At 39.9% G+C, this 144,179-nt stretch overlaps 8 protein-coding genes and 1 non-coding gene across 11 annotated transcripts; 4 read left to right on the forward strand and 5 right to left on the reverse strand.

Moving 5' to 3' along the window:
• Positions 1–3,150: 3,150 nt before the first annotated feature.
• LOC134663104 (histone deacetylase 6) lies at positions 3,151–24,087 on the reverse strand. Its single transcript, XM_063519437.1, has 20 exons — positions 23,930–24,087; positions 23,653–23,805; positions 21,964–22,053; positions 21,372–21,502; positions 20,282–20,465; positions 19,317–19,519; positions 18,548–18,616; positions 16,521–16,713; positions 15,591–15,650; positions 15,485–15,544; positions 14,231–14,424; positions 13,312–13,562; positions 12,884–12,965; positions 12,637–12,783; positions 11,355–11,478; positions 10,100–10,324; positions 7,825–7,950; positions 6,412–6,541; positions 4,557–5,314; positions 3,151–3,404 (listed from the first exon to the last, which is right to left on the reverse strand). The coding sequence occupies exons 1-20, from the start codon at positions 23,930–23,932 to the stop codon at positions 3,183–3,185; spliced, it is 3,405 nt and encodes a 1,134-aa protein (XP_063375507.1). The 5' UTR covers positions 23,933–24,087; the 3' UTR covers positions 3,151–3,182.
• A 497-nt stretch (positions 24,088–24,584) lies between these two features.
• On the forward strand, positions 24,585–63,874 carry LOC134663108 (mitochondrial intermediate peptidase). Its single transcript, XM_063519441.1, has 15 exons — positions 24,585–24,756; positions 26,628–26,773; positions 27,330–27,488; positions 28,422–28,522; positions 29,614–29,755; positions 31,606–31,715; positions 32,396–32,584; positions 33,125–33,441; positions 34,579–34,742; positions 49,995–50,090; positions 51,366–51,491; positions 51,631–51,744; positions 57,064–57,186; positions 57,712–57,894; positions 63,716–63,874. The coding sequence occupies exons 2-15, from the start codon at positions 26,639–26,641 to the stop codon at positions 63,836–63,838; spliced, it is 2,082 nt and encodes a 693-aa protein (XP_063375511.1). The 5' UTR covers positions 24,585–24,756; positions 26,628–26,638; the 3' UTR covers positions 63,839–63,874.
• Positions 48,268–49,509, reverse strand: LOC134647442 (uncharacterized). The gene has a single exon (XM_063501789.1). The coding sequence runs from the start codon at positions 49,507–49,509 to the stop codon at positions 48,268–48,270; it is 1,242 nt and encodes a 413-aa protein (XP_063357859.1).
• A 15,365-nt stretch (positions 63,875–79,239) lies between the features above and the next one.
• LOC134663033 (GPI mannosyltransferase 4) lies at positions 79,240–82,606 on the forward strand. Its single transcript, XM_063519323.1, has 3 exons — positions 79,240–79,405; positions 79,652–80,591; positions 81,709–82,606. The coding sequence occupies exons 1-3, from the start codon at positions 79,240–79,242 to the stop codon at positions 82,571–82,573; spliced, it is 1,971 nt and encodes a 656-aa protein (XP_063375393.1). The 3' UTR covers positions 82,574–82,606.
• Positions 82,607–88,284: 5,678 nt separating this feature from the next.
• LOC134663034 (methyltransferase-like protein 25B) lies at positions 88,285–92,372 on the forward strand. Its single transcript, XM_063519324.1, has 6 exons — positions 88,285–88,377; positions 88,472–88,929; positions 89,232–89,646; positions 89,979–90,088; positions 91,067–91,242; positions 92,230–92,372. Exons 1-6 carry the CDS (start codon positions 88,285–88,287, stop codon positions 92,307–92,309), a joined length of 1,332 nt encoding a protein of 443 aa, XP_063375394.1. The 3' UTR covers positions 92,310–92,372.
• A 1,416-nt stretch (positions 92,373–93,788) lies between these two features.
• LOC134663065 (peptidyl-alpha-hydroxyglycine alpha-amidating lyase 1-like) lies at positions 93,789–105,299 on the reverse strand. 3 transcript variants are annotated; one of them, XM_063519378.1, is made up of 10 exons: positions 105,085–105,299; positions 104,318–104,411; positions 103,685–103,922; positions 102,509–102,637; positions 102,118–102,269; positions 100,326–100,526; positions 99,771–99,954; positions 98,060–98,148; positions 96,873–97,010; positions 93,789–94,023 (listed from the first exon to the last, which is right to left on the reverse strand). In XM_063519378.1, the coding sequence occupies exons 1-10, from the start codon at positions 105,172–105,174 to the stop codon at positions 93,869–93,871; spliced, it is 1,470 nt and encodes a 489-aa protein (XP_063375448.1). In that variant the 5' UTR covers positions 105,175–105,299; the 3' UTR covers positions 93,789–93,868. The 3 variants fall into 3 exon arrangements, with proteins under 3 accessions (XP_063375448.1, XP_063375449.1, XP_063375450.1); XM_063519379.1 differs by lacking the exon at positions 96,873–97,010 and having other exon boundaries at positions 93,791–94,023; positions 105,085–105,298; XM_063519380.1 differs by lacking the exons at positions 93,789–94,023; positions 96,873–97,010 and adding an exon at positions 97,730–97,780 and having other exon boundaries at positions 105,085–105,298.
• A 989-nt stretch (positions 105,300–106,288) lies between these two features.
• LOC134647704 (U6 spliceosomal RNA) lies at positions 106,289–106,392 on the forward strand. Its single transcript, XR_010096855.1, has one exon. It is a non-coding gene; the product is annotated as a U6 spliceosomal RNA (small nuclear RNA).
• Positions 106,393–115,895: 9,503 nt separating this feature from the next.
• LOC134647488 (uncharacterized) lies at positions 115,896–126,039 on the reverse strand. The gene is made up of 6 exons (XM_063501840.1): positions 125,852–126,039; positions 124,226–125,759; positions 121,149–121,215; positions 119,560–119,683; positions 118,355–118,492; positions 115,896–117,539 (listed from the first exon to the last, which is right to left on the reverse strand). The coding sequence occupies exons 1-6, from the start codon at positions 125,858–125,860 to the stop codon at positions 115,896–115,898; spliced, it is 3,516 nt and encodes a 1,171-aa protein (XP_063357910.1). The 5' UTR covers positions 125,861–126,039.
• Positions 126,040–127,930: 1,891 nt separating this feature from the next.
• Positions 127,931–132,264, reverse strand: LOC134663089 (uncharacterized). Its single transcript, XM_063519417.1, has 5 exons — positions 132,110–132,264; positions 131,368–131,583; positions 129,848–129,984; positions 129,197–129,307; positions 127,931–128,047 (listed from the first exon to the last, which is right to left on the reverse strand). Exons 1-5 carry the CDS (start codon positions 132,257–132,259, stop codon positions 127,990–127,992), a joined length of 672 nt encoding a protein of 223 aa, XP_063375487.1. The 5' UTR covers positions 132,260–132,264; the 3' UTR covers positions 127,931–127,989.
• Between the last annotated feature and the right edge of the window lie 11,915 nt (positions 132,265–144,179).

Consider the following 144,179-nt stretch of genomic DNA (forward strand, 5'->3'; position numbering starts at 1 on the left):
TGAACCAACAAAACTTAGATTGTCAGTTGACCAGGGGCCTAGTCAAGATGACAAACACAATCGTAGCATCTAGTATCCCGATACATTTTTACTTTTCATTCGGCGTTTATCGATATAACATAAATACACAGAATTTCACAGTTTATGGATCATAGTAAACTTTTTATAAGTATGTATATTCATCTACTATTGTCTTCCGTTACCGCGATATTCATAAAACAAGACAGACCCATAATATAATATAATAAACTACGTATTATTACAGGTAGGTATAATGAAATTAATAAATTTAGCTGCGATGGACTTTTAATTTACTATGTGCAATATAATCCGTTTGAAATTTATTGATCTGTCATTTGGTCATAATCATATTAACAGTCATATATTTTGTTGGTTTACATTCTTTTACTTATTATGACACCGTGAAACTGTCCAATTTTGTCTTTATTAGACAGTTTTTTCCTGAAGAGAAGCGCTGATGGCCTAGCGGTAAGAGCGTGCGACTTGCAATCCGGAGGTCGCGGGTTCGAACCCCGGCTTGTACCAATGAGTTTTTAGGAATTTATGTACGAAATATCATTTGATATTTACCAGTCGCTTTTCGGTGAAGGAAAACCTCGTGAGGAAACCGGACTAATCCCAATACGGGCCTAGTTTACCCTCTGGGTTGGAAGGTCAGATGGCAGTCGCTTTCGTAAAAACTAGTGCCCACGCCAATTACTGGGATTAGTTGCCAAGCGGACCCCAGGCTCCCATGAGCCGTGGCAAAATGCCGGAACAACGCGAGGAAGATGAGACAGTTTTTTCCTCCTGAGGAAAAGCGACACAATTCGTATAAGGCCCGAGATACACTTGTAAGTTTTACTTACGTAAGTAGGGACAAAGCTATTTGTTAGAATGAGATAACGATATTCATCTCTCATTCTGTAGTATAGCTGTGTCCCTACTTACGTAAATAAAACTTACAAGTGTATTTTGGGCCTAAGAAAACGGTCGCACAAGCAGTTTTATAAATCATTCTATAGCAATATATCATATATTGTTATAGAATGATTTATAAAACGCGCGCGAGTCGCGTCGTTTTTTGAAGTTAGTCTGCCTTCATCACCTTTAGCAATAATATATTGACAGACGAATGACACTATTAAACGCAAAATTAGACAAGTTATGCGGTAAGTTATATCTAAGCATTCATCTCTCTCGCACTGCACTGTGTCGAGAGAGACAAGTTATGTCGACGTTGAACCGTGCTTGAGGTTCTGAATCGAATCAATACGTGACCTTATTGGAGGCTAGAAGTTGGTTCGTGATTCTTGTCGGGGGAAATAAGTTTTCCTCGGTCGTGATGTAAAATTAATAATAATTATACGGAATACGATTTGCTTTTATTGTTTTATTCCATTATAATTCCATGAAGCGAAGATACTGATGATATTGTTTTTACACTTGAAACTTTCTACATAATGGGTGAACTGTGTTCGTGCTTGTATGTTCGCTTTTGCCCGTATTAACTTTATTAACCCTTTATCTGCTAAAGACGCCAACTGACGCGCGCGGCTACAGACCAATATCAACCTTCGTGCATTCCGACAAGGTACACTATGACGCACCGCGCACGATAGTCGTGTCATATGTACATATGTTTGACAAAATTGTACACTCTTGTAAAAAAAAAAACTACATATAACATGATATGATTTTATTACTGTGTTATACATAATACCAATGATTTATGAGCAATCCGACGATTTGGCACATAAACTGCCATACAAATAAAACACTGCTAGGGGTAAATTCACTAAAAGTTAAATATAAATTAAAACATTAATAAATAATAACTTAAGTTTCACAATTAAATAAGTGTTAATAAGTAGGTGAGGTGGCGAACTTATAATCTAATTCATCTTTATCCTTACTGTATGTGTCCATGGGATTAAACTATGCTATTATTTTTTGCATTAGAATTAAATCGTGCAGTTATATGATAATACTTCCGTAATGATAGTCCACATATTTTTATTCCGCCGTAGATCCAGGCTGTGATTAATATAACTAGAAATTAGTACATATTTGTTATTTAGTACCTAATCTGTAAGTAAATAAAATTATTCAGAGTTAAAATGATCGCTACTACAATATTGCAACAATAACATTTGCATAATATGTAAAACTACATATAAAAATATAATTCTAAATATAATAAAGCTATTTGTATTTACCATTTTAGCTGTTGCTGGAAATATTTTTGCGTAATATTAATATTATTAATGATTCTCATATATGAACGTTACTATAGAATTAATCGTTTCTATAGCGAAGTTAATTATACGATTGCATCTCCTTGTTAATTAACAATAATACATTTATTGTCAGATGACCAAATATTATTTATAACAGACTTTAAAAAGGAGGTTGTCAATTTACTGCAGGAATCATTTATTGATGATAAATGGAAAATGGTACTGGGATACCGACCCAACCGCTACAACTGCCAAAACGAAAATACGCAAACCGCCTAAAATTTAGATTATATCGTCAACACAAAAGATGAAGCAGAGACTGGTCTCCTAAAAATCGAAAAGTTCGAATTCGGCCCAATTTTGTACTAAAAATCAGGCAAATTTATTAATCATTCCTTCTATGTGCATATTATTATTATTCTAAATTTGTCTTTTTTGCAACCCCTGCACTACAGTGGGGGGTGGTTATATTTGTTACACACAAAAAATATTGTGAAACGAGAACGACCTACATATGGCTTCTACCAGGCGTGGCTCACTCCGCGATTTCGTCGCTTTGCTACAGGTAGCTAAAAGTACATCCGTTCCGCCCCAATTTTGGGGAAAGCCATAAGCCGCGAGTGGCGCTGTCGCCACCTAGCGGCCATATCTGTGCTGATCGTAACAGACGCGTTTTGTTAGAGAGTGAGTCTTCTGTACTTAGTACTATTATTTATTTTGTGCTTCTACTCCCGTTACTCTAACTAAACCGTATTTTCATATCCCAAATACTAAAATTCTAAAGACAATTCAATTGGCCAATCTTCCCAATCCAACTGTCCTTTTTGATAAAAAAAAAGACAGATTAGTAGTAGGTTTGGGAAATCGAACGGTCTATCTAATAAGTCTAGTATCTACGATTTAAAACATAGCTTATAATATGTAGTCTCTCAGATATATCGTTCACTCCATATGTAACGTATCACTTCTATAACAATAAGGCATATGTTCATTGAATTTGTGGAAGTGCGCGTTGTCCTTGGCGGGAAAGAGACGGGGATTGTCGACGTACGCGTCGCACTCGTAGCACCACACGGAGAGGTCGGAGAGGGACAGCACTAGCGGGTGCGAGGAGGACGCGTAATGCGACTCCATGTGCGCGTTGACGCTGCGGCCGCACGCTCTCTGAGGACAAATTAGTTCATTAGTCAACTTTTGTAAAAACAAAAGTGTACTTAGAGCAACATTCTTATCTGAGCATATGTGGACCTTACGTATTTGTAATAAGGTTTATGAATTGTCAGTTACCTCTGAGATAGTACTGATAAACCATCTAAGGCCATTTAAGTCTATACACATACAGGATTACTTCTAAGGCGACTGATTAGCAATGACAACACGTAATGAAGCTTAAAACTTTAATAAAATTGTTCATGATTTATTAATTTACAGAGATAACTTTATTTCATACAATTTAGTAATCTGATGTAACTACTAAACAAAACAGATCCTTTAAAAGTTAAACAATGGAAAATAATTGATTAAAAGTAGAAAACAACCCCAAAATGTATATATATAAAATAAAACCATAAAAACCTACCCACGGAAAAAAGGCCGTAATAGTTAGATATCTAAAATGAACAAAGTAAGGCAATAGGCGTGCATGCATTGTTAATTAGGAATTTAGAAAAAGTTACCAAGCACTTAATTTACCATGAGCAGAACTCAATATATGTATTACAAATGTGTTTCACGTGTTTTAAATCTTAAGTTGTTTGACATGACTCGGCGGCTCTGCGTAGGTCAGCCAACGCAGGCTCGCGACAAAGCTTCTCGTTATAAAGCCAAACATATCGATCAATTTTCGACCATTAAATTGTGACTGACCTTCGTCTAACTGTGTATATTTACTTTACCGTATTCGCTAATACGGATCCGAATTACTTTTGTTTTTCTATAGTAATGTAATGAGAGAATTTAATACGAATACGTGAGCAAATACGGCAGAGTGAATAGTGACGAATGATTTTGCAAGCTGAATGCTCAAAGCCAATCGCAATCCCCACTGAGGTAAGCATGCATTATGATCATAAGTATACTGACTATGAAAATGAAAAAATGAAAATGAAAAAATCGTTTATTGGTCACAGTCATTATTGTGTAACAAATTTAGAAAGGGTTGGGACCTCCTAGTAAGTATATCAATACTTGTGACAGGAGACCCCGCTCTTCCAGCAGCAAGTTAAGGGTATACGAATGATTTTGAAAGCTGAATTCTCAAAGCCAATCGCAATCCCCACTAAGGTATTCATGCATTATGATCATAAGTATACTCACTATGTAACAATGCAGGCACACCCACACCTCGCTCGTCTCATCACACTCACTGCACTTCAGTCCATGTTCGAACTTCACATCTGCCGGCAACTCACTCAGACCGTCTATATGTGGGCACCACGGGAGAGGTATCACTGCAAACATCTCACCGTCCGCTATAGCTTGCATGTTCTCCGCTAAATAGTCCACTAACGTTTGCTTGGGCGGTTCACTTTTAGATGAGCCCGCTTGAGGTTCCGGAATACTAGTCTTAGATGAAGTATTCTTTGAATGCTCCGGGTCCTCGTCGTCGGTGCCACAATGGATGCCATCGGAACACTTCACCGAGACATCTGGAGATTTTATCGAAGTATCCGACTTTATAGTTAAAGAAGCGAGCGCCTCAATAGTGTCATCTTTGCTAGAATCAAAGCTCGTCTCAGATTTGTCTTCCTCGGTTATAGTTAAGCCGCGGCTAGGCAGAGGGTCCTCTAGGACGTTTTCAGCCGGTAAAGCTAGCTGGAACTTCAAACTCTTCCAGTACTTCTTGTGTGTGGTGATGACGTCATTGATAGTGTCGATGGCTGACGGGTTGGTGGGTGTGTTATCGTAGTGGTGGCAGAGAGGGTCTCCGAGCAGCGCCTTGGTGCACTGCGTCATGGCGTGCGAGATGCTGGTGATGTTGTACCCGCCCTCGAGGCAGAGCACGACGCGGCCGCCCGCTAGCCCGCGCAGCAGTTGCGTCATGCGCCCGTAGCATTCGGGGGACACTTTGCAACCTGGAAACATTATCAATTATACTTGCACACATTGCAAAGTATCACACATTCAGCTAAATGTGTGATACTTTGCAATTTGTAATATTTAAGACCTTTTGTTAACCACATTTAACGCAAATAAAGCTTTACTTTACTTTACTTTGATCAGATTTTGCATACAAAGCAGTATCGAGCTTGAATATCGCCGCTATATTTACTCAACCTCGTATCTGCAACACTCATTTGATGACAAAAACACCCGTATTCCGAATGAAAGAAAAGCGACATTTCCATCAAATGATTGTTGCAGATATGAGGTTGAGTAAGTATAGCGACGATATGGCCACATCAAGGGTTAGACATATACCCTTGAAGTGGCAGAAACCGGCTGCCGGACAATTTAAGTTTGAAATTTGATTAATTAAAATAAAATCGAAATTCGAACAACTCAAAAACGACGTATGCCACTTAAAAGGCTAATTAACGGCTAGAGTTAGAGGATTTCAACATTATGTTATATCTCGATACTAATCGTACATCAGACTATTTGTAACCAAGGCCCCCTGTCTTGTAGAACTGAATGAAGCTCTGTCATTTTGATTACACCTTGTATGTCATTGGACTGATTTGGACCACTAAAAAAATTATATAAAAATAGCGCAATGTGTGACCAGACGTCAAATCCGGGCATCTCTATAGACTAGTTGCTTTTAAAACTCAATGATGGCTATAAATGACTACTATTTGTCTTACGTTCAGCGGCGTATTTACCCTAGGGCCAAAGGGGCCATGGCCCGGGGCGGCAGGTTGCAAGGGGCGATAAAACAGGGTTTTTTTCCTGAGATACATTATCATCACTCAATGGGCCGCCCCATGGATCTCTAACTGGCTGAATCTAACTGGCCAAACCTTTAACCTCGTAAGCCACATACAAAGTTTCCCTATTTTTAATTTGAACCTTGTGCATAGTACATTAGGGTGACTTTCGTTTGCTTTAGAAAACAATTAAACAAAATAAATGCTACCTTATTTAGTTTTCGAAAGGTTCAAATTAGATTGAAACAGACTGTACATTGTAATGCACATTGGGCCTTACGGGGTTAAAATAGGTTGCTTACCTCCGAGCGGGTCGCCGACGCAGGCGTCGAAGCCGGCGGACACGAGCACGAGCGAGGGGTTGTACTCGTACGCTATCGGAAGGACGATTTGCGTGAACGCCGCCATGTACTCTGTGTCGCCCATGCCGCGCTAGATTACAGAATAGAATAGTTATTTTCGATACAAGTGCGAAAAAGAGGAAATTCGAAACGAGTGGCGATAAATTAAAACACGACCGAAGGGAGTGTTTTAAATCGACACGAGTTGCGAATTACCTATTCGCACGTGTATCGAACAACGTTTTACAGTACATATGGCACTTTAAAGTTTCGACATACGCACGAAAAGTGCTATTTTACGCACTAGTGCGGAAAAGTAGCCCCATATGTACTGTAAAGTAAGTTTTATTACTACATGTCATAAATCACTACATAGTATAAAAAAAAGCGGCCAAGTGCGAGTCGGACTCGCCCATGAAGGGTTCCGTATTTAGGCGATTTATGACGTATAAAAAAAACTACTTACTAGATCTCGTTCAAACCAATTTTCGGTGGAAGTTTACATGGTAATGTACATCATATATTTTTTTTAGTTTTATCATTCTGTTATTTTAGAAGTTACGGGGGGGGGGGACACACATTTTACCACTTTGGAAGTGTCTCTCGCGCAAACTATTCAGTTTAGAAAAAAATTATATTAGAAACCTCAATATCATTTTTGAAGACCTATCCATAGATACCCCACACCTATGGGTTTGATGAAAAAAAAAATTTGAGTTTCAGTTCGAAGTATGGGGAACCCCAAAAATTTATTGTTTTTTTTCTATTTTTGTGTGAAAATCTTAATGCGGTTCACAGAATACATCTACTTACCAAGTTTCAACAGTATAGTTCTTATAGTTTCGGAGAAAAGTGGCTGTGACATACGGACGGACAGACAGACGGACAGACAGACAGACAGACAGACAGACAGACAGACATGACGAATCTATAAGGGTTCCGTTTTTTGCCATTTGGCTACGGAACCCTAATAAAACTAAGTCTCTTCCCGCTGTCTGTCTGTCCCTATGTATGCTTAGATCTTTAAAACTACGCAAGGGATTTTTTTTTAATAAGTGATTCAAGAGGAAGGTTTATGTATAATTTGTTAACCCGTGCGAAGCCGGGGCGGGTCGCTAGTACATATATAATAAACGAGGAACAAATCGAAAACGAGGAATAATATAATTGTTTTACATATTGAAAAAGTACACATTGTGGTGATAATAGAGATTTTTTATTGTTGTGTGTGGCGTCTCAATACGAGAATTTATAAATATGTAGTTGAAAAACTTGCCGGATAGATTAGGAAGAAAATTTTGCATAAAAATTTCTGAAAAGTGCACATATGGAAACATTTAACGTTTTTAAAAGTTGGTCAGTACACCAGTTTACCTTGTTCCAGGGGACATTGACGTTGAAGCCCTCCCCTCGTCCCTCGCCCACCGCGGTGTGGTCCGCGTCCTTCGAGTGCGGGAAGAACGAGCCGTGGTCGTACCGGTGGATGGACATGTATAGGATCTGTAGACAAAGTAGTTTATTATTCATCATTGGCCTTCGAATCTATTAGACTATACAAGCAGTGTCAATTAGGGCGACATTTTTCGTGGCTGTGTAAGCCAACACGGGAGCGGCAAACACGACCACAGGCCTGGCAGGTGGAATTATGTACCCGAAGCGCTTGGCTCGCTTAAGTGTCTTAAACCAAACATCGCAGTGAATTTTACGCCCGCCAAATACTTTTAAAAAGTTTATTATTACAAGCTCTTTATTTAGCGAAATTATACCCTTTTACATTATTCGATTGACTTATATCGACCGGGATATGAACCGTGATTGCCTTTTGTATTGTTTTCGAGCTCCCTATATAAGTCTAGTGAAACTAACCATGAATCATTCATCCGCGCCAGGCCACAAAAATGTCGTCATATAAAGCTGTAGTACCACGATCCCGACTAACGGGTCGTCCGGCCTGGGAACGAAATCATAAAATACCCGATAGTCGGGTTTTCGGCACTCGAATGTGTTAATAGCAATTTTCTCGATAAGTATTAGTTGACCGAGACATGGTCATTTGGAGCCCCTTTCGGGTTAGGGGAAAATATACCTCAATTCCAAGACGGAAGTACTCTCCTCTGCGTCCCATTGTCATGTTGCATATTTCTATTGTATACTCTTTTGTTTCATTTGTTTGTAAGAGTGTTTTTTTTGCTATTTTTGCCTTGTTATCTCCGTACGTGATCCTCTGCGTCCCGTTGCCATGATGCACATCCCAGTCTAGAATCATGACTCGTTTGAGTCCATGGTTGTCCACGGCGTGCCTGGCGGCCGCGGCGACGTTGTTCAAGAGACAGAAGCCGCTGGGGATGTCTACCAAGCGAAACTTACCTTACTCCAGGTGGAATGCAATTCTGTGCACCTTAGATGCTCGATTATATTTTCTATCTGTGATATTGCGTACCTTGTCATCATTATATGTAATCCTCTGCGTCCCGTTGCCATGATGCACATTCCAGTCTAGAATCATCACTCGTTTCAGTCCATGGTTGTCCACGGCGTGCCTGGCAGCCGCGGCGACGTTGTTCAAGAGACAGAATCCGCTGGGGATGTCTACCAAGCGAAACTTACCTTACTCCAGGTGGAATGCAATTCTGTGCACCTTAGATGCTCGATTATATTTTCTATCTGTGATATTGCGTACCTTGTCATCATTATATGTAATCCTCTGCGTCCCGTTGCCATGATGCACATTCCAGTCTAGAATCATCACTCGTTTCAGTCCATGGTTGTCCACGGCGTGCCTGGCAGCCGCGGCGACGTTGTTCAAGAGACAGAATCCGCTGGGGATGTCTACCAAGCGAAACTTACCTTACTCCAGGTGGAATGCAATTCTGTGCACCTTAGAGATGCTCGATTATATTTTCTATCTGTGATATTGCGTACCTTGTCATCATTATATGTAATCCTCTGCGTCCCGTTGCCATGATGCACATCCCAGTCTAGAATCATCACCCGTTTGAGTCCATGGTTGTCCACGGCGTGCCTGACGGCCGCGGCGACGTTGTTCAGGAGACAGAAGCCACTGGGGATGTCTACCAAGCAACACTTACCTTACTCCAAAAGTTACCCTCACAGCGTTCGATGGAATGCAATTCTGTGCACCTTAGATGCTCGATTCTCTGAAGATTCAGATTTTCTGAAGTGTTTATTGTTACTTCTATCTGTGATATTGCGTACCTTGTCATCATTATATGATGATCACAGCGTTCCATGGAATGAAATTCTGTGCACCTTAGATGATCGATTCCATTGTACTCTTTTGTTTGAAAGTGTTTTTTTGCCATTTGTACCTGTGGTCCCACGTACCTTGTTATCTCCGTAAGTAATCCTCTGCGTGCCATTGCCATGGTGCACATCCCAGTCTAGAATCATCACCCGTTTGAGTCCATGGTTGTCCACGGCGTGCCTGGCGGCCGCGGCGACGTTGTTCAAGAGACATAACATAAGCCACTGGGGATGTCTACCAAGCGACACTTACCTTACTCCAAAAGTTACCCTCACAGCGTTCGATGGAATGCAATTCTGTGCACCTTAGATGGTCGATTCTATTGTACTCTTTTGTTTGAAAGTGTTTTTTTGCCATTTGTACCTGTAGGTTGGTCCCATGTACCTTGTTATCTCCGTAAGTAATCCTCTGCGTCCCATTGCCATGGTGCACATCCCAGTCTAGAATCATCACCCGTTTGAGCCCATGGTTGTCCACGGCGTGCCTGGCGGCCGCAGCCACGTTGTTCAGGAGACAGAAGCCGCTGGGGATGTCGTCGTCGGCGTGGTGGCCGGGCGGGCGCACCACGCACACGCCGGCCCCGCCGCCGGGGAGAACTGTGTCTACCATCTGTGGATATAAGGTACAATTTTGAATGTACTTTTACAGTACATATGGGGCTACTTTTCCACACTAGTGCGTAAAATAGCACTTTTCGTGCGTATGTCGAAACTTTAAAGTGCCATATGTACTATAAAACGTTGTTCGATACACGTGCGAATAGGTAATTCGCAACTCGTGTCGATTTAAAACACTCCCTTCGGTCGTGTTTTAATTTATCGCCACTCTTTTCGAATTTCCTCTTTTTCGCACTTGTATCGAAAATAACTATTTTTGTAAATAAAGACTGCAAATATTCATTGATTTTATCGCTTTTGTAAAAAAAAATGCATAAATTTGTGCTTGGCAGCTAATGTGGATGGTGGGGAGGTTAGCTGGAAGAGATCCCTTATAGGAATAAGGTCGCCTTTGTAGCACTATTTCTATCAATTTTGTGTGAACCTGTTTTGTGTACAATAATTACTGCTACTATGTACGGTTTCGTCACAATGTACGGGAGCTGTAACTTAATTTTGTATTAAGCAGAAATGGTTGAAAATGATACCAAAATGCTTTGCAAAAAGTAAAAGAAAAGTGAAAAAATTCACTGTTACAGGCAAGCATGGAGCTCGCGACTCCGGGATACCAGGCCGCCGCTCTCCCAACTGAGCTACCGAGCATTGACAACGAATTTTTCCACTACATCCTACACTCCTTCATAAATGGACGTATGTTATGTTTGTTCAGTTATCACACAATATACAGGGTAATTTTTGGACCGTTAGCCATATTATGCGAGGTGATTATTAGGAAGGTCATATTGAACAACTATTTCTATGGGACCAACGTCGAAATCCCAAAAAAAATTTGGTCTTCCCATAGAAAACGTCGACATCCACTCGACCAAAATGTATGAAACGGCCAAAAAAAATTTTGTGATTTCGGAGTTGGTCCCATACAAAAAGTTGTTCAGTATAGCCTACCTAATCACCTCGCACAATATGGCTAACGGTTCAAAAATGACCCTGTATGTCTGTATAAGTGAAAAGAAGTTGTGTACCTGTAAAACACAGCCAGTGGCGACAGCAGCGCTCTCTAGCGAGTCGGGGTGGAAGTACACGGAGTCGAACTGTTCTTTCTGATTGTTCAAATCCCGCAGCTTCGTTGACGCCAACTCTTTTAATCTGTTATGGAAGAATTTTAACATTTTAAACATTTGCTTAATTTTTTTTTAACCATCCAATTTTAGATACACTATAGCACTATACCTATACTTTAGGGAGATAAAGAAAAAAAATACATAGATTGCTCACTCCATACATCAGTTTTGGTACCAAAAAGACTATTAATTTCAGTGTCTACATCTAGCATCGAGTAACGGAACTATCAGTACTGCTACTTGACCATAGATGTAGCAGTACTGATAGTTTTGCTACCCTTGGCGACTTTTTGCAGCAATTCAGTAGCGATGTAGTCTTAAAAAGGACACAATACAGTCGCGACTCTATCATTCAGATGCGGCACAGTAGAATAGGGTTGACGGGCGAAGTATTTTACCTGGCGCCTTTATTTTAGATGGCGCCAGCATACCTTGCCCTGTCAATCCCTAGAGTAGTGTCAATTTCTATTTTTTTTTTAAATTTTATGGTCTGGCTGCCAGCCCTTTAAGCCAAATCTCATAGAACAGAACTAGAGAAAGGGGCAAGCTATGATGGTGCCATCTATGCAAACCTTTGACAGTTGCCAACCCCATTCATTCAGTCGCGAGTCGTACCGGATCCCTGCAAAAAGTTGCCGTAGCTTTAGATAGGCTTCAATCCTGTGACAATCTAAAATAGCACTTAAAGCGGATACTATAAAGTCGAATTTACCTGTTCAGATAGTTCACAGTACCTATGCAGTTAATATTTCTTCTTATATAGCAGTTTTAGATACCGCTAGGTGCATTCGCTGTAACAGACTTTTCCAGTTTAAAAAAGCCTTTAATATCAATGCCATAAAGTCTAAATTACCTGTTGAGATGTTTAACAGTATGCACAGCTAATATTTCTTCATCTGTAGCCGTCCTAGCAGTAAGTTGGTGCACTCGCTCTAACAGACCGAAGTCTCCATGCCTTTAATGCCTTTAATATAGCTGCAGAGTAAAAAGGAGCTTAAGTCCACGAGATAAAGTCTAAATTACCTGTTCAGATGTCTGACAGTATGCACAGCTAATATTTCTTCGTCTGTAGCCATCCTAGCGGTTAGTTGGTGCACTCGCTCTAACAGACCGAAGTCTCTATGCCTTCATACAGCTGCAGAGTAAAAAGGAGCTTAAGTCCACGGGATAAAGTCTAAATTACCTGTTAAGATGTTTGACAGTATGCACAGCTAATATTTCTTCATCTGTAGCCGTCCTAGCGGTCAGTTGGTGCACTCGCTCTAACAGACCGAAGTCTCTATGCCTTTCATGTATCCTCTGTATACGCTCCGGACATTCCACGTGGCCACTGTAAAATAACACTTAATGTTATATGGGATATGGTCGAAATTGGATTAAGTTTCTATAAATGTTCGTTGAAATATTTATATAATAGTTATAGTACTTACGGTTCGCATATATTTTTGTGTTTTAACATTGCTTGATCGAAAATGTAGTGTACTGCGTGTTGAGGTATCGTTAGATCGGTAACTGGAAACAAATAAAAAAAACATTTACATAAAGTGGATAAAATACTGCCTTGGGTGAGACGTGAACTCACGGCCTCTGAATCGATACTCCAGCGCTTTGCCAACTGAGCCACCAAGACCTCACCCATAGCCAGCGAATCTTTCCACCATATGGGTCTAGGGGACCCAATAAAGTATTAACAGCATCGTTCGTAGACGTTTCTGCTTGTTCAAAATTAATTTACATAATTTCCCAACACTCTTTTATTTACTTGTATCTATCTGAGACAAAATAAAAACGTCTCGGCCTCGCTTCGTCTCCCTCCCACCTAATGGAGACTATACTTCTGTTTCACTCTAACCCTTACCTAGTCTCAAATGATTCAGCCGCTCCATAATCTTCCTCTTCGTCTCATTATCTTGCACCGGATAGCAGTCCCTAGTTAAAAACCGCTCGGGCCTAGTTTCGTCTCCCTCCCACCTGACGGAGACGGTATGCTTCTGTTTCGCTCTGTCGCACACGTTGGGCACGCCGTCGGTGCTGTACGTGTGTTGGTAGTTGTAGCAACGCCAGTGTTGCTTGTGTGCGTATATACAGTTTAGGATCGTGTCCCGTATTCTGTAATAAGATTTTATGTTTTTCTTTAGCATTAGCAAGTTATTAATAGTATAGTTCGTTTTTTTAGCATTAAAAAAGTAAAAAGTAAAAAATATTTATTGTACACAAAGGATTTAGGAAGAAACAGATTAACTGGTCTTAAAACTAAAAGACATTTATGTACATTTAAAGCAATTACAGTCATGGTTGTACCGGTTCCTACACTAGGCGTAGTCTGTCATGTACGTAACCAATTCAGCTACGAATTATCAATGACTTGATTTTTGCGAAATGCCAAAAAAAAGACTACGTGATCTTGACGTGTCTTTTTATTGATTTTTTTTTAATCAGTAACGGTTATTTATGAAAGCAAAAGAATGTAAATAATCGTATATGATTCATAATTGTTACACATTACTTATTTTTATATATACACACGTTACTTATTTTTCAAAAGTAAAAAGACACGTCAAGATTGTTTACCTTTTTTCTAATACTAAAAAAACGAACTATAGTTTGGCTGTCAATCTTGGAGTCACGATATTTTCCTAGATCTTATATCTCTTACGTTTATAACTCTGAGGTAAAGTGTGGCGTTGCCAAAACCAACGTTAAATCACAGAAATTTCATGTTGACAACATGTTGAGACTAGACTATTATCTCTATTGCCTGAACAGCTATAACTTACTCATCACTCGGTTCTCCAGTCTTCTCCAGCGCGGGTGGGGAATGTCCCAACAGTGTCCGGAGCGTGAGCGCCGCGCCCTCTGCCAGCGAGGGCAGGCAGTACCCCCCCTCCAACACCACACACACGGACGGACAGACGGACATCAACATGTTGAGGAAGTGCGCGTAGCATGCTGGGGTCACTTCCATCTCGCCCTGGTGGAAAAAGGACGCAATAAGATGCAAAAAGTGAAGTGTATCTTTCGAATTGTAGCAACGTAAGTATACATAAGGTTTTATACACAGCACACCGACATAGTTGAACGTAAACATAACGTAAGTAAATGATTTATCCTCTATACTTTTGTCAATGAGAATAAATGATATGTGATTTAACAGTAAAAAAAGGATTTGGATGGGTGTATCAACTTCTTAATGTCACTTGTTTCTTTGGCTACGGTTAGGGAAAATCCATGGAAAAACAACTCTTATAATCCTGATTTTATTACCATACATGTATTTTTGTGATTAACAGGCATTTCTAAAATGGGCCACCTACTAAGCATGTTAGTAGAAGGTGATGACAACGGGACTGGGACAGAATAACAGACACAAAATTGATCAAGCCATTTTTTTTTCTTGAATAACGCTCACATATTCTCTAAGCTACCGGGCTAGCACATGATTGGCGCGACGGTATCTAGCGGCGAAATAGACTACCCGTCCCTCTTTCATTAACATAGTTAGAAAAAGACGCGTAGTATCTCACTGCGAGATACTGTCACGTCAATCATGTGCTAGGCCTACTGAAGCTGTGATAAACAGACGGATGGACAGGCAAATGGAAATGGTTAAAAATATTAAATACGAAATTTGTGACACCTTTCTGTTTATCTAAAGATTTTTTTATCATTTGTATTTACATGTGTTAGCAACATCAAATCTGTTATTAATGATTATTCAAAATAATGAAGGCAGTTAAAACTTATTTTAACTTTTAACAAGCAGAAACGTCTGCGAACGAAATATAAAAGTGGAAAAATTACTGTCTTGGGTGAGACTTGAACTCACGGCCTCTGGATCGATACTCCAGCGCCCTGCCATCTGAGCCACCAAGACCTCATCCATAGCCAGCAAATGTTTCCACCATATGGGTCAGTTAAAACTTGTTTCAATAGCGTAATGAAACTAATGAATGAATGACATAAGACAAGTCAATGCCCGATCATGAAAGGGATAGCAATAAAGTCCAATTCCATTTGCCCACAAATCCAACCTTTTCATCGCCCAACGCGGCGTCGTACCCGGCCGACACGACTATCAGTTGTGGCGAGAACTGAAAGAGACAGACACATGAGATATTATAGGAGTGAAAGAGATACCTCGGGGCAGCCGACCGCAGCGTCGTATCCGGCGGATATAATGATCAGCTCGGGTTGGTACTAAAGGGAAAAAAATCAGAACATTAATTTTGTACACAACTACACACAACACTATTAAATGAAAGCAGAAAATTAATTGATGGTTTAAATCGATTTATAAACAGCCCTTAAACACACAGTTAGCTGGCTTATATATTAATGCAGTATTACCCATGCCATGGCCATTTTAGTGAGGGGAATGTCGCACGTAAAGAATAGGGAATATTACGCGAAAGTCTGCGTACTCCCACAATAACTCACAATCTAAAGGTCTACCGCAAACGAATACTCCCTATTAAAATGGACGTAAACGCTCCCACATAGTCATATAGCGACATACTCAGTTTCCTCTTTGGAGAGAGCAACAATTCAAACCGCAGTCCAGACCGCTGTGTGAATCATGGTTTGTTTTTAGTTTTTTACTATCATGACAAACAAACCTCAAAGTAAGCAGACACCGCAGCCTATGGCCGCTATATAGTTGGGCGTTGGGTGTCTGTGAGAAATGAATGCCTGATGGCTCCTCTACACGATGGGCCAACGCGGCCACTCCAAGGGACGCAGCCATGCGGTAGAATGAGATAGCAATATCACTTGCTCCCTCTAACGCATAAATGCGTCTCTTGGAGTGGCCGGCGTTGGCCCATCGTGTAGAGGAGCCATGAAATTCTGTGATGTGATGAATGCGAGGCCTACATCCGTTAAGGTGTAATTGTGGATGTGAAAAGGGACTAGTGATTTGTAATTGTTTTTTATACCTGATTGTTATTTGTAATAGTTATATGTACCTGTTTGGTATATGTTAATGTTAAGTTTCATGGCACATTGGATCTGTCTGTAAGGTCATGTAAACATTTTTTTTCAAATAAAATAAAAAGTAAAGTAAAATACCTCAAGAGCCATTGGTAACAGCAACTGCGTCCATATAGCGATGTAGTCGGCATCGGCCATGCCGGTCTTGTTGAGCGGCACGTTGAACGTGTGCCCGGCCCCGCGCGCGCAGCCCGTGTACTGGTAGTCGGACTGCCGGAGGCTCGGCCAGAAGGCGCCGTGCTGGTAGCGGTGGATCGAGAAATATACCACCCTGAGAAATTAACATGTATATAAATAAATAAATAAATAAATAAATAAATATTATAGGACATTATTACACAAATTGACTAAGCCCCACGGTAAGCTCAAGAAAGCTTGTGTTGTGGGTACTCAGACAACGATATATATAATTATACAAATACTTAAATACATAGAAAACAACCATGACTCAGGAACAAATATCTGTGCTCATCACACAAATAAATGCCCTTACTGGGATTCGAACCCAGGACCGCGGCTTCACAGGCAGGGTCACTACCCACTAGGCCAGACCGGTCGGTCAAATATGAAGAAGAAGAAATACATTTGAAATATTGTTACTTCTAATTTTTATCTTATATTATTTATTTTCGCCCTCTTTTATAATTTTATTGACTTTCCTCTAGTCTATTGTACTCAGTGCTATATTTGTCTACGTTCTTCATCAATTCTCATCTACTCAAAGGTTAACTGGAAGAAATCCCTTAAAGGGATAAGTTCGCCTTTGTACTGCCTATCCTGTGCCATAAATTTGTGTTTTGTGTTTTGTACAATAAAGAGTTTATACATACATACATACATACATTTATTTAGCATCAGGTATAGTTTGTAGCTTTCTAATAGACCCCGAAGGCTAATCCTATTGTCTATTGTTAAGAAAAACCGCTCGTGCCACGTGCCACAACCACCTGCATAAAAAATCGGTACTTCGGTTACTGAGTGCCGGCGAGTCGAACGCTACAGAACCAGTCTAAAATGTGTCATCGAGATGCGTAACAAAGGCGCGTTATCGGAGAGCGCACCTACACTGGTTTTTTGAGCATTGGACTAGCCCGCGCTCAGGTGCCAAATAGAATAATTAGGACCCTTTTTTGCAGGTAAGTAGCACGTGCGGTTTTACTGAACAATAGACAATAGGATTAGCCTTCGGGGTCTATTAGAAAGCTACAAACTATACAAGTAACACACAATACAAGTAACACAAACAACTTAGATGCTAAACAGGATCCCCACTCAGCATAATGCCACGGCAAGCCATGACGCTGATTTTCAGTGGGTACCTGACTTAAAACTGATCTACATCTAAACTAAGACTAAACGAGTGGCAACACACAATTCAGACACAGATTACAAAATACATACCATAAAAGAGGGAAACTACAACCAATATATGGATACCTGAATCAAAAGACCTTTTTAGGGTTCCGTACCCAAAGGGTAAAAAACGGGACCCTATTACTAAGACTTCGCTGTCCGTCCGTCTGTCACCAGGCTGTATCTCATGAACCGCGATAGCTAGACAGTTGAAATTTTCACAAATGATGTATCTCTGTTGCCGCTATTACAACAAATACTAAAAATAAAATAACATAAATATTTAAGGGGGGCTCCCATACAACAAACGCGATTTTTTTGCTCTATTTTTTGTTGATGGTGCGGAACCCTCCGTGCGCGAGTCCGACTCGCACTTGGCCGGTTTTTTTTTGTTTTGGGCGGTATGTTGTGCAACTGCAATATACTATTGGGTGTGGGTTCTAAACAGGATGTTTAAAGATATGTAATAACATTTTACAGTACATACGGCGCTAATTTACGGCCCTAGTGCGGTAACTAGCACTATAGTGCGCATGTCGAAAATTTAATAAATACACGTGCGAAAAGGTAATTCGCAACTCGTGTCGATTATTTATCGCCACTAGTTCCGAATTTCCTACTTTTCGCACTTGTATCGTAATGTACTATTACGTCACATTATATTAATGAATTAAACACGATGGGTAAAGGTCAAAGCCAACCGTTTCAGTTGCGACTCAAACAATTAGAACAATATTAATAGTTTTATTCACCTTGGATCGTCGTAGAACATCTGCTGCGTGGCTTGCCCGTGATGCACATCCCAATCTACGATTAATATCCTAAAACAAAATGTGTATTTTTAACATAGAACCTGTGGAAGATTTTTCTCAAGTCGCGCTGAAAAAGAGTACCTAAGGGTGGTATTTCCACCTGTCCAATGTGCATTGCGTCTCACTCTCTCATTAAGCAAAATGTGAGACGCAAATACACGTTGGACCAAGATATTGGATAGTTGGAATACCATCCTAATGTACAACCAGCTTCAAAAGTGCATGGCACTGTACGATCGACCATGTCAATGGTCGAACAGTGTATAACAAGACAAACTACAAGTCGATATTAAACTTTCGTGAGACATATTTTGATTTTGTGAGGAACCCCGAAGGGCCCGAAACATGTCGCCAATAGCGACTAAAAATTCATCAATTTAAACTACAAGTCACACTTTAAAACTAACCCTTTGTACTTCTTACTAATTGTATGTTATTTTTAATATGTATGTATTTTTGTACAAAAAAGAGGTTACTACTACTAATTTACCTGTTTAGACCTCGTTTCTCGATCGCATGTTTAGCAGCCAACGCTACGTTATTATAGAAGCAGTATCCACACGGCTCAGCGCGCATGGCGTGGTGCCCGGGCGGCCGGACAAACGCGGCGCCATTTTGGATTTCACCGGTCACTATACGGTCCACCATGTCAATGATCGAACAGTATATAACATGACAAGCTAGAAGTGACATTTTAAAACTAACTTACCTGTTTAGACCTCGTTTCTCGATCGCATGTTTAGCAGCCAACGCTACGTTATTATAGAAGCAGTATCCACACGGCTCAGCGCGCATGGCGTGGTGCCCGGGCGGCCGGACGAACGCGGCGCCATTTTGGATTTCACCGGTCACTATACGGTCAACCATGTCGATGGTTGAGCCGGCAGATAAAAGGGCCAACTCGTGGGTGCTCTGAAACGAAAAATACACAAAATTTGGACACTGAAATACTTTGACAAGATTTTGAAAACTATACAATAGGGAGTATTACGGCAATGTTTTGCCACCAGAGTGCCGCACTAGCGACTTAAGTATACCATAGAGTAACTTATACACACTGTACCTTAAACTGTTTTTTAACAAGTTTTCACAGACCATCAAATATGACATTGATACATCAAGGCGGTTTGTTTACAAAGGGCCTACCGGGAGACGCGAAATCGAAACTCAGCTATCTGCCTCTTTATCGCTCGAATATGCAAGTGATAGAGAGGTTAGATAACTAAATTTCGACTCTCTCGTTTGCGGTAGACCCTTAGATTGTGATTTATTGTGGGAGTTGCGCGCCCTACGCAGAGTTTCGCGTAATATTCCCTATTGTGCCAATTAAGTATAGGTATCAGCACCAGAGTTGAGGTCACTAACATGTTATTAAATACATTTATTTCAGGAAACTAGTGGCACATTATATGGCTGCAATGCACACGGCAATTAAAAAATGCGGCATAAAACGATATTATTAAATTGTACATCGGGACTTAATCGCGTATCTAAGTTTTAAGATACGCGTTTTAACTTATTCCAGTCTTCTCCGAGACCACGGGGACAACGCCGTCCTCGAAACGTCGGAGGTAAATCTTAAAACTTAGATACGCGATTAAGTCCCGGTGTACAATTTAATAATGTGTAAAAATCGTGAAAGTTTAAATCAGTGTTATAAAACGATATTCTTACCGGGTGTATATAAACGGCGTCGTATCTCGAAGAGACCTCCTCCAAATACTGCAAGTCCTGGTTCCGGTGGGTGGTCTCAAGTAGCTCGAAGACCGACGGCGAGTGCATGGTGTTCAGTTCTTCCTTCGTCGCCGGCCGGGGCTCGAACTGCTTGCACTGCCCTATCAGGTTCAATTCTTGGCATCTGTGATTATAAATAAAAAAAAAAAATAAAATAAAAAAAAAATAAAAAAAAAAAACATACAACCGAATTGATAACCTCCTCCTTTTAGATTTGGATGTCGGTTAAAAGCCTTTTATTTCTGGTTTTCATATCACGGATAAAATTAGTAACTTAACCTATGCTTAAATCTAAATTTCACCAGAACCCTCTTTGGAGGTATAGGCCTCTTCCAGCTTTTTCCATTTTGTGCGGTCTTCTGTGATTAGGGTATTTTAATTTCCAAAGACATGTTTCCCGAAGTCGATGGAACGTTCAGTGAGAATGTTTGGTAGTCGGAAACTTTTAAAATGTTGCCCATTTTCGAAAAGTCTGTCTATTTTATTTTTTTATAGATTTTTACCAAATGATTATAGTTTGTCAAAGGCCTGTCTCATTTCAAAGATAGACAGAGAGAATCATACTATCTTTGTCTTACACTAGTACTAGCACCCAAAAGAAAAGGATGAGTATAGTTTTTTTTATTCCTATTTACTGACAAATCGGTTTGACCAACTATAATTAAGTTTTCTGTCAACGAAGTAAATATTATTGCAATGTTATTGAAGTAAATTTTCTTATGAATATATATAGACTGCTGTGTACTGTGTATAATTTATATGTGACGTTATCTATGGAAAGGGACCTTATTGTCGATGGCGCTTACGCCATTATTAACGATGCTCCGATGTAAATACAATGCCGCGCGACGCTGTGCGGCGTAAGCGCCATCGACAATAAGGTCCCTTTTCATAGATAATGCCCCATATATCTCGAATGCTGCAGAAAAAAATTTCACCAGTCACAGCTTTGTTTACATTAATTCTGTAAGAACTTGTCTCTCTCTCGTATGGAATCTGGAAAAGCGCCCCCTACCTCATAAAAACATACCTATTAATGACACTAGTCAATCTCTCTGGGCACTCCGGATAGTTGTCGTCCCAGAGGCAGCGGTGCTCCGCCATGCGGGGCTCCGTCACGAACCCAGTAGGCCCCTTCACTTTGGTCTTGGAATCCATTGCCTGTTGGTTCGATGATTATTAATTAGAAAGGGGAAAAATATACAATGGCAGTGAAGTGACAAAGGGAGGAAAACCGGACAGGTGCGAGTCGGACTCGCCCACCGAGGGTTCCGTACAGCTTTAACTTTTTTTACATATTTATACTTTTACGATTTTTCCCTGTAGGTACTTATAGTGTAAGACTATATTATTTACCAAATTTCATAGTTCTCTAGGTTAACGGGAAGTACCCTATAAATTTGAGTGTCGAAATATACGGTTTATGCGGCATAAACGGCTGTAACTTTTTTTACGTTAACTTAGAAGTTTCGATTTTTTCACAGCTCACAGAAATATCTTAAAATATATCGCATTAACCATTGTAGGAAGGGTCCACAAACTTGAGAACCTTATTATAACAGCACCAGCACCTTAAGTTCATTTTTAAATTATTTGTAAGGTAGTGAAAAGACAATACTCACAATTTGATAATGGTCCCGGAGCATGGTATCGACACAGTGCTTCTTCTTCTGCTGTGCTCTCCGCTTCACCGAGGCCACTGACGCCGAAGGCTACACCCATAAACATATTTAAAGCCCATTTATATCCTCTAGTGGCCCATACGTCAAACCTTGCCAAGCAAAATGAAATTTTATTTTGTCAACACAAAGTTCAAATTAGAATGGAACAGGAGATCTTTTTATAGGTCTCTGGGCGGCTAGAGGATATAGAGTGAGTCATCATATAATAATATCCCACGCTATAATGTACCATAATCCCATGGTTTGCAACAAATAAATGATTATGATCATTATAAGGCCATTAACTCTGCGTGAACATAATCACAAAAATTTTAAATTGAAGTATGATTTTTTTTTTCATAAATTTAACTTTTATGATTTTATTCTTGTGTACTGTTTATTTTAGAAAGGGCTATAAAATCCACTGACTCATCAATTAATAAATGAAAATATTTTATACATTTGTTTTTGTATTAATATTATATCCTAACAAAATCATTTTCTATTGTTTGTCAGATGTATGAAAAGCTAGCTTACTGTTTTGTGCCAAAATAATGGTGTCTGACATATGACGGTAGTCTTGCGACAACCTCTACAGGCTAGCCTAATTAAAAGTATATAATTAAATTACAAGTAACATTTTATGTGTCTTATCTGCCTTGTAAAGTTGTAAAACTAAACAAATATGTATTATAAAGAACTTGTGTAATAAGCCTGAAGATGACCATTTTAACTTAGCTCATAACACAAGGCCATACAGCTCATAGGAGTGATAAGAAATCTGTTGTTTAATTAATGTTTTCAGGATTATGAAGGCAATTACAAAGATATAATGCATTTTCTGATAAGACAATCTTTATTTTATTTGTATTTAACCAGAGATCACAATAAAATCTCAATTTTAAAACTTTAAGCTTGTATTTTGGTCGGCCTTACCTATTATTATACACAACAACAGGACTTTGCGTAACATTAAGTTTTGAATTTACCTCCGACGTTTCGAGGATGAATAATGAGTAAAAATCGTGAAAGTTTAAATCAGTGCCTTATCTATGCCTGCATTCTGAAGAGCAACAGACAAACAGATTAACACAGATAAAAAGGTGCTTACAAATCTATTATTGTAAATAAAAACACAACAGCACCAAGTTTGCAGTTATATTCAATATTCTACTTAGGCATTTATAAAAAAGTATGTTACTTAATTAACAAACATACTTTTGACATTTACAATGCTTAATTCAATCAAAATTTTCTCAAATTAGATTGTATTAATTAACAGGTAAGAACACTTACATGTCTGCAATGATGGACTGAAAGACACTGAATTGATAAATAAAAAAACAAAATGATAAAGACTTATCTCTAAGACGGAAATGTTGCCCGATTGTAATTGTTATTAACCGGAGAGAAATTAATGTTGTATCACATTTGGGATAATATCTACCATAATAGTAGCTGTAATATTTAAGTATTAAACCTACAATGAACACACAGAAAACACTACAATGATAGGTACATCTATGAATTTTCTGTGAAGAACTAATAGTCAACACAGTAAATAGCTTGATTTGGAAAACAAATTTAATAATTATGACTACCTATAATAACATACATAAGTCCGCGGGTAATTTATTTTAATGGACTTACTTTAGCTCCTGACGACATAGCTCGTGTCTGAATTTTCGCTTTGCGGGCACCATTTCTAGTGACTATGTTTGATGCCGGTGGGGCGGGTGGGGTATTCTTCTTACTGTCTCCAGCGGATCGCCGTGCCTGAGGCTGCTGGGGCGGCGGGGTAGACTAAAATAAAGATTAAAACAATAACAAAAGAACTACCCACGTTGCCTGCCCATGACCCATGAATAATCGAGCCGAGCGCGCCAACTATAAATACAACAAGCACATTTTATAACATGAAGCTCACCATTTTAACTAAATTACTGATATCATTAGTCTTTAATTCGCTGAAAATTTAATGCTATATTATTACGGCCACAACCTACATATCAATTATTTTCAAAGAATGTGAATCAAACGACCAATTTTCGCAATGACTTATGGCATTTGTTGACAATTATTTTTGTGAAGTTGTCACTTTGACTACTAAGCGACCGAATAAAGATGTCCTCCGCATCCAATCCACAGCAGTCCGTATTGTGGGTAGTGGATAGGTCCATAAATTTAGTTAATGGTCATTATAAGTAAAAATTAGGTTACCTATTTTTAAATATTTAAATATGACTTTTTAAATTCCTTGAAGTGGAATAATATCTCCTACAAGCAAGAATACTTTATTGAAGCCAATAGGCAAAGTGGTGTACTGTGATTCGGAACATGATGCTTGATAGGGGCTGCTCCAAATTATATTTGATGTTTTCCTGATTAATAACAGACATCTAAATTATCAAATTGAATGCTTCTGTATTTCGTTGAAAATGTTTTAGTTACTAAACAGTAAACAAAAATTTAATTACATGAAAAAATCGAATCTTTTTATATTTTTTCAGGAATACGTTAACTACGTTGATCGTTAAAACCCGTTTTCGAACGTGTTCATAATTTTGCATTGCAATTGCAATTTAGTCGGATTATAGAAAACAAATGTCAAAGAGCGAGATATTTTATAATTCATTCTTTTTTAAATAATACCTTAACGACTTGTTTATTTAAACGTTGCGGAACAGAAAACATATTACTTCATCTGTGTATCTCATATACTGAGAATATCCTTCTATGCATTTGTACCATTTGGTAAGTAACCTCTCACGTCCTACGTAAGTTCATTGAGTGGTTACTAAACCTCTCTTTTGCCTTATAAAGACCGTGTAAACAAGACGTTTATGTGCTTGACCTCGATCTTGTGCAAATTATTCCATATGGTTGCTCTCACTAAACAAACAATGTAGTTACCTAAGAAGTTAACCTATACAATGTAAACATCATCATGAAGCTTTTTTATGAATGTGTTCTTTATCGTTTTAAACTAAAGATGCCACGAATATTCGGCAACTATTTGCCGCATATTCGGTATTCTGCCGAATGTTGCCAACTATTCGGCCGAATACCGAATATCTGTTCACCTACTTAAAAAGAAAAATTGCACAATAAAAATAACCAAAAACTATGTAGGTATATTTAGAATGTGTTCTTGGAAAGTTGTTAAATACGAAGACCATTTTTTTGAACATTTGTTGGTTAAAAAGCATTTTATTTTTATCATGAGTCTGATTTGTTTGACTCTATTCATTAATTCTGTTCAACAAAAATATATCTTAGCTAACGTCATTTAACGTTGAGCTTTGTTGGCGATCAGTTTTCATAATAATTGTGACTTAAAATGTTCGCTTGTCATGCCGAATATTTGGTCGCCGAATATTCGGTTTTCGGCCGAGAGAGGGGCCGAATATTCGGTATTCGGCCAAAACCACTATTCGGGGCATCTCTATTTTAAACTGGTTACATATATGTTCTACTTTTGCGATACTCTATGTCGTTCTCAGTCAGCTCAGATCATCATAAATATTTAAGAGCTATGCTCTTGTCGATGGAGTAATCGCCACTCTTCTCTTTGTTGGGCCAGCCTTTTCAGCCAGCCAGCTCAGATACCTCTGTACCTCTTAATAAAGTTGTAACCCACCTTGAACAGTAACTTCCTTTTTGATGCTTGCAATTTGCAAACTAGGTATTAAAGTAGGTTGGCAAGTGGGGCAGTGTGGGAAAGGTGGCACTGTATAAAAGGCATGTGCCATGTTGTATTACTTACTCAAATGAAATCATTAAGTTTACAGCTAATCCAACTTTATCGTAATGGTAGAGCTCAAAGGAGGCTTGAAATACAAGGATCAGGTTTGCTCCTATGGCAGAATCTATTTAATTCTGCAATTTTAATCATAGACACAGTTAGTTTAAAGCTTTGGTTTAAAGTTTAAAGTATTGTTCATATACAGCACCCAATAATACAATTGATGTTTGCTATTATTGTGCTATAAAAATCTGTTATTGTTTACTACAATACTTTCATGCATGAATCTAGTTACCTACATATTTGTACAGTTACTGGAATACCTCTGTCCTATGTCTATTATGTAAAATATAAATAAATATTTTTTGTAGAGCACAAAAAAAACCTTAACTGTTTTACATTTATTTACTTGTACATAGATGAAACTTGGAAATAATACAATACAATACAAATCCTCTTTATTGCACAACCCCAAAAAACATTTACAGAGAGATGCACATAATACATGAAGACAGAGGTAACAACAGGCGGTCTTATTGCTAAAGGCACTCTGTTCCAGACAACTTGTAATAAATTGTACAACGGGACTTAATCGCGTATCTAACTTTTAAGATTTACCTCCGACGTTTGGACGACGAATGGACAACGCCGTCCTCGAAACGTCGGAGGTAAATCTTTAAAGTTAGTGTAAAAATCGTGAAAGTTTAAATCACTGTAACTTGTAATAACTATTAAATTTTAAAATAAGCATCAAAATCATCCATTTGTTTGAGAGCTATGATGCCACAGACAGACAGACAAATATTGGCATTATATGTATAACACCCCTTTTTTTGGGTTGAAGTTAAAAACTGTAAAATGATGTTGTTCCAATTTCCAGATGTATTTCCAATGAAGCCACTGAATCCAATATGGGCTCTGCGAGGAGGCCCACGGCGCCGCGTGTCCACGTGGTCGCCGCTGGCCACGGCCTTCAACACCCGACCCAACTCCAGGCCTATCTTCGACTCCTTGAGGGAGCGGACAGTGAGTACTCTTTTTAGTCTTTTTCTGTTGTCTAAAACATTTCATCATCGTTACCAAAGAGAAATGGAAAGAGCTAGAGGAGGCCTTTGCCAAGTGGCACACTGAGCTTAGAGACATATTCTAACTCAGAACAAAAGGGCTTAATAGATAGATACCAAAGAGAATTTGAAATAGAGGCGGATTGTCAAATTAAATTATGTAGTCACAGTAAATTTACTGCCATTTTTAGACAGGAGATTAAAACTGTTACTTTTATATCAGTGAAAGAATAAGGGTCAAAGTCAAATGGCGTTCTAAAGCCCCGTCTCCATATCGCGCGGCAAGCTATCGAACATCGAACGAACGCTGCCGCGCGAGCCAATGTTCGATAGTTTGCCGCGCGATATGGAGACGGGGCTTTACAGTTTTAATCTGCTGTCGAAAGATGGCAGTAAATTTACTGTGGCTACATAATTTACCAAGACAGTAACTCTCTATAAACTCTGTGTTCTTTGATCATTACATAATAGTCTCACGTGAGTTGTATAGTTAGAATTACTTTGCTGTTTATTTTCAGGGCCTTTTCAACAAGCCGGAGCTGACCAGTTTCGAGGGTTTCACGATCCTAAAGGAGCAGGCCATCTCGGCCACCGATCGGTTGATCGACGAAGCCACGTCGGGCCCTTCACGCCCGATGGTCGAGGTTTTTGATGAGCTCTCAGATACGCTGTGCAAGGTGATTAACATCCTGATTACTTGTTGCCATGACCGAATTTAACACATTCATTGCCATCCAGCCAGACAAGACATCCGCGCCAGGACATTAAAATTTCGTCATATAAAGCTGTGGTACCACGATCCCGACTATCGGGTCGTCCGGCCTGGGAACGAAATTATAAAATACCCAGTAGTCGGGTTTTCGGCACTGAATGTGTTAAACTGTCGTGAAAAACATTAACCTAAAACCACTCACATGTTTAAGTCGCTCGTGCAACAAGTTTCGGAGAGCCTCCATTTTCAAGCACTAATAGTACATGAGTGAGTAGCGTTCACGATGGGCGCAGTTCAGTTACGCACGTTACACGTGAGTAGGGTTTGCACGACGGATCCGAAATGTATGGGAAGAACATTTCGGATCCGGATTGCAAACCCTACACGTGAGTTTAACCGTAATACCTATTAGCTTCTTGTTGACATAACTAGGTACTTTTTTGTGGCTAACTCTTTAGATTCAGATTTATTTATTTCTCAATAGCGATACAAAGTTTTCATTAATACAAACAAAAATATGCACACGTAGTGAGATCGTCAAGGTCGGTATGGTACGCTAAGTACACATTTTAACCTTTTGGACGCCAATGACCGATATATCCGCACCATAGGTTCAACGCCAAAGACCGATTAATCGGTCACATATCACAGAGCAACATAGACCTACGTGCATATGCATAAAGTTCAATTTCAGTTTTGACACTTCGGTGACGTGGCGTCAGCGTGACAGCTTTTGTGTTTGACACGGCGTCGAAAAGGTTAAACTATGAGTTTATTTTATAAATTCACCAAAAATGCCTCATGGTAAACTGTGGTAACAAGCTGTTTATTTAATAGGTCGTCTCAAGCTCTATTGTTTTTCACTGTTTGTCCAAAAAATGTCAATATATGATTGTAGGTGGCAGACTTGGCAGAGTTCGTCCGCATCGCGCACCCGCAGTCGCATTTCGCCGCCGCGGCTGAAGACGCCTGCATTAGTGTTAGTGGCGTTGTTGAAAAGTAAGTATAGTTGGTCAAACCAATCTGTCAGTCAATAAAAACAAAAAAATCTATACTCATCCTTTTCTTTTGGGTGCTAGTACAAGTGTAAGACTAAGATTGTATGATTCTCTCTGTCTATGTTTGAAATGAGACAGTCCTTTGACAAAGTGGAAGTGAGACGACGCGATCTGACCTCTCGCTCCCACTTATTTAGCTGTGTCCGTTTCTTCCTCAGGAAGGAATATGTTCAAAAAAATACCAATTAGGCAAGCACAATGTTATACGTCATCAAAATCACGTGACAGCTTGGAGCGTTTTAGGTGCGAAATTGAAACACTCTATTAATTAAACTCGATTTCTTATTTAAAATTAATGGAAATATAATTTTAATATATTTTTTGGCATAATTACGGGTCTATCTATAAAATTAAAACAGTTCTTAAAAATTTTCAACATCCCTATTGTCTTACTAGCTGTGCCCGTTTCTCCCTCAGGGAGGAGTATGTCAAAAAAAAATTAGCTATTAACCCTAGCTTTCTGTATGCAAAATTAAATGATAACAGTTAGGAAATTAGCCTTGAAAATGTAATTGGCAGTTTCTTTTTTATATTTTTTACATATAATAAGTGATAAAAAAAAAATCTCATTTTACCTGCAATCGGCTGTTTTAGCTGATCAGATGTTGTCTTTTTTCAGGGTTTTGAGAGTTCTTCCCTTAAATACTCTCTCTTGACTTTGACAGAATTTATCTTCTAGTGCCTCTGGTTCAGTATTTGCCACCTTTTGAGCCTACTCGGTTTGTCATTGGTGTTTACCAAGTGATATATTTTTTATATTATTATATAGCTTCATTTCTCGCACATCTGTTTTAAAAATTGACTGTTCTTTTGTTATGTTTTCGCGATGTGTGATCCCTTAAGGGTAAAAGCCTCCTCCATCTTTTTCCATTTCTCTTTGTCGGTAGCATTATTCTCCCAAGTCTTTCCTGCAATTGCTATGATGTCGTCAACCCATCGTTTTCTTTGTTTTCCTGAGTTTCGTTTGCCCAGTGGGCCTTTTGTGTGATATATTGAAGCACTAAAATATTAACTAAACCGAATTATTTCCAGACTAAATACTCACAAGGGGCTGTACGAGGCGCTCCGCGACTCCGTGAGACGCGGCAGCTCCGGCGACCGACACCTCGCCGACCTGTTCCTCTTCGACTTCGAGCAGAGTGGCATTCAGCTAGAAAACAATAAGAGGAAAAAGGTTCATTAAGCTTACTCATACTCATACTCATAATCTTTATTGCATATCACATTGTATCTTAACCTATTGCATAGAATCGTGTACAACATGACACCCTGTAGGGCACAGCAAACAGTTTATTCAAGAGGAGATCGAGTTTTTTGTACATGATGTTATTTATTTATACTTAAATGTTATTTATTGTATAGGGGTACTTTTTTAATTGCAATTATTCGTCGTGAAAAAATTAATTTAATGTATAATAAGCTTTTTTAATGAGGTGATCTTTTAGTTTTTTTAAAAAATCATTGTCGGACTTAGTGTTATTTATTTCGTTACTAATTTTATTAAATATTTTTATTGCCATTGAGTTTGGACTTTTTGAATGTAGTTTTAGTTTTGAGGGTATTACCTGCACCAGCTTATTTTGAAACCTGCTGGCGTAACGTCGGGGTATAGCTGAATGTTTGGTATAAAATTGAGGGTATTTTTTTACAAACTTACAGGTTTCCAAAATGTATATTGATGTTAAGGTAAGTATTTTTAGATCGATGAAGTGTGTCTTAGTACTTTCCGGTATATTTATGTTTGCCAAAATTCGTACACATTTTTTTTGTAATATAAATAGGCTTTCCACGTCTGTGCTATTCCCCCATAGAATTACACCATAGGTAAGCCAAGCATGGGCATAGGAATAGTAAGCTGTTAAGGCGGTGTTGAGGTCGCATGCTTTTTTTAATTCGCGTAAGGCATACGTGAACTGGGACAATTTCGTTTTTATTTTTGCTACATGCGCTTTCCAATTAACATTGCAGTCGACTTCGAACCCTAGAAGAGGAGCGGTATCTACACATTCTAATTGTATATTATTGAAGGCGAAATCAATATTAAGGGGGGTTTTTTGATAAGGCCTAAACTGTAAGATTTTTGTTTTTGTGAAATTTACTTCCAAGTTGTGATCCGATAACCAGTCAACTACGTTTGTTAATAAAGTGGTTAAGTCTTGTGTTATGTTATGGTCGTCTGTACACGATGTGAGGATGGAGATATCGTCGGCAAATAAAGTACACGCCTGCTGTATAGTTTTTGGAAGGTCGTTGATGTATATTAAAAAAAGGAGACATCCTATTGAGCTTCCTTGAGGTATGGAATGTTTTATATATTTTAAATCCGAATGGGTGTAATTTATTTCGCCATTATTTTCATCGTAGTTTTGTATTTCTATGCATTGCTGACGATTTTCAAGGTACGATCTGAACCAATTATGCGGAATACCTCTAACACCTATCCCATATAATTTCTGTAATAGGATATTATACTGGACACGGTCGTACGCTTTCGTCATATCGAGCAGAATTCCGATCGCGTATTGTTTATTATTTATAAACAATACGCTTTCTTTGTTACTTACTGTAACCATTTTAATTCCTACTAAACGCTTGCTTATAATTTTATTATCAGTAAGACACATTCCCTCGCTACGCTTAAGATGCTCCGCTAGAATTTAACACGTCTTTCTTGTGTTTTTAGAGTTTCGTACCTTAAAGGAAAAAAACTGAATCCTTACAGGGCTTACAATGTAAGCCCTATATGTCATATAGGATCACTCATGCGTCTGTCCGTCCATTTATCACAGCCATTCGCTACGAAACTACCGTCAAACCTATAACCTAGTCTTTTCTGCTTTGCCTTAAGGTTGACTGGTAGAGAATGCTTCATGGCATTAAGTTCGCCTTTTGTACATTAAGATGTTCTTATGTGCAATAAAGTTTAAATAAATAAATGTTTAAAATTAATTTAGATGTGATTAGATTAATTAGATAAAAAGTTAAAACTTGCACTTCACTGGCTATTTCTACTGTTTGCTTCAGGTTGTAGGCCTAAACAACTTGATACTTCAAACCGGGCAGCGCTTCATGGCCGGCGCGGCACGGCCGCGGCGAGTTCCAAGGGAGGTGGTGCCACAAAACGTTCGCCAGTTGTAAGTATCAAGTAGCTTTTAAAAACGTCCTTCACAGTATGTGGTTTTGTAAAGGCATTATTAGACTATTAACCTTTTGACTGCCAAAAACGTCAATTGATACGCGCGGCTATCGTCTAATTTCAACCTTCATGCGTTCTGACAACATAACAAGGTGAAGCGTCACACACGAAAGGCTCTCACTTATTCACGGGTTAAAATTGGTTGGTGTTTTCAGGTGACACTCACCTTATTTCTACTTGTTACGACCAGAAAGCCATTTTCAGATACAAAAACCGGTCAAGTGCGAGTCAGACTCGCGTTCGCGCGTCGCGCGCGTAGGGTTTCGTACATTACCCAATTTTAACATGGTATTTTTTATGTGGATCGTGAATGAAATGTTTTTAAAAACCCGATCAAAAACTACGTAATTAAGTCCGACTCACGCTTGACTGCACATTTTTAATAGGTTTTCCTGACATCTACAGGTAAAGAACATTTTGTGTATTTTTTTTTTCAAAATTTTAGACCTAGTAGTTTCGGAGATAAAGGGGAGAAACAGACGTATGAGTGATCCTATAAGGGTTCTGTTTTTCTTTTTGAGGTACGGCACCCTAAAAGGCTAAAGTTAGCTAAATTAAGTTAGTTCTAGCCGTGTCTGAATCTAAAAGTCACCTTTAACAGTACACTATTTGTTCCAGTTTCAGCACAGAAGGCGACGACATAATCGTGAGCGGAGTGTACGCGGAGTGCGGCGAGGCGGCCGCCCGTGAGGCCGCGTACCGACTGTACCTGGCCCCGGACAGTCAGCAAGACGAACTGCTGACTACTACGTTAGATGCTAGGCATGAGTTGGCTGAACTATGCGGTTTTGGATGCTATGCTGACAGGTAGGAAAATTCTGTGTACACATACGCACACAAACAAATATCATCGGTCCAACAGCTGCCGGGGGGGGGGGGGGGCTGAAATTGGAAGCGCCGCACCGATTGTGAATTCAGATGTCGGAAGGCGCCTAGGAGAAAAACAGCTTTTTGCGTTATGTATCGTTTTTAGTAATAATAATTTACTAGCGACCCGCCCGGGCTTCGTACGGGTTGTTAACAAATTATACACAAACCTTCCTCAAGAATCACTCTATCGATAGGTGAAAACCGCATGAAAATCCGTTCAGTAGTTTTTGAGTTTATCGCGAACATACAAACAGACGCGACGAGCAACTTTGTTTTATAAGGTGTAGTGATTAAATTCACACATTATTACTATTATTCAGTTCAAAAGTAATTTGTATGTTTGTTATGTTGCATTAAACTAATAAATAAATACTGAAAAACACGTCTTACATTTTACCTCCATCCGACATTTGATATCGATCCGGCAGTGTGAAAACGCTCTTAGACCGCTCATTTGATAAAGAATTCTTGTTACAGAGCAATAAAAGCCAGCACAATGGAGACGGCAGCCAACGTCCGCCAGTTCCTCGACACACTCTCCGACCACCTCCACGACCGAGCCCAGCTAGACTTCGACGCCATGCTCAAAATGAAAACTAAAGAAACGCCCTATCTAGACACACTCTCGTGCTGGGACACCCCGTATTTCACACACAAGGCTAAGACACAATTGCTAAATGTGGCTAATTCGGATTTTAGCCCGTATTTTTCGCTTGGCGGTTGCATGGAGGGACTGAATATGCTGTGTCAGGAACTGTATGGAATCAGTTTGCAGTCTGAAGAGATGTTACCAGGTGAGATTATAGTATTTACTACAGCGAATAGTGATATGAAGAGATTCTGTGTGAAATAAATAATAGTAGTTTATGCAACAGTGATATAATAAGGGTTCTTAAAATTCAAGGGTCGAAGTTACAAAACGAGACGTAGTCGAGTTTTGTAAAAAAAGACCCGAGAATTTTAAGAACCAATTATGAGCTGTTGCATACATTACTTTTTCTATGACAGCTGCAGCAAAAAAAAAAAAAAAAAAAGAGTTATTATTAAAAAAAAGAGTTATTATTAAAAAAAAGAGTTATTATTTAAAAAAAATTGAGTTATTATTTAAAAAAAAAGAGTTATTATTGTAAATGAAAACATACCTCTTTCAATCAAGATGATCGGAACTTGTATCTTTAAAAAAAATAAAGCAGTTGTATTATACTCATAAGATGACTGCTAGCAGTCATCTTATGAGCCTATAGACAAATCATTCAAATGACATTGCTTTAGATATCACTGTCAGTCATTTAATTGACACATTTAAGTGCTGGAGTAGAAAAAATATTATAGGACAATCTGACACAAACCGGCTTAGTCCCACAGTAAGCTCAACAAGGCTAGTGCTATGTGTATATTCTAGGTATATGTACAAAACTATTAACTCAGGATTTTTTTTTATTCAGAAACTTATGGACCGCTTAAAAACTCTTGTTATTTTTTATTTTATTAAATCCATGACATTATTTGGTTCATAGTTTTATTTTTATCTATATTCTAAAGAACTAGACTGATATCGGAATGTCATCATAGATAGAACTCGAGATTTATAGCCTCATAATAATATATGTCTCATAAGAAGAAGAAATACAAATAATCGTACACTTCTCTTCTCTCTGTCTGATCTCATCATCTTAATCTCAGACCAGTCAACGTCACATAACTGCAAAACTTTCTAGCAATTGAAACAAACCCTTTGAACGTCACGCTTACCGTGTGCGGCGGCCGTGAACCTTGTCGGAAAATGAAAATAGTTGGTCAAACCAATTTGTCAGTAAATAAGAACAAAAAAAACTATACTCATCCTTTTCTTTTGGGTGCTAGTACTAGTGTGAAATGAGACAGTCCTTTGACAAACTATATATAAATAACTAAGTTTGAATATTCTACAGGCGAATCCTGGGCCGGGGACGTGTACAAGCTAGCCGTGGTGCACGAGAGCGAGGGTCTCCTGGGCCACATATACTGCGACCTGTACGAGCGCCGCGGCAAGCCGCACCAGGACTGCCACTTCACCATCCAGGGCGGGAAGTTACTGCCCGACGGCAGTTACCAGGTCGGTTGCATGGTTACGTTCTCCTGGGTCACTCTAAATTTGAATATTCTACAGGCGAATCTTGGGCCGGGGACGTGTACAAGCTAGCCGTGGTGCACGAGAGCGAGCGTCTCCTGGGCCACATATACTGCGACCTGTACGAGCGCCGCGGCAAGCCACACCAGGACTGCCACTTTACCATACAGGGCGGGAAGTTACTGCCCGATGGCAGTTACCAGGTCGGTTGCATGGTTACGTTCTCCTGGGTCACTCTAAATTTGAATATTCTACAGGCGAATCTTGGGCCCCGGACGTGTACAAGCTAGCCGTGGTGCACGAGAGCGAGCGTCTCCTGGGCCACATATACTGCGACCTGTACGAGCGGCGCGGCAAGCCACACCAGGACTGCCACTTCACCATCCAGGGCTGGAAGTTGCTGCCCGACGGCAGTTACCAGGTCGGTTGCATGGTTACGTTCTCCTGGGTCACTCTAAATTTGAATATTCTACAGGCGAATCTTGGGCCGGGGACGTGTACAAGCTAGCCGTGGTGCACGAGAGCGAGGGTCTCCTGGGCCACATATACTGCGACCTGTACGAGCGGCGCGGCAAGCCACACCAGGACTGCCACTTCACCATCCAGGGCGGGAAGTTACTGCCCGATGGCAGTTACCAGGTCGGTTGCATGGTTACGTTCTCCTGGGTCACTCTAAAAAGTATTAAACCTTTATAAGGCAAAGAATATATTTCCCACGTGATTTTGAACTTTGTGTTAAAGTGATAGGGTTCAGTTTTGAATAATATCGGACATGCTTTTTGTGCTTAGTTAAGTCCTTTCAAGCATGTAAGTAGAACGTGGTACAACATATCTTATAACAAGCTTTGTGATTTGTTGCAAGATTCATTCATTGTATTATACAGGAGCTTCTTAATCTGGCCAAATATACCCACAAGTATAATCAATATAAAATCTTTGTAACGCAGAAAAACACATACGAAAGTAATCGTTTTTTTTTGGACGGAACAGCTCGTCCATATTACTGTCCGAAAATTTGTCCTTACAATATATTACATATAAAAATATCACCTTTGTTTTACATCCCTGAGAATAAAATTACAGTTCGATTGGTCAATTTACTCCTCATTCATCCTGCTTTTTTATGATATAGGAAGCAAACGACCAGACGAATCGCCTGATGGTAAGCGATTACCGTCGCCCATGGGAACTTGCTATACCAAAGGGGTTATAAGTGCGTTGCCGGCCTTTGCGGTGGGAATACACTGTTTTTTTTTTGAAGGTTGTAAGGAAGGTTGGAGAAAATCGAACTGTCATCTTAGTTTCTTGGAGTTAGAGCCTTATAGCCCGGGCCTAAATAGGGATGATGACACATGTTGAATTTTATAACAAAATCTAGTAAAATAGATAGCAAACGAGCAATTTATCACAATAATGTGGATATTAAAATAAAATATTGAAAAATTACAAAAATACAGGACCTGAAAGTTTCAAAATTTAAGTGTTTTTTTAACTTCCAATAACGATAAAAGTAAGGGTACCATTCGATTCCTTACATTTCATCCAAAAAAATATTGTGTAGCAACTATATACATAAACGCAATATTTCACCGACAAAAACGCAATTTTCTTTGTCCATACTACAAGATGGGCTCCCAGAGACCTTGACGTCACGTTCCCTTGCCGTTTTGTATAGGGCGTTTCGCGAGTGAAGTGCGACTGTCGAACTTTGACTACAATTTCTGACTTTTGTGTTACTTTAATGCAATGGGTCCCATATAGACATTTGATCCTAAAAATAAACCCGATCGATTGATACCATAAATGAAAATTAGTCATGTAGCCTATTAACCAGCCTTCAAACGAAGGAGTTCTTGAGGGCGTTCGCGGAGAGGTTTGACTGCCAGTACCTGAATCACTGTCATATGATTCACGTGCTGGTGTCCAAGCCACTCTAAGGATTTGTGTTAGAATAGGTTATGTAGGTAATATAATTGTTATATTTTGATTTTAATTTATGTTAATGTAATTTAGTTTAGTTTATATTTAATTTTAATGTAATATTATAATGTAATATGATCCTATGTTGGTCGAAATAAATAAATTTTTATTATTATTCTCTTTATTTATTTATCATCTTAAGTTAGGTTAATTTATAATATGGATATAAAAATAAAATACAAAAACACTTACAAAAACAATACAAAATACTTATAAACATATTATAAAAAAACCTAACCTAGGGTGCCGCCAGCAGCGGGGCAAGGCCCAAGCTGCCGGTGGTCAGGGCTGCAGAGAGAGGAACCGACGGACTATCCGCGCCGTGTCCAAGATCACCGCCTTCTGCATCTGACCCTTGATCCAACCACCTAGCGAGAGTCTCTCAAGATGTTGGTCGAGACTCTTCGCTATTAGACCGTTCGCTGAAACAACTATCGGGACAATGATCGTCGAATCAACATCCCACATGGCGGTTATCTCGTGAGCCAAGTCTAGGTACTTACTGGACTTGTCCTTCTCGGCTTTCACGAGATTCTCATCATGGGGGATGGTGATGTCAACGAGCACGGCCCGGCGTTGCGCTCGATCTATTATCACAATGTCAGGCTTATTGGCTACAATAGTCCTGTCAGTGATAATAGATCGATCCCAATAGAGCGTGGCACGGCCATTCTCGAGAACCGGCACAGGTGAATACTTGTAGTACGGTACTTCGCGGTCCACAAGACCGTATAGAAGAGCAAGCTGCTGGTGAATAATCCTGGCTACGAGATTATGTCTGTGCAAGTACTCGCCGTTAGCAAGATGAGAACAACCGGAAATGATATGCCTGAGTGACTCTCCGGGACGGCGGCATGCCCGACAAATGTCGACCGTACCGTCCCTCAGGATATATTTCCGATAGTTGTTCGTCATCATTACTTCGTCCGCAATTGCACAGGCAAAACCCTCGGTTTCTCCGAAGAGGTCCCCGAATCGTAACCAGTTCACCGACGCGAGCAGGTCCACATCGGGTCCCGTGAGGGCCTTGTAGAACCGCCCGTGTAGCACCTTACTCTCCCATGCCGCCTTGCGATCCGCAGTACTTAGTACCACAGGTTTGCGCCAGTTCTCGTTTGCCAAGGAGAGCGGCGTGAGGTTCCTGTCTACTGCCACCACATCACGATGCATCCCACACTCGTTGTTAAGGAAATAATTCCTGAGATTGTACACCTCGCGGTTGTGGAGATCCTTGGCGTTTAGGAAGCCTCGGCCTCCACATTTCCGTGGGATGTACAATCTCATAACCGACGAGCGTGGGTGTAGCATGCGATGTGCGGTGAGCAGTGATCGGACCCTCCGATCCAGGGCGTCCAGCTCGGTCTGAGTCCACCTTAGTATGCCAAAGGAGTATGTGAGTAGGGGCATTACCCAGGCGTTGAAGGCGCGCACTTTGTTGCCTCCTGACAAAAGACTGTTAAGGACTTTTGTGAGCCGACTGAAAAAGCGCTCCTTCACCGACCGTCTAATACCCTCGTCCTCAATACCCAACGACTGTGACATACCAAGGTATTTGTAGGTTTCTGATTCAGAGATAGATCTGAAAGACATTGTCTCAGAAGGTTGTAAATTTGTTGAATTTACAACCCTCCCCCGCTGTACATGCATAACCGCACATTTATCGACACCAAACTCCATGTTGATGGCACTACTGAAGACTTCGGTGGTGTTCAGTAGCTCCTTCAAGTCTTGGTTATTTGGTGCAAATAATTTGAGGTCATCCATGTACAGAAGGTGAGAGATGACTTCACCCTCTCTCCGAAGCCGGCAACCTAGACCCAAATCCTTCAGCAGGGTGCTGAGGGGATTCAGAGCTAGGCAGAACCATAGGGGACTCAGACTATCACCCTGAAATATTCCTCGCTCAATCCTTATGAAATCCTGCGGGCCAGGGCGGTCATCCCCGCCTCCTGGTTGACGAAGGACTGTGGTCCACTGCCTCATACATGCGCTTAGAAAGGCTCTCAAAGCTGCATCAACTTTATACAACTCTAAGACCCTCCCCAGCCATGAATGAGGCACCGAATCATAGGCCTTCTTATAGTCAATCCAAGCGGCCGAGAGGGCCTCCTTGTTCCGCCGGATTTGTTGGCAAATGGTCATGTCTATGAGGAGGAGCTCTTTAGTACCACGGGACCCAACCCTACATCCATTTTGAGCGGGGGCCAAAATATTGTTAGCGACAATGTGCGCGTTGATTTTTGTCCTCAAAATGGATGTAAGGAGCTTATAGAGTGTAGGTAAGCACGTGATGGGTCTGTAATTCTTCGCTTCCGTGGTACTACCGGACTTATAGAGCAGGAAGGTGACACCAGTTGCTAAGGAAGGTGGGAGAGAACCAAGCTCAAGGGCTTGTTGAAATTGTGCTGCCAAGCACGAGTGCGAGCATCGGAACCATTTTAGCCAGAAGTTGTGCAATCCATCCGGCCCAGGACTTTTCCAGTTCTGGGCCGTGCGGATGGCACAACTTACGTCATCGGGGGTGATAGTGACTACCCCCATAGGTTCGATGGACTCGCATTCACGCTCGACAACATTCATCCAACTCCCCTCGGTGTGTCCGACAGGCACCGACCAGATGCTACGCCAAAAGTCAGTCATGACAGTAGGATCCGGCGGCTGCGTGTCGGACTCACGAAGGTTAGTTTCCTCCCACTTTCGGTACACCTTCCTTTGGTCACTCTGGAAAAGACGATTCTGCTGGAATCGATCCACACGCTCTCTGTAGCGGCGAATACGGTTTGCCCATGCATAGACTTTCTGCTTAAGAAAGTCGATGCGCTCCGTGATATTGGCAATATAGTCGCGGGGCTCAATACCCGTCCCCACGAACGCCTGATTCACAAAGCGCATTACTCGGGGGCGGTTATTGCCCCCCCTAAAGCAGATCAGCTTTGCAATCAGAGTCCTAAAAGAGCTGATACGTCGCTCGATCCGTATTTGCCATGCGGGGGCACCTCCGGCGGTCCTAGGTGCACGTTCAGAGTCCGGAAGCTTGACTCGTGCAACACGGCACGCCGCGATGGCTCCGCAATACATGATCGCGTGCGTATCATCTAAATCTTTACTAGTCCGTAGATATGGCTCTAGTAAAGCGTTTAGGGCTCCCATTAGCGCTAGATTGCGTCTATTCATAGGCAAACGTGGTAATCGTGGCCTAGTGTTGGGAGCGGAGCGATACTGCGTAATCGCCTCATCCAGAGTCCTCCTCAATTGCTCATTGGCTGTACTACTCACACACTGCGCGATCTCCTCCTCGTCGGCGCTGAGATCCACCCGCGGTGCCCCCGGTGCCTGGTCGGGTGTCGGCACCGGATCCGGCGACGTCGCGGGCGGGTCCTGCGCCAAGGTGGAGGCCGCGCAAGCAGAGAGAGCCTCCAGGCGAAGCCGATCAAGTGTCGAGTCATCCAACCGCTTTAGCCGCTGAATGACGCGCACCTGATCCGATAATCGCTGCTCCGACACGGTGATGGTGGGTTCAAGAACCTGAAACAGAGGCAGTATTCTTGAACGATAGGCGGATAGTTGTGTTCCCCCCTCTGTAGCCCCATAATAGGCGCGCATGACGTTCTCGTTCATTTGTCGAGTCCATCGCATGCGTCGCACTATACCACCGGTAGCGGGAGCCGTGGGCGGGGCAAGATGTCCCGCAGGCCCCAAGCGTGCCGGCAGCGGTGGCCGCCCTCGTCGCGCAGGTGGTCGTGGCGGCGGCGGCGGCGGCCCGTTCTCGTCACTGGACCCGTCTGTGTCAGGCGCCGTTGCGAACTCGTCGCCTGACGACGGTGTGGACGAGGAACTGGACGAGGCGGGCGGGGGTGGTGGGCGTGCGTTGTTGGTCGACTCCGCTGCACGTTTTTGACTCCTCGTAATCATCGTTTCATACTTTTTTACCGTTTTGCCGTAATATTGTGTTGACCGTTTTGTCAAACAAATGTCATGTCCGTGGCGTGTGTATAGAATTTGAGTCACACGTATTATAGTCGATATTTTATGTTTTCACATATTTATCCAGGTCAAAGGTTCATTTGATGGCAAAATACACAATAGTTTTAACAATAAAAACGTATAAAAATATAATTATAGCAAATAAGATTTACGAGACGTCTGTCATTGTCAGAGCGGTTTTTTTTTTTTTTTTTTTTTAATTATTACTTCTCTTTATTTATTTTTGGTCTTAAGTTAGGTTATTTTATAATATGGATATAAAAATAAAATACAAAAACACTTACAAAAACAATACAAAATACTTATAAACATATTATAAAAAACCTAACCTAGGGTGCCGCCAGCAGCGGGGCAAGGCCCAAGCTGCCGGTGGTCAGGGCTGCAGAGAGAGGAACCGGCGGACTATCCGCGCCGTGTCCAAGATCACCGCCTTCTGCATCTGACCCTTGATCCAACCACCTAGCGAGAGTCTCTCAAGATGTTGGTCGAGACTCTTCGCTATTAGACCGTTCACTGAAACGACTATCGGGACAATGATCGTCGAATCAACATCCCACATGGCGGTTATCTCGTGAGCCAAGTCTAGGTACTTGCTGGACTTGTCCTTCTCGGCTCTCACGAGATTCTCATCATGGGGGATGGTGATGTCAACGAGCACGGCCCGGCGTTGCGATCGATCTATTATCACAATGTCAGGCTTATTGGCTACAATAGTCCTGTCAGTGATGACAGATCGATCCCAATAGAGCGTGGCACGACCATTCTCGAGAACTGGCGCAGGTGAATACTTGTAGTACGGTACTTCGCGGTTCACAAGGCCGTATAGAAGAGCAAGCTGCTGGTGTATAATCCTGGCTACGAGATTATGTCTGTGCAAGTACTCGCCGTTCGCAAGATGAGAACAACCGGAAATGATATGCCTGAGTGACTCTCCGGGACGACGGCATGCCCGACAAATGTCGACCGTACCGTCCTTCAGGATATATTTCCGATAGTTGTTCGTCATCATTACTTCGTCCGCAATTGCACAGGCAAAACCCTCGGTTTCTCCGAAGAGGTCCCCGAATCGTAACCAGTTCACCGACGCGAGCAGGTCCACATCGGGTCCCGTGAGGGCCTTGTAGAACCGCCCGTGTAGCACCTTACTCTCCCATGCCGCCTTGCGATCCGCAGTACTTAGTACCACAGGTTTGCGCCAGTTCTCGTTTGCCAAGGAGAGCGGCGTGAGGTTCCTGTCTACTGCCACCACATCACGATGCATCCCACACTCGTTGTTAAGGAAATAATTCCTGAGATTGTACACCTCGCGGTTGTGGAGATCCTTGGCGTTTAGGAAGCCTCGGCCTCCACATTTCCGTGGGATGTACAATCTCATAACTGACGAGCGTGGGTGTAGCATGCGATGCGCGGTGAGCAGTGATCGGACCCTCCGATCCAGGGCATCCAGCTCGGTCTGAGTCCACCTTAGTATGCCAAAGGAGTATATGAGCAGGGGCATTACCCAGGCGTTGAAGGCGCGCACTTTGTTGCCTCCTGACAAAAGACTGTTAAGGACTTTTGTGAGCCGACTGAAAAAGCGCTCCTTCACCGACCGTCTAATACCCTCGTCCTCAATACCCAACGACTGTGACATACCAAGGTATTTATAGGTTTCTGACTCAGAGATAGATCTGAAAGACATTGTCTCAGAAGGTTGTAAATTTGTTGAATTTACAACCCTGCCCCGCTGTACATGCATAACCGCACATTTATCGACACCAAACTCCATGTTGATGGCACTACTGAAGACGTCGGTGGTTTTCAGTAGCTCCAACAAGTCTCGGCTATTTGGTGCAAATAATTTGAGGTCATCCATGTACAGAAGGTGAGAAATGACTTCACCCCCACTCCGGAGCCGGCAACCTAGTCCCAAATCCTTCAGCAGGGTGCTGAGGGGATTCAAAGCTAGGCAGAACCACAGGGGACTCAGACTGTCGCCCTGAAAGATTCCTCGCTCAATCCTTATAAAATCCTGCGGGCCAGGGCGGTCATCTCCGCCTCCTGGTTGACGAAGGACTGTGGTCCACTGCCTCATACACGCGCTTAGGAAGGCTCTCAAAGCTGCATCAACTTTATAAAGCTCTAAGACCCTCCCCAGCCATGAATGAGGCACCGAATCATAGGCCTTCTTATAGTCAATCCAAGCGACTGAGAGGGCACCCCTGTTCCGCCGGACTTGTTGGCAGATGGTCATGTCTATGAGGAGGAGCTCTTTAGTACCACGGGACCCAACCCTACATCCATTTTGAGCGGAAGCCAGAATATTGTTTGCGACAATGTGCGCGTTGATTTTTGCTCTCAAAATGGATGTAAGGAGCTTGTATAGTGTAGGTAAGCATGTGATGGGTCTGTAGTTCTTCGCTTCCGTGGTACTACCGGACTTATAGAGCAGGAAGGTGACACCAGTTGTTAAGGAAGGTGGGAGAGAACCAAGCTCGAGGGCTTGTTGAAATTGTGCTGCCAAGCGCGAGTGCGAGCATCGGAACCACTTTAGCCAGAAGTTGTGCAATCCATCCGGCCCAGGACTTTTCCAGTTCTGGGCCGTGCGGATGGCACAACTCACGTCATCGGGGCTGATGGTGACTGCCCCCATGGATTCGATGGACTCGCACTCACGCTCGACAACACTCATCCAACCCCCCTCGGTGTGTCCGACAGGCACCGACCAGATGCTACGCCAGAAGTCAGTCATGGCAGTAGCATCCGGTGGCTGCGTGTCGGACGCACGAAGGTTGGTTTCCTCCCACTTTCGGTATACCTTCCTTTGGTCACTTTGAAAACGGCGATTCTGCTGGAATCGATCCACACGCTCTCTGTAGCGGCGAATACGGTTTGCCCATGCATAGACTTTCTGCTTTAGAAAGTCGATGCGCTCTGTGACATTGGCCATGTAGTCGCGGGGCCTGATATCCGTCCCCACGAACGCCTGGTTCACAAAGCGCATTACTCGGGGGCGATTGTTGCCCCCCCTGAAGCAGATCAGCTTTGCGATGAGAGTCCTAAACGAGCTGATACGTCGCTCAATCCGCGCTTGCCATGCAGGGACACCTCCGACGGTCCTAGGTGCACGTTCAGCGTCCGGAAACTTGACTCGAGCAACACGGCACGCCGCGATGGCTCCGCAGTACATGATTGAGTGCGTATCATCTAAATCTTTACTAGTCCGTAAATGTGGCTCTAGTAAAGCGTTTAGGGCTCCCATTAGCGCTAGATTGCGTCTATTCATAGGCAGACGTGGTAATCGGGGCCTAGAGTTGGTTGTGGCACGATACTGCGTAATCGCCTCTTCCAAAGTCCTCCTCAGTTGCTCATTAGCAGTTGTACTCACATTCTGACTCGCAAAATCCCCCTCATCGGTGCAAAAATCAACCCGTGGCGCCCCCGGTGCCAGGTCGGGTGCGGGCACCGGATCCGGCGACATGGCGGGCAGATCTCGCACCGAGGTGGAGTCCGCGCGAGCAGAGAGAGCCTCCTGGCGAAGCCGATCAAGTGTCGCGTCATCCAGGCGCTTTAGCCTCTGAATGACGCGCACCTGATCCGATAATCGCTGCTCCTATTTAATTATTATTATTAATGCCATGGTTGCTTGTACAGAACCCCATTTTGATTTTAATTTATGTTAATGTAATTTAGTTTAGTTTATATTTAATTTTAATGTAATATTATAATGTAATATGATCCTATGTTGGTCGAAATAAATGAATTTTTATTATTATTATTAATGCCATGGTTGCTTGTACAGAACCCCATTTTGATTTTAATTTATGTTAATGTAATTTAGTTTAGTTTATATTTAATTTTAATGTAATATTATAATGTAATATGGTCCTATGTTGGTCGAAATAAATGAATTTTTATTATTATTATTAATGCCATGGTTGCTTGTACAGAACCCCATTTTGATTTTAATTTATGTTAATGTAATTTAGTTTAGTTTATATTTAATTTTAATGTAATATTATAATGTAATATGATCCTATGTTGGTCGAAATAAATGAATTTTTATTATTATTATTAATGCCATGGTTAAGATAATAAGATAAGATAAGATAATATTTATTCAATAAAACTTATGCTAGTTTGATTTTTACAATGGTAATTATGCAATATATACTTAAGTAATAGGACATTCATACATATTATTTTCTAATACACTTTAATAAAGTTAGAACTAAAATACCAACTATAATTTTATTTTCAATTGCTAAATATAATTTAATAAACATACCTAAACTAAGTAAACATTTACTTGTATCTTAGGTATGCAAATTTTGTAGGTCAATGAGTAAGTGGGGAAATGCTTAAGTTAACAAAAATATTATTTACTAGCTGTGCCCGCGGCTCCGCCCGCGTGGAATTCGGTCTGTGTCAGTAAGCTAATTCATCCCTAATTTCTCTTTCTCTCCCCTGGAGGCGGAACTTGAAGTAAAGTTGACAGATGGATACGATTAGCGGACTGAAGTCCAGATAAAATATTTTACAATTAGGTAGGTACTTACCACTAAACAAAACTACACTCCAAAACCAATAGTCCGCCCTTAGTAGTAGTAGTTCGCCCTTATTCCAATATTAGACGTGATTTAAACGACACAGAGTTATAGTAGGTGTATAACGGACCCCTGCGTGGGCGGGCGCGATGTGTAGCCAACGCGCCCAATGAGGTGAAGGGGTGATTTCCCCAAGAGTCGGGTCCGAGTCCGGACGGCCGCTGGCGAGGTTGCGGAAGAGTACTTCGGCGTTCCTTATAGCAGCGAGGCGGCAACAGAGGGGTTTTAGTGGGTAAACCTGGGGTCTCATTAGCTCACAACAGGGAGTCCCACATAACCATCCCGGCCCGTCCCCGCGCCGGGTGGTATGCTTAAAGCATTTCCCCTCTTAAAAAAAAAAAAAAAAGGTGTATAACGGACAATACAGTACTACTTTTGTATTTTTACGTTCTTGAGTGTACCTATCCAAAACATGTCCATAGCAAATATCATCCAATTCTGTCCTCCAGTCAAATCATTCTGAGCATGAAAAATTAAGATTTATACACATAGAAATCCATACTTCCTAACAAACTTTCGAATTTAGGTCTAATATTATATTAGTTAGAAGTAAGATTACAGGAAAGGAGAATATTATAAATATCAAAAACTTGAGGCCGAGTATTTACACTTTATTTACAGTTATGTTTATGTATGCACAACTAAATATCTACATATATGTATGTACCGGGGATTACTTTTAACAGTGTAAAAAAATGTTTAATTATAAATTGGCCTAAGTCGTAGTCGCTTGGTAGGGTGCCCAGAATGCCATCTTTATTAAAGTAGGGCTTAACCCTTAAAATCGTATTAAAAACGCGAGCGCAGCGAGCGCGAATTTTTTTTGATAGAAAAATAATTGAGAGATGGGAGTAATGTTGTCAGGGACACAGCCGCAATGGTTTACGTGAAACGTTGGTGTGGATATCTAATGCGAAAGCCGAAGGCCGAGCTCCATGTAGGGCCGAAGGCCCGAAGCGTCCAGGCTGTCAGTACTTAAGCACAGAACAATAGTATCAGTATCTAAATGCGAAGGCCGAAGGCCGAGCTCCGCGTAGGGCCAAAGGCCCGAAGCGTCCAGGATGTAAGTGTTTAAGTCGTAGTAGTAGTCGCTCGATAGGGTGCCCAGAATGCCACCTTTATCAAATTAGGCTTAACCTTTAAAATCGTATTAAAAACGCGAGCGTAGCGAGCGCGAATTTTTTTTGATAGAAAAAAAATTAGAGAGGCTATGTCAGGGACATAGCCGCAGTGGTTTACGTGAAATTTTGGTGTGGATATCTAATGCGAAAGCCGAAGGCCGAGCTCCGCGTAGGGCCAAAGGCCTGAAGCGTCCAGGATGTCAGTGCTTAATCACAGAACAATGGTATCAGTGTCTAAATCCGAAAGCCGAAGGCCGAGCTCCGCTTAGAGCCGAAGGCCCGAAGTGTCCGTCGTAGTAGTAGTCGCTCGGTAGGGTGCCCAGAATGCCACCTTTATCAAAGTAGGCTTAACCTTAAAAGTTAAAAACGCGAGCGTAGCGAGCGCGAATTTTTTTGATAGAAAAAATTGAGAGAGGCTATGTCAGGGACACCGCCGCAATGGTTGAATTTTGGTGTGGATATCTAATGCGAAAGCCGAAGGCCGAGCTCCGCGTAGGGCCGAAGGCCCGAAGCGTCCTGGATGTCAGTGCTTAATCACAGAACAATAGTATAACTGTCTAAGTGCGAAGGCCGAAGGCCGAGCTCCGCGTAGGGAGGAAGGCCCGAAGCGTCCAGGCTGTCAGTGCTTAAACACAGAACAATAGTATTAATGTAGGTTAATGTGTGTGCTGGGCTCTCCAGTACCCGCTGATGCACCGCAGTACTTACCGTCGAGCGCGTCTGTCGTGCGAATCCGCTGAGCGGTCAACCGTTCTTCGCACTGCGTGAACGTCTCCGATTCTTCCTCAGATTCCTGAGACCGTGCTACCTTGTAACCTCAATACGTTGCGAGAATTTCGCGAAAAATTAGTTTTTTTCGGATAGGTATGGTAACGCGTTTAAAATGCAAGTCCCAAATTGTTTGACATTTACAATTACTTAATACCTATTTAAAAACTTTCGCGTTTCGAACACATATTAACTCACATTTATAGACGGGCGGGCCTATCTCGAAATTTATTTTATTACCTTTATTTACCGACGTTTCGACACAGGTTTCACTGGTCATGGTCGCGGCTAACTGATGTCCCAACAAAATGTCAAAACAGAGATTTGTGCAACTACCCGACGAAAAGTGTATGAAAAAGTTTGGGGTAGACATCATATTTTCAAACCACCCACTTCACATAATGTTAATTATTGTCAATAAACCCGCGCTAGACCCGTCTATAAATGTGATTTAATATGTATTTGCAAAGACGTTTGACATTGACTAAGAAAAATGTTGTTTTTTTTACAAAGTACATTCACAAAAAAAAGTGTGCACCACTTTCTTAAGTTAGCGCCATAAGATTCAGGTGCAAACATAACTTAATTGAGTGTAGTGGCCACCCCCCCTTTTAGGGGTTGAATTTTTCTAGCCTAAAATAGGGCCAGGGAGTTTCTTGACAGATTAGTAAAGTTTGCATCAAAATCCGTTCAGCCGTTTTCACGTGATGCGCGGTCAAATAAACAGACAAACAGATAAACAGATAAACAGACAAACAGACAAAAATTCTAAAAACTGTTGGAACGTGTTCTGTTATCGATTCTAAGTATCCCCAACCAACTTTTTTTCGAATATCTTCCATGTACAGACTTTCGACCCTCTTCAGCTTTATTATATGTATAGATAGATAATAACAATAAATTAAGTGACTATGTTCTACTATTAAAAATGTTAAGTCATGACATAACTATACAATTTCTACAAATAAGTCTATCCTAATTTTAAATTCAATGTAGCTCATCAAGTAAGACGTTGTTTGCGTTATCTACCTTTGTTGATAAGTGCAGCAAATGGCGTTTAATCGCAGCGCTCTAGTCGCCTTCATAGTCTATGGAATTTAAATATCTGATTTGCGCAAATTTCATCGCTGGACACTGCTCGTCTCCGGTTTTATGATTGCACGGCTTCTTAAAGCGTTGACATGTAGCGCATTTGGGAGGATCGCCTTGTTTTGTGCACTCTTTTATACTGTGTCCTGATGACCCACAATGTCCACACGTAGGTGCTGTATCTCTGCAATATTTAGCCGAATGGCCGTATAAATGGCAAAAATAACACCTGGTCAAGAGAGTAAAGTCTCGTACTGGGCAAGATGTCCAATTAATAAAAATGCGCTGTTGTTGTATAAGCATTCGTCGTATTTCGGCTGTGCATTCTAGAATGTAGTTGCAGGTGGATAAGTCCTTTTTTCCTGATTTATGACTAAGTTTCACTGAGCTCATAAATATGTCCCTGGAGAGACTCGGTTGAAGGTCCACAACGTTTTGTTCGAAAATACAATCGAATACCTCTTTTTCGGTCATATTTGTCGGGACTCCTAGTATGATTATCTTCGGTCTCCTTTTGGTCGTGTCTTCCACTTTAAGTCCCGATTGCTGAAGCTGCTGAGATGCTTTAAGCTTTTCGAGGTCATCCTTTCTATCAGTGCTGATTATGATACCACCATTCTTTGTCTTCCTCATACCGCGAACGTGAAGTTTTAGGGCCTCTGGCTTGATTAAGTTTTGGATCAGGTGTTTGGTATCCTCACTAGATTTTTCTTTATCTGCAGGGTAAATTGCGATGCTGCTAGTATTGGTGGGCACCACAGCTGAACTTTTCCCGGTCCTGACCATGTCGGCGAAGGATTGTTTTGCTTCGGTTGTTGTTTTAGCTTCCAGGTGCTGCTTGATTTCATGAAGTTGGGTGCTAATGTTTTTTTGCTGGGACAGGGTATTCACTTGAGTTTGGCAAAGTAAGAAATTCTGTTTGACCGCTTGATACTGAACAGCCATTTGAGAGATTCCGCCCAAAACGCTTTTACTAAGCGTGTTTATTCTAATTTTTTGGTCTGTATTTAACTTGCCCTCATTTGAAATGGTGCAAATTTCATTCAGGCGCCTTTCAATTTCGGATATCCAATTCTGGATTTCGGTAGTTGATACAATTTCGGGTCCTTCGGCTGGTGCTACGGCTACCGGGGTTCCTTGGGCAGTTTCCATAGCCGGTCTTCTTTCTGGAGGAGGGCTTCGCAGAGTTCGTGAACTTCTATTAAATGCGTCTCTACCAGTCATCGCAACGTTGTGAAATTGTATCCATTACACAGTTTGTATAACTCCGCGTATATTCACAGTTTATAAGAAAAGTGCTGACACTGATTTGACACCGTTATAATTTTATTGTTATGAATAAATAAATAAGTGCGCAGTGGACACGACCACCAACGACGGCAGTCGGACGATACTTCTTGGTTGCTTGTACAGAACCCCATTTTGATTTTAATTTATGTTAATGTAATTTAGTTTAGTTTATATTTAATTTTAATGTAATATTATAATGTAATATGGTCCTATGTTGGTCGAAATAAATGAATTTTTATTATTATTATTAATGCCATGGTTGCTTGTACAGAACCCCATTTTGATTTTAATTTATGTTAATGTAATTTAGTTTAGTTTATATTTAATTTTAATGTAATATTATAATGTAATATGATCCTATGTTGGTCGAAATAAATGAATTTTTATTATTATTATTAATGCCATGGTTGCTTGTCCAGAACCCCATAGTGGTGGTGATGCTGTCGCTGAGCGGCGGCCACCGCTCCGGGCCCGCGCTGCTGTCGCCTGGCGCTGTCGACAACCTCTTCCATGAGGTAATGTATTACAGACATCATATTTATTAAACTAACTTTAAGCATTATCAGGCGTACAAGTACGAGGGGCGGCTGAAAAGTTCGCGGCCTTAGAATAGTAGTTTATGCAACAGTGATATAATAAGGGTTATGAGGTTAGGAGGTTAAGGGCAATTATGAGCTGTTGCATACATTACTTTTTCTATGACAGCTGCAGCAATAAAAAAAATAAAAAAAAGAGTTATTATTTAAAAAAAAAAGTTATTATTTAAAAAAAAGAGTTATTATTTAAAAAAAAGAGTTATTATTTAAAAAAAATTGAGTTATTATTTAAAAAAAAAAAGAGTTATTATTGTAAATGAAAACATACCTCTTTCAATCAAGATGATCGGAACTTGTATCTTAAAAAAAAATAAAGCAGTTGTATTATACTCATAAGATGACTGCTAGCAGTCATCTTATGAGCCTATAGACAAATCATTCAAATGACATTGCTTTAGATATCACTGTCAGTCATTTAATTGACACATTTAAGTGCTGGAGTAGAAAAAAGATATTAAAGAGATTATTAAAGTAAATGTTAATAATGGATGGCGGCAATATTTAAACTGTCAAAAAGGCGGGGAAAAAAGTAGCATAGTTTATATTTTATTTTTTCTAGCTTAGGCCGCGAATATTTTAGCCTCCCCTCGTATATGCGGCCCACAACAATCTTGGTGTCTAGCCATAGTAGTTGCCGCGCACCGCTACGGAACGGACGCCTGCTCGCACTTGCGCCACCTAGCGGTCATATCTGTCGTAATAGACGCGTTTTGTTAGGGAGTGAATCTTCTGTACCTAGTACTATTTATTCTGTGGCATTATCTCACATAACAGAACAACGGGCGAACTTAATGCCTCAAGGAATTCTTTACCAGTTTAAGTCACGTATTTTGTTAGTCATTTGCACGATATTGTTAGAGAACTTAGCACTAGCTTGGAACTGTTAGTGATTGGAAATCGAAACCGTAAAATTAGATTAATTTAGGATGATTCACGACATTAAATTCATCCATATTGATTGCTTTTATAGTACGTGTATGGGTTGGGAACATAGCACACAGAACACTTTATTAACATTATTAAGAACAATGATCGTGTGGACATCGGCATCACACATCGCCATCCTTCAAATCTTCAAAAAGCATTTGAGTCTCTCCATGAAATTTTTTAGGTTAGGTTAGGTTCAAGCCCCTCGCAAACTAAAATCCTGGACGCTAAACTGTGGGAGTAACCGTTGTTGTCACGTGCCTGCAGGTCGGGCACGCCATGCACTCGATGCTGGCACGTGCACGCCACCAGCACGTGTCGGGCACGCGCTGCCCCACCGACCTGGCCGAGCTGCCCAGCGTGCTCATGGAGTACTTCGCCAGCAGCCCACAGGTAACTGGAGAACCTATTAGACACGAGCAATCGTTTAAACTTTTAAAGAAAATTCCAAACGAGTTGAAAATAGTATAGTGATAACAATATGGAGGGGCTAATACTCGTAACACATAATATGTTTGTTATGAATCCACAGGTGGTCCGTCGGTTCGCGCGGCACTTCCAGACGCGGGAGGCCATGCCGGAGCACATGCTGCAGCGGCTCTGCGCCTCCAAGCACCTGTTCGGCGCGCAGGAGATGCAGCTGCAGGTAGGTAGTCACTTCCAGACGCGGGAGGCCATGCCGGAGCACATGCTGCAGCGGCTCTGCGCCTCCAAGCACCTGTTCGGCGCGCAGGAGATGCAGCTGCAGGTAGGTAGTCACTTCCAGACGCGGGAGGCCATGCCGGAGCACATGCTGCAGCGGCTCTGCGCCTCCAAGCACCTGTTCGGCGCGCAGGAGATGCAGCTGCAGGTAGGTAGTCACTTCCAGACGCGGGAGGCCATGCCGGAGCACATGCTGCAGCGGCTCTGCGCCTCCAAGCACCTGTTCGGCGCGCAGGAGATGCAGCTGCAGGTAGGTAGTCACTTCCAGACGCGGGAGGCCATGCCGGAGCACATGCTGCAGCGGCTCTGCGCCTCCAAGCACCTGTTCGGCGCGCAGGAGATGCAGCTGCAGGTAGGTAGTCACTTCCAGACGCGGGAGGCCATGCCGGAGCACATGCTGCAGCGGCTCTGCGCCTCCAAGCACCTGTTCGGCGCGCAGGAGATGCAGCTGCAGGTAGGTAGTCACTTCCAGACGCGGGAGGCCATGCCGGAGCACATGCTGCAGCGGCTCTGCGCCTCCAAGCACCTGTTCGGCGCGCAGGAGATGCAGCTGCAGGTAGGTAGTCACTTCCAGACGCGGGAGGCCATGCCGGAGCACATGCTGCAGCGGCTCTGCGCCTCCAAGCACCTGTTCGGCGCGCAGGAGATGCAGCTGCAGGTAGGTAGTCACTTCCAGACGCGGGAGGCCATGCCGGAGCACATGCTGCAGCGGCTCTGCGCCTCCAAGCACCTGTTCGGCGCGCAGGAGATGCAGCTGCAGGTAGGTAGTCACTTCCAGACGCGGGAGGCCATGCCGGAGCACATGCTGCAGCGGCTCTGCGCCTCCAAGCACCTGTTCGGCGCGCAGGAGATGCAGCTGCAGGTAGGTAGTCACTTCCAGACGCGGGAGGCCATGCCGGAGCACATGCTGCAGCGGCTCTGCGCCTCCAAGCACCTGTTCGGCGCGCAGGAGATGCAGCTGCAGGTAGGTAGTCACTTCCAGACGCGGGAGGCCATGCCGGAGCACATGCTGCAGCGGCTCTGCGCCTCCAAGCACCTGTTCGGCGCGCAGGAGATGCAGCTGCAGGTAGGTAGTCACTTCCAGACGCGGGAGGCCATGCCGGAGCACATGCTGCAGCGGCTCTGCGCCTCCAAGCACCTGTTCGGCGCGCAGGAGATGCAGCTGCAGGTAGGTAGTCACTTCCAGACGCGGGAGGCCATGCCGGAGCACATGCTGCAGCGGCTCTGCGCCTCCAAGCACCTGTTCGGCGCGCAGGAGATGCAGCTGCAGGTAGGTAGTCACTTCCAGACGCGGGAGGCCATGCCGGAGCACATGCTGCAGCGGCTCTGCGCCTCCAAGCACCTGTTCGGCGCGCAGGAGATGCAGCTGCAGGTAGGTAGTCACTTCCAGACGCGGGAGGCCATGCCGGAGCACATGCTGCAGCGGCTCTGCGCCTCCAAGCACCTGTTCGGCGCGCAGGAGATGCAGCTGCAGGTAGGTAGTCACTTCCAGACGCGGGAGGCCATGCCGGAGCACATGCTGCAGCGGCTCTGCGCCTCCAAGCACCTGTTCGGCGCGCAGGAGATGCAGCTGCAGGTAGGTAGTCACTTCCAGACGCGGGAGGCCATGCCGGAGCACATGCTGCAGCGGCTCTGCGCCTCCAAGCACCTGTTCGGCGCGCAGGAGATGCAGCTGCAGGTAGGTAGTCACTTCCAGACGCGGGAGGCCATGCCGGAGCACATGCTGCAGCGGCTCTGCGCCTCCAAGCACCTGTTCGGCGCGCAGGAGATGCAGCTGCAGGTAGGTAGTCACTTCCAGACGCGGGAGGCCATGCCGGAGCACATGCTGCAGCGGCTCTGCGCCTCCAAGCACCTGTTCGGCGCGCAGGAGATGCAGCTGCAGGTAGGTAGTCACTTCCAGACGCGGGAGGCCATGCCGGAGCACATGCTGCAGCGGCTCTGCGCCTCCAAGCACCTGTTCGGCGCGCAGGAGATGCAGCTGCAGGTAGGTAGTCACTTCCAGACGCGGGAGGCCATGCCGGAGCACATGCTGCAGCGGCTCTGCGCCTCCAAGCACCTGTTCGGCGCGCAGGAGATGCAGCTGCAGGTAGGTAGTCACTTCCAGACGCGGGAGGCCATGCCGGAGCACATGCTGCAGCGGCTCTGCGCCTCCAAGCACCTGTTCGGCGCGCAGGAGATGCAGCTGCAGGTAGGTAGTCACTTCCAGACGCGGGAGGCCATGCCGGAGCACATGCTGCAGCGGCTCTGCGCCTCCAAGCACCTGTTCGGCGCGCAGGAGATGCAGCTGCAGGTAGGTAGTCACTTCCAGACGCGGGAGGCCATGCCGGAGCACATGCTGCAGCGGCTCTGCGCCTCCAAGCACCTGTTCGGCGCGCAGGAGATGCAGCTGCAGGTAGGTAGTCACTTCCAGACGCGGGAGGCCATGCCGGAGCACATGCTGCAGCGGCTCTGCGCCTCCAAGCACCTGTTCGGCGCGCAGGAGATGCAGCTGCAGGTAGGTAGTCACTTCCAGACGCGGGAGGCCATGCCGGAGCACATGCTGCAGCGGCTCTGCGCCTCCAAGCACCTGTTCGGCGCGCAGGAGATGCAGCTGCAGGTAGGTAGTCACTTCCAGACGCGGGAGGCCATGCCGGAGCACATGCTGCAGCGGCTCTGCGCCTCCAAGCACCTGTTCGGCGCGCAGGAGATGCAGCTGCAGGTAGGTAGTCACTTCCAGACGCGGGAGGCCATGCCGGAGCACATGCTGCAGCGGCTCTGCGCCTCCAAGCACCTGTTCGGCGCGCAGGAGATGCAGCTGCAGGTAGGTAGTCACTTCCAGACGCGGGAGGCCATGCCGGAGCACATGCTGCAGCGGCTCTGCGCCTCCAAGCACCTGTTCGGCGCGCAGGAGATGCAGCTGCAGGTAGGTAGTCACTTCCAGACGCGGGAGGCCATGCCGGAGCACATGCTGCAGCGGCTCTGCGCCTCCAAGCACCTGTTCGGCGCGCAGGAGATGCAGCTGCAGGTAGGTAGTCACTTCCAGACGCGGGAGGCCATGCCGGAGCACATGCTGCAGCGGCTCTGCGCCTCCAAGCACCTGTTCGGCGCGCAGGAGATGCAGCTGCAGGTAGGTAGTCACTTCCAGACGCGGGAGGCCATGCCGGAGCACATGCTGCAGCGGCTCTGCGCCTCCAAGCACCTGTTCGGCGCGCAGGAGATGCAGCTGCAGGTAGGTAGTCACTTCCAGACGCGGGAGGCCATGCCGGAGCACATGCTGCAGCGGCTCTGCGCCTCCAAGCACCTGTTCGGCGCGCAGGAGATGCAGCTGCAGGTAGGTAGTCACTTCCAGACGCGGGAGGCCATGCCGGAGCACATGCTGCAGCGGCTCTGCGCCTCCAAGCACCTGCTCGGCGCGCAGGAGATGCAGCTGCAGGTAGGTAGTCACTTCCAGACGCGGGAGGCCATGCCGGAGCACATGCTGCAGCGGCTCTGCGCCTCCAAGCACCTGTTCGGCGCGCAGGAGATGCAGCTGCAGGTAGGTAGTCACTTCCAGACGCGGGAGGCCATGCCGGAGCACATGCTGCAGCGGCTCTGCGCCTCCAAGCACCTGTTCGGCGCGCAGGAGATGCAGCTGCAGGTAGGTAGTCACTTCCAGACGCGGGAGGCCATGCCGGAGCACATGCTGCAGCGGCTCTGCGCCTCCAAGCACCTGTTCGGCGCGCAGGAGATGCAGCTGCAGGTAGGTAGTCACTTCCAGACGCGGGAGGCCATGCCGGAGCACATGCTGCAGCGGCTCTGCGCCTCCAAGCACCTGTTCGGCGCGCAGGAGATGCAGCTGCAGGTAGGTAGTCACTTCCAGACGCGGGAGGCCATGCCGGAGCACATGCTGCAGCGGCTCTGCGCCTCCAAGCACCTGTTCGGCGCGCAGGAGATGCAGCTGCAGGTAGGTAGTCACTTCCAGACGCGGGAGGCCATGCCGGAGCACATGCTGCAGCGGCTCTGCGCCTCCAAGCACCTGTTCGGCGCGCAGGAGATGCAGCTGCAGGTAGGTAGTCACTTCCAGACGCGGGAGGCCATGCCGGAGCACATGCTGCAGCGGCTCTGCGCCTCCAAGCACCTGTTCGGCGCGCAGGAGATGCAGCTGCAGGTAGGTAGTCACTTCCAGACGCGGGAGGCCATGCCGGAGCACATGCTGCAGCGGCTCTGCGCCTCCAAGCACCTGTTCGGCGCGCAGGAGATGCAGCTGCAGGTCATCTAACTTGCCCAATTAAATAACAAGCTTAAAAATCAAACATTTTAACCAAGCCCATTCGGATTCTGTAGGCCTAGCACATGATTGACGCGACAGTATCTCGCGGCGAGATAAGACTACCCGTATTTTTCTAACTATCTTATACCTTTAAACGAGCAATTCTTGTTTAATTATTTATATATTTCGGTGATCTCAGAAACGGCTCTAACGATTTCGATGAAATTTGGTATATGGGGGTTTTTGGGGGCGAAAAATCGATCTAGCTAGGTCTTATCTCTGGCAAAATGCTAATTTTTGAGTTTTTATATGTTTTCCGAGCAAAGCTCGGTCTCCCAGATATTGTTAATTAAAGAAGGACAGGTATTATATCTCGCGGCGAGATACTGTCGAGCCAATCATGTGCTAGCCCGTCAGGAATCTGAACGCGATTCAGATCGACAGTCACGACACGATAAAGCAAGCTACAAGGGATTTAAATGAATAAGATTGCATGCTTTTCTTATACTGTGGAAGATAACGACATATCATCGTCAACGTCATTGGTTAACTGGCGACTGATGTGACGTCGTATATTTCAATTTGAGTAACATAAGAAGGCAATATTACAGATGTCATTTTATTGAAACGAAGTTCCTGATCGGACGGTTGTCGGATGGGGGTTAGGCGAAAAAAAGTGTAAGATATTGCCATCACAGACCTACTACTGCGAAATATGTGTCATAATTATATTGCCGTCACAGACCATACTACTGCGAAATATGTGTCATATTTTGCTGTCACAGACCATACTATTGCGAAATATGTAAGTGTCAGATTATGCTGTCACAGACCATACTATTGAGAAATACATAATAAGACTAATGAGAATGAAAATGAGGATGACGGACACATACACGAAGAACATAACATAACAATGAGCATGAACACGTCACCAGCCATTCTTAACTTCGTTCCGACCGAGTGTTCGACGACACTCAATTTTTTTACGTTTTAACGACATAATAATATTAATAATGTATTGTAATTCAACAGGTGTTCTACTCGGCACTGGACCAGCGCTACCACGGCGCGGGCGCGTCGCACGGCGGCCGCACGACCGCCGTCCTACAGGAAGTACAGAAACAGTACTACGGGCTGCCCTACGTACAGGACACGGTACGTCGTCGACTGTCTCTAGCTTTGACAATGCTAACTGAATCATGTTAAAATACCGGTTACGTTGGTCGAAAGGGCCCGCATGCGGGGTGCGTGGGATTCTCATAACGTTACACCGTTTGAGGGGAATGCGGAAAGTCATTGCACGTTGTATATCAACCGAGTTATCGACTTACGAAACGCTAGTCGTTGAATGGCCTGCGCGGAGTCACCTATACATTAATTGTATGTCGACTGAGGAATCACCGTCGCCTTTGCGTCACTTATATTAATGGATCGGTTCGGCCCGATTTGCAAGTATGGTGACTAATTGTCGCAGCTTAAGTGTTAATAATTATACAATGTTATTTTCTAAAATTTCAAAGAATTCAGAAATTGTCACAAAAAGCAGATTTACACTTGTAAATGCTTCGCATCCAAGTCTAATTTAATATAATAGACTCGGATGCGAAGCATTTACAAGTGTAAATCTGTTTTTTAACAAACGTTTTATGTTTGTTTTTAATGTTTGATAATTATTTCCAGGCATGGCAGCACCGCTTCAGCCACCTGATCGGCTACGGCGCTAAATACTACTCGTACCTAATATCCCGCGCGTTAGCGTGGAGCGTGTGGCAGCACAAGTTCTCGGCGCAGCCGCTGTCGCGCGCGGCCGGCGACGCGCTGCGCCACGGGGTGCTGCGTCATGGCGGCGCCAGGCCTCCACAGGTAAACTTACCTACCTTTCAGTCACGACCATGGACGTCCACTGCTGGACATAGGCCTCCCTCATAGACCGCCACAGGGAGCGATATCTCTAGCAGTTCTAGCACACTACAGACTCCCAGCGACCCGTACGAAATTGTGGTCCGACGCTGCGCTTTCCTCCTCCGTTGCCGCCACTCTAGGACTCTTCTGGTATGTGGACAGAGGCGTCAAATACTACTCGTACCAGGCGTGTCTCACTCCGCGATTTCGTCGCTTTGCTACAGGTAGCTAAAAGTACATTCCTTCGGCCCCACTTTTGGGGAAAGCCATAAGCCGCGCGTGGCGCTGTCGCCACCTAGCGGCCATATCTGTGCTGATCGTAACAGACGCGTTTTGTTAGAGAGTGAGTCTTCTGTACTTAGTACTATTATTTATTCTGTGCTCGTACCTAATATCCGGCGCGTTCTCGTCGGAGCCGCTGTCACGGTCAGCCGGCGACGCGCTGCGGGACGGGGTGCTGCGTCACGGCGGCGCCAGGCCTCCGCAGGTAGACTTACCAACCTATCAGTCTCGGATCCTGGACGGACGTCATGGACATGCACTGTAGGACATAGGCCCTCTCATAGATGTCCTATACAGGGTGGATTTTCTTTTTGGGTCAGTGAGGGCAGCTACCAGATCCCGTGCTGCTACGAGAAAATGGTCTTAGAAGACCTTCCCTCGATTTCAAATCAATGAAGATTGGCTTTTACAGATTTTGGAAAAAACATACAGGGTGCGAGAAAAAGGTCATTTTTGACAAACTTTTTTTTTATGCCAATCGATCCCATTCCTATTGAGGATCAAAAGCTTGTATGGAAGCAAAAAAAAAAATTTCCGGCTAGAAAAGCCACAAATCGAGAAAAACTTTTCCCATACAATTTGTATGAAAATGAAAACTTTTATTTTTCACATGCTATTTTTGTATGCCAATCAATCCCATTCCTATCCAGTATCAATAGTTTCCTAGGGATCAACTTACGGTAATGTACTAAAAAGCCACAAATTAATAAAAACTTTCTCCATACATTTACTATGGAGAAAATGTGAAATTTTATTCACAATTTTCTACCTCGCCCATCAGTCCTACAGCAATGTCTTCATACAGTATTATGGTTCTTAAATATAACAGGACTGATTGGCCAGATCACACAACACAATCATAAAAAAACAACTACAAGAACCGCCCCCAAGCCGACTGGTCACCGTGGGGGTTACCGACCACAACCTTCCGAAATCGCAGGAAAAAACAAACTATATAAAAAACATATATATCAACACTTACAACACTAGATCACTTTCTAAAGAAGAACAGCTGATAGAATTAGAATCTGCCTTAAAACACATTAAATGGGACGTAATAGGCCTAGCGGAAATAAGAAGAATGGGATACAACATAGTTGAAAGAAAAGACTATACACTATACAGCTATGGAGAAAATAAAGGAATAAGAGGAGTAGGCTTCATGGTTAAAAAGCACATAAACCGCTATGTAGAAAACTTCAGATACATCTCAGAAAGAGTATGCTCACTTGACCTGAACATTAACAAATTCAATTTTTCTATAATTCAAGTGTATGCTCCGATGGAAAAATCAAGTGATAGTGAAATAAATACCTTTTATGAAAATATAGAAGAAGCTATGACCAACAGCCACAAAAACATAATTTTACTAGGGGATTTCAACGCCCAGATAGGGCAGACAGAACCAGAGGAAAGTGCAGCTTTAGGAAAATTTGGGTATGGTACTCGAAGCCCAAGAGGAGACAAACTTGTTCACTTTGCAATGGAAAATCAACTGAAAGTCCTTAACACACTATACAAAAAGAAAAATGGTAGACGCTGGACGTGGATATCGCCAGGAGGACGACACAAGAAACGAGATTGACTACATCACGACAAATTTCCAACAAAACTTCAAAAACTGTGAAGTCATATCCAACCTACAACATAACAGCGATCACAGAATGCTAAGAGCCACTTTATGTATAGATACACTTCGTAAATCTAGGAAAAACTTTAACAGAACTCTAATAACAACACCACCAGAAAATCTGGCAGAACTCAGGGAAAAAATACACCAAAAACTGGAAACCATATTTACGGGACAAAGCCCCTACCCCGTGCAAGAACTCTACAACAAATTTGAGGATGTTTTAAAAGAAAATTTAGCAGGAAAGTCCAATACAGGACGACTGGATAGAAATATTTTGTCAAAAGACACACTAATACTAATAGAAAAACGTCAACTTTTAAGATATACAAAATGCAAGACGAAATCACAAAGAGAAGAACTGTCAAACCTTTACAAGATTACCAAAAATAAAATAAAAGAAGACATCAAAACCTACAAATTAAATGTCATTAGAGAAAATTTAGAAAAATCAGGAACAATAAAAAAGGCACAAAAAATTCTAAACAAAGAAAAACCAATTATGCCAAAACTGAAAAATAGAAAAGGAGAAGAAAAAACCAACAGGAAGGATATCAACGAAATTGCCACAATTTTTTATGAGGAGTTATACTCGTCAAAACAGACAAACCAGACAACTAGAAAACAAAATGAAGAGAGAAATCAACATGTAGATCCGTTCACAGTTGAAGAAATACAAAAATCAATACATAAACTTAAAAAAGATAAAAGCCCAGGACCGGATAATATCAAAAATGAAAGTATACATATGATGAAACCAGTAATAGCAGTTCCACTAACAAAAATATTTAATAAAATTTTAGAAAAAAATGAACAAATACCTACTCAATGGACAGAGGCACATATATCCCTACTATACAAGAAAGGAGACCCACATGACATATCAAACTACCGACCAATTAGTCTAATGTCTAATATCTACAAGATTTTTTCAATGACACTACTACAGCGCCTCACACCTATTTTAGATAATAAACAGCCACCGGAACAAGCCGGATTTATGAAGGGTTTCTCCACAACAGACCACCTTCAGACCCTAAGTCAAATAATTGAGAAACACACCGAGTTCCAGATACCGCTTTATATAGGATTTGTCGACTTTAAAAAAGCTTTCGACTCGATTACCCATACATCTATATGGCAGGCACTAGAGAATCAAGACATACCAGAAGTCTACATACAGGTCATAAAAAAGATCTATGAAAAAAGTACAGCCAGAGTAAAAACAGATAAAATAGGAAAACAGATCCAGATCAACAGAGGGGTAAGACAGGGAGACCCAATGTCACCAAAACTGTTCATAGCGGTCTTAGAAGAAATATTCAAAAATCTAAACTGGGAAGAAAGACAAAAAGGCATCAAGATAAACAACAAATATTTATCAAATCTCCGATTCGCAGATGACCTGGTAATATTAGCATACAGTGCAACTGAGCTCAGTATATTACTACAAGAATTAAATACACAAAGTCAACAAGTAGGTTTAGAAATGAATGAAGAAAAAACTAAAGTTATGACCAACTCAAAAAAAGTGACTATACAGATAGAGAATACATCACTGGAATATGTTGACGAGTATATATACCTTGGAAAACAGGTATCTTTCACAGACTGCACAAACAAAGAAATAACAAGAAGAATTGGACAGACATGGAAGAAGTACTGGTCCATGAAGGATATATTTAAGAAGAAACTACCAATGAAACTTAAAAAACTAGCCTTCGACTCATGCATTCTACCCTGTCTTACATATGGCAGTCAAACATGGTCACTCACAGGAGATATCATCAAACGAATTCAAGTATGTCAACGGTCAATAGAGAGAAGTGTCCTTAACATAAAATTATCAAACAGAGTTAGAAACACAGAGATAAGAAGAAGAACAAGATTTATAGATGCGGCAATACATATACTGAAACAAAAATACAATTGGGCAGGGCACATCGCCAGGATGAAAAACAACAGATGGACAAAAGTAGCAACAAATTGGAATCCAAAAATTGGTAAAAGAAAAAAGGGCAAACCAAAAACAAGATGGGAAAAAGACCTAATAGAAACAATAGGAAAAGACTGGAAAGAAAGGGCAATAGATAGACAAGAATGGAAGAGAATGTTGGACAAATACTTAAATATATTAGAAAAAGGCGATTCGGAAGAGGCCTAGGTCAAAAAGACCTTACGAACATGCATGTAGAAATATATATACACATATGATGGTTAAATGAAATGTTAACTGTTCGTATAAGAAAGGCTTTAATAATAATAATAATAATAATCACTGTAGCCAATAAGCCTGACATTGTGATAATAGATCGAGCGCAACGCCGGGCCGTGCTCGTTGACATCACCATCCCCCATGATGAGAATCTCGTGAAAGCCGAGAAGGACAAGTCTAGTAAGTACCTAGACTTGGCTCACGAGATAACCGCCATGTGGGATGTTGATTCGACGATCATTGTCCCGATAGTTGTTTCAGCGAACGGTCTAATAGCGAAGAGTCTCGACCAACATCTTGAGAGACTCTCGCTAGGTGGTTGGATCAAGGGTCAGATGCAGAAGGCGGTGATCTTGGACACGGCGCGGATAGTCCGCCGGTTCCTCTCTCTGCGGCCCTGACCACCGGCAGCTTGGGTCTTGCCCCGCTGCTGGCGGCACCCTAGGTTAGGTTTTTTATAATATGTTTATAAGTATTTTGTATTGTTTTTGTAAGTGTTTTTGTATTTTATTTTTATATCCATATTATAAAATAACCTAACTTAAGACCAAAAATAAATAAAGAGAATAATAATAATAATAAACATACATTTCATCGTCAACTTATTCATTATCAACATTATTCATTATAAACACATAATAAGTGCAAGTATAATTATTATAATGTCATATAATTATATCTATCGTATACAAAAATAGGTACGTACATGACTAATATCTTGTATCGTCCTCCAATAAATATTCCTCTACTGAATAGAAGCATTTCTTTAGTAGAAAAGCTTTTAATTTGTTTTTAAACAAGTTGGCATTTGTGAGCGACTTCAATTCAATTGGCAATTTGTTAAATAAGATAATAGCCTGGTAACCTGCTGAGTGCTTAAATACTTTGAGGTTTGATCTGACAGTCAGTGGCAAGTCCTTCCTTCTTGAAGCTAGGCGAGCTTCCCGTTAATAGTCCATCATAGACCGCCACACCAATTTTTATTGTGCAATTTTGTAAAGGTAGCTAGAATGATTTTGTTCACTGGATTTTAACTATAAGATTATGTGGGATTTACCTAATACCTATAGTATACAATATCTGGGAGAAAGCTCGGAAAACATATAAAAACTCAAAAATGCGCGTTTTCCCAGAGATAAAACCTAGCTAGTTCGATTTTTAGACCCAGAAAACCCCCATATAGCAAATTTCATCGAAATCGTTAGAGCCGTTTCCGAGATCCCCGAAATATATATATAAATAAATATACATATAAATAAATAAATAAACAAGAATTGCTCGTTTAAAGTTATAAGATACCTTTAACCGCTAAGGACGTCTGAACTGGCGCGCGGCTACATCCTAATATCAACCCTTGGTGCATTCCGACAAGGTTCACGATGACGCGCCGCGTACGATAGGCGTGGCGTTCAAAGGGTTAACGAAAGGGTTGTCTGATTATCCATTAATTTTAATAACTGATTTCTTAATGATATGAGTTGTAATGTTTAAATTGTTTTTATTGTGTCCTTTATTATTATTTTATTATTTCATTGATTTGGTTATGTGTTTTTAAGTTAGTGTTAGTTGTTTATTTTGTATTGTTAATTTTATTGTGATTTTTGACATTAAAGATTTTGAAATTGAAATTGAAAAATTGAATTACCTTGGTGCAGGAAATCCTCGGAGAGTACCTCGGCACGGAAATGACGCCGAACACGTTGGCTATGGCACTCATCGAAGAACTGGATTACCACAAGGACCACCTGGACACTGTCTTCAAAATAGCTGAGAAGTGATTGAATTGAATTATCTCTATCTGGTGACAATTAACTTTGTGGCTATGGACAAGTGTTAAAAGTGTCCACTTGATAGAGTTTCCTTAGGGTTTTTGATGAGCTTACCCAAAATTATTGGTTACCCTTTCGTTCGGGTAAGTTAACAATTAAGGACTCATTTCTGATATGATCCCACAAATTACCTACGTAATGGTACGCCAAACTTCTAATTAGAACAGGAATTGTGTCCTGTTCTGATGCAGTAAAATGTCATCTAGCACTCGTAACTCTTAGGATACGTTTTAGCGATTACGGTTGAACTACTGAATGACAATATAAAGTCGACGGTTTTAGAAAAAAAAAAACGCTTAGGACAAAGCATAGAGAAATATAGTAAGACAAGAGTGCTCACTCCATACATCAGTTCAGACTATTAATTTCAGTGCCTACATCTAGCATCGAGTAGCGGAACTATCAGTACTGCTACTTGACAATAGATGTAGCACCGACCGGAAAGTCTTATCTCAACAGCATAAGACTTTCCGGTCGGTGCTACATCTATTGTCAAGTAGCAGTACTGATAGTTCCGCTACTCGATGCTAGATGCTAATAGTCTTTTTGGTACTAAAACTGATGTATGGAGTGAGCACTCTATGTATTTTTTTCTCTATGGACAAAGGCAAACACGTATGATAGGCAGTGAACGGATGATAGGTAATCCGGTAACATAATAAACTCAAATAATGCGAGGCAAAAGAAGGGTTTTGAGAAAAAGGGTGCTTGAGATTAAATGTAATTTTTTTAAGTTAATCATTATCAATGTACCTATAGTATTGAATGTTACTACGTATAATTTATGTGCTTGTAAATACAATCCTGGTTTACATATGATTGTTTTATTTAACCTTTTCCACGCCGTGTCAAACACAAAAGCCGTCACTCAGACCGCAGACGCCACATCATTGAAGTGTCAAAACTGAAGTTGAACTTTATGTATATGCACGTAGGTCGATGTTGGTCTTTGGCGTTGAACCTACGGTGCGGATATCTCCGGCACAGAATAACTTATAGTACTACCGTACAGAAAATTCACTCCTTCACAAAAGTCAGATTTAGGTATAAAATTACACCTATATCGCCGCCTGCAAGCAAAATTGAAACTTATAACCGCGCACGAACCGTGAATCTCCTTTGCGCGCCGCAGTTTTATGACCGAGCTGTGAGTGTCGGCACGGGGTTATCACTTGACAAGTTTTTATACCTATACCCACTGATTTATTATTTTTAAGATAAATATGTAGGAATTACAAACGTTGATTATGTAAACATACATTTTTTATCCGGAGATAGTATGTCTGATTCTCACGCAAGTAAGTTTCGAAGACATTGTGTATTTTCAATTTAGCGCGAGCGCCACGTGACACGACTATCGTGCACGCCGAGCGGCAGCCCACTGCCATACGCCTGTCCGATGGGCGCGCCGGCCAAATGTACCTAAACTGCGGAGTGACACCCCCCTGTCTCCGGTGCGGTCTCTCACTATAAACTATAAGGCTGCCGCACCCATTTTAATAAAAAGTTAATGCAATGAGACTCGAGATTATTAAACTTCGTTTATTATAAAAATATTCAGTGCTAGTCTATTAATAATCAAGTACCTATCTATAATATTCATATATGAGGATGCATGCATGACGTCCTTGGCCAAACAAGCGCAGACTTCCCAGCTTGGTCCCTAATTCCTCAAGGCCCCAGTACATAATGGGCCATCGCCGGCCACTCAAAGGGACGCATTTATGCGTTAGAGGGAGCAAGTGATATTGCTATCTCATTCTACCGCATGGCTGCGTCCCTTGGAGTGGCCGGCGATGGCCCATTGTGTACTGGGGCCTTTACAAGTTCACATAAAAACACAAATAAAGTAAGAAGATCTTAAAAAACTATAATTAAAAATACTTCTTATATTATCAGAGATATTATTATAGCAAATCTCTGTATACAACAGCCTAAATTACAATTAAAAAAAGATAAAGATACTCATAGACTGCTGTACCTATCCTCGTGCCGCCCACCATACAAAATTATAGCCAAGGAAGATAGAACCTTGATGTATTTTCAATTAGGTTGAATTTAATTTGTTCGAAAATTTTACGAGACAAATGAAATGCTACCTACTTTGTTTATGATTAAGGTTGACATTCCATCGAAACTGAGTGTACATCCTAATGTACATTGGGCAGCACGAGGCTATATACCTATGTGCCATTTTGGCGAATGGTTACTTGTCGGTTGTCAATAGGGCCATAGCTGGGCCATAGAGATACAATTGGAAATCAATCACCTTTACAAAATATATGTTATGTAATTTTTAACAAGCAGAAACGTCTGCGAACGAGCTTAGAATAAATTTAAAAGTGGAAAAATTACTGGCTTGGGTTGGACTTGAACTCACGGCCTCTGGATCGATATTCTAGCGCTCTGCCATCTGAGCCACTAACCCCCAACCCTGAAGTCTAGGCCCATATGGTGGGAAGATTTGCCGGCTATGGATGAGGTCTTGGTGGCTCAGATGGCAGAGCGCTGGAGTATCGATCCAGAGGCCGTGAGTTTAAGTCTCACCCAAGACAGTAATTTTTCCACTGTTAAATTTATTCTAAGCTTTGTATATTCATAATCATTATTCTTTATTGCGACCATTATGTTACATTTTGCCTGAAAACGTCACATATGTATATCTATATTAATTATGTGTATGACTATAAATTGTGTATGATCATTACGAATAATGATACTAACATGTTTGTCATCTTTGATTGAAAAAATAATTCAAATATTTTCAGCTTTGGCCTTTTCCTTGTTCAGTTTCAAATCATACAGGCCTTGTACAGTGTTGTCTGTAGCTTCAAACAGACTGGCTCTCATTAAATCAGGTAAATTATTTAGGCATGCAAATTCAATGATGTCATCCAATCTCTCAGGTGTGGTAGTTTTTACCAACTTTGCAATGCACTCGGCCTTTAATTCGTCCATCATGTAGCGTGTAGCAATCACCAGGAGTGGCTCTAGCCCCTCGTCAGGTAGCGTACCCAAATAAATGTATTGCTTCAGATTCTGAAGAGTCTGCTTGGTGACTCCCTCGATACCGATTTTACCTTCTAGTGTTTCTTTCCATTCTCGTTTGAGCATCATCATAAAAACTTCACTATGTAAACCCAGGAATGCTTTCTGTATTCCTACACGACCATCTGGTGCACACAGGTGGAAATCGACGAGATCTTCATCTTCCTAAAGCATCTGTTTTTGAATGGGGGTAGCCTTGGTTTCATGCACAGTTAGTTTCACTTCAAAATTAGAAATCACAGAATCAGTTAAATGATAGTCTCGTTCCTTTGGTTCTAGTTTTGTGACGGTCCAATTATCTGGGCAAATCAACTCTTTTGTAAACTTTTCATAAGTTAAATTGATTTTGACTGTGGATGATTTGGTGCAAGCGATTTTTTTTACATGTATTTTAGGATAAAGTTTAAAAATGTTTGCCATAAAATGTTCAAATGCAAATCGGACCAAAACCAAGTCATTAACAATAAATGGCTCCGATGTTATTTCCTTAAGTTCCCCCTTGGTGACAACCCCAAAGGATAGCACTAGCATATGACCACGCTGTCGTGCTTTCACAGACCTGTAGGCAAAAGTAAACAGACATGTTATCTATTGTAAAAAATTCGCCAAGCCCGCAGTCACAACTGCGGTAAGTATGGGACAAATCACACCCCACTCTTTCATCCATACCGCACCAAAAATCAAGGTGGCTCTCCTTCCTAAAATGATCTAAGGGTTCTAAGGACTCCTTATGCTAAAAGGTATCTCATCATCATCAAACGCCGTAATTCTAATAGTTTAACACACATCGTTGTATACTATTCGGTGAGCTTGTGGTCGAAAGTAGGTCTACATTTTATTTTATTTCTTCACATTTTTAGGGTTCCGTAGCCAAATGGCAAAAAACGGAACCCTTATGGATTCGTCATGTCTGTTTGTCTCTGTCTTTCTGTCCGTCCGTATGTCACAGCCACTTTGTTCCGAAACTATAAGAACTATACTGTTGAAACTTGGTAAGTAGATGTATTCTGTGAACCGCATTAAGATTTTATTTTTCATTTGACGACTGGTCTGGCCTAGTGGGTCACTACCCTGCCTGTTAAGCCGCGGTCCTGGGTTCGAATCCTGGTAAGGGCATTTATTTGTGTGTTATATGTGTGATATATTTGTTCCTGAGTCTTGGGTGTTTTCTATGTATTTGTATATTATATATATTGTTGTCTGAGTACCCACAACACAGGCCTTCTTGAGCTTACTGTGGGACTTAGTCAATCTGTGTAAAAAAGTCCTATAATATTTTTTATTTTTTTTTTTCAAATTATTAATATGGACCCATATAAATTAAATATCAGAAATGAATTTAGCATCCTTGAATTACACGAAAATGATACCAAACTTGACCAAATAGCAAAACATCATTTTTTACAAATTTCCGGGGGCACCCAAGTCAAAGTCAAAATTTTGCATCAAGTTATAAGGAGCAACTCTGCAAAAGGAAATTCCATCATCATCATTTGCCGTAAATCGCACTTTTTTTGTCGTGTGCGCCTGGGACTATTATCATTGCTGAAAGGTATTTCGAACAGGTTTAAGACGATAGTGGACGACCGCTTCAAAATCGAATAAATTACGGAAGTTGGGCATAGCTGCGGTTAGAGCATACATTAAAGCGCGTAAAAATATTTTCTATAATGATAATTATAGTGTTTTTAAAACAGCTCGGGTACGGTGCCAGATATCATCTCCATACCTTAAAACACAACTGTCACAATACAATACTCTTTATTGTACAACTCACCAAACTCGTAGTTTACAATAAATCTTAAGAGCGATCTCTTCCAGACAACCTTTGCCGCCTCACCTAAACTTAATAAGTTTTTGGCAAAAAAAATATTTTTGGTACAAGCTTTTATCACTGACTACTTAGTAGTACAAAGTAGGTACTACTTTTCTTTCCACAGACAACTAATATTCATCGAGACAGTTTTAAAAATATCCAGAGAGGGAAATAGGGTACTTATAAGTACGTTTCTATGGAGGAGCGAAGACGAGATAAGTACGGTACTGCACAATGCAATTTATTAACTAAACAAAACGGTTTATCGGGGTTAAATAGAGCTATTATGATACAAAAAAATCTTCAAGTCAAGCGGTACCAATACAATGACAGCATTGAATAATGTATTCTAGACACCTATGGTTATGACTTCCCACTGCCGTTAACTCCTATAATCCCCTAGGTACCTTGGAATGTTATCCCTTCTTGCTTTGGGCTTTGTATACTTCTTATCTTATGGTTTTCGGGGGCCCTTGCGGATACACTTCGATCCCTGGTTTTGTAGACCGGTTGCCACTTGCCAGATTCTTCACCCTCTTCACACAGGCACCGTCACACAGGCGCGGCGTGAGCGGGGCGCGCCGCTTTTACACTCGGTTTATAGCCGGTTTATAGGCAATTTAGACTCTCGCGCGAGCCACGAGACGAGCCGCGAGCCGCGCCACGAGACGCGAGTCCACCGCTTACACTCGCGTTCGGCTTGTCATTCGGTTATAAACCTTATGCCGTGCCGTTAGTGTTTAAATTATATTAGCTCGACGAGCTTGCGAGCCACGAGACGAGCCGCGAGCCCACCGCTTACACTCTCGTCTCGTGGCGCGGCTCGCGGCTCGTCTCGTGGCTCGCGCGAGAGTCTAGACTATTACATATAAAATGCTCACGCCGCGCCCGGTAAACGCGCCTGTGTGACGAAGCCTTAACACCACCAACTCACATTGATAAAAATAGTTGTAGGTACACGATAGAATCTATACAATAAATATGAGACTTATAATAGCATAATTAGCTATTGGTACTTACATCTCGGTCGGCATCGTTGCCCAAAGGTTGTTGTTCGTTTACGTATGTTAAAAAACAACACCAGTGTCTAATCTAATGAGAATTGAATGAGAAACCAAAACTCAAAACTGAGTTATAATATAATAACGCCCTTAGTCCACCTACGCATTCGCATGCGGTAGCCAGTCTCTGGAAACTCCCTTATTGACAAAAAATATGTGGCGATAAAGTTCGCAAGGCGACAACATACCGGACCGGAACCGGAACTTGACATTAATGCGTACATACGAGTGTCAGTCGACCATTTTGCAAAAATTTGAAATCCTACATTGGATTGTTGTGTGTGTGAAAATGGTCGGAAAAAGCCGATATTGTGAGATATGCGGCGTGAGAGAAATTTTCAGAGGAGGCTTCTTTGCCAAATTTCCCAAGGATGAACTGCGGTAAGTCAACAAGTTCCTAAATACAACTAGGGAATAAATCAAATTACTTTATTAAACATTTTGATTTGTTAGCCGCGTAAGCTGAAGGCCGACTGAGAAGCCGGTTCGAATCCTTCACTCCGTAATGCCGCAAGGGATTCAAATAGGAGGAGCAAGCACGTACTGCTCGCCCATAGAACTTTGGTTTAGACTTTCTAGGGTGACATCATAGACCGTAGTCTGTTCCTATATGAAGTTTAATTACTTACCTACTACAAAAGCTTTGATGTAATTCATTTTCATATTTAGCTACCTTTCTAAAGTACTTAAATTATTGGTTTACAGGTGTAAAACTTGGCTTAGACTGGTTGGAAAAGAAGATCTGATTCATGTCCCCATAGAGAAGTTGCATGAGCTACGTCATGTTTGTGGTGACCACTTTGACCGGAGAGACTTTGGGAAGACAGGAAATAAGCTAAAAAAAAGAGCATATCCAAAATTAAATCTTGCCGCACCTCCACTGACAGACCATCAATTAAGAGGATTCCCTCAACATGTAGCAAGTAGACGAGGTAACTTTTTATTAGTTAACATATTTATTAATTATCCTTTAAAACAGTGGATAGGTCCAGCACAGCAACAAATAAATTTCATTTCTATCACATATATGCGACTACTTATATATATTAGTGATAAAAAGAGTCCCATATACGTGACAGAAATGTTTCTATCACTGGAAAAAGGCCACAGTTTTACAGCTATAGTATGGAAGTAGTATAGGTACATACTCTACTTGGTTAACAGCCGACTACAACTGACAAATAAAAGTGATAAGTGATGGTAATGTAATATGTACCTTTCACTTACCACTACCAGGTATGTTTGTAATATCTTTTTTAAACTTATTATACGTGCTGCGGCGCCTGCGGGACAGCCGCAACAGTCTCCCGGCAGTTATAGCTGACAGGCTTGATAGTCAGCTTCTCGTGCACCGGACCAGGGTACACTCAATGGTGTATGTAGTTATTATTAGTAGTGTAAAAATTATTATATTTTTAGTCCGTATCGCGTTACATTCCATGCTTGATACGTTCACGACAGCACGGTCATAGTATGATACTGCATGGATGGGTAGAGCCTTTACGTATTTTTAGTCACTCGCGCGACGGGTTTCCGAAAGCTCCATCATCATCATATCAGCTGAAAAACGTTCACTGATGGACAAAGGCCTCCCTCAACGATCTCCACAGCGGCCGGGCACACGCCGACCCCATGCAACTCCATCTTGTAGAGGACCTTCCCACGCTGCGTCTTCCGGTCCGTGGTTCCTAGAGCATATACTTGTAGGTCTCCATTTTTAAGTAGGTAGGTACTAATAACAGAGGCAAGCAGAGGTCACGTTCACGATGGCCCAGCGCCGCGTCCTTAATGCACGCGCTGCGTAGGTAGTACGCGACACGGCGCGTAGGTACCTACTACGCTCGTATAATAATACCTCTATAATTATGCGGATTATTTAATTTCAGCTTCAATACCAGCGAAACGCAGGGGCCTTGCTGACGAACTACCTGTTGGATCTAGGGATACTCTAGTTCTTGCTTCTGATAATCGAAAAACGAAGAAAAGGCTGGTAAGTCAATACGGTTTTGTTACTCATATTAAAAAACCGGGCAAGTGCGAGTCGGACTCGCGCACGAAGGGTAAAAAGCAAAAAAAAACGGTCACCCATCCAAGTACTGACCACGCGACGTCCGACGTTGCTTAACTTTGTTGTCCCATACAACTTAATCTTTAATTTTATTGCCCCATTTAAATCTTTATTTTATTCTGTTTTTAATATTTGTTGTTATAGCGGCAACAGAAATACATCATCTGTGAAAATTTCAACTGTCTAGCTATCACGGTTCGTGAGATACAGCCTGGTGACAGACAGACGGACGGACGGACAGCGAAGTCTTAGTAATATAGGGTGCCGTTTTACCCTTTGGGTACGGAACCCTAGGGTCCCGTTTTACCCTTTGGGTACGGAACCCTAGGGTCCCGTTTTACCCTTTGGGTACGGAACCCTAAAAATAAGTTTATCTCTCAGTAGTTTGAAGCATTAATTCCAAAGTTCATATTTATGCACAGCATATTATTATCTCATCTTCGGTTTAAAGGATGTATACGGCGGAATGGTACCAAATAATACTTTTTAATATTAGCCTGCATAATACATACCATTGCTTAAAACAAACCTAATTTCATCCACTTGGTAAAAGGTTCTCATACATCTTTTAATTTTTCCGCGGATGTAGTATTATGTTTGCATTGTACGAATAATGCATTTACGAGACCAAAGATTTCTACGGAGTTTCTTTAAAATTAATTTGGACTTGTTACAGATTACACTACAACGAAGAATGAATTGCTGAAGAAGCTCCAGAAAGTGTAATCGACTTTACTTTATTCAGCTTTTTGCCATCTTAAAACCATAGCTAGGAGTACAGAGGGAAGTAGGATATAAATAGTAAGCCTAATTCATAACTGCCATAACGAAAACTACTTAGAACACAGTTATAGGATTATTTGTATCTTGTTGAAAATGAACATATTTTACATGTCAAGATATTAGGTACATTTTATTCACAAAAAGATTGTCACATAGGTATATTTATATATTTATTTAAAAAACACAAGACAATAACAGTGACATAATCTAAACTAAAACAATGAGCATTAAAGTAATAAGTCCTCGCTGTATCACAATACTTATTCATGGCACGTATTTAACCGGTCAACTAATTAATTGAATTTGAGTAGTTTAAAAAAATAGAAATGGGTACTAAAATTAATAGATTGGCAACAAAAACTGAGCCTTAAAATATATCAATATGAGACAACATTTAATGCCGTTGCAGCTTTTGTTTATTTTTAAGCAGGTACCAAATATTTATTTGGCAACTGAATTATTATATTGGAGACCATTTATGAAGCACATTTTAAAAAGAAAACGGCTATCTATTAATTAAAAAATTAAGTTCTTTTAAAATATTTTGTCTGGTCACTACACGATCCTGTTTTCTTTTCAAAATGTGCTTCATAAATAGTCTCCAATATAATAATTCAGTTGCAAATAAATATTTGGTACCTGCCTAAAAATAAACAAAAGCTGTAATGGTATTAAAATGTTGTCTCATATTATATATTTTAAGGCTCCGTTTTTGTTGCCTAACTATTAATTTTAGTACCCATTTCTATTGTTTTAAACGTAGGTCAGGAAATGAATGCTCAAAAAACGTTGTAGAGGGAAATGCTAGGAACACAATTTTTGACTCCGTAACTTTGTTTGGACTAGTTAGGAGGTGAACATATCAAAAGTCCCCGGCTGTAGCCCCAGTGCTGGGGGGTAGAGGGGGGTAAGAAGGTCGGATTTTTCGATTTTTCATTGATATCTTGGAATGTCTTGGAAACTTTGCGTCTTAGCGACATGAATACTAAGACAAACCGAAAGCTTGTAAAATTAGTTACAAGCTTTATCCAGTCAAGTTTTTCGATATCTTGAATAGTTTTTGAGATACCCGCTCTTGAAAGTTTATTCAGGGATTTTAATTTTATCTTGATATCTACATCAGTGAAGCTGTTAGGCCATGTTTGGTATCATTTTCGTATAAATCGGGGGTGCTGAATTTTATTTTTGTTGGGTGGTCCACCACCATTCCTAAGAAAAAACTTTCAAGAGCGGATATCTCAAAAACTATTCAAGATATCGAAAAACTTGACTGAATAAAACTTGTAACAAATTTTATCAGCTTTTGGTGTTTCTTAGTAGTCATTTCGCTAAGACGCAAAGTTTCCAAGATATAAGTGAAAAACCGAAAAATGAGACCTTTTTTGCCCCCTCTACCCCCCCAGCACCGCGGCTACGGCCGGGGACTTTTGATATGTTCACCTCCTAACTAGTCCAAACAAAGTTACGGAGTCAAAAATTGTGTTCCTAGCTTTTCCCTCTATAACTTCTTATTGCTTGCCCTACCTACCCAAATTCGATTAATTAGTTGACCAGTTAAATACGTGCCTTTTGTTTTATTCGTATTAACTTGGTGATTGTACTTATGTAGCCATTCTGTGTCAGGGGTTAATAAGGGTCACATCACACAGTCCACAGCAGATCCGGCTTAAAGTTACCTACCTAGGCATATATAATTTCGATTCTTAAGTGTGTTAGGTATATATAATTCGGTTAGTTCCTACTTCCCTCCTACAGTTATATTTTTGTTTACCTTATCCTATTTAAATATATTAAATTCTAAGATTGGGTAAAAAATCTTTAGACCAAAATATTTGATTTTGTAACGAGCACAGTGTATCCGTTTTTAAATTCTACCTGAATATATTTTGTACAGTTCAGTGTGTAAAAATATAGGTACAGCATAATTATTTGTACATTCAGTATTCAAATTGTGCAATAAGAACAAATATGTATATACCAAGTATCAACTTAAGAAATTAATAAACTTTGTTATAAACTCACTGGTGTTTTATTTTCTACGATAAAAAAAATGTATGAGTAGGAGAGGAGTAGGATTATCAAGCGGACGGTTTTTATCGGTTTAGGAAGTCACTATTATCGATTTTTCGCAGCACTACTTTCTGTCATGTCGGTTATTATCGTTTCGAGAACTCACTATTATTGATTTTTCGCAGCACTACTTTCCATAAACTAATTGTCATTTGGCTTAAAGGTCTCGTAACCAGGCCATAAAATCCCAGAAAAAAAACTTTTCATTATGTTGGTATGAATGGAACTCCGACGATAAACGTCAAACCAAACCGTTTGACAAGTACTGTCAAATAATTACGTACTATGGAGTTCCGTCTCTTAGAACGTAGTGATTATATGCTCTTTGGCGGTAGCGAAACAGCAAAAAAACTGTCAGTTGCAGGCAGCGTTTCGCATATGCTACATAGGCCACACTGAATGTTTTGCACTACTGGCCACTCGTAAACATTTGAAATACGAATCGTAAATTAGAAAAAAATATAGACTTTTGTTTATGGAATGTGACAAAAATTGGCGGCAAATCGATCGTCGTTTGTTTTTAATGGCTTGTCAAAGTAAACAACTTGCATTAAACATGGATTTAACGCGAAAAGATTTTAGAGCTATGATTTTGTATGATTTTAAAAGTTCGCTAACTCCGCAAGAGTGTAGTGCTCGCCTTCAAAATGCTTTTGGGCTTTAAGCACCACATCTGAGTACCGTGAGACGTTGGTTTGCTGAATTTAATAGAGGCCGTGTTACTCTTAATGATGACTTTCGTGAAGGCCGACCGTCGACCGCGGTCACTGAAGAAAACGTGGCTGCTGTGAGACGACTCATTGAAGGAAACCGACGAATCACATATGAAGAAATTCGTGGACAATTGTGGATAGGTATGAGTCAAATACAAAAGATTTTACATGAATATTTAAAAGTCAAGAAACTTTGTTGACGGTGGATTCCTCATGAATTAACTTCAGTCCAAAAACAGGCACGTGTGGACTGAGCGCCTACCGCGAACCACGTTCGACGTGTTGCCTCTCTGTCGCACTTGTAAATTCGTACGTAAGTGTGACAGGGAGGCAACACGTCGAACGTGGTTCGCGGTAGGCCATCTGGTGCCGAGAAATGGTGCAAAAATATAAGCACGGGAGTTCAAATGCTGTATATAACATCGTAACAGGAGATGAAACCTGGATTTACTGCTACGATCCGGAAAAAAAGCAACAGTCCAGTGAATGGGTATTTGAAGGTGACAGTAGGCCCACAAAAGTTCAACAAGCTAAAAGCGTTGCCAAACAAATGATCGCCTGTTTTTTTTCTAAAACGGGTCATATTTGTACCGTACTGCTAAATAATAAAAGAACGGTAAATGCTGAGTGGTACACTACCATTTGTCTTCCCACAGTCATTGAAAAAGTTCGCGAGAGACGACCAAGAAGCCGCATCCTCAAAGAGTAGTATAATATATATGCATCCTCCTGCATCATGACAATGCGTCCCCCCATACCGCAAAAAAAACAAAAGCATTTTTGAATTCCGAAAACGTTGAGAATGTCACTCATCCGGCTTATAGTCCAGACCTTGCACCCTGTGACTTCTATCTATTTCCCAAAATTAAGGATTTAATGAGGGGTTTGACATCTAAAACCCCCGAAGAGGCAGTTACTACGTTTAATCACCACGTCGAAACCATGCAGTCAAGTGATTGGGCCTTATGCGTCCAAAAATGGTTCGAGCGAATAAATAAGTGCATAAAATGTAAGGGGGAATATTTTGAGAAGCAGTAAATGTATTATTATCGTTATAAATGGTTTTATTTAAAAGTTATGCAAAACTTCCAGTGTGGCCCTCGTATGTCAGTAAAATTCGTAAAATTAGTAAATTCCAAAAGAATTACCATTGTGTTGCCATTAAAATGAAATAGTTCTACGAAAGTAAATTTTTACTTATCTCTATGATGTATGTAGCTAAAGTCCGTCAACCAAATCTTGTCAGTAGTAAAAGGCGGCAAATTTGAAAAATCGCGGGTTAGCAACACTGTGTTCGAATAATTCCAAAATGCGTGTCATCTGTGTTTTATCTGTGGAATGTGGATCGTGAACGACAGCCGTCACCTTATTTGTTTTCATTTGGTTTTCATTCTGAATCGTTTCTGTTTCAAGAGATATTTCTGCTGTCACCATTAAATACCAATACATTAAATAAGAATAAGCAAAGCTAAGGGGCCTACAATGTACAATCATGCTCGTTGATGGTAAACATTACTAAAAATTGAGGTTATGACAAGTACATACTGGAAGAACTCTTTCGAACTTTTAAGATTATGTTCAGTTTTTTTGTTTTAGGGTTAAAAGGCATAAATAAAATTAAAACGTATGCCTAAATCTATCCAACAAGAGCATAAATTGTGTCCTGGAAACCGTCCATAGGCCCACATGTCTAATATTTTCAGCAATCAGTTGTGACTATTTACAAAGATGCAATAATACTACAGAGTATTATGCTTGGTTGAAGTGACCCGGTAACATTGGTAACTTCATTATATTTTTTCAATTAATGACCTGAATTATAGTGTAAGCTAAAGTGACCCTTATCTTATTTACCTTTAAATTAAATAAACACCCAAATATCAGTTGTTTTATTTTTAATATGTAATCCTATTGTACAATATATACCAATCAAAAAAATTACACAGGTATGTCATATTCATCCAGAAGAGTACACTAATTTACATTAACAAGTGGCATATTATATTGTAAATAACAAATATATGCACTATCTAATTATCTGCATTTTGATATGATTTTATTTTAGTAAACATAGAAGACATAGATAGGGAACAAAGAGAATATAAGCACTACGATAGGCAGTTGTTTTTGATATCTTCAAATTTGTTCATCATTTTGATTAACATTGTTTTAACATCGCTTTTAAATTGCCCGTCCATGTTTCAAATTTTTTCAATAAACCGCGAGTGACAATTTGAATTAACGTACGCAGGGCGCGCTCAGCGGAAAAAAAAATCTTTTGGTTCGATGTACATTGCTGCTATTCTTAGCGCAATACTGCTCTTTGAGTGTTGCCCTACTTTAGTTTGCTTTACATTGCTACTGACAAGATTTGGTTGACGGACTATAATGTTCTTATTTACAATTATAAAGATACAATTTTAATCACCAGTTGACATAAACAATTTTATATAAATACTAGTCACACCATAGATGGTAGTATTTCTAAGTCACACCAATATATATTTATTTTAAACTATTTTGTAAAAGAAAAGTTGATATTACAATGGTATCATTTCAGGTTTTAACAACATTCGATTCGGTACCAACATAGAAGGTAGCATCCTATAGAAGTGGTCTACGCAAGGGTCTACGATATATATACTGGGTCAACCAAATCTTGTCAGTAAATAGGAACAAAAAAAACTATACTCATCCTTTTCTTTTGGGTGCTAGTACTAGTGTTAGACAAAGATAGTATGATTCTCTCTGTCTATGTTTGAAATCAAACAGACCTTTGACACACTATATATTATACTACTCTTTGGGTCTACGCCACGTCTACGCGTGCCTCCGTGAGGGACAAAACATACGCAATGCGACGCTATGATTGGTCGAATTTATTTGTTGCCCACCATAATCCATACTAATTGATGGTGGGGAATAAAAAAAATGTGAGACTGTGACAAGGACAAACAATAATAGCGCTTTCGCTGCTTGTCCCACTGAATTATACATAAGACTATCCCGTTCTGTCAGTTATCCCCACCACTCATTCCTAATCAGGGCCTACCGCGAACCACGTTCGACGTGTTGCCTCTCTGTCGCACTTGTAAATTCGAACGTAAGTGTGACAGGGAGGCAACACGTCGAACTTGGTTCGCGGTAGGCCCTAGTTTAATACTATACTTGGTCAACCAGATCTAGACAGTAGAAAATGGCGGCAAATTTGAAAAATGCAGGCGCGAAGGGATATCGTCCAATAGAAAATTTAAATTTCTCGCCTTTTTTACTGACAAGATTTGGTTGACCAGCTTTAGATTCATGGGTACCAATTATAATTCTCATAATGTATTATTATAGTGTGTCAAAGGTCTGTTTGATTTCAAACATAGACAGAGAGAATCATACTATCTTTGTCTTACACAAGTACTAGCACCCAAAAGAAAAGGATGAGTATAATTTTTTTTGTTCTTATTTACTGACAAGATTTGGTTGACCCAGTATAGGAATATTTTTTATATCTCTCTATATCTCTTTCTCGCTCTCACTTATGGGTGCGACGCTCTAAGGTCACGGTGCGGTGCGATAGGGTGTTAGCTACTTTAGATCCGCTACACTACAAGGTCGCGGGTGTGGTAGTGTGTTATGGCCTTAAACTATTACATCACTTCAAAAGTTCAAATCACTTGTGTCAACTGTCAACATGGGGCTTGTACGCGGTCGTAAATATTTATTTTGAAAGAAAAAAATATTTTGTTGTGTTATTGGTTGTGTTTTGATATCAATTAACATCTAAAGACCGTTCAAAAATGTTTCTAAAAACTAAAATTTTAAAAGCTATTCCATTTAGAAATCCAGTGAGATTGCCTCTCACGTACTGGATATTAGTATTTATTCGTTTCGCCCTTACGGTCGCTCCTCAATTAGGATATTTACATCCCGACGAGTTCTTCCAGAATGTGGAGGTCATGGCAGGTAAATAATCATAATCATTTATTTGTTGCAATATGCACGTCCAATAGTAATGTTGTAGCTTGTAGCGCATCCTTTTGATTCATATATATAACCTTAGTATAATCCCCCATTACAGTTTTTATTCCGTAATGAAAAAGGAAAGAGCTGCGTCTGTTAGCACAAATACTGTTTTTTAAACGAAGTGTCAACAATTATAGTATTTTCATGTGAGTACAGTTGACTAAATAGATAATATTTCTGTTTCAGGAGATATATTCAACATCGACGTCGCAAAAACTTGGGAGTTCAACCCAAAATTTCCAATCAGAAACATTTTTGTACCAAAAATGATCCTAGGCCCACCATTGCACTTCATTCGCATACTCAATCCTTACGCTAAACACTATTTGAGTATAGACTTACGAACACCTTACTATTTACTTGTTATCCCCCGTCTCTTTGTTTGTTTATTATCATTTGTTAATGATTACTGTCTATATAGAATATGTGTCTTATATGGTCAAAATTTTAGAAATAGATTGGTTATATTTGCAAGTTCATATATTGTACTTGTTTATTGTTGTAGAAGCTTTTCAAATACTTTTGAAATGGTATTTTTTTCTATTCTACTCCTTTTGGTAGCTGAATGTATGTTGAAATCTGATAAAGTAATATATCATGATGAGTTTTTAAGAGAAAAGTATAATAAGGCATCTACTCCAGTTGAGAAAGTTAAACTATTTAAGCTGAAAATGCATTTACCGGAGCATTCCTTGAATCATGTGTTTATTCTAGCCACTCTGGTGGTTATAGGAATATTTAACCGTCCAACATTTGTGGGATTTGCATTTCCGCCTATATTCTTCTGGTTGCATCGTGGCTTGGGGTCTAAAATTGTTGGTTTCAAAGACTTTCATGTTCGTATATTCACGTTTATCCTTTGTGGGGTACCATCGGCTTTCCTTCTCATACTGGTGGACTCTGGTTACTATGGTTACTTGACGATGGCTGATGCAGAGTCTATGAAGTGGACGTGGGATAACTGGGTGGTGACGCCGCTGAACTTCCTGCGGTACAACTTGGACATGAAGAACCTGACACAGCGTGGACTGCATCCCCGCTGGCTGCACCTGGCGGTCAATGTGCCGCTGCTGTTTAGCGTGCTGGCGGGGATGGCTTTCATCACACTGTCAACTAACACATATAGGTGAGAGAGCTGTACTCTTTTTTTTTACTTTATGCTTAAATTTCTTGATTATTTTTATTAAAATGCTGTGCTGTGGTTCTGTGCAGAGGATGTGGGAGTAACAGGCATTTTTAGTACTTTGCCTACAAGTTGGATGTAGTTAATGGCAAAATGTAAAATATTACTCTAAAGAAATTAACAAATTTTCGAATTTCTTTATTTTAAAAATGTGCATTACTAAGTAACATTAGTAATATTACAGTCATAGGGCCATCAAAAGCCAACATTCATTAACCAAGAATATTCACTACACTGGGAATATTTTACAACAATGGGTTTGCTCCCACAGTTCGCACAATTATAACCAAACGTGTACTGGGTAATACAGGGTGACAGTACAATGGTTGATTGATAGAATGCCTGACTCTGCTTGGTAAAAAAACATATATTATCGTCTGTTGTAAACAAAATAGGTGTATTCCCATTAAATTTGTCCCATTCGGGCACAGATGCATCATAATTTCATATGAATCATTCCCATACGTCGCCGCCTCGGTAACGTGGGGCTGGGACAAATGAGAATACAGAATACATCAGAAAATAATGCATGCGACAGTTAAATACTTAACACTCTTAACAGATTTTTAAAGGGTTGGCACTGCCTCTAATTCCCCAAGTCTACCGATCAGATGGGCTGTATGCTTGTTCACTACCGTTTGTTTTTCTACATTTGCATGAACTAAGCTTAAGGCTTGCGTTGTGGTAATCGAGAACAGTTACCAACTTTCGTATATAGGTACGTTAGGCAGTTTAGATTTCCTAAATCTTAGTCTAGATTATATGCAAACGAATTTTTCACGATTAATATAATGGCGGACCGAGCAATGTCTTTATGTGATTTTCACCCCGACGTTATGACCTCCTGCCGATGCCGCCCAAATGGTTAAATTTGGCGCTTTTTGTTGTTTTCGACGCCCCTCTACCATGGCGCCCGGTGCTGTCACTCCGCCCTAGGGTCGCCCCTGAGCCCCTGACTACTGTGACTAGACAATTAGATACACGTCGAAATAAATACCCCTCACACAAGCGTATTTCAAAAGCATTGCTAACGCGAGAACATTCTATTCTATTCTTTCAGGTTCATCCGTGGCCACTACAGGAAACTGCCCAGGATCCAAAGCATCACCGGCCTGATGCTGTTTTCCCTGGTGATCCCCGTGGCGCTGCTTTCCCTCTTCCCTCACCAGGAGGCTCGCTTCATCATCCCCGCACTAGTACCTCTCGTCTACCTCTACGGCAACAGGCTACATCCAAACGAATCCGACCTGCCCAATCACAGGAAACTTAAAAAAATACTCCTTTATATCTGGTTCATATTAAATGCCAGCCTCACACTTTTTTATGGCTTTATACACCAAGGCGGCATCTATTCCTTCGCTAATACGCTACACAGAGAAATCAAAGGCACGTACGGTACGCACACATACGTCATAAGCACGCATACTTACAGCATACCGTCGTATTTGCTACAATTAGAGAGTACGACGAAAGTATACAAAGATAGGCATACTGGCCACAAGTATAGGCTGACACCAACGACCTTTCTGTACAAATACGGTTCTATGCCTATGGACGAACTCTTTACGAAAGTAGACGACGTTCTTACAAACGCCGAAATGCTTTTACATGAATATAAGAAGCAATACAGATTTTATGTCGCCACGCCCTGCTCTTTGGAGCTAGAAGTAGAAGAGGCGGCCAAGAAATATTATTACTTTAAGTTGGTGGACGACTTTAGTTACTATCCCCATTTTTGTACAGAAGCTGTACCCAAGTTCCCAAGTCGCCACGACCAAATCTGCGTGGAAAGGAATCTCTTGAAGAATGAATCTCGAGCTGTAGATCTGAATATGTTCCAGAGAATCTCTTGTTATTTTAATAAGTTTTGCCTTAAGATTTATAGAGTTAAAACAGTTGGTAAATATGATAAGATTGATAAGTAATGTTATTATAAGAATATTCTCTTTGTCAATAATTTGAGATTAGGTTTTTATATTAGATAGGTCATATTTAAAGATACATCAACGAAAGATAGAAAAATTCTACTTGTTTAGAGTTTGTTTGCCGGGCCATCTATTGTCAACTAGCAGAACCGATAATGTCCGCTACTTGACGCTAGATGGCGACTACGAAATAACTTGCGTTTTTGTAAGAAAACTGATGTATGGAGTTACCACTCTTTCTTGACTTATATTTCTCTCTATGGTTTGTAGTGACAATTATTTAACCAAAGCTTTAATTATTTCATTCCAAATGCTCAAACTTATTTTAAGAAATTAATTTTAACCATAAAAAACACGATGTAATGAATTTCTAAGAGCTAAGCTCTTATTAGAGAACTTATTTTCGTATAGGTACGAATGTATTTTGTGTTTTTATTTTTACTGCATTTTATTCTTAATTTTTGCATCAAATTCTGAATTAAAATGTGTGAGAGCAATGGACTGCTTTGCTATGAAATAAACGCTGTTTGCAAGCAAGTGCCTTAACTTATTTTAATTTCAGTACAATCAGTACTTAACATTCAGGTCCATTTATGTCTCCCTTTGGTGCAATCACAATTGTTTGTTTTCATGCGGTTCGCTCATGAAAACAATGCAACGTCGTTTTGGCTACCTCATAACTCTCATAAGTATAAGTAAGGCAAGGTAGGTTACTTACCTATATGCCTCTATCGCTCTTTCATATTCCAGCGATAAAGAGGCAGATAACAATATTCGACGTTGGCGGAGACACTCTTTGGTATGTATACTCTGACATAGCAACCTTGTTAGCAGAAAAACGCGGCAAATAATGTAGGCGTGAAGAGTTGTCTTCCCATAGAATTTTTGAATTTCGCGCCTTTTTCTATACTTGGTCAACCAGATCTTGACAGTAGAAAAACGCGGCAAATTTGAATAATGTAGGCGCGAAGGGATATCGTCCCATAGAAAATTTGAATTTCGCGCCTTTTTTTACTGACCAGATTTGGTTGACCAGCTATAGTAACAAGTTGGGCGCGTTTCACTATAGCACTGACTTAATATAAAAGAAATAGACACACAAAGCAGAACAAAAACGTCAAGAAATGTGGATCCCAATGACGTTTCGCACCATTTGCATTGATGATAAAAACGCTTACGTAAATTTTGAGTCAAGATAAATGTTTCGTACAGAAAAGAGCTTAATGTCGTAAGCATTAAGTGTCAAATTTGCAAACATAAGTACCAACACTGTTAAAAAATTTAGTCCGATGGCACTAAACGTAACGTATTTACGTCAAACAACGTCAAACGAGAATAAAGAACGAATGGAGTCACTTTGGTACACTTTAATATGTATTACTGTACAGGAAAACCAATTGAAGTAATAAATAAAACAAATTTAATTTAATCGGGAGCTCAAATAAAATTAATTCGTAGTTCAAATTCAAACAAATCAAATTTTTAATTGGTAAGTATACGTCTTTAAATACTAATTTCCTTGAAATAAATTCTACTTATTAAATAACTGTGTATTTAAGATCTACATTTACTCATAGCGCGGGTGCACGGGGACATTTAGATACTGATTGGATTTTTTTTATAAAGTCTACCTATACTTTATAAAAAAAAACCTGTGGTTGTCACTGTGTTCCGACAGGTTTAGCATTTACAGTTAGTCGATATAAGCCCTTATTGGTGGTGTATATGTCGGAAACAGGGAAATGGGCCGAACACACAAGTGCCGTTTTGCCTTGTTTAAAACTGCATCACCCCTATCTCTTGCTATAATTAAATAGCAGTCCACTTTGCACGTCGCATAGGTTTTCTTGGAAATCTTGAATTTAAACATAATATTATTTCTTATGAATTCCATACACTGACTTAATATAAAAGAAATAGACACACAAAGCAGAACAAAAACGTCAAGAAATGTGGATCCCAATGACGTTTCGCACCATTTGCATTGATGATAAAAACGCTTACGTAAATTTTGAGTCAAGATAAATGTTTCGTACAGAAAAGAGCTTAATGTCGTAAGCATTAAGTGTCAAATTTGCAAACATAAGTACCAACACTGTTAAAAAATTTAGTCCGATGGCACTAAACGTAACGTATTTACGTCAAACAACGTCAAACGAGAATAATGAACGAATGGAGTCACTTTGGTACACTTTAATATGTATTACTGTACAGGAAAATATTAAAATTGAAGTAATAAATAAAACAAATTTAATTTAATCGGGAGCTCAAATAAAATTAATTCGTGGTTCAAATTTAAACAAATAAAATTTTTAATTCGTAAGTATACGTCTTTAAATACTAATTTCCTTGAAATAAATTCTACTTATTAAATAACTGTGTATTTAAGATCTACATTTACTCATAGCACGGGTGCACGGGGACATTTAGATACTGATTGGATTTTTTTTTATAAAGTCTACCTATACTTTATAAAAAAAAATCCTGTGGTTGTCACTGTGTTCCGACAGGTTTAGCATTTACAGTTAGTCGATATAAGCCCTTATTGGTGGTGTATATGTCGGAAACAGGGAAATGGGCCAAACACACAAGTGCCGTTTTGCCTTGTTTAAAACTGCATCACCCCTATCTCTTGCTATAATTAAATAGCAGTCCACTTTGCACGTCGCATAGGTTTTCTTGGAAATCTTTAATTTAAACATAATATTATTTCTTATGAATTCCATATAAAAATATAAAAAAATATTGACCTCACATCGACTCAATAGAATTTTGTTCCTTGACATCCCTTCTTTGGTACTAACAAATTAATTTATTCAAAACCATAAAATTACCACCAGATTACATAAATTATGTAATGCTATCCAAAGAACTAACCGAAAGAAATACATTCCATCCTTTTTCCTTGTTTTATCATTGTTATTTTTACATATTTTAACGGCACATTTCGTAATTGTTGACAACTTCACATTTGAGCGTTTCAAACAAGACTAAACGAAAAAGTAATGCATGATCTGTTTTGACATCACTTTTGTGGGGCCATTTTTGGCGGCTGATTGGGTATCCAGTTCTTTATACTATATCAATGATTCCATATAAAAATATAAAAAAATATTGACCTCACATCGACTCATTAGATTTTTGTTCCTTAACATCCCTTCTTTGGTACTAACAAATTAATTTATTCAAAACCATAAAATTACCACCAGATTACATATACTTGGTCAATCAGATCTTGACAGTAGAAAAAGGCGGCAAATTTGAAAAATGTAGGCGCGAAGGGATATCGACCCATAGAAAATTTGAATTTCGCGCCTTTTTTTACTGACAAGATTTGGTTGACCAGCTATAAATTATGTAATGCTATCCAAAGAACTAACCGAAAGAAATACATTCCATCCTTTTTCCTTGTTTTATCATTGTTATTTTTACATATTTTAACGGCACATTTCGTAATTGTTGACAACTTCACATTTGGGCGTTTCAAACAAGACTAAACGAAAAAGTAATGCATGATCTGTTTTGACATCACTTTTGTGGGGCCATTTTTGGCGGCTGATTGGGTATCCAGTTCTTTATAACTATAAAGTCCGTCAACCAAATCTTGTCAGTAGTGAAAGGCGGCAAATTTGAAAAATCGCGGGTTAGCAACACTGTGTTCGAATAATTCCAAAATGCGTGTCATCTGTGTTTTATCTGTGGAATGTGGATCGTGAAATTATGGAAATTCGTGAACGACAGCCGTCACCTTAATTTGTTTTCATTTGGTTTTCATTCTGAATCGTTTCTGTTTCAAGAGATATTTCTGCTGTCACCATACATTAAATGAGAATAAGCAAAGCTAAGGGGCCTACAATGTACAATCATGCTCGTTGATGGTAAACATTAGTACTAAAAATTGAGGTTATGACAAGTACATGGAAGAACTCGGTTGGACTGTAGCAAAGGGGGGGCTGGGACTTAGATTTTTTTTTGACAAAGTGGTGTCATTATGACACTATTTTTAAATGATTGTAATGTGTATATCACGTCAAAATAAGCATCTTTTATTGGAAAAACTTTTCTCTAAAATAAAAAATGGCTGAGTTAGACGCCTCCAAAGATTGATATTTTTAAAGGGAGCTGGGACTTAGAAAATTTTCATTGAGAGTGGTGTCATTATGACATATATTTTAAATGATTTTAATGTATAGAACACATCGAAATAAGCAACTTTTACTTGGAAAACTTTTTACTAAAACTGAAAATGGCGGAGATAGAGCTTAAGGCAGGCCAGGCTTTTAAGGCAGGTCGGAGTAGGTACGACGACGAGCGAAGCGAGGAGGAGTGTTAGGTAGAACTGCGACCATACAGCGCGCGAGCCGAGCGAGCGAAGCGAGCGTGCCGCGGCAGCGGCCGGCGAAGCGCCAGAACCGACGTTTTTATAATAATACAATTTTACAAGTCCCAGCTCCCTTTAAAAACATCAATATTTGGTCGCGTCTAACTCGGCCATTTTTTATTTTAGAGAAAAGTTCTTATTTTGACGTGATCTACACATTACAATCATTTAAAAATAGTGTCATAATGATACCACTTTGTCAAAAAAAAATCTAAGTCCCAGCCCCCCCTTTCGTACAGTCTGACCCGTATGCCTAAATCTATCCAACAAGACCATAAATTGTGTCCTGGAAACCGTCCATAGGCCCACATGTCTAATATTTTCAGCAATCAGTTGTGACTAAGATGCAATAGAATACTACAGAGTATTATGCTTGGTTGAAGTGACCCGGTAACATTGGTAACTTCATTATATTTTTTCAAATAATGACCTGAATTATAGTGTAAGCTAAAGTGACCCTTATCTTATTTACCTTTAAATTAAATAAACACCCAAATATCAGTTGTTTTATTTTCAATATGTAATCCTATTTTACAATATATACCAATCAAAAAAATTACACAGGTATGTCATATTCAACCAGAAGAGTACACTAATTTACATTAACAAGTGGCATATTATATTGTAAATAACAAATATATGCACTATCTAATTATCTGCATTTTGATATGATTTTATTTTAGTAAACTTAGAAGACATAGATAGGGAACAAAGAGAATATAAGCACTACGATAGGGAGTTGTTTTTGATATCTTCAAATTTGTTCATCATTTTGATTAACATTGTTTTAACATCGCTTTTAAATTGTCCGTCCGTTTCAAATTTTTTCAATAAACCGCGAGTGACAATTTGAATTGACGTACGCAGGGCGCGCTCAGCGGAAAAAAAATTCTTTTGGTTCGACGTACATTGCTGCTTTTCTTAGCGCAATACTGCTCTTTGAGTGTTGCCCTACTTTAGTTTGCTTTACATTGCTACTGACAAGATTTGGTTGACGGACTTTATCAATGCACTATAGTTTATAAAAGCCATAACACACTACCGCACCGTTCAAGGTCACGGTGCGCCGCACCCATGAGTGAGAAAGAGATATCTTTTTCTCGCTCTCACTTATGGGTGCGAGACAGAGCGAGAAAAAATATCTTTCTCGGTCTTACTTATGCCTGTGGTGCGGTAGTCTGTTATGGCTTTAACGAGTTGTTTGAGTTTGTTGACCAGCTGTTTTTGGCATTGACAACCACATCTCATTACGTCAATCAGTTATCACTTTTGTTTAAAATTTTTCAGATGAAATCAAAATAAAATATTTCTTTATAATTTAAACATAAGAATGTGTTCGCAAAAAGATACAATTAAAGATGCAATCTTTAAATCTCTGAAAGTAATACGCATGTACGACTGGCTTCTGGATCTGTATGTATTGGTAAGTAAAACATACATAACATAATTATATTTTAAACCTTTGTAACTTAAAAATGTGTTATTACGTTAAAATTGTTTCTAATTCTTACTTGCAGGACTTTTTTGTAGATGATCATTGGGCAAAATTGCCATTATCATGGCGAAAATGCTTCCAAAACATGACGCCTCAAGAGCTAGGGAATATTCTCTCTGGAATCCCAACTAGTCATGTTTTGCCTTTATCATTTTTATCTTTAGTGAAATCAGTGAAAGTTTTAACCCTTCCTCGTAAGGCTAACTTTGAAAAAAGTAAAAAAGTCATTGATGACAATGAAGATTCTTGTGGTGGTCACCCTAAATTAAAAAACCTGTTTCTAAAACATGTAAAATTAAAAAAGAGGCATGAAATCAGTCTAATGGCTGAGGTTGTGAGTTCCGTAGCTTTAGAGAGTAAATGTAATGCTGTGATAGACTTTGGCTCAGGCTTGGGGCATTTGGTGCGAGTGCTGGCATACAAAAATAATCTTCATGCGGCTGGGATAGAATGTCAACCACAATTGACGGAGGAAGCTAGGTCGGTATTGGTCTTGGTATGTATTAGAATTATATCAAACACTTTATTTTTAATACTTACCCTCAGTTTCATCCTTTATGGTAAAGTTTATTGTAGTTACATATTATTTTCCTTAAGGCTGTAATTATTTTTTAAACTGCTTGGAATAACAAATTTAAGTAAGTGAATGATACTTAAAAATATGTTAATGTTAACCTATGAAGTAATTTTGGCTCCAGGCCTTTATATTTTTTTACTTAAATACATAATTTTGTTTTATACCTCCTTTTAGTTTTTTTAAGTCTGCTGTTTTTTTTTTCTAGGAAACTTGATCTACAGTTAGAGTACACAGCCAGTAAACACCTATCAGAAAACAGCATAGCATCACTTCCGAGACCAATCCATTTAAATATGACTCTAACTTCCAATGAACAGCTACATCAACTAAAACTCCCGGAGTCAATGAAAACCTACGGTTTGGTAGGACTTCACCCATGTGGAGATTTAGGTCCACTGTTAATAAAGCATTTCATAAACTGCAAACAAGTTAAATACATCTGTGTTGTCGGCTGCTGTTTTATGAAACTATCATGCGAGGGGAAAGGGAGTGGGTATCCCCTTAGTGAATATTTAAAAGGATTGGACAGCAAATTGTCTTATGTTAGCCGAGAAATTTCATGCCATGCCATTGAAATATACTTGGAGAGACTGAGGCAGGACAATTATGACGATTTGAAGGTAAAAAAACTTTTTAACCTTTTGACCAGGATCTCACTTAAATAAGTATTGTGTATTGTTTTTCTAAGGGTGTCATTGAAGATATAATTTTATATTGTATGAGTATTTATTACTGATTTTGTAATTATTAAACATTTTAAAATAACTATAAATTGTTTCAACTATAACATAAATAATTTAAAAACATTACAGCCAATAGGCAAGACTTTGGGTTTTTTTAGGGTTAATCATCATAAAGAAATTCTTGACTCATTTTATAAAATACACTTGTCTGCCAATGCACTGACTTTAAGTAGCCTCAGAAGATACATTTATAAAAATTGCGTTCACAGGTTCATGCTTATCGAGCAGCTTTGGAGAGGATTCTGGTGGAGCACGACCCAAAGCTGAAGCACGCACCCGTCAGGAATATCAAGCACTCCAACACCATGACGTTTCACCAGTAAGTTTAACCTTTTGAACACTATTTGCTAAACCAATATCTGGCATACTGTACTGGAAACGTTTAAGGTTACTTTACTTTGACAACTTACGCCATAGCACTGCTAAGCGTTCCTGGCGCCACGGGAACGACTTCTTACGACGCCTTTAGGGTTCTTGGCGTAAAAAGCGTTAACCATTATGTACCGTACAGAGTACTATAACTCTATACTAAATAGTAACTTATTACTCATAAGGTACACAGATGGCCAGTTGCCGTTAGTAGCAGGGATGTTGCGGATGCCGATTTTTTGACATCCGCGGATGCGGATTTTTAAAGGCTTACATCCGCGGATGCGGACGCGGATGTCAAGATAATACCATAAAAAACGGCAAATATTACATTTTAGTAATTTTTATTTCAAAAAACCGGCCAAGTGTTCCGTACATTAAGACCCACTCACGCTTGACTGCTCATTTCTAATAGGTTTTTTGGTTAATGACTAAATTACCTAACAGTCTAGCACTTACGCCGATGCTAAGACGTTCCTGTACCGACCTGTTCCACATCCGCGACCGCATTAAAACCGCATCGATTTTATGCGGATGCGGATGTTGAAAATAATGCGGAAGTTCCGCGGTTGCGGATGCGGATGCGGATATTCGCAACATCCCTGGTTAGTAGCATAACTGTATCTTGTAGACTTCTCAAGCTTGGCTTGCTGTCATAAGATATAATATCTGGGAGATGGAGCTTTTCGCGGAAAACACATTAAAACTCAAAAATGCGCGTTTTCCCAGAGATAAGACCTACCTAGATCGTTTTTCGCCCCCGAAAACCCCCTACATAGCAAATTTCATCGCAATCGTTAGAGCCATTTCCGAGATCCTCAAAATATTATATACATATAAATTAATAAATATACAGGAATTGCTCGTTTAAAGGATGTAGATGGAAGGTCAAGATTGATTCATCAACCATTATCGTATTTCATTTAAGGTACAGCACGCTAGCGCTCGAGCGCCTCAACATCCCCGTAGTGGATGTGGCTCGCGGTGAATCGGATCTGCTGCAATGGCGGCGCGTGGTTACGCTGTACACGCTTCGACTGGCTTTAGCACCTCTCGTTGAAACTGTGGTGTTGTTAGACCGCGTGCTGTATGTGCTTGAACACGGTGAGTTGTCTAACATATTTGTTTTATTACGATTATACTTACCTCAAAAAGTAAAAAAAAGTTTTAACAGAATAGACACTGATACCAGAACACAGTGCTTAGGTACCACCATAGCTCTATAATATTTTTCAACTGTTAGGGTTTAGGTTAAGATTCCTAAAAATACCCAGTTATTATTCTCCAGTGACAAAGAATATTAAACAAAATCTTCATCTTCAATACCTTTAATACTAAAGGAAAAAAATAAAGACATCTATTATCTTAAGTACATTTTTACATTTACACAATCAATATGTACAATACATAACACGAGTAACACGACAAAGAGGTTTTATTTAGGAAAGCCAAAATATAAAATTAAACTTCATATGTTGCTTTCGTGCTTTAGTGATTGTCCTCAGAAGTCATCTTAGTCTTAAAAATAATAATTTTAGTGGAATGTAAATTAAGTATAATCTGTTAAGAATGATAGAAATAATTTACATTCTGTTACCTTGCCTAATAAACTAATAAATAAATCAGTAGGCCGCATTAGTTGACGAAGACGTTATACATTTTAACGTTAAAATATACCTACAGATAGATATACTAAGGATTAAGGAGTAACTAAGTTATAAATTAAATGACATGAATGGTTTTTTGGCATTAACAATTTGGCACTACCCAACACAATTTAGGCACAAGTAGACTAGATTAATAACACATAAAATAAGTTACTTCTTATTAGTAGGTCGGAATATTGAAGCATTTGGAACTTGTTATCCTAGGAACTATCGACAATATGTAGGTAAAAACAACTAAGTAGGAAGTGTTCCTCTCCCCCTTGTATTGTGTTCAAACTCATTTCGAAATAGTGTCAAAACTTCGAATATGTCATCAACATTACCTACCTTAAGTACAAACTCAATTTTGGACATAGTGCATATATGTGCTTGGTAGCCTTGGTAAATCCAAAATAAATACAATTCGTTTGTTCTTTTGTTTAAGGTTTATCCTGTGAGATTCATCCAGTATTCGATCCAAAGCTGTCACCTCGAAACCACATCATCGTAGGCAAGAGAACTTGACGGACAGAATTGGTAAATGTGTACCTTTTTAACCTTTTAACCAGGACTGTCTGAATGTCTGTTATAAGGGACGGTTTAAAAAGCGCTTCTATGCCAACCTTTGAGGTACGTACAAAGTGAAATTGATAGCTATTCAAATAAATAAAAATTATAGCTGGCCAAAGGATGTGCTGAGAATTAAACTAATTTTAAGTTTTTGTTTTATTGTGAAGATCAAATTGAATAGAAGGAAAAAGGAAATGTACATGTATTTTTTTGAATATTTATGTAGTTTCATTTCTATTGCTTATTTCTGAAGGAATTCATTTACTAAATCTAATGTAAGTAATTGGTGTTAAAGTGAGGTAAATCTTTACATATAAGTTTCTATAGGTAGGTATAATTGCTTTGATATGATTAGTGATTATTTTACAATCAGTATCTATACTATTCACATTCTCGATTCTATATACAATGGTCAATACGATTACTATTTTATATCATTCAATTCATTCAAGTTTATGTTCATACCTAATTTAGAACTTTTAAAAATTATTTCAATTGAAAAATAAGGCAAATAATTATAATTCGTTTTTAGATCTTCTATTTTATACACCAATATTAAAAGTGAAATATCTAAAATTCCTACTATTGCAGTGTTACATGACTGATTTTTAACCTTTTGACCGGGTGTAGACACATTCGTTTTCGTAGCTATTGTTACTTTTCTATTACTTATTAAAATAATGAGTTGATTTATTGTATATTATATACCAATAATATGTTTTACACTCAAATAGTGCAATTTCGCACATATTTAAAAGTACCTACAGAAAGTATTCGATTGATTATGGGTTTCATAAACTAGCTTAAGAACATAACTCAATTACAATGAGGTGATAGAAGTTTGAAAATGAATATTTATTTAATACATATAACAAAAGTGTATAAGTTAAACACTACATAACTACGTATTTTTGGCCTTTATTCTTTAACCGACGTCTTATTTTTCAACCTAATTTTGTTATAAGGTAACATACTTTACAATAAGTTTGTACGACAGGCAACTTCTAAAAACTAAGTATATTATTAAATCAAAGACACAAAAATATAAATATATAAGTACCTACACCGAAAACTCACATCTGTTAGGCAAGTTTGATGTATGATTGCAAATAAATCGTTAAATGGTACAACCGTTTAGTAGCAGAAAATCTAACCATTCTTCGCTGTCACGTAATAAAGTTTCATTCCTCCTAGTCATTTATGGAAGTTTAACACATTCAATTATTTAGAAATGTAACATTAAAAGAACCTAATAAAAATAAGGTATATGATTAATTTTTAAAATATTATTTCCAACCAAAAGACACTTGAAGGAACTGTCGTAGGGACCATCATTCGGCGCGAGAGGTATAAGACTGGGATGTATGCTCATGGAAGTCTATAAAAAGGTATCAGATGCAAGAGCTTTCTCTAGACATTCATCCCTGATTGGCCTGATTCCCTATTCTTTATTTTCTGAACATTACCTTTCTTCAAGCAATTCGCATCAATAATCCAGAGTCGAGTCGCAGTGATCACGCGTTAGCAGGGGGCTGTGGCAGCATCGGCGCGGGTTCCTCGTCCGAGTCGTCAGAGTGTACGCGGGTGAAGCGCCGTCGTTCGAGCAGTCGCCGTAGCTTGAACTCGCCGTGACCGTACTCCCAGCGGCGTCGCGTCACCCCTTTGCGACCTATTGAACCAGACTTTTGAAGTAGGGAATTTGTTTGGCCTAGCCTACATCGGCCAACTGATAACCATTTCTTTAATAAAAGGCATATGAATAAAAAACAAAAAATAACTTGCCACTCGTCTAGTTTCATTGAAATGCTCGCATTAGCTTGTTACGCTTAAGTATTTTAACGTTTTGGTCTGGCTCGTAGATTTTTTTTTTGATATTCAGTTGCAAAATTAATTTAGTCGCACAAAGCTGAAGACGTTACGATAACTTAAGATTTACCTACCAACAATGTTAAGGGTAATCCTTCCCGGCTATTATGATTATGACCTGTAGTTATGTAGTGAAAAAAATATGGTTGACGAAATATAATTTGCACGGGTATCTCGAACAACTTACACAAATTGTTCGAATCGGTGCAAATTATATTGAGTCAACTATATCTTCGACTGCTATTTTGCTACCCGAATACCCAAATTGTGCAAAAATCGCGAGCAACACTTGTGGGAATGGAAACTTAATTTAGGTATCTTTTAATTTTCATGTGTGCGATGGTCGAGTCATTTGGGTTCGAGCCTTGGTTGTATGGAGCAGAAAATATCGTTCCTTACCTTACATAGACATTAGGTTAATGAAATGTTACGCTTGGCATAATCTCAATGAAGGAACTGATAATTTCAGTCATGGGTTGGCAGTAGTTTTGCAATTCATGTGTAAGATGTATGTGTGATGTAAGATGATGTATGAGGACCCCTTCCTTACGCATATATAAAATGTAATTGGATGGGCACGAAAAATTGAACTATTTTCTAGTGCTATGTAATTTAAAATTGTGCTAAAACTGTGGTCAAGACACATGCGAGGAGGCGGTGCGTAAAAATAAAAATACAAGAAGCTGCTTCCAATAAATATATTTCAATTAAATATTTTTACATCGCATCACTAAGTACTAAAGCATAAGCATAACTAAAAGTAAACATTACGTACTTTGAGTACTACAAAATAAATACTAGCATTACAAATAAATAAAGTTTGTACGAAACACATTGTGCTAGGAATGGTAAACAAGCGTAACGTAATATTAAAGATGTATATAAAGATTAAAAATAATGTAGTGTGTACAATTTTAAAAGAAATAATGATAACTTTTTGTTCACCGAATGTCAAAAAATACGTCGCAATTTTTTTCGATCGTAATGTGTAAATGGTTACATTTATCAACGGCGGTCAAAAGGTTATCAGATCACAAAGCTTAAAGGAGATCATCAATTCATCAGATCACAAATGAAAAAATCTAAAGTTTCTACTAACATATTAATCTCTAATTTTTTTGAAGATTCTTTGTTGGATATGTAAGAATGTTCGTTTAGTCAACCAATTTATTTATAGTGATAACTTTTTTAAGTAACAGGAGAACAAGACCAATACTATGATTACAATACAATTTATAATACATTCAAATTGTAAAAACGCACAAAAATAATCTCAGTTGGCTTGGCTATTGGCATGCAAGACTAGCTAGAACATAATGATCTTTTAGCGTGAAAAATGTTTTCGACACGCCAAGTAATGAGATGGCGTGTTGCAATCTTGCATACCAAAATTAAAGAACAAATCCCAAAAGCATAAAAAGTTTTAAAACATGCAAAATATTCGTATTCCCATTCAAATTAATTAATCATTTCTTAATCCATTTTGCGATTTCGTTGTAAGTAGGTAAAGTTGGTTACATATTTAGAGCTATATTTTTAAAAGGTGTTTAACCTAAAATTAATTAATTTCAGGAATGACGTTTGATTACTAAAGAATTTTATTTTAAGTATTCATTAATGTAAGTATTTAATAAATTTATATCAGTATTTTCTTCATTGGATAAAATATAAAAGAGAAAACAACTTAAAGTAGGTCCCTACACTAAAATTGAGACAGAAATAAATTCTACTAGGTACGCGTAGATAAATTAAAACATTGAAATATATATTTAAATCATCTAGCTTAACTTTATATAAAACGGGTATACCTACATTTCGGAGCGCATAAAATGTAATTCCTAACTAACATTGCGAGAAACATTTGGATTAGGATGTCTACTTTTCGAAAGAAATTGGCTACTTACGTATTGAAATATGTACGTATAGAAAACGATACGTATTGAGAAAATGAAAATAAAATCTAAATATTCTAATATATTATAACATTTTTGTAAAGTGGACGGGCAAGAGGACTAGGTAGGAAACTGGTTATTCCAAACGTGAAAACCCTAAAGTCATGTGACCTAGATTTTTTGTTGGTAAACGGGTAAAGGTTTTCCATATTAACAAATTACAAAGACATAGTTGCGCTGTTGGCTTATCTATTTTACGCGTCAAATATTTTCTTTGTATCATCTCTAAAGCATATATTTACGGGCATCACGTCGTTGTAATTATTTTAAATTGGAGATTAGCGAACAGAATTTGGTATCATCTTGGGTCGTCCCATTCGTTTTTCGTCAAGTTCTTAAATTAGTCCTATTCTGCTTTCGTCACTCATTCTACATTCGTCATAATCGTCGGTGGCTTTCAATGTAGAATGAGTGACGAAAGCAGAATAGGACTAATTTAAGAACTTGACGAAAAATGAATGGGACGACCCAAGATGATACCCAGAATTTGATGGTCGCGTTTCAGACTTTAATCAATAGATCGCTTACACTGAAGTCGTATTAGACACAAAAAATAACTACCGATTTTATCGAGTATAAAACGCCGCTATTTTATACATGCATTATCAGGAATAGAGGTAGCGGTGAAAAGGTTAAAATTCTAAACTCCATATAACCGGGCACGTTTAGGCGACAAGCGGCTCGGCCTGCTCGTCCTTACCTTTGTTCCTGGCCCGCAGCAGCGCGAGCGCCGCCACGGCCAGCAGCGCCGCGCCCGCCGCGCCGGCCGCGCCGCCCACCGCGCCGCGCCAAGTGTCCCAGGTGTCCAGCGGCACCATGGCGGTTTGGTCGCCGAGCGCTATGACATACCGGCGGACTTAGCACGAGTGCGATGCGACAGTATACGAGATTAAACTACCCGTCAATTAATATCGGATAGAAAAAGATGAATAGTCTATCCTGCGGGCGACTTATTGTATGGTTACTGGGTCAATACACGGTCAATATCACCTTATTTCTTTGGACACATGACACGTTTCAGAAGAAGTGAGTTTAACTTTTTTTATTGTTTGGTCAAGGACCTAACCAATATAATCAAAAAATCGAAACACTTCGTTACAAATGTGTCCAAAGAAATTAGGGGCACAAAAACGCTCTGATATTGACCCTGGTTATGTGTTGCATATTATGTACGCATACAAAATAACGAGAGTCGATTATTTGTATGATCTTTATGAAGCGACTCCAAATTCGAGTATCGCAATTTTGGACTTGATTTGACTACATTTTGAGGGCACTAGAGCAGTAGATAAAAAAGCATCATTAGTGTGATTTAAGCGTCTTTCATTTCATTTGGGACTTTGATATTATTTTTATTAGCGATAGCATAGAAATACCTTTTATAGAGTTATAGACATATAATTATGGTATATTTCCAGATAAAGAATAAAATATAGATGTATATTTACAGTCACGTTTAATAACGTAAAATATAGTTAAATAAATCATTAATGCGGTTACATAAAAAAAATAAAGATATTATGATAGGATAAAACAATAGAAGGGTATAAGGATTTCAGAACGATGAAATTACCTTTTAGCACCTAAAGGGGTGAGTTAAACAAAATTCTGAAAACGAAAAAATACGCTAGTACAAAATAAAATCTATACAAAATACTAAGGAATTATTTTAATAAACCACTAACCTAAATTAGATATTTTGTGGAATTACGTGATCATTACGAAAGTAATATTTAAGTATATTTTATAGTAAAGGCATTGCATGTGGTTAAATTATAACTACGATTTAACCTTATACTCACATATCATTTTATGATTACTTTTTTGTACATAGGTCATACACAATATAGAGGGCAAAAATACAAGCTGATATTGTAAATTACTTACCGATAGTGGTTGTAGGTTTGACTGGCACGCTCATATTCTTCTCAATTTTCGTTTCGTTCCGCAACACATCGTCTTCGAATTTATATACCCTAGAATTAAAAAATGGTAAGTTTAATTCTAGATTATAAATAAATGTAGATTACCTACCTTATTAAAACAGCATTTATTTTGTTAAACATTTCGCTGTGTTTACTGCGGTGAGCCTAAAGTAGACAATAAGAATTATGGATTTTTTAAATTATCTACTAAAGTTTGTCAAAGGCCTGTCTCATTTCAAACAAGGACAGAGAGAATCATACTATATTTGTCTTACACTAGTACTAGCACCCAAAAGAAAAGGTTAAGATAACTTGTTCTTATTTACTGACAAATTTGGTCTGACCAACTACATGTATAATAGTAACCATTGACATAGGCCTTAGAGCCATCAGTGGTAGTACTAGTAACCAGGGATGTTGCGAACATCCGCATCCGCATCCGCAACCGCGGAACTTCCGCATTATTTTCAACATCCGCATCCGCATCCGCATCCGCATAAAATCGATGCGGAGCTTATGCGGATGCGGATGTCGAACAAGTCGGTACAGGAACGTCTTAGCGGCGGCGTAAGTGCTAGGTAATTTCGTAATTACCTATAACGAAATCGTCTAGATCAGTATTTTTCAAACTTTATGGTGTCACGGCCCTTTATGACCACTAAAATTTTTCGCGACCCCCAAACCCCGTTTCTACGTTTTTCTATCTAGTACCTGTAACAAAGGAACCACTGGTCAGTGTTTGGCAAAAAAGCCGTTAAAGTTTTGATCCCATTTGCTACTTCATATTTATGCGAACTTACGTTTTCATCAATGGTCGATATCAAAACCAAAAAAAGGAATAAATAGATTGAATTCGGAAAATGATTTAATCGTCTGCGTGTCGCGGCAGGAACCGCGGTTTGACAAATTAAGAGTCAGAATGAAACAAGCTCATTCTTCACACTGAATACAGTTAAACCTTCACTTTTAAAATACAGTTTACCAGATAGGTAATGATTTGTTTTATTAATATGTACATTAACGACCTTTAAACATTAAAATTTAAAGGATTGGATTATTTTTAAGTTTTAACAATGAAATTGCTTTCCATAAGTTTCTCTCAAAGCTGAACTTCGCGACCCCCTTGGACAAGTGCCGCGACCCCCCTGGGGGTCGCGACCCACACTTTGAAAAACACTGGTCTAGATCCAGAAAAGTCGGCCAAGTTACTGTTTATTAAATATAACGCACCTATATTCTTGTTCAAATACTAAACGTTTCTTTTTTTTTTAATAAAAAAAACTAAAAATGTAATATTTGACGTTTTCTAAGTACCTAATCTTGACATCCGCATCCGCATCCGCATCCGCGGATGTGAGCCTTTAAAAATCCGCATCCGCATCCGCATCCGCGGATGTCAAAAAATCGGCATCCGCAACATCCCTGCTAGTAACTACTTTAAGTGGAGTTGGCTGAACTCCGCTTCAGGAGCTAAAGACTAATGGCGTTATTCATAAACGGCTGCTAACTTAATCAGTTGATGATCGTCGTTTGTTCCTATCTGTTGTTATGCCATAGAGAGGGACAAACGATGATCATCAGCTGATTAACTTAGCAGCCGTTTATGAATAACGCCGTAATGCTATAGTGACGACTGACGATAAGGTAGTCACATACGTAGTAAGAATAGTCACCTGAAAGGATTGAGTTCGGCGACGTAGACTTTAGACCCATCAGCGGTAGTAACCACATCATGTGGGTTGCTGAACTCTGCCTCCGGAGCGAAAGTGCCGATAAGCCGAGCGGAAGTGAAGTCGATGACGTAGCCTCGCACAGGAACGTTGCCCGACGGCCCGTTGACTACGTAGAGGCGGCCACCTGGTGAGGTTTAACCTTTTAACCAGAGTTACACTAAAGTACAGAAAAGTCAACATAACTGTTACCGTCAAGTGGGATAACGGGGGACAGGAGTAACATTAGACAAATGAAATATTTGCGAATTATAATAATTGTGAAAAAAAATGTTAAAGTTACACCAACAGCCCTGCCCTAGTGACCTCGCTTGACAATATCATATTATCTTAGGGTATTTTTAATACATATAGACATACAGGGCAATGGTTTACCTGATTTACCTTCTAAGGCAATTATGTTTTTTATTTTTTATTATTATGGGAACTACGAGGTTTCTCGGACCTGTAAGCCAGTAATATGGTGGGATATAATATAGAAACAAAGTCCAAATTTACCTCTAACTGGAGAATAGGCAACACTAAACAGCCTCGGGCCGATAAGCCAGTTCTTGAACCCAACGACATAGGTCCCATTATCCGAACGGAAGCAGGCGACTCTACCGTTTTCTCTGTCCGCCACGCAAACTAGGCCTCTGTCTTCGGCCAGAGTTAGGGCGTGCGGCACGTTGAATGAGAATGGGGAGGCGAATCGGGAATCTGAGGAAGAAATTAGAATTATCCATTTAGTAGTAAAAAATTATAGTGGTTAAAAGGTTAAAATGGCTTTATAACAAAGATTAACAATTTTATAGTTCATGGATATTGTTATAAGGGTAATATGTGACGTTCCACGGCAAAAGGTACCTTATGGCACTTGGCGCTTACGTCGCATAGCGCCGCAATAATAATAGCGCGCGGCGGCGGAGCGGCGTTAATAATAGCGTAAGCGCCAACGGCCATAAGGTACCTTTATCCGTGGGACGTCACATATAACCATTTAACCAAACTGTATATTAAATATGACTTACAATTTAGCCAGGTTCGAACAGAAGGTTAACTCATTCGCGCCCACTGTACACGCTTAAGCACTATGATACCTAAACGGTTACATTGGGCGCTAATGTGTTAAATATATCCCATCCTCGTCTCCAATGTTAAATTTGGGATTTGTGGCTAAAGAAAACGTCTGTTGTCTCAGACAACTTGTCTGTTCGGTAGACATATGTGTTTCGATTGAGCGTCACAAGAATATGTATCTAGTATCTAACTACATAAATATATAACAGTTAGGTACTCACGGTCTTTTATTGTCTCCACGTGTTTGTGAATATTATGAATAAATGCTTTTTATTTCTTATTAAGAATTCAGCAGAGTCGTAGTAAGTACTCTCCAAACGGGTACATTGCGGTACCTACTCAAGGCTACCCCACTGCAGTAGTAACTCCCCATTAAAACAAAACTTCATGATGTGTGTATTATAATAGCCGTTAGCCTCGAAGAACGGCGACGGCGCTCGGCTTGCAGAGGTGGCGCTAATCGTTGCCTGGTACGAACCAGCTAGAGTACAGGTACAAACGGGTACAATGTGCGCTAATGTTGGGTACTCACGGCTACCCCACTGCAGTAGTAACTCCCCATCGGGACCAAACTTCATGATGCGCGTGTTACAATAGCCGTCAGCTACGAAGAAGAAAGGCAACGGCGCTCGGCTTGCAGAAGTGGCGCTCGTCGTTGCCTGGTACGAACCAGCTAGAGTACAGAACGTGTTGGGTACTCACGGCTACCCCACTGCAGTAGCAACTCCCCATCGGGACCAAACTTCATAACGCGCATGTTACAATAGCCGTCAGCTACGAAGAAGAAAGGCAACGGCGCTCGGCTTGCAGAAGTGGCGCTCGTCGTTGCCTGGTACGAACCAGCTAGAGTACAGAACGTGTTGGGTACTCACGGCTACCCCACTGCAGTAGCAACTCCCCATCGGGACCAAACTTCATAACGCGCATGTTACAATAGCCGTCAGCTACGAAGAAGAAAGGCAACGGCGCTCGGCTTGCAGAAGTGGCGCTCGTCGTTGCCTGGTACGAACCAGCTAGAGTACAGAACGTGTTGGGTACTCACGGCTACCCCACTGCAGTAGCAACTCCCCATCGGGACCAAACTTCATAACGCGCATGTTACAATAGCCGTCAGCTACGAAGAAGAAAGGCAACGGCGCTCGGCTTGCAGAAGTGGCGCTCGTCGTTGCCTGGTACGAACCAGCTACAGTACAGGTACAAACGGGTACAATGCGCGCTGTTGGGTACTCACGGCTACCCCACTGCAGTAGCAACTCCCCATCGGGGCCAAACTTCATAACGCGCGTGTTACAATAGCCGTCAGCCACGAAGAACTCGCCAGAGTCGAGGACGGCGACGGCGCTCGGCTTGCAGAAGTGGCGCTCGTCGTTGCCTGGTACGAACCTAATGAAGTAGGGGGTATAATTAGTACAATATCATGCTTGTGTCATTTTCTAGCAAAATATAGCACACTGGAGGCCAGAGGGACTATTTATCTCCGAAATTACTGGGTCTAAAATGTTGAAAGAAATACACAACTTAGTTCTTTACCTATAGACAGGAAAACCTATTAGAAATGTGCAGTCAAGCGTGAGTCGGACTCGCACTTGGTCGGTTTTTCAGAGAACAGATCAAAAACTCACTTTTCCCCAAGCACTAGGGCAGGCTGGTCCCTCTGCCGCGGTGTGAACTTGAAGACCTGGTGCAGCGCCACATCGGTCAGCCACACGTTGCCCTGCTTGTCCGCCGTGATTCCATGGGGCATGTAGAAACTGCAACACGCGCGGAACTCAATAGCATACCTCGGGGTTTTGGGTGTAGGAATGCTTTGCCAGCCAGTGAACTAGGGGGTGGCGAGTTGATAGGTCTGGGGGGGGCAGAGGCCACAGAGGGGCATACATTGCATGTAAAATTTGAGCTCCGGGGGGGGCAGCTGCCCCCGCCTGTACCTGCCTACGCCCTGTGTACACTAGCCAAAAAATAGGTAAAAACTAGTAAAAAAACAGAAAATTTCAAGCACACTTGGAGCTTATTACCTATCTTTATAGTTTGATAACTAGGTACATATTTACAATGAACAAAGTTATAAATATACTATTTCATTCCCGCACCAAAACTCCGAGGTATGGTCATTACAGTCCAATATGCTCGTTTGGGGATTCAGCCTGACTCGGGGTAGGTACATTGGGCGAAAATGGGTTAAAGTTACGATAATTCACATTGTTATGGGCTGGAAGTTGTTAAATAACAGGCAAGTACTACAAATAAATAAATAAAAGTACACAATTGTAACCAGTGTAACCACCAATTCATTTATGTTACGACTATACCTAACCATACTGTCCTTATCGGTTTTTATAAACGTGACTTAAAAGAAACAACTGTAAACATAAATTAAGTACATAATAGTTATTTACGAATTTACGATACAAGAGCGAAACATAGGAAATTCGCAACGAGTGGCGAATTTTAAAACACGACCGAAGGGAGAGTTTTAAATCGACAAGAATTGCGAATTACCTTTTCGCACGTGTTTTACAGTACATATGGCGCTTTAAATTTTCGACGTATATAGTTATGTAATGTGCCTATTAGCACCTGGTGTCGTAATGTACTAACAGATGTACCTACTGGAAAAAAATAAAAATTCATCAAAGTATGTACTTTCACCACACGGGATTGTTACGCCATTTAGGGTCCTAGCTAAAGGTTGGAATATCCTATTTATCTAGCACCCTAAATGGCGTAACAATCACGGACCGTGACTGTACAGAAAGACTGAACAGTTAAAAATAATCAAATAATCTTTAGCAACTTACAGATTCTTCCCCCACATATCCACCAGCTCTCCAGTTTCATTGAAGACCAGCACAGTGTTATGAGGAATGGGCGGCTCTCCTATCTTCTGGTACACATTACGCATGGTGAATGTGGTTTCATCCCAGGTGTTGTCCGCTCGGTGGAAGACCATGAGCTCACCGGTTGGATCCAGCGCTACTCCGGACACTTGTCCGAGTTTGATGTTGGGGTTAGGCCAGTTTGGGACATACTGGGGTGCTGTGAAATATAATTGATCAATGGAATTGATTTAAGCGAGCTATAATGAAGTTTTCAGTTAAAAAATTATGTGTACAGTATCAATTGTCTAACTGATTAAAACATAATGCAATGACTATGGTTTACCACAATTGTCACATTTTTTTAAAACAATTTTACCCTTAAATAGCAACACCAACCAAGCTACAAAGTTTTTAATAAAAGATGATCACACTGTTCTTGTTAACTTTATATACAATTTTATATATAATAGTAGTAAACTGCCACGGTGCACCGGGTGCCGTTGATGAGTCTGTTAAGTCCAGGGGGTGTAACTCGCACTTACTCAAGTTGCAATATGTAAACTTACCTCTTGTTGTATAAACTCATCCTTATTCTTATTTACAAATACTTACCATGTTCAAGTTTTCCTAGCGCGGTTTTAATTTTGGCATACTGCGCTTGCTGGGCATTGTAGTAGTCTCCAGGGTAATAGCTTTCATCAGAAAACTATAACAAGCAGTAACAAGAGGTACAGAGAAGAGGGTCAGCTTTAGGTAGGGCTGCCATCCGTCCAGGTTATCGTCGGGTTCGGATACATCCGGGGAGAAAATGCGATTTACACCAAATGTCCGGGTTTTTTAAAGTCTTTGTCCAGGTTTGGCAAATTTAGAGATGGCAGACCTAGCTTTAGGACTTAGCAAATTGGCTTAAGGTATGCAATACAATACAACACTAGTAACTGGAAGCTTTTCTGATATTGATCATACAAAATTAGTAAGTGTAGTTGAGTTCACAAAAATCTTAGAGGCGTGTAAATAAATTTTTGGAATGTTGGCTTGTAATGATGTTTGTGAGCTAGACTGTTTATACAGTAAGCGCGGGCTAGCGGGGGTTTATACAGTAAGGCCTATGCAATATTGAACTGGAGGTAGTGAAGTAAATATTTGGTTATAAAGAAATTCAACTTCTAGTGTTGACTCGTTTACAACATTTAAAAAATATTATTAGTTTTCAACAAGACAAGCATAATTTCTTACGTACGTGAAATAAAACGTGACTGTATCATAAAATACACGGTAAGAGGTCTCCACAAATATCGTCACATAGTAATAAAATATAAGATTTTAATTTAAATGTATTAATATGAAATAATTTGTATATAATACGTTAAAATTCTTACCTTTCGTCCTACAATGGAATTGATAATACAGAAGACGACAATAAAAACTTGGACTGCATAGTTTGATACAAATATATCGTTAACTTGCATAATAACAATTTTGTGAAATTCCCCGTACGCTCCGCGTTTCCGTTTGTTTTGCTATTGATTCAATTTTTAATCAACAAGTACTGTGTGCTTATCAATTTTATCACCTACCTACTGCTACCTACCACAGATAGTGACAGCACAGGCGAGATGACGTCTTCTATTTAGTGATGGGCGATGCAAATCGGTTCTAATCGGTTTTCCAAAATTAGAATGTATACTTGGTCAACCAGATCTTGACAGTAGAAAAAGGCGGCAAATTTGAAAAATGTAGGCGCGAAGGGATATCGTCCCATTAAACAACTGTACCGATATTCGGAACCTAAAGTAATATATTGAGAGTGGCAACACTGTAGTTAGTCGTATTGTCCTTTTCTAGCATATACGTCCATCTCTCTCCCACACCCCCACCACTTCAGGCAGTTGCGTTTGACAATTTTGACAGTTAGAAATAAACGCAAATTACCTCATTGGCTTGCTGTTTTTCCATCTGGAAGGTCGTGAAGCTAAACTGCTGGTGAGTTTTTGAATTTGTACCCCAGTTTAGCTGACTATATTGAAAAACAGTTTCTAACGGCTTTTGCCGTTCGAAATAAATATTTAAATTTAGTTGTCCGTTAAACTATCTAGCAAATAAAAATGATCCGGAATAGTGATGTGCAAGTGTTTTCAAAGGCTGCCTGCGCGCACCGTGGCTATGCCAATGAAAATACTAAAATCACATGGTAGAAAACACATCGAGCTGGTAAAGCGTGCACGTGTCACCATTATAATTTAATTTTATTAAGTCTCTTCCGGGTCTTGTTAGTTTAAATCTTTGTGTGTGTATAATAACGGTTGAAATTATATAATACTTAAATGGTGATGTGTGGAGGTATACCCTTTCAAGTGATTTGTGTTTTCGAATACGAATGGATCTGTCCAAGTATCTATCAGCAATTTATCTTTTTATCCCGTTCCGGGTTAATATAATATTGCAAAATTAATTTTTTGGTAATAAACTTGCTGATAAATAACGTGTACCCGAATAGGAGTCGACGATATTACCGCTCTAAGGGACACAAGGTAACGAACAAACCTACATCGCAAACATTGCATTTATTTTTGTGGAAAGTGAGTACTTCGGCAGTACATAAACTTAAATCTGACTAGACATAGAGAGAGATTAGCATGGCTCTGCGCAAGAATGACATGCGAATTCGTGAAGTATTTCACTCTGTATCTATCAACTTATATCTCTCCAACTAGATCTTTGATTTATGTAGGTAGGTACCTACTTAAATATATAACTTAGCAGGTACTTACAGCTTTAAAGGTTAAGGAAAAGAACTCTTGCATGTAGGTGCTATATGTGCTTGTGTTATTTTGAATTTGAATAACTTGATTATTAATTCTATACGTAACTACATACAAGAGGGTCAATTCTTAAGCCTACTTACCTACCTACATAAATAGTACACTTAAATTAAACGTTTTAAATAAAATCGGAAGCCTGTGACATGGAAGGGCATTAACGATACGGGAATCTTTAGATTGATTCATTGACGAAGACGCATGGTTTGGTTCATATTGTCAAATTATATTAGTTAACTGTAGAGTTAAAGTTTAGTTTTGGCAAATCTGCACGTCATCGTGAATGACACTTTCTAAAAGTGCCTGTTAAAGCCTGCGTAAAGCCTTTCACCTTGTCGAGCAAGGAACCCGCAACTTAGGGAATATTACCCATAAACTCAGGGTATTTGATTTGAATGATACTTATTCTTAAACTTACGTTTGTTATGGTTCCACCTGCTAAGGTGCGCCTAAGAGAATCTTTTATTCGTTCACAAACTAACGTCAAGTTATTTGTGATGAAACCAATATATTATGTACCTATCTAAACCTGCGCAAGGCTGCCATGTTTACACCTGCGTAAGGTGTGCCAAAAGAATCTTTGATTCGTTCACAAACTAACGTCAAGTTATTTGTGATGAAACCAATATATAGTAACGGCACCAGTCATGGGACATTTAAGAGGAAATTTGGAGTATTTGTGATATTTCCCTGATACATGTAAAAGTTCTACCGCTTAGCTTGTTAAAAGATGAATATCCTATCCTTCTTTCATGTTTCAGGCGTGTTGTATCAAAGATACTGCAGTTAGTTTCCACATAATTAATAAATTAAAAGTATGTTTTTTTTCTCCAGTCATGGACACCAAAGCTCCAGTAATGGAACCCCGGTAATGGACGTGGATCCAGTAATGGGCCCCCTATAATGGGCATACCCTATCAGTATAAGATATTGGAATAGGGAATAAGTTTTTGGCAAAAAACTAGTTATTAGTCATTTTTGTCACCCGATTGCATTGTCATCCGATTTGCATACGTATCCAAAATTTCAACTCAATCGGAAATCCGAAAGTGGCTCAAATGCCATTTCCAAGATTTGAACCACACTAACTAATACAGGGTGGATTTTCTTTTTGGGTCAGTGAGGGCAGCTACCAGATCCCGTGCTGCTACGAGAAAACGGTCTTAGAAGACCTTCCCTCGATTTCAAATTAATGAAGATTGGCTTTTACAGATTTTGGAAAAAACATACAGGGTGCGAGGAAAAGGTAATTTTTGACAAACTTTTTTTTTGATGCCAATCGATCCCATTCCTATTGAGGATCAAAAGCTTGTATGGAACAAAAAAAAATTCCGGCTAGAAAAGCCACAAATCGAGGAAAACATTTCCCATACAATTTGTATGAAAATGAAAACTTATATTTTTCACATGCTATTTTTGTATGCCAATCGATTCCATTCCTATCCAGTATCAATAGTTTTTTTGGGGTCAATGGAAAAAGTTTTTATTAATTTGTGGCTTTTTAGTACATTATCGTAAGTTGACCCCAAAGAAACTATTGATACTAGATAAGAATGGAATCAATTGTCATAGAAAAATAGCATGTGAAAAATAAAAGTTTTGATTTTCATACAAATTGTATGGGAAAAGTTTTCCTCGATTTGTGGCTTTTCTAGCCGGAATTTTTTTTTAGCTCCATACAAGCTTTTGATCCTCAATAGGAATGGGATCGATTGGCATCAAAAAAAAAGATTGTCAAAAATTACCTTTTTCTCGCACCCTGTATGTTTTTTCCAAAATCTGTAAAAGCCAATCTTCATTAATTTGAAATCGAGGGAAGGTTTTCTAAGACCGTTTTCTCGTCGCAGCACGGGATCTGGTAGCTGCCCTCACTGACCCAAAAAGAAAATCCACCCTGTATACAAACTAACAGGGCAAGTTAAATAAAATTTTGTAAAAACGATATTAATTTATCCGAAGTCCGAGAAGACCTCCTGACATAGTTCATACGAGTAACTACATTATACTTCTGTATTGTTTAAACATGAAATTACGCCATGGCAAGCATCATTATGTAAATTATCGTCGTTGCGCTTACCAAATCTGATATGTGCGCGATTTTAATCAAATGAATTAGTACCTTATGTGTTTTGTTGCTAGGTAACTATTTGTCAATCAAAAATCGAGCACATATCAGTTTTGGAAAGCGCAACGACGTTATCCCATCATAGGAGGTATGCAGTTTTACAGCTCCTATAATGGGATTGTGCAAAATACTACTATTTTTTATACATCTCTAGAGTCACAACATAATGTGTTGTATACCTTATCTCATGGTAAATGCAATTAACAAAACACATTCTAGTTTACACCAAGTAATAATTAATTACAATTTAATATATGAACTCACCTCTCTTAGCGAAGTTGTTAAGAATTCTTACTGGTTATTTTTTCCAGTGACACGACAACTTTTGGGTTGGCGCCAATTTCTTAAAAATTAACCGAAATTAATAAAAAGTCAAACTTAAACAGCTCTATGACTCTTATTTATGGTAAAATATTGCCAGTGTTTATAAACTACTTTTACATACTTATTTTAGAGGATTTGTGGTTTTATGTCCCATTACCGGTTCCACGTCCATTATAGGGTCCATTACGTTATTATGTACCTATCTAAACCTGCGCAAGGCTGCCATGTTTACACCTGCGTAAGGTGTGCCAAAAGAATCTTTGATTCGTTCACAAACTGACGTCAAGTTATTGATGATGATATTATAACCTATGTAAGCCTGCGCAAGGCACGTCAGACATATTCACAGAAATATAAATGATATGGTCATAACACAGGCGTGCGAGTAGACCACAATCACAAAAATATTACAAAGATTAAGTTGTAAATATCTCCTTTTAGAGAAAGTAAAAATGGTTTAAAATAATGTTTTGGGTAAAAATCAGTCGAAATAGGCAAGGCTTCGTTATTAGAGTTTTCATTTTTGTTTACCAATCTATTTCAAGGGTCCCGAACACCCTATTGGCTAAACCCGAAATTGGGCTAATTAACTGTGGTAAAAGTGAAAACTGCTTTCCATTTACATAACATTTCTAAAATTATAATAGGTAAAATAAAAACCTAAGATTCCAGGCCTATCTCGACTCATTTTTATTTTAAAGATGAAAAAATCTTTGCACCCTAATATAAAATTGTGGTCTGGAGACGCTAAGCCTCATAACTTGGGTGGCATAGATAATACTAAGAGATTTAGTCACCTAATTTCGACTATAAGCCCAGGCAGAATATTGATAATTAGAATAAGGAGTGGTCAATCCTCCAAGGTCCATACAATCTGTGGACTCTAATTAAATCAGGCTCGGTAAGCTCACGACACGACAGAGCTTACGATTCCATTCTGAAATAAGCTATGTTTACAATATATATTACCCATGGTGTGAAACAAACAGCCTGCTCAAGGTGTACAAAGGGTCCGTTTAACGGCCCTATAAACATCTACAAACCTTTGAAGTCTAGACCTGCTACAATATGACAGACTAGAAATAAATACATATGATCCCAATGTAAGAGCAGCTCACAGTTGCATAAATTACATTTGGCTGGAGAGCACTTGTCTTTCAGTTAACATGTTTACGAGTACCTACCTATGTACACGACATGACCAAGGTTACCTACCTTTTTACATAATTATTATATCCCTGACTGCCATGGTATATTAGGAAAATTATCATGTGCTGGCGGGGCTGCACAAGCATGTTTGAAATAAAATATACAAAACTGGCCTAACGGGCGTTTATGAATTATGTATTTTACACCCTTGTGTCTGTATTGTGACCCTGGAAGTTTTAAACCACCTGTATCGTATGTGCTCCTATGCACGGATTAAGTTTATAATAAACTACCCATGCCCTAACCTCAAGGGCAAGTGCTTCTATGCACGGACCAGATACTGTTATCACTCATTTCACTTATCATGACTTGTCATAGTTTGATACTACACGTTTAATAAATTTAAGACCGTGGAATGTACCCACTACAAAAGGTTTTTAAAAATAGTGACTGAATGGTTTGCACGAACGGTTCTAGCACAGTTTCTGGGCGGTCACGTCTAGGGCATGACCTTCTAGTTCTCAATTTATACAAAATTATAGCATTGTGATACTGTTCGCTTTGCACAATAAAATAGGGGAACAGGAGCACGCCTTGCGAAAAGGCGAAACTATTTTGAAACGCAAACCTTTCAAAAATAGATTGAAATATTTAAATAATTATGTTTTTGGTGTGGAACATGTAATTGTACACCCAAACAAATGCAATCATTTATTATATGTTAGCAAAACTCTGCCAAAGTGTTAGTCTGTCTCTACAGTGTAACCTGAAGGCATGAATGCACATGAATCTCTTGAAACATGGTGGATTAACTAATTTACACCCCGTCTGTGTCTTGCTCCTACCAAATCCACAAGTTGAGGACCTCAACCTATCTAGGCACCCTTCTTGCTCGAGACCTGAAAAAAATAATCTCATGCAGTCAAGTGTCGGAAAACCAGGTCCACACTCTTAGCACTACCGTGAATATATCTAAGAAGTCTGTATACTGCCTTCCAGGAGGCGGGATGTTAATAGACTAGCCTATATAGTAGGCCAGAGATATAGTATACAAAAGCACACTGGCCCAAATCCAGTAATATTATATGCACTTCAGAATACAAAATAATTGACTATTCTGCGTATATTTGACATCAAAAAGTTACAATTACCTACCCTTAGGTCATAAGGAGGATAAATATACATAAATATCAAATATATTCGACAAAGTGTTGACCCTAGCATTGGATAAAATAGGTTCCTCTTAAACGGCATCTGCGCTGTTGGCTTTGGGCCTACGGGTGCCCGGCAAAAGGTCGGGGACCCCATGGTTCCGCACAGTTATTGCAAATAATGTAAAATCACAAAACAAACACAAATTTTCATTTTGGTTAAAAACACATATGCGATGAGCTAAGGTTTCGAATTAGGTACCTTATTCTTAATCTGGAAAGAGAAGACTGAATATTCAGAATTAAGCTATGTCTATGAATGGTTTACATAAATTAAGCCACTTTAGCGTTCAGAAACAATCAAGTTTATGTCTACTAGTAGGCACCAGATAAGGTAAACTACTCATACTGCATATATAGACAATAATGAGTACAATTAAGGTCACTTGATGATAGCTAAACATGAATATAAGCAGAATGAGCTGCACCTATACAAATATCATTGATAAAGCTCTGTGGCAATTCTACATTTACCATTTGAACGCCAAGAGCACCAAAAAGCGTCGTAACTAGTGCCCACATGAGTATTATGATATGGCTTAAGCTCTCAAAGTAACCTTCACAATTTTAAGTAAGGTTTGTTTAGGTCCATTAGCTCGCGTTCGCGTTAGTAAAGCGTACAAACGATTAAATGCATTTTATAGCTATAACCAAATAAATAGCTCACACTGGCTCACAGTCATTAAAAGAATTCAGTAAAATCATTAAAAGTATTCCCTATGACATTTTATTAAGTACCTACCCAATATTAACTTTGTGGGTAGTGATAGTGATATAACGAATATTTAAAATATTCGTCTACTTAATCCTGAGGGATTCTGGAAATAAGAAAGGTCTTGTCCTTGTTATATCCTGCAACTGCTTACCTTACTAGATAATTATTATCAAATTTGTCAATAATTGGGAGTTATAAATAAAAACTACTCGAGTACTTTATGATTTTTATCTTTTCATATTTTAATTACATCACTCCATATCACAGATGTTGTATGCTCCCTGAAGAGTAGACTGACTTATCTTCTTTTACATAGTCTCACATACATATAATTAAGTACTATAACACCCTTGTGGTGACTCACTTATTTTCGTTGAAAATTTATAAGTACCTACATTAAATACGTAAATAAAATGGAAAGTTAGTATCATAATATAATGGTATATAAAATTGTATGCTTTACTAAATACCTCTCTCCTCACATGTATTAAAATAAAGGGTGTACTACATAATTAATTAATTAATTAAACACTCCTAATAAAATAATATTACATATACATAATATGTAAGTACATGTATAATCACATTGGCTTGGCGTCTTCCCACCACCAGGCGATAACAAACACGTCTCAATATATTACTTTAGGTTCCGAATATCGGTACAGTTGTTTAATGACAGCGTTTTACACAAAAATAAAACGCTAATTAAATAACTTACCATATTCGGAACCTAAAGTTTTAATCCTGCCTGGTGTAAATATGTATAATTTTGAGACAATGAGGTAATTTGCGTTTATTTCTAACTGTCAAAATTGTCAAACGCAACTGCCTGAAGTGGTGGGGGTGTGGGAGAGAGATGGACGTATATGCTAGAAAAGGACAATACGACTAACTACAGTGTTGCCACTCTCAATATATTACTTTAGGTTCCGAATATGGTAAGTTATTTAATTAGCGTTTTATTTTTGTGTAAAACGCTGTCATAGAAAATTTGAATTTCGCGCCTTTTTTTACTGACAAGATTTGGTTGACCAGCATTATATAGGTGTATCCACGTCATTCCACGTTATCTTTTCATAAAAAATATAATTATAGATGGTCAAGCAGATCTTGTCAGTAGAAAAAGGCGGCAAATTTGATGTGTCTCGATTATTGGACTAAGAACTGGGACGAACACCTTCCAACGGATGTGGTTTACTTAATTTACGAGAAAGCCTTCGACCGGGTACCTATAAAAAGGCTCATTAGTAAGCTGGAGCATTACGGGATTCGTGGACGACTTCTGAACTGGATTCAAGACTTCCTATGTGCGAGAAAAATTAAAATCAGAGTAGGGGAGGAGCTGTCTGAACCGGTTGAGGTTCTTAGTGGTGTCCCACAAGGATCTGTTCTCGGTCCAATCCGTTTTGGGATTTTTGTCACCGATCTTAAGTCCATTGTCAAATCGAAACTGTCCCTTTTCGCTGATGACACGAAAATAATGGGGAACCCTCTCATCTCGCATAATGTCATTCAGGAAGACTTAAATCGAATTAGAGGGTGGACGCAGGACTGGCTCATGTCACTTAATTCGGATAAATGTACCATTCTTCATATTGGGCCCACAAATCCTCAGCTTCCATATACCATGGGTACACAGGCCCTAGAAGAGGTGAACTCGCAAAGAGACCTTGGAGTCACTATAACAAGCAACCTAAAGTGGGATATGCACATCCTGGAATTGACAAAAAGAGCCAACTCACTAGTATACCTAATACGGAAGACCTGTAAGACAATTGATAAGGCACTATTTCTAAAACTATATAAGACGTACATAAGGCCTCTACTTGAATATGCTTACCAAAGTTGGAGTCCATACTTTCAGAAGGATATAGCTTTACTTGAAAAGGTGCAACGCAGAGCAACTAAGATGGTATATGGATTACGTAATAAGCCATATGACCAAAGGCTTGCCAATCTTGGTTTGATATCCCTGGAGCGAAGAAGACAGCGTGGTAACCTCATTGAAACATTCAAGATCAAACATGATTATTATGACTTACCTGAACTAAAGGACTTGTTTGTTATGAGCAAGAATCATCGTCTAAGAGGCCACAGCTCAAAGATTATTTGAGTTCCCAGTACAGCAATCCTAGGAAGCACTTTCTATCGAACCGCGTCGTACGCGAGTGGAATAAGTTACCAGAAACAGAGGGTCTACCGCGAACCACGTTCGACGTGTTGCCTCCCTGTCACACTTACGTACGAATTCAGAAGTGCGACAGAGAGGCAACACGTCGAACGTGGTTCGCGGTAGGCCCTCAGTGATATGTGCTCCTTCAGTGAACTGTTTTAAAAACAAACTTGACAAACACTTAAAACAACAAAAAAATGAACATTAATCGTTAAAAAAAACAAGTGCAGTGATATACACGCATCAGCTTTCAGCTGCTAGTGTATTAAACAAAATAATAATAAAATTTGAAAAATGTAGGCGCGAATGGATATTGTCCCATAGAAAATTTGAATTTCGCGCCTTTTTCTACTGACAAGATTTGCTTGACCTTGACCATCTTTATATATACACTTTGTCAGTAAAAAAAACCGGCCAAGTGCGAGTCAGACTCGCGCACGGAGGGTTCCGCACCATCAACAAAAAATAGAGCAAAAAAATCGTGTTTGTTGTATGGGAGCCCCCCTACTTGTCCGATCCCGCGACCCGAAAACTAATTTTGTCGTTGTCTCCCAGTATGGCTCACATTTGAGCCGTGGGAGTTGAAGTTTTGAATATCATGGGAAATCTGGAAAATTTATTTACGATGACAGGTTAAATATTTATTTTATTTTATTATTAGTATTTGTTGTTATAGCGGCAACAGAGATACATCATTTGTGAAAATTTCAACTGTCTAGCTATCACGGTTCATGAGATACAGCCTGGTGACAGACGGACGGAGTCACGGACAGCGAAGTCTTAGTAATAGGGTCCCGTTTTTTACCCTTTGGGTACGGAATCCTAAAAAGGAAGCAAATTTGAAAAATGTAGTCGCGAAAGATCAATTTCTCATGCAAATTTTGAATTTCGCGCCTTTATCTACGGATATAATGGACTTGGGAGAGTTTAGTATTCATGGTGCTAGTGGTAGTTTTAAGCGGAGTCCAGACAGGATGATCAAATTGACCGATTTGACTAGAAAAGAAATTGGCGTCGATCTCCAATTTAATCATCAATTACGAGTTTTTATGGCGATATTGGAGCGTTCTAAATTAAAAAAGTGCCCCCAAAGGTGAATACTGGAGGCACAAATTGGTATTCTTGCGCCCGCACCTCGATTTTTATCGGTAATATTGCTCATAATCGGCGATTGAAATCAGCGAGCCGAGCCAAATTGGCGTTTGCGTCTGCACGTCCTGATTTGATCGGACAATTTCATCAGATTGGCGAAAAATCGTCCTCGTCTGGGCACGTCTTTATAAAAACTGAAAATGGTGTACCTACTTTAATTGGAATATATGGGTTCTCGAAAACGTCTGTAGAGTTAGACCAAGCTAAGTTGGCAGCGGTTTTGATAGGTCAGACCACGGCCAAACCGTGCAAGATTTATTTAAACGTCATAAATTCATGTGCCATGTCAGGTAATGGGATGTTTTAGGTATGAATAATTAAGACATTTTATGCTTTACACTAAGTTTGTTTATTAATTCACATACACGATAAAAGTGGCGTGACACATGACCGGCGCATAACAAAAGCGGATCTGACGACGCACCCTCCTTCTCAAACCTTCCGCTTTCGTCCCACGCCGGGCCTATGTGTAACAAATTCCTTACACTTTATTCATGAAAAGTGTTATTTCTTTTAAATTTCTTAAGAAAAGATTTTTTCTTTTTTTGTTTTCTTCCTGAACGGGGTGTTTAGGAATTCTTTTGCTTGCCGCAGAACCTTATAAGCATTCCTCATCGTTTCCGTTTGCTTTTTTTTTATCTGGCCTTCAAATTCGCTCAAGCACTTTTGTACGTCAAGTATTTTGTTGGCGATGTCGAGTCGCATCGGGTTGCGATCGTGGCCTTGGTTTCGGGGCTGGTTTTCTAACAGCCGCGAGTAGAACCACGACAATCTTTTCGTCATGTTGATAGCCTTCTCAATTGGCCGCCGGGATTGCTGTTCTGCAATGATAGACATCGGATTGAAATCCGTGGATTGAATATTCACTACTTCTTTAACCGCCAGAACAGGTTTCGGTTGTTGGTCAATCTTCTTTTTCTTTTTAGTTTTGCTCGGTGAATTTGTTTTGAGATTAAGTGGGCGTGTGGTGTAAAACTTTTTGACCAAATCCGCGTAGTCGTTGCGCGCCAGAGACGTGAATATGATTTGGTAATGTTGACTTATTTCCGAGCGTAAGGGACGGGGTACCTTTTTATTTCTGATGTTGATGATTTTTTCTTGCAAAGAGTAGAGCGCAGTCATACGCTCGGCTCCTCCGGCTAGACCAGCTTGCCCGAGGAGCACCATGTTGAGTTTCTTAAACATATTATTTAGTCTTTCTCTGTTTTTATCCAACTGCAAAGGACTTACGACCTTCTGGTTCTTTATAGTCTGATGACGGTTTTGCAAATAGGTTAACTCTTTGAAAATCGCTTTCGGGTCACCTATCTTATTTTTGAGCATCTCGAAAGCGGCGTTAAGTTTGCGTAATGCGTCGTTTTTCTTCTGGGGTATCAGACCGATTCTTGCTTGTGGTTCTTTTTCCACGCCAGCCACGGGAGTCACGGGTTCAGACCTGCCGCTCCACGCCCTGAGCTCTGAACGAAAAGCCTCTTGGTCACCTACCGTGCCGACTACAGTTAGGAAAGAACTAGTATTGCTGTATTGAACATCCACGTTGAATCTGTCCATACACCGATTGAGCCAATCTTGGCCATCCAGCGTGGATAATCTCTTCATTGCATCAAAAGCCATATAGATGCGAGCCGATGTTTTGACCTCGCTCGTGTCGGATACCTCATTGTCCTGAATTACCTGGCCGTTGCTGTCCGTATTCGTCCCGACGGGAATAAAATCGGGCGCCTTCTCCGCCTCAGCATTATTGGCTTCCTTCGGTTCGCTAGCGGGTGCACTTTGAGAGTTTTTCCTCGTCCGATTTCCACTTTCGGAATTTTTCCTCATCCTCGAGTTCCATCCGTCCTCGGATTTTTTCTTCGGACGATTTTGTTCATTTTCAGAAACCGTCCTCGACCGATTGAGATCGCTGTCAGAAATATTTCTCCTCTTATTGGCATGCGTCTCGTGCGTGGTGGGTGACTTGGAGAGCCGCTTGTGGGTCTTGGGTGTGTCAGTGGGGGGGTAGAGGCGGAAGTAGCGCGCGACGTGGGGGGTGGGGACGGGGAGAGAGCAGAGGGGGAGGAAGGTGCGGCAGGTGTGAGCGAGATGGCCGCGGCGGGTGCAGCCGCTACACTGTAGCTGGTAGAGCGGCTTTTCTCCACATTGCTCCAACGGCATGTTTTCGTCGATCTGTAACAAGAAATTTATCAGTAAAAAGTTTTGTCGCCACAAACATATACCGGTTTTTTCACATCACTAGTAAAAGTGGCTCGCACTAGGCCTCGATTTATGATTTATTTATTAGTTTATTTTTTGTTTTTGTGTTTTATACTACACATTCTGTTCTACAGGAAAACCCCTTTTTTCCTGCGTACACTAAATTTTGTCAGATTTTTTTCGATTAACTTTTTGTCCTTTGAACGCCAGGCGTATCGTGAACGTTGTCGGAATATGTACGATGGTTGATATTGTGCTGCAGCCGCGCGCGTCAGTTGACGTGTTTGGCGGTCAAAGGGTTAAAAACCGGCCAAGTGCGAGTCGGACTCGCGCACGGAGGGTTCCGCACCATCAACAAAAAATAGAGCAAAACAAGCAAAAAAACGGTCACCCATCCAAGTACTGACCCCGCCCGACGTTGCTTAACTTCGGTCAAAAATCACGTTTGTTGTATGGGAGCCCCACTTAAATCTTTATTTTATTCTGTTTTTAGTATTTGTTGTTACAGCGGCAACAGAAATACATCATCTGTGAAAATTTCAACTGTCTAGCTATCACGGTTCGTGAGATACAGCCTGGTGACGGACGGACAGTGGAGTCTTAGTAATAGGGTCCCGTTTTTACCCTTTGAATAGAATAGAATAGAATAGAATACTTTATTGCATATCACATTACAAACATGGATGGAATCGAACATAAAGGTATACATGTGACACCCTGCAAGGGCACGGCAATATAAGAGGGCTAGAGGTGCTTTGGGTACGGAACCCTAAAAATGAGTGTGGTACCGTGGCGTGGTAGCGCCGCCAGGTGTCGGGGCAGTGCGAGGCGGGGTGGCCGGGCCGGCCGCACTCGGCGCACGTGAGGCCGCGCCACGGCGCGCAGCTGCGGCACGACGTCGAGTACATGAAGTTCGGGGAGCCGCACTGGAATAACATATAACTGGTCAACCAAATCTTGTCAGTAAAAAAAGGCGCGAAATTCAAATTTTTAATGGGACGATATCCCTTCGCGCCTACATTTTTCAAATTTGCCGCCTTTTTCTACTGTCAAGATCTGGTTGACCAAGTATACAAGGGGTTGAAAATGTTTCACTTGCACACGGCGCATGGGGCTTGAATAGGGAATATTACTGCAATGTTCTGCCGCCACAGTGAAGCACTAGACTCTAGAGCACCCCCTAAACCATGAAGTAACTTATACATACTATGCCTTAACACTTTCACTACCAGACAAAAAACGGCGCACTACCCCAGAGACCGGTCGTCTATAGCTGTGTATAAAACAACCCGCCCAGCGGGTTGTCCGGCATCTGAGCAAAGTTCACGAGCGCCCACTAGGCGGGTTCTCGGTAGTCAAAGTGTTAAACAGTTTTTTGACAAGTTTTCACTGTGACATTGATGCATCAAGGCGGTTTGTTTGCCTGGTGGCCTCCCGCGAAAATCGAAATTTCTTTATCTGCCTCTCTATCGATCGAATGTGCAAGAGTGATAACCAAACTTTCGATTTTCGTGTTTCGCGGTAGGCCCTGTGATTGTGCTAGTGACGCCCTCTACGCAGAGTTCTATTCCCTATTATTTACTTGAGTGGGCTTTTCAATAATGTTTATGGCGCTTGCACACGGCGCATCTAACTTATGCATGTTGAGTCGCGGCCTGTGCAAAGCTATCTAATAGTGCTTGCACACGACGCATGTAGCTTGCGTTGCGTATGTTGAGACCGGGCCACATGCTCTTTATGAGCTACATTGCACCATGATGTTGTCCCTTTCCACCGCATGACACGTTCTCTTTTCTATGCCTGCAGTCGCAACATTCGAACAATTGAATAATGTATCACTGCGAGTTGCGAGTCTTTGAGTTTTCCAAGGCTACTATAGTACGGTAAACTGGGGAGACTTTGAAATAATGAATAATGCTAATTTAGTGGCCGTTTTAAAACTATCAAAGTATCCCCAAAATTTCCTAAAGTCACCTCGTTTTACGGTACTCACGTTGACGCAGATCTTGCGAGGGCAGCGCGGTTCATAATGGCCAGTGTTCCCGCACATGTAGCACACGGCCGGCTTCAGGCGGCACGTGTCGTCGCGGTGCCCGACGCGATTGCAGTAGTTGCAGCTGAAATGTTTTAAGAATATAAGAATAAAAATATTTATTTAAAAGGAAAACCCACATTAATTTCCACCCAGCCAAACAAGACATCCGTGCCAGGCCACAACAATTTCTTCATATAAAGGTGTACCACGATTCCGACTATCGGATCGTCCGGCCTGGGAACGAAATCATAAAACACCCGATAGTCGGGTTTTCGGCACTGAATGTGTTAACTTTTGTCATTTTTTAAAACAGTTCTTATTCGTTCGTTTTTTATAGCATTAGAAAGAACTAGAGAAAGAAGGTACACAATCTTGACGTGTCTTTTTATGAAAAAAAAAGAATAGAAAATCGATTTTTAAAAATGAGTTTGTATTACTTATGAAAGCAAAAGAATGTAAATAATCGTATTCGCTAGGTGCACGACTGGTGCTGCCCTCATTTTGGCAGACTTTCTACGTTAAATCTTATGGAGTAAAATTAGTTCAAGCGGCTGCCGCTAGTACTAATGTCAGACATTCCATAAGATTACCTGTATTTGTGACGATCAGCGCCACTTCCTCCTCCACCGACTGCGCACCTTGCCAATATGATTTATAATTATTGTTACATATTTGCTGTCACTTATTTTTCTTCTTCTAAATCTCACTTCCTGGCTAAGGCAAGACGTAAAACTTTAGACAAACCAGGGGCGGTAATTCGTAAAGCCCCAGTTCGCATATTTATGGCCCTCACCTTCGGTTCGGGCCACAAACACCTGCGATCTGGAGCATTCACGAATTCACCTCCCTAGGTATGTAATGTACTATCAGATAGCCGTTTTGCCATTAACACACAGAGCCGAAGTTTTCTAATTATGTGTGTTGCATATCTTAACATCGCAAACGAAATTTACTCGGTCATATTTGCGCAATACAACAGCCAAGTGTGTTGGGAAATAAAGTTGTTCAGCAGACCTTCACGAAGTTTCATAATTATCATTGTGATAAACAATTGCACGAAAATATACATATTTGGTTTTGCTTGCGAACAATCATAAGTAATCTAAACCCATAGAAATTAGGAGACTTCTATACTTCATTTGTTTAGCATTAGAAAGAACTCCACAGAAGAAAGCGTGCAGCTTTCATCAGGCTCTTTAATTGTTAATAATAATGGAATTATCTAATTCTAATGTAGCACGGTCAATAATTGTAACCTACTTAATAATTTCACCGCAAAAAGTGCCCGATTTGGAACCACTGGCTTACTTCTGTGAAGTTCTTTCTAATGCTAAAAAAAATGTAGTATAGTACCATCTAAGTAATAAAATTTAAAAATAGTTCCTTATTATTTTTCATCACCAAACTAAATAGGTACACACGTATACCTACTCTGACAAGCCATCTTTGTCAGTAGAAATGTAGGCGTGAAGGATTGATCTCCCATACAAAATTTGAATTTCGCGCATTTTTCTATATAAATATTTTTTTCGGATTATAATACTTACGTGACTCTCCTTTTCGGCGGGTTTGGCATTCTGTCCTTTGGGTCAATCACCCACAAGCTCTTATCTCCTGAAATAGAAATAACTGTGTTATATTTAAGTTCGGCCTTTAGTAAACAAGGCTATATATAGCCTGACCAGTAATATATGATAATTGTCAAGAGGGCGCTGTTATTCTCATGTATAGGGTGACAATTCAGTGTAGTATGAAAAAATTAGTTCCAGTGAAATTCCGCAACATGGCGCAACCTCAATAGATCCTGGTTCACCTATAAAATACAATGATTCAGAAAACTGTTAAACATTTGTATCTTGAATGTTCTCTTCTTTTAGGAAAGATTTTTTTTATTCTGAAGTCATAATTTTCGCGTGATTCGCGTATTTTTGGTTGATGATCAAAGATTAGTCTGTCAGTCGTGGCTCACTCCGCGATTTCGTCGCTTTGCTACAGGTAGCTAAAAGTACATCTGTTCCACACCAATTTTGGTGGCTAGCCATAAGCCGCGCGTGGCGCTGTCGCCACCTAGCGGCCATATCTGTGCTGATCGTAACAGACGCGTTTTGTTAGAGAGTGAGTCTTCTGTACCTAGTACTATTATTTATTCTGTGCTTCTGTTTTAAAACTCGTCCCCGTTTTTAGGGTTCCGTACCCAAAGGGTAAAAACGGGACCCTATTACTAAGACTCCGCTGTCCGTCCGTCTGTCACCAGGCTGTATCTCACGAACCGTGATAGCTAGACAGTTGAAATTTTCACAGATGATGTATTTCTGTTGCCGCTATAACAACAAATACTAAAAACAGAATAAAATAAAGATTTAAGTGGGGCTCCCATACAACAAACGTGATTTTTGACCAAAGTTAAGCAACGTCGGGCGGGGTCAGTAACTCAGTACTTGGATGGGTGACCGTTTTTTTTCTTTTTTTTGCTCTATTTTTTGTTGATGGTGCGGAACCCTCCGTGTGCGAGTTCGACTCGCACTTGGCCGGTTTTTTTTAGACTCTTGTAATTGAATTAAGTCATAAATCGAGTTCTCTTCAACTTATTAGAGACCCTGAAACCTTTTGTTTGTAGATTTTATTAAGCTCCTTTCAGAAAACTCGTTTTTTTTCGCACAAAACTAAAGAATGCATTGTCGTTATGGGTTAGGTTAGGTCAGTGGGGCGACCGAAACTGCTCCTTTCGGGCATTCTCGGTTCCGTTCGGCTCAGCATTGCTACGAGCAATCATTAGGGTTGGCACAATATTAACAGACTGGTATCCAAGGGGCTGCAAACGGAGTTAGAGAAGACTGTATCAAGATGGGAGGATAAACTAAAACGGATGGCAGGCCCCAAATGGAGGAGAGAGGCCTTTGCTAAGCGGCATACTGAGTTAAGAGATACACTCTAGTCTCTTACTCAGCATAAAAGAGCATATAGATAGGTACAAACCAGGGGCCCATTTCTCGAACGATATTAGACTAATATTATTAGTCCACGAACTGTCAAGTCGTATGGGTTACCATGGCAACACACTAACAATATTAGACTAATACCGTTCGAGAAATGGGCCCCTGGATAATTTTAACTAGTAAAACTTTTAAACCAGTGTCAAATTGTGCTGGTAACCATGGTAACTCCAGGTTTAACCGATTAAACCCAGGGATAGTTGTATGGTGCAGAGATGTAGGATCCATTATGTTGGACTTACAAATATTTCCATGTTACATAATAATCCTACAACCATTACTGCTTATCCTTATCACTACAATAGGCCTAATTTTCATTTATGGTATCAATCGATCAGGTTTGTTTTTAGGATCAAATGTCTATATGGGACCCATTGCTTTAAAGTAACACAAAAGTCAGAAATTGTAGTCAAAGGCCGACAGTCACACTTCACTCGCGAAACGCCCTAAACAAAACGGTAAGGGAACGTGACGTTAAGGTCTCTGGGAGCCCATCTTGTAGTATGGACAAAACAAGAAAATTGCGTTTTTGTCGGTGAAATATTGCGTTTATGTATATTATTATTATTATTAAAGCCTTTCTTATCCGAACTGTTAACATTTCATTTAACCACTATATGTGTATATATATTTCTACATGCATGTTCGTAAGGTCTTTTTGACCTAGGCCTCTTCCGAATCGCCTTTTTCTAATATATTTAAGTATTTGTCCAACATTTTCTTCCATTCTTGTCTATCTATTGCCCTTTCTTTCCAGTCTTTTCCTATTGTTTCTATTAGGTCTTTTTCCCATCTTGTTTTTGGTTTGCCCTTTTTTCTTTTACCAATTTTTGGATTCCAATTTGTTGCTATTTTTGTCCATCTGTTGTTTTTCATCCTGGCGATGTGCCCTGCCCAATTGTATTTTTGGTTCAGTAATAGTTGCTATACAACATTTTTTTGGATGAAATGTAAGGAATCTAATGGTACGCTTACTTTTATCGTTTTTGGAAGTTAAAAAAAAATTAAATTTTGAAACTTTTAGGTCCTGTATTTTTGTAATTTTTCTATATTTTATTTTAATATCCACATTATTGTGATAAATTGCTCGTTTGCTACCTATTTTACTAGATTTGGTTATAAAATTCAACATGTGTCATCTTCCCTATTAGGTAATGAGAAGCTAACAGTATTTGCTATTAGTTAATGATAATCACTTGTTAATGATAAGTCATTAGACAGAACAAATGTTTTCTTTACACAAGTCTGGATTTATATTTATTAGCTAGCTATTGTTGTAGGATATAAAAATAAAAAATACATATTGTGTTATGACATGCCGACTGTTTGTAAATATTTGGATAGCTATTGTTTTGCTTTTATCATCTTCTAATAGCAATCAATATTATAAGTGTGAATGTAGCTGTGTCTGTCTGTTACCTTTCCACGCTTAAACCACTGAACCAATTTACGATGATTTCCTCTGATGATGGAGGTGTCCAATTGGCAACACATAAAACTAAAATCTGTTATTCCGAGATTCAAATGTTGATATGAAATTAATTATTAGTAATGTAAATTAAAAAAAACTATTGCACCATATTTACAAAGATATATGTTAAATATTATATTAAATCAAAAAGAAAACTCACGTGACATGTTCTTCTGAATCTCCTGATGGTTAAAGTTCTCTCCGCCCCAGCTTTCATTGTAAAACTTGTCCATCTCGGCCCGCAGCGTGGTCAGCGAGTACCGCCGGCGCTTACACACTTTATTCTTCCCCTTCAGGTTGTCAAAGTCCAGGTCTTCGTACAATATCTGTGGCACTTTTGTTGAACAAAACTCTCCGAGCTCTTCACGAGTTGTGTTCTCAATGCTGTCTCCATATTCATGTACGTCTGAATAGCCAGATATATTACCGATAACAATGTTTTCTTCAATCTGAGTACTATCAAGTGTAGTGTAGTCACTTGTCAGATCTACAACAACCAGGGTCTTGTCTGTCACATTTATAGTGTTGTTTGATAGCTCTACAGATATATTTCTGTCGGAACTATCATTTTCATTTGCTTTCTTTTGTGGTGCTGGCTGTTTTCCCACTTCCTTGATTATTTCACACACACTTGAGTCTGATTCGTAGACATCAGCACTTGGAAAGCTTTTATCCGTAACAGCGTAAGCATCATGATTTTTATTTACGTCAATAGCTGACTGATTGCTGTCAGAATCGTACACATCTGGGTTTGGAATGATTTTCTCAGACACAGTATAGGACTTTGTCTTCGGTTTCTTGTTTTTCGCTTTACTCTTTGGTGTGGCAAAGATGTTATCTGTATTATTCAGCTCCTGAATAGACGATTCAGGGTTGATGGGAGTGGATGTCAACCTCTCTTTAGATTTCTTCTTCTTCTTTTTCTTGGCAGGAGTTGAAACCCCAATAAGATCTGATCCGTGCAGGCTGAAATCAAAGCTTTGGCTGTCCGGCTGTGCAGAGGATATGTTGAGAGCTAAGCAGTCACCACGGATGAAATCATCAGACATTGATGACTGGACTGATGGAACCGGACTCGCTGACACATCTCTTGTATTTTTATTTGGTGACTTGTTTTCTTTAGAACTGTTCTTGTCTTTTTCTTTGATATTTTTATCATTTTGGATAATCAGCTCATCTTCATCAGAGCTCTCAATAGTGATGGTGGGTTTGGGTGGTAATGCAACTTCAACAACTTCGTCTTCATCGCTTGATTCCAGCTCGAAAACCTTCGGTCTTTCATCGATTTCTAATATTTCAACTGTTTTTGTATAATTCTGAGGTACGGTGTTCTGTAATATGAACAGGCCAGCGGGTGGTGAGTCGGGTGCGTCTTTCTCCTCTTTCGGCTTTGGGTCGGAGACGGCAGCGGCTGCATGACTTTTGTTGACGGGCACAGGCGTGTTTTTGTTTACAACTGCAGGTGTTTTGTTGTTGGGCGTGTTTCTGATGGTCGGAGCGTCTTTAGGCGTGTTTACTTTTTGGAAAGCGCTGTTGTTATTTGTACGCCAGTAGCGCCTCACGGTGCTTCGCGGCGCTTCGTCAACACGCGGACTTGCGTCATGCCTCTGTTGTGCGATTTCATCTGCTTGCGTCCCGTCTACATGATGGATCATAGCATACAGCCGCTCCTCCAAATCATTTTCGTTAAGTTCCTGCAAAAACGTGATTGCAAAATTACCATGCAACACCAATGCTGAACCGTGTTGTTAAAGCACAATAAAAATATGGTAACCTACGAACTCACCTCTTCCATATTTCCGCAGCAAATTTGGGTCGAACAAAACTTTGCACGAAATGAACATAATCGAAAGCGTGTTTGATGTTACTTTTGAAGTGCTAAGAGCATTACAAGTAAATAAAAAGGATGTTTAATTATTTATTACGGACACGTCCTAATCGCACTCCATTTCGTGACAACTAAAATGACATTACAGATTTGGTGTTGCCATACAAAAAGCAAAATATCGTTCTCGTTTACGGATCTGCGGGTAACTTGTGTATCTCAAACATCTCTATACGCTAATAAAATACACTATTCAAAAAATCTGCATAAAATATTGTTTGACAGAAGGAGGCAGTTTTATATCTTTATTTATTCATCATATTACGATAGTATTAAAGGCAGTTGAGTAGATAAATATAGTCCGTCAACCAAATCTTGTCAGTAGCAATGTAAAGCAAACTAAAGTAGGGCAACACTCAAAGAGCAGTATTGCGCTAAGAAAAGCAGCAATGTACATCGAACCACCAGTTTTTTTTTTCCGCTGAGCGCGCCCTGCGTACGTCAATTCAAATTGTCACTCGCGGTTTATTGAAAAAAATTGAAACATGGACGGACAATTTAAAAGCGATGTTAAAACAATGTTAATCAAAATGATGAACAAATTTGAAGATATCAAAAACAACTGCTTATATTCTCTTTGTTCCCTATCTATGTCTTCTAAGTTTACTAAAATAAAATCATATCAAAATGCAGATAATTAGATAGTGCATATATTTGTTATTTACAATATAATATGCCACTTGTTAATGTAAATTAGTGTACTGTTCTGGATGAATATGACATACCTGTGTAATTTTTTTGATTGGTATATATTGTACAATATACATATTAAAAATAAAACAACTGATATTTGGGTGTTTATTTAATTTAAAGGTAAATAAGATAAGGGTCACTTTTCGACTTGGTTGCGTTGTACACGTACATAAACCGCCATAGGTAAGTATTGTCTGAAAAGATACTACCTACTACGAACGCCTTATATTGGGCAAGATTTAATCCTGCAACAAACATGTATGGATTAGGTAGATATTGCGAAAGAACGGCGATATAATCAAGGCTCTTAATACTGTTTATAAGGTTTACCTTTGTAAATAGTCACAACTGATTGCTGAAAATATTAGAACATGTGGGCCTATGGACGGTTTCCAGGACACAATTTATGGTCTTGTTGGATAGATTTAGGCATACGTTATAATTTTATTTATGCCTTTTAACCCTAAAACAAAAAAACTGAACATAATCTTAAAAGTTCGAAAGAGTTCTTCCAATACTTATCATAACCTCAATTTTTAGTAATGTTTACCATCAACGAACATGATTGTACATTGTAGGCCCCTTAGCTTTGCTTATTCTTATTTAATGTATTGGTATTTAATGGTGACTGCAGAAATATCTCTTGAAACAGAAACGATTCAGAATGAAAACCAAATGAAAACAAATAAGGTGACGGCTGTCATTCACGATCCACATTCCACAGATAAAACACAGATGACACGCGTTTTGGAATTATTTGAACACAGTGTTGCTAACCCGCGATTTTTCAAATTTGCCGCCTTTTACTACTGACAAGATTTGGTTGACGGACTTTAAATTTGAATATAATTTGGAGCGTTTAAAAATATTTCTTAATAGTATTTTTCAGAACCCGGATGTTATTGAATTTGGCAACATTCTCTGGAACCGCCAAAAGAAAAAATATCATTTTCTTAAATAACCTAAAATGCATAGCATATTCACGATTTATTTAAAATTTAATGCTCATTCATATTGTTGTGACATGTTCTTACACGTTGAAACAAGTTTGGTACACTAATCTAAAAATATGTTTGATTTTGTCAATACATACTTATTAAGTAGTATATGTAGATATAATATAATAGTGATCTAGGTAAGGTTAATAAAACAAAGTTGTATTTCATAATTTTATTGAAAACTTGTAAAAATAATACCTACCTACTTTACTAAAAGGATTAAGTATTTTACAACACAGAAACCAACATTAATTATAATTCTTTAACATATTATTTTCAACCGAGAACAACCCTAAAATATAAGCTACTATCTTGAATTTGATTGAGCCGATTAAGATAAATGCTAATTTAAGCCAAGTTTTTGAGCCATCTGCCAAGGTACTCGCCGATTTTGAGAGCTGCATTTCTGTAACAAACCAGACAAAGATTATTCGTTTTTTTAACATCTACTCCTCGCTAGATGGCGGTAGCAGTACGTATGGTTGCGTTCGATTTTTACAAATACAAAAATATAGCTGGTCAACCAAATCTTGTCAGTAAAAAAAGGCGCGAAATTCAAATTTTCTATGGGACGATATCCCTTCGCGCCTACATTTTTCAAATTTCCCGCCTTTTTCTACTGTCAAGATCTGGTTGACCAAGTATACAAATGCATTTATTTCATTACTTTTTACATAAGTTCTTAGTTTTTACGTAAGTTTTTTACATTAGTTTTAGGTTATTTTTCGCATGAATGATTATTGTTCGTAACAGTTTCACTAGATGGCGCTGTGAAACTGTTCGCTCATATAGTGTGTCAAAGGACTGTTTTATTTCAAACATAGATGGAGAGAAGTCATACTATCTTTGTCTTACACTAGTACGAGCACCCAAAAGAAAAGGATGAGTGTAGTTTTTTTTGTTCCTATTTATTGACAAATTGGTTTGACCATCTATAGATGGTCAAGCAAATCTTATTGTCAGTAGAAAAAGGCGCGAAATTCAAATTTTCTATGGGACGATTTTTCTACTGACAAGATCTGCTTGACCAGTTATATATATATATAATTATCGTCAGATGACAACCAAAACCATAGAGAAATGGAAATAAGTAAGGATATAGAGTGCTAACTCCATACATCAGTTTTCTTACCAAAACGCCGGTTATATCGTAGTCGACATCTAGCGTCAAATAGTGGATTTATCAGTACCGCTACTTGACACCAGATGACACGAGTGTCGCGACTGACGAAAAATGTATTACTAAAACAATTTACAACTAATATTACATGCATCAGAAGGAATTGACAATAGAGTTCCGGTTAATCCAGTTATAATATTAGCTGAACATTGTTGAGCATTAGGCTTTTCGTTCGGGACAGCTATTGTCAAGTAGCAGTACTGATAAATCCACTACTTGACGCTAGATGTCGACTATGAAAATAAGCAGCGTTTTGGTTACGCGCTGGTCAAGGGGTTTGGCATGTCAGGGTTCACATTTCGACTCATAGGAGCTTGCAACCGGGAGAAACGATACGATGAGTGAGATTGTTTTGCTAGTAACAAGTTTCGCTACCTCACGGAGAAAGCGGATGAGTGTGTGGTACATGGGACGAGCGCAGCGACCACGCGCTCCGCTGCCAATGATGTTGGGTGGCGCCCAACCCACACCGGACAGCAGTTGTGCCTAAAACGTAAACTGCAGAGTTCATTTCACTGTTAATTGAACTTAAATTATGACCTCTAATAAAAAACAGTCATGACTGATTCTTTAAAATGGGACTAATAATCCCAACGGCAAGCTTTAGGAAAGTGGATGTAAACATCTAAGACGAATACTCAAGTTTAAATCGTTTCTTCTATCATAAATTACAATTTTCTCTGCAAAGTAACATAGGAATAAATGAACTAACGTCATCCATTTTAAGTATTTTAACTCTCAGAGAGCTCTGAATTGACGGTGTTGTGGTTTAATTTTTTACTACTGAATTCCAACACAGGCTCCATTTTTTTCAGCAAACAAGAGATTAGCAAAAATCTTACTCATGATTTTATTCATGTTTTATTCCTTAATAGGTAAATTTAATCTAGTTTAACACCTGGTACTAGTGGTACTGGCCAGGAAACTTGCAAATGAAGCTAACTCTCGGCATTAAGTATTTCTCTATCGGCTCTATTTTTGAGCACCTCGGCTACTCTAATATATCTGATGGCGACTGTTATGTACCTATCAGCGACATGTTGCAGGCTGGCTCGCAGTACGGTGTCGAAGGCATCGCCGGCGCCGCTCATATCACTAGCTCCTGCGCACGCCCAAGCCACGCAGCCGCCGCGGTGCACACGCCGTGATAACGATTCTAATACCTGCAATCAATGGCAGCTTCTGTTTAGGCATGTTCGTATTTTTCCGTTTAAATTTTGTATACCTAGACTTATGCACAGTAAGACTTTGTGCTTGGGTTATCTCAAACTGAAAGTAATTTCACCAAAAATATTTGCGATACTGGAGGGAAGTGCATTGCCTAATCGTAATTATTCTACTTAATTTTACGTACGTTACTCAGATTATAAAGAAAACAACCCGTTTTTGAAGTTCATAATCATAATTCCATAATATTATAACATCAGATGTAATATTATGTTGTAGGTAAAACTTCGACATCGTAGTAGCAGAGATTATAAAAATTAGATATAGCTACTAGTTCCGATATATCACTTAGCACTAAGTGCAGAGACAGCGAGTCATTTCTAACAATGAGATGATTGAAGTAAAGACATATAATTATGCACTGACACTGACTAATAATGGGCGGCATATTAGTGATGGTCAAGAAAATTGCATATAATAAGATAGGCTGAGGAAAATTACAAAGGAATAGCTGATGCGTAATATCGTGATATACCCATACCTACTTCCACATTGCGTTATTAGATTATTCCGTTCATTTGTTCATACAAATTATTTTTGAGTATAAATTCGCATGCTCTTCATGCGGTTCTTTGTGCTTTCCTACCCTTAAATGTCATATTTAAAATTGCTAGTAGAGTAAACCTAATATCATATTTCACTTGTCACTTTCGTTCTATAACATGATTTCAGGACGGGGCAAACAGGTTTTTTTTTCCAAATCACAACAAAGAGTATCGCGCTAACTTTGCTGCTTTTGAACAGATAGTCTACCTGAATTGATTATTTAACACTTTCTAGGCTTCTTAGCCCTCAAGTAGTACTATTAATTATGTACCGAAAAAATGGGGTGAGTAGGCGCAAAACTGACATTCAAAACCTCGATAACATTTTATTTTTACATATGCAAACTGAATGGTGTAGGTATAAGTGTTCCGGACGTTTGTATTTTAGTTTTTATATTATTTTGGGTAGTTCCATTTCATAACTTTGACGATAAACAGGAAAACCCACCTCACCCCGTAGTCCCTCGTATTTGGGGTGAGTTGGGTTTTCATACAAAGGTGATTTTGGAAGATTGTTGGATCGATTTTTTTATTATGAGTACTATAGCTCCATTTTAAATTGGAATACATTATTTTTGTAGCAGTAGCCTTAAAAATCCATCTCACCCCCCTTTCATCCCTTCTCTCCCCATTCATAACTCAACTCTCCCCGCGAACCCTACTCACCCCATTTTACGGTAATTAGTTATCTAGTAGTACCAAGTTGTGTAAAATGAAACTCTACATATAAATATGAAAAGGAAGGAAAGGAAGGAAGGAAGGTCATATAGGTACCTTTAAATTATCATAAACATCTCTCGACACGAGATCCGCCAGGCCGTCCAAACTGTCAACATTGGCATCTTGCCCAACCACCACTAGTGCGTCGACTTTTCCCGCCTCCGCCTCCGCTTCCGCTCCGCTCGTGTCACTTGGCACGCTCACGACGCATCCACGCGATTCTAGCCGCGTTTTTATTTCTTTTCCTAACGCGCTTGTTGTGTTTGATACCTGAAATAAGATAAGACATATTTTAAAAAAAATCTTGAAATTACTTTCGATTCAGCTTACTCTCGGTTGCATCTTCAGCTTGCAATCTGTAGGTAACTGTATTGAACCTTCTCCCAAGACCACCTTGCATAACAAAACAACCATAATAAAGTGTCATTCATTAGAACGATCACGATCCTAGCTATAGTATACCTACTACCAATTTTTCAGTTCATTAAAATTTAAAACATTTGTTTTGTTCCCTTGAGTTTTCAAACAAAACAAAATCAAACCTACTTAATTCCTAATACACTAATATTGAAATGTCACTTAAGGGGCCCTCTGATTAACTGTCCGCCGGACGATATCGCCCTGTCAATTAGAACAAAAAGAGCTCCGAACAACTGACAGGCCGATACCGTCCGGTGGACTGGTAATCAGAGGGCCCCTTTAGTTTAGTAGTAGTTGGCGGGGCCAGAAAGATACGTTAGATGATGAGATATGTCGTGGTTAATAAAATGATATTTTATATTAAGGAATTACTTACTAGAACTGTGTGAACCGGGCGCCGCTCTCGCGCCCTCTGCCGGGCGCTATACGCTAGCAGTGCTGACGCGACTAGCACTAGCGAGCCACCTTCCAGCGTAGCGAGCAACCGCCATGCTAGCGACGTTCCGTTCTCCATCGATTCTGCCATGATTCTGGAAAAGAGAGTAAGGTTATGTATTGGTTACCTAATAAAACCTTAATCTAATCAGAAAGCGGCATTATGTCGAATTGGGGAACTCTGTCTGTACCTATCAGACTAAAGGCTTCGTCACACAGGCGCGTTTTCCCGCCGGGCCGGAAGCGGCGCGTGAGCGTTTTATATGTAAAAGCGGCGCGCCCCGCTCACGCGCCGCCCGCTAAACGCGCCTCTGTGTGACGAAACCTTAAAGGATAACTCACGCTAGACCTGGCCGGGGCCGTTACGATACAGAAAGTAAGCGAGCTGAACATAACCAATAGAACAATTTACTTTATCTAGACAATCTAACTATTGCTTCATATAAACGTGGCCAAACCCACAGGCGAGTCTCGAGTTGCATTTGAAGCTCGAGCTCTCAGATCTCTGGGAACCATTGTAACTTGACTTCTCTACGAATATGATGGTTGCAATTTTATCGTCTATCGTGTCATGCGCTTTCATGCTTCCATACTTGTTAGAAAATAATGGCCATGGCGTCACATGATAAAAGCGTGTCCATTTAGCCAGACCCAAATAGAATTAAATCTCTATGGCCAGACCATTTTAGGCCCGCAGAACCCGTTTTATTAACACCTTTAGGTGGTATCTGTATTTTTAGCTAACATTTAACAGTCGTACAAAAACCGGCCAAGTGCGAGTCGGACTCGCGCACGGAGGGTTCCGCACCATCAACAAAAAGCAAAACAAGCAAAAAAAAAGCAAAAAACGGTCACCCATCCAAGTACTGACCCCGCCCGACGTTGCTTAACTTCGGTCAAAAATCACGTTTGTTGTATGGGAGCCCCACTTAAATCTTTATTTTATTCTGTTTTTAGTATTTGTTGTTATAGCGGCAACAGAAATACATCATCTGTGAAAATTTCAACTGTCTAGCTATCACGGTTCGTGAGATACAGCCTGGTGACAGACGGACGGACGGACGGACGGACGGACAGCGGAGTCTTAGTAATAGGGTCCCATTTTTACCCTTTGGGTACGGAACCCTAAAAAACAATTTAGTTCCTATTACATTAAGAAAACTTTTATAAAACAGTTCCCGAACAGTTATAGTTAATAGGACCATAGTGTTGCTGTTCTAAAGATGCTTGTTTAGAACTTTAGACCGAAACATACCATACCACATGCATACAACTATTACAACACACTTAATGCTCCAACACGATTCGAAAACTCGTTCAGTTGTTATTAAATATTACCTCTTCGGCGGTAACACTAGCTGGCGGCTATAAGCAGGTGTTCGATTTTAAATGCCATTTAAGTCGGTTGGTGTTACAGTGTAATTAATAGTTTATTGGACTGCTACATAATGAAAGGCATTACAATACAAGTGGGTTTATGAAACGAGCTGAAAGCGGATTTCATAATAAAATCACACTAGTTATACAGACTAATTATACAGTTACATACAGTCATACACTGCTTTATCTACCGCCAGGGTCAGTCAGCAAACCAGAGGGATTGCAAGTGCGTTATCTGCCTTTAAGATGTACCTTCTTAGCTTTTTTCTTGATGGTTTTGAGCTTGTATCGGTCCGGAAATACCGTGGGCGGCAGTTTATTCCACAGTTTAGCGTAAGGCCTGAGTGGACGCTCGAAGCGGAGCGTTGGGCGGGGCGTGCAGCGTGGCGATGGCATACGTTTGCATTTGTTTAACATGCACGCCGCACGCCCCGCCCCGCTGCACGCTCAACTGGAGCGTTCACTCAGGCCTTACACTTAGGCGTGCGAGGCAGGAAGTTTCTGGAGAAACGCACAGTTGAGGACTGCCAACCATCTAAGTGGTGATGATGGAAATGTTGCCGCGTAGAGCGAAGACGGAAAGAAGCGGCAGGGATTAATCTGAACAATCCCTCGGAGCACTTCCCGTTATATGTACCATCACGCTCCGAGATTGTTGCGCCATTTAGGGTCCTAGCTAATTTGGTTGTTCAATACTTACGCTATAGAATTTCCATTTTAGCAAGAACCCTATATAAAATTATAGAATGCACTGCACATGTTATAGTCTATTGTTGAGAGCATTTCATGCAATCCTTTAAACTAGAAATACCACTTATGTATATTGCTTTCCGTAATAACTTGGGCAATGTTTCAGATAGGTAGTCATTTCTAAATGGATGTGTAGGTGAATACAATATGTACAATTATAATACGTAAAAGTATCCATATATCTAATACGGTAATACGTAATAATAAGATACCTAATGTCGCTTTTTGTGAGGGCGAAAATTGCATACCGTTTTATTAGGCAGGCGTCCGGTTTTTTTATCCCCTAGCTCAGTATTTAGTCCATCGCTTTCACACATAACCTAGTTCATTTTAGATCCCATCAACTCTCAATAGTCCTTACACCCTGGCGGTTGCTGCCTCTGCATGCGTCCCATATTATGACACGAGCAAGGGCAGCATCCGCTCGGAGTACCCCTTACATTTCATTAAGGCATTCTGAGAAGTGATACATATTGCACTCCGGGAGTGCCGATAGAAGTGAAAACTATGTTACCGACGCCCGGTAACACGATACATAATACGTTTAGCGGAAGTATTCTATTTATTTATTACTAGCTGTGCCCGCGGCTCCGCCCGCGTGGAATTCGGTCTGTGTCAGTAAGCTAATTCATCCCTAATTTCTCTTTCTCTCCCCTGGAGGCGGAACTTGAAGTAAAGTTGACAGATGGATACGATTAGCGGACTGAAGTCCAGATAAAATATTTTACAATTAGGTAGGTACTTACCACTAAACAAAACTACACTCCAAAACCAATAGTCCGCCCTTAGTAGTAGTAGTTCGCCCTTATTCCAATATTAGACGTGATTTAAACGACACAGAGTTATAGTAGGTGTATAACGGACCCCTGCGTGGGCGGGCGCGATGTGTAGCCAACGCGCCCAATGAGGTGAAGGGGTGATTTCCCCAAGAGTCGGGTCCGAGTCCGGACGGCCGCTGGCGAGGTTGCGGAAGAGTACTTCGGCGTTCCTTATAGCAGCGAGGCGGCAACAGAGGGGTTTTAGTGGGTAAACCTGGGGTCTCATTAGCTCACAACAGGGAGTCCCACATAACCATCCCGGCCCGTCCCCGCGCCGGGTGGTATGCTTAAAGCATTTCCCCTCTTAAAAAAAAAAAAAAAGGTGTATAACGGACAATACAGTACTACTTTTGTATTTTTACGTTCTTGAGTGTACCTATCCAAAACATGTCCATAGCAAATATCATCCAATTCTGTCCTCCAGTCAAATCATTCTGAGCATGAAAAATTAAGATTTATACACATAGAAATCCATACTTCCTAACAAACTTTCGAATTTAGGTCTAATATTATATTAGTTAGAAGTAAGATTACAGGAAAGGAGAATATTATAAATATCAAAAACTTGAGGCCGAGTATTTACACTTTATTTACAGTTATGTTTATGTATGCACAACTAAATATCTACATATATGTATGTACCGGGGATTACTTTTAACAGTGTAAAAAAATGTTTAATTATAAATTGGCCTAAGTCGTAGTCGCTTGGTAGGGTGCCCAGAATGCCATCTTTATTAAAGTAGGGCTTAACCCTTAAAATCGTATTAAAAACGCGAGCGCAGCGAGCGCGAATTTTTTTTGATAGAAAAATAATTGAGAGATGGGAGTAATGTTGTCAGGGACACAGCCGCAATGGTTTACGTGAAACGTTGGTGTGGATATCTAATGCGAAAGCCGAAGGCCGAGCTCCATGTAGGGCCGAAGGCCCGAAGCGTCCAGGCTGTCAGTACTTAAGCACAGAACAATAGTATCAGTATCTAAATGCGAAGGCCGAAGGCCGAGCTCCGCGTAGGGCCAAAGGCCCGAAGCGTCCAGGATGTAAGTGTTTAAGTCGTAGTAGTAGTCGCTCGATAGGGTGCCCAGAATGCCACCTTTATCAAATTAGGCTTAACCTTTAAAATCGTATTAAAAACGCGAGCGTAGCGAGCGCGAATTTTTTTTGATAGAAAAAAAATTAGAGAGGCTATGTCAGGGACATAGCCGCAGTGGTTTACGTGAAATTTTGGTGTGGATATCTAATGCGAAAGCCGAAGGCCGAGCTCCGCGTAGGGCCAAAGGCCTGAAGCGTCCAGGATGTCAGTGCTTAATCACAGAACAATGGTATCAGTGTCTAAATGCGAAAGCCGAAGGCCGAGCTCCGCTTAGAGCCGAAGGCCCGAAGTGTCCGTCGTAGTAGTAGTCGCTCGGTAGGGTGCCCAGAATGCCACCTTTATTTATTTATTTATTTATTTATTTAAACCTTTGGGAAACAAACAGGCAAAAACAACACACATAGTAAATCAGATAACACATTCACAAGCCACACAGTTTCCACTAATGAATAATAACAGTTATGCTGCTCAGAAGCTAACATTAATACAATTTAAACTTAAACCTATTTTAACATTAATAGAATTTACAACATGCAAAACTCAAATACCTAACTTGAATTGTTGAAAAAACACACATAACAACAACATGTAAACGTTGGCAAGTATGATGTAATATAATTACTAATGGATATTATTTTTATTATTAACTGTACTTTTTATTGCAGAAACAAACTGTTGTAATGATAAATGAAATATATCTATATCAGCAAATTTTTCATTATAAGTTCTACACGCTCTAGCTAAGAAACTATTTCTTGCATACGTAGTGCGCCCAAAGTCAATTGCAAAAAGGTTTGTGGAGCGAGTTCGCCGATTAGGACATCGAATCGAAATCTTAGATAAAAGATTAGGTGAATCAATAAGGCCATGTAAGATTTTGAACAAAAATATCTGATCTCGAATTTCTCTACGTGTTTGAAGAGACTCTAAATTGTTAGTGCTAAAAGATTTAAATTTATATTTCATTGTTCTAATAAATTTGTTTTGAATTTTTTCAATTGTATGAATGTGAACATTAAAATGAGGATTCCAGACTGTAGTCGCGTATTCTAAGTTTGACCTAACAAATGCGTTAAATAGAAGTTGCAGAGTCTTAGGGTTTGTAAAATCCTTGCTTTGGCGGAAAATGAATCCCATCATTCTGTATGCTTTCGTAGAAATTTTGTCAATATGTGAAATAAATTGTAGTTCACTATCGAGATTTATACCCAGATCCTTCACTTCAGACACAACCCTTAAAATTTTGTTGTTTAAAGAATAATTATACTCTATCTTATTGCGTTTTCTTGTAAACGTAATAGCACAGCATTTCTCGACATTCAAGTACAGTTCATTTACAGAACAATATAAAGTTAGTCTATCAAGATCAGCTTGAAGTTTCGTGCAATCATCTCTATTCTTTATAATAGTATATATTTTAGTATCGTCGGCATATAATAATAAATCAGAAAATTTGAAACAATCAACAACGTCATTAATGTAAATATTGAATAATAATGGACCCAAATGGGATCCCTGAGGTACGCCTGAAGATACGGGAACAAAGCTAGAAGTGTACCCCTTTATAGCAACTGCTTGTGTTCTGTCGCGCAGGTAGGAAGTAAGCCATCTCAAAAGATTACCGTGAATTCCAAAAGTTTGTAATTTTTGAATAAGCAGAGAATGAGAAATTTTATCGAATGCTTTGGAGTAGTCGGTATAAATAACATCTACCTGATAGCCCTTATCCATTGCATTCGTCGCATAATCAATCAACTGACATAAATTGGACTCAGTGGAGCGTCTATTGATAAATCCATGTTGCTGATTTACCAATTTCGGTCGAACTGCATAAAACAATGAGTCGTAGATAATTTTTTCGAACATTTTAGGGATAACCGACAACTTAGAGATACCCCGATAGTTTTTTATATCATGTTTATTGCCACTTTTATGGATTGGAACCACGATCGATCTCTTCCAACAACATGGCAATGTCCCAGTCCTTAAAGAAAGATTGAATAGTAGGCATATGGGAAAAGCTAACCTCGCCCGACAGTTCTTTAAAAATATGGGATGTATTCCATCTGGTCCACAGCCTTTAGAAGTCACCAATCCTTTAAGGTAGCTTTCAACTAGAGAGGTAGTGATATTAACATTATTTATTAGGCAATTCGAAAACACAGTGTTATTTAATGCAATTGAAGTAGATTGGCAAGGTGCTTGAGAGTTAACACTATTCACGAAAACTGACTGAAAATAGGTATTAAATAAATCAGCGACTTCTTTGCCGCTATTACCAACACTGTTGTCCAAGAAAAGTGTGTTGGGTATCCCGTTTACGCTCATCTTAGACTTTAAAAATGACCAAAAAGATTTTGAGTTATAACGAATGTTGTTTTCAGATCGTGAGATGAATAATTTGTAGCATGAATTTTCCATGGATTTAATCTTTGCCCTTAATTTTGAAAATGCTATGTAATCCGCGATTCGTCCATAAATTTTCCATTTTTTATGGGTCTTTATTTTATTCCTAATCATTTTTATTAATGGTCGGGAGTACCATACGGGAAATTTGTCATGGCTAGAATTTATTATTTTAGTGGGGATCAGGTCATCTATAATTCGGTTTAGAATATCATAGAAAGTGTCAACAGCTTTTTCTATGCTATCTTGTGGAAGACAACGTTCCCAGTCCACTTTATCCAATTCAGCGTTTACAATGTCGTAGTCAGCTGCATAGAAACGCCGTACTATACGACGCGCTGGTTTTAAGTAATTATCACTCGACCCTATACAAGTCTTTACACAAAAGACCGGGTGATGATAGTCTATAGGAACCAAGGCTTCAACGTTTGATACACTACAGTCAATATTTGACAAAACTAAATCTAATTGTCTACCATTTTGATTGGGAATGTCGTTGAATTGATACCAGTCGGTAAAACACATAAACGCAGACAACTGAGTCGTTAAAATATCACAATTTGGAATCTCCAACTTGAACTTTTTTTGGCTAGGTACATTAGGTATCCAGGAGGCTCCCGGAATGTTAAAATCACCTAACACTACGAAATAATCGTTAGGAAAGTCAGTGTAAATATTAGATAAAAATTCAAAAAATGATGATTGGGACTCTATCTGGAACTTACTTTGTGGAAAATAACAAGTTAATAACCTTATTTTCTTACCAGTAGGTCCTTGAGCGATAGGTACATCAATCCAGGTGACGTCAGCGTCAAGTAAATCGACGAATGGGTGAAGATCGCGTTTTTCAGCTCTGAACTTACGATGCACGGCTATAAGCGTACCTCCTCCCCGCGTCATACCTACTCGCTCATAATCACGGTCAGTACGGTAAACCGAGTATCGAGAATCGAAAAGTTCAGAATCAAATATTCCAGGCAGGAGCCAGGTTTCCGTAATACAAACAAAGTCGTAGTTAAATCTTAATACGTTACGAAGAAATTCAATTGTTTTTGACCTTAAGCCCCGTGCATTTTGGTAATATATACTAATATTACCGTCCATTATTTAACGATAAAATTAATATTTAATTCAATATTTCTGTATTTGGATCTTAGAACAAAAATCATTTCAATAGCAAGCCAAGCTCCAGCAATAATAAGCAATAGTATGCAAGAAATAATGTAAGATAAATCGAAAATAAATATTCCATGAACTAATTTATAGCAAGAAATACAGCCAAGATATAATTTGTTTCTGCAAATATTAATATCACTTATACACAATTTAAGTAATAAAATATAGAGGTAAAGGTTTTTGATACACAAATGCAAAGCTAAAGTTGTAACGCCTATGTAATTTTGTTTAAAGCCTCTTCCGACCCAATATACAAAACCGGGGACTTTTCATCGCGCCGAACCATGACTGTGCAATTGCGAACCCAACAAAATTGATATTTTTTCTGTTTGGCTCGTTGTTTCGCCTCTTTGAGTAGATATTTATTGTAAGTCGAGAGATGGTCATTCACGTAAATTCGATTAAGGCTGGTATTGTATCCTAAGTCGGAAGCTTTTAAATTTCTTAATTTACGGTATTTATCAAAGTAGGCTTAACCTTAAAAGTTAAAAACGCGAGCGTAGCGAGCGCGAATTTTTTTGATAGAAAAAATTGAGAGAGGCTATGTCAGGGACACCGCCGCAATGGTTGAATTTTGGTGTGGATATCTAATGCGAAAGCCGAAGGCCGAGCTCCGCGTAGGGCCGAAGGCCCGAAGCGTCCTGGATGTCAGTGCTTAATCACAGAACAATAGTATAACTGTCTAAGTGCGAAGGCCGAAGGCCGAGCTCCGCGTAGGGAGGAAGGCCCGAAGCGTCCAGGCTGTCAGTGCTTAAACACAGAACAATAGTATTAATGTAGGTTAATGTGTGTGCTGGGCTCTCCAGTACCCGCTGATGCACCGCAGTACTTACCGTCGAGCGCGTCTGTCGTGCGAATCCGCTGAGCGGTCAACCGTTCTTCGCACTGCGTGAACGTCTCCGATTCTTCCTCAGATTCCTGAGACCGTGCTACCTTGTAACCTCAATACGTTGCGAGAATTTCGCGAAAAATTAGTTTTTTTCGGATAGGTATGGTAACGCGTTTAAAATGCAAGTCCCAAATTGTTTGACATTTACAATTACTTAATACCTATTTAAAAACTTTCGCGTTTCGAACACATATTAACTCACATTTATAGACGGGCGGGCCTATCTCGAAATTTATTTTATTACCTTTATTTACCGACGTTTCGACACAGGTTTCACTGGTCATGGTCGCGGCTAACTGATGTCCCAACAAAATGTCAAAACAGAGATTTGTGCAACTACCCGACGAAAAGTGTATGAAAAAGTTTGGGGTAGACATCATATTTTCAAACCACCCACTTCACATAATGTTAATTATTGTCAATAAACCCGCGCTAGACCCGTCTATAAATGTGATTTAATATGTATTTGCAAAGACGTTTGACATTGACTAAGAAAAATGTTGTTTTTTTTACAAAGTACATTCACAAAAAAAAGTGTGCACCACTTTCTTAAGTTAGCGCCATAAGATTCAGGTGCAAACATAACTTAATTGAGTGTAGTGGCCACCCCCCCTTTTAGGGGTTGAATTTTTCTAGCCTAAAATAGGGCCAGGGAGTTTCTTGACAGATTAGTAAAGTTTGCATCAAAATCCGTTCAGCCGTTTTCACGTGATGCGCGGTCAAATAAACAGACAAACAGATAAACAGATAAACAGACAAACAGACAAACAGACAAAAATTCTAAAAACTGTTGGAACGTGTTCTGTTATCGATTCTAAGTATCCCCAACCAACTTTTTTTCGAATATCTTCCATGTACAGACTTTCGACCCTCTTCAGCTTTATTATATGTATAGATATATTATTTTCATTCTCAAATAAGATCACACTTTTTCATTGACATGTTTATTTACATACTGCCATGACAACGTCAAATTATTTGAACATAGGTAAAGAGTGTGTAAAAAGGTAAGTATAGGTTTTGAAAAGGAGTCCGTAATATAAATGTCAAATAACATTGAATTTTTCTTTATTGATTTATAGGTGAACCAGGATCTATTGAGGGTGCGCCATGTTGCGGAATTTCACTGGAACTAATTTTTTCATACTACACTGAATTGTCACCCTATACATGAGAATAACAGCGCCCTCTTGACAATTATCATATATTACTGGTCAGGCTATAAATGCCATCTAAATTATGAGTGGCCACCTTATGGGGCTTACGGTCACGTGATCGCCTTACGCTGTTTCGAGTTAATAATTTTTTCTCCACCTCAAAAAGTGCCCAGCCGCTAAAGTAGTTTTCACTTCAAAAATCAAAATATGAAAAAGTGTAGGTATAGATACTGGCATACTAACGGCGCGATTCGGAAAATGAACAAGAGTTTCACTAGATATGAAATAGTAAAGATATGTGACGTTCCACGGCAAAAGGTACCATTGCCCCGGCTGAATATTGGAGCGGCGTTAATAATAGCGTAGGTAAGCCCCAGCCGCCATAAGGTAGCTTTTGTCGTGGAACGTCACATATCTTTACTATTTCATATCTATTAGTGAATCACTATATAAAGTCCGTCAACCAAATCTTGTCAGTAGTAAAAGGCGGCAAATTTGAAAAATCGCGGGTTAGCAACACTGTTTCGAATAATTCCAAAATGCGTGTCATCTGTGTTTTATCTGTGGAATGTAGATCGTGAACGACAGCCGTCAACTTATTTGTTTTCATTTGGTTTTCATTCTGAATCGTTTCTGTTTCAAGAGATATTTCTGCTGTCACCATTAAATACCAATACATTAAATAAGAATAAGCAAAGCTAAGGGGCCTACAATGTACAATCATGCTCGTTGATGGTAAACATTACTAAAAATTGAGGTTATGACAAGTACACCCTGGAAGAACTCTTTCGAACTTATAGGATTATGTTCAGTTTTTTTGTTTTAGGGTTAAAAGGCATAAATAAAATTAAAACGTATGCCTAAATCTATCCAACAAGACCATAAATTGTGTCCTGGAAACCGTCCATAGGCCCACATGTCTAATATTTTCAGCAATCAGTTGTGACTATTTACAAAGATGCAATAGAATACTACAGAGTATTATGCTTGGTTGAAGTGACCCGGTAACATTGGTAACTTCATTATATATTTTCAATTAATGACCTGAATTATAGTGTAAGCTAAAGTGACCCTTATCTTATTTACCTTTAAATTAAATAAACACCCAAATATCAGTTGTTTTATTTTTAATATGTAATCCTATTGTACAATATATACCAATCAAAAAAATTACACAGGTATATTCATCCGGAAGAGTACACTAATTTACATTAACAAGTGGCATATTATATTGTAAATAACAAATATATGCACTATCTAATTATCTGCATTTTGATATGATTTTATTTTAGTAAACTTAGAAGACATAGATAGGGAACAAAGAGGATATAAGCACTACGATAGGGAGTTGTTTTTGATATCTTCAAATTTGTTCATCATTTTGATTAACATTGTTTTAACATCGCTTTTAAATTGTCCGTCCGTTTCAAATTTTTTCAATAAACCGCGAGTGACAATTTGAATTGACGTACGCAGGGCGCGCTCAGCGGAAAAAAAAATCTTTTGGTTCGATGTACATTGCTGCTTTTCTTAGCGCAATACTGCTCTTTGAGTGTTGCCCTACTTTAGTTTGCTTTACATTGCTACTGACAAGATTTGGTTGACGGACTATAATTCATTTCCTGAATCGCGCCGTAAGTATGCCATTCTGACTCTCACTAAAAATCAGCCCGCCGAAACGAAATACTAAATCTAAAGCCCGTTGATGTCTTTTGTTTTATTGTGTTCTTGTTATTCTCGAAAGAACTCTAATGAGCAGCAGAGTTCACCAACCCTTGGTTCAAGAATAAAATCGGTAAAGAACCTTTACTTAAGATGATAAAATCCCCATTTCCTCAGTCTCTTTCGCCAGAGTAGGTTGTCAGCAATGCGATTAAACACGAAAGCTGTCGTAAGCGGACCTTGGGACGTTGCGGAATAAAAAAAGTGTTGCAATTGGTTATGGTTGGCTATTACCCAGATTGGTAATGCTTATGGTTGTGGTGGGAATGTGTGCGTCATGTAAATATGAACATATGTGACGTTCTACGGCAAAAGGTACCTTATGGCAGTTGGCGCTTACGTCGCATAGCGCCGCAATAATAATAGCGCGAGGCGGCGGAGCGCCGTTAATAATAGCGTAAGCGCCAACGGCCATAAGGTACCTTTATCCGTGGGACGTCACATATTACGTGAACTGCACCACTAGGGGTTATGTGAGTTGTAGACCTCACGAGCATAACTGAAAAACGTAATAAATGTATGGCTCTACCATCTGGAAAAATTTTATACCTTTAAACGAGCTATTCTTGTTTATTTATATATATATTTCGGGGATCTCGGAAGCGGTATTAACGGTTCTAAC

The sequence above is a fragment of the Cydia amplana genome, chromosome 4, assembly GCF_948474715.1.
Source record: "Cydia amplana chromosome 4, ilCydAmpl1.1, whole genome shotgun sequence".
Taxonomy (NCBI): Eukaryota; Metazoa; Arthropoda; class Insecta; order Lepidoptera; family Tortricidae; genus Cydia; species Cydia amplana.

Coding starts and splice junctions, on each gene's coding strand:
- LOC134663104 (XM_063519437.1), bottom strand. Junction 12,784..12,883: donor CACAAAAATATATGCGAACC/GTAAGTACTATA, acceptor GTTATTTTACAG/TGGCCACGTGGAATGTCCGG. Junction 10,325..11,354: donor CCACTGGCTGTGTTTTACAG/GTACACAACTTC, acceptor TTATATCCACAG/ATGGTAGACACAGTTCTCCC.
- LOC134663108 (XM_063519441.1), top strand. CDS start 26,639: ATGAAGCCACTGAATCCAATATGGGCTCTGCGAGGAGGCCCACGGCGC. Junction 33,442..34,578: donor GTCTGAAGAGATGTTACCAG/GTGAGATTATAG, acceptor AATATTCTACAG/GCGAATCCTGGGCCGGGGAC. Junction 57,187..57,711: donor TGCCCTACGTACAGGACACG/GTACGTCGTCGA, acceptor AATTATTTCCAG/GCATGGCAGCACCGCTTCAG.
- LOC134647442 (XM_063501789.1), bottom strand. CDS start 49,509: ATGACTGGTAGAGACGCATTTAATAGAAGTTCACGAACTCTGCGAAGC.
- LOC134663033 (XM_063519323.1), top strand. CDS start 79,240: ATGTTTCTAAAAACTAAAATTTTAAAAGCTATTCCATTTAGAAATCCA. Junction 79,406..79,651: donor GAATGTGGAGGTCATGGCAG/GTAAATAATCAT, acceptor TTTCTGTTTCAG/GAGATATATTCAACATCGAC. Junction 80,592..81,708: donor CTGTCAACTAACACATATAG/GTGAGAGAGCTG, acceptor CTATTCTTTCAG/GTTCATCCGTGGCCACTACA.
- LOC134663034 (XM_063519324.1), top strand. CDS start 88,285: ATGTGTTCGCAAAAAGATACAATTAAAGATGCAATCTTTAAATCTCTG. Junction 88,378..88,471: donor TTCTGGATCTGTATGTATTG/GTAAGTAAAACA, acceptor TCTTACTTGCAG/GACTTTTTTGTAGATGATCA. Junction 88,930..89,231: donor CAATTGACGGAGGAAGCTAG/GTCGGTATTGGT, acceptor TTTTTTTTCTAG/GAAACTTGATCTACAGTTAG.
- LOC134663065 (XM_063519378.1), bottom strand. CDS start 105,174: ATGCAAGTTAACGATATATTTGTATCAAACTATGCAGTCCAAGTTTTT. Junction 102,638..103,684: donor GATATGTGGGGGAAGAATCT/GTAAGTTGCTAA, acceptor CGCGTGTTGCAG/TTTCTACATGCCCCATGGAA. Junction 97,011..98,059: donor CAAACCTACAACCACTATCG/GTAAGTAATTTA, acceptor GGTATGTCATAG/CGCTCGGCGACCAAACCGCC.
- LOC134647488 (XM_063501840.1), bottom strand. Junction 119,684..121,148: donor CCGCCGAAAAGGAGAGTCAC/GTAAGTATTATA, acceptor AAAACATTTCAG/CTGCAACTACTGCAATCGCG. Junction 117,540..118,354: donor GGCGGCGCTACCACGCCACG/GTACCACACTCA, acceptor TTCTTGTTACAG/ATCGACGAAAACATGCCGTT.
- LOC134663089 (XM_063519417.1), bottom strand. CDS start 132,259: ATGGCAGAATCGATGGAGAACGGAACGTCGCTAGCATGGCGGTTGCTC. Junction 131,584..132,109: donor GCCCGGTTCACACAGTTCTA/GTAAGTAATTCC, acceptor ATCTTATTTCAG/GTATCAAACACAACAAGCGC. Junction 129,985..131,367: donor ATGTTTATGATAATTTAAAG/GTACCTATATGA, acceptor CATTGATTGCAG/GTATTAGAATCGTTATCACG.